The 144,179-nt window shown below is 36.0% G+C and overlaps 6 protein-coding genes, 2 non-coding genes and 3 pseudogenes across 11 annotated transcripts; 4 read left to right on the plus strand and 7 right to left on the minus strand.

The window, feature by feature from the left end:
- Positions 1-27,949: 27,949 nt before the first annotated feature.
- Positions 27,950-28,057, minus strand: LOC148568859 (small nucleolar RNA R71). Its single transcript, XR_015882437.1, has one exon. It is a non-coding gene; the product is annotated as a small nucleolar RNA R71 (small nucleolar RNA).
- Positions 28,058-41,624: 13,567 nt separating this feature from the next.
- LOC110271545 (uncharacterized) lies at positions 41,625-43,583 on the minus strand. Its single transcript, XM_021122518.1, has 2 exons — positions 42,976-43,583; positions 41,625-41,775 (listed from the first exon to the last, which is right to left on the minus strand). The coding sequence occupies exons 1-2, from the start codon at positions 43,581-43,583 to the stop codon at positions 41,625-41,627; spliced, it is 759 nt and encodes a 252-aa protein (XP_020978177.1).
- A 2,038-nt stretch (positions 43,584-45,621) lies between these two features.
- Positions 45,622-47,393, minus strand: LOC148568860 (uncharacterized). Its single transcript, XM_088484801.1, has 4 exons — positions 47,214-47,393; positions 46,506-47,132; positions 46,052-46,170; positions 45,622-45,928 (listed from the first exon to the last, which is right to left on the minus strand). Exons 1-4 carry the CDS (start codon positions 47,391-47,393, stop codon positions 45,622-45,624), a joined length of 1,233 nt encoding a protein of 410 aa, XP_088340927.1.
- A 5,319-nt stretch (positions 47,394-52,712) lies between these two features.
- On the plus strand, positions 52,713-56,900 carry LOC107637932 (polyadenylation and cleavage factor homolog 4-like; annotated as a pseudogene).
- Positions 56,901-64,208: 7,308 nt separating this feature from the next.
- On the minus strand, positions 64,209-66,472 carry LOC107637934 (tryptophan synthase beta chain 1-like; annotated as a pseudogene). The gene is made up of 4 exons (XR_015881054.1): positions 66,046-66,472; positions 65,127-65,924; positions 64,921-65,019; positions 64,209-64,821 (listed from the first exon to the last, which is right to left on the minus strand). The product of XR_015881054.1 is annotated as a tryptophan synthase beta chain 1-like (transcript).
- A 14,376-nt stretch (positions 66,473-80,848) lies between these two features.
- LOC148568861 (uncharacterized) lies at positions 80,849-81,250 on the minus strand. Its single transcript, XM_088484802.1, has one exon. It carries the CDS (start codon positions 81,248-81,250, stop codon positions 80,849-80,851), a length of 402 nt encoding a protein of 133 aa, XP_088340928.1.
- Positions 81,251-82,327: 1,077 nt separating this feature from the next.
- LOC107636786 (uncharacterized) lies at positions 82,328-83,703 on the minus strand. Its single transcript, XM_016340274.1, has 4 exons — positions 83,651-83,703; positions 83,187-83,300; positions 82,658-82,740; positions 82,328-82,578 (listed from the first exon to the last, which is right to left on the minus strand). Exons 1-4 carry the CDS (start codon positions 83,701-83,703, stop codon positions 82,328-82,330), a joined length of 501 nt encoding a protein of 166 aa, XP_016195760.1.
- Positions 83,704-90,857: 7,154 nt separating this feature from the next.
- LOC148568862 (uncharacterized) lies at positions 90,858-96,737 on the minus strand (annotated as a pseudogene).
- LOC148568863 (small nucleolar RNA R71) lies at positions 92,512-92,619 on the plus strand. The gene has a single exon (XR_015882044.1). It is a non-coding gene; the product is annotated as a small nucleolar RNA R71 (small nucleolar RNA).
- Positions 96,738-118,243: 21,506 nt separating the features above from the next.
- On the plus strand, positions 118,244-125,085 carry LOC107639575 (chlorophyll synthase, chloroplastic). 3 transcript variants are annotated; one of them, XM_088483030.1, is made up of 15 exons: positions 118,244-118,522; positions 118,719-118,754; positions 118,875-118,954; positions 119,274-119,361; positions 120,009-120,094; positions 120,203-120,289; positions 120,741-120,806; positions 120,918-121,001; positions 121,987-122,048; positions 122,662-122,737; positions 123,029-123,091; positions 123,209-123,290; positions 123,872-123,948; positions 124,273-124,320; positions 124,648-125,085. In XM_088483030.1, the coding sequence occupies exons 1-15, from the start codon at positions 118,402-118,404 to the stop codon at positions 124,708-124,710; spliced, it is 1,119 nt and encodes a 372-aa protein (XP_088339156.1). In that variant the 5' UTR covers positions 118,244-118,401; the 3' UTR covers positions 124,711-125,085. The 3 variants fall into 3 exon arrangements, 1 of the variants encoding a protein (XP_088339156.1); XR_015880548.1 differs by having other exon boundaries at positions 118,256-118,522; positions 123,209-123,286; positions 124,648-124,733; XR_015880549.1 differs by lacking the exon at positions 123,209-123,290 and having other exon boundaries at positions 118,256-118,522; positions 124,648-124,733.
- Positions 125,086-134,350: 9,265 nt separating this feature from the next.
- Positions 134,351-136,356, plus strand: LOC107636787 (uncharacterized). The gene is made up of 2 exons (XM_016340275.1): positions 134,351-134,589; positions 134,682-136,356. The coding sequence occupies exons 1-2, from the start codon at positions 134,351-134,353 to the stop codon at positions 136,354-136,356; spliced, it is 1,914 nt and encodes a 637-aa protein (XP_016195761.1).
- Positions 136,357-144,179: the final 7,823 nt, after the last annotated feature.

The raw sequence follows: 144,179 nt of genomic DNA on the forward strand, positions 1-144,179 counted from the left end.
ATTAGTAGTAAACCCGTGCACTTGCACGGTTTAAAACAGATCCCTTTTTTCAATTTAAAGAATAACTATAGTAGTATTGTAATTAAGGCTTTGTTTTTGGTGAGAAAAGTATTTTCCGAACCTTGGTGGACTAGGTAGAAAGATGCCATTTTAATGGTGAGGATGGCGTCCTGATAGAAGAGAATTTATGCCAATTCGGAAGACTAGATAAAGTAATTCCGTTGTGAGTATAGTCCAAATCAGCAATGGATCCTCTCAATCAAAATTTAATCCAAGATAATGTCACAATTCAAACCAATTTAACCGAGAGTATTTAAACTCCCGGGTCATTCTCCCTAGGAACTAATGCCAACAAGTGCACAATTTTGGTTATGAAGAGCCAAAGGGGTTTTCAATGTTTAAAACAAACAAATAAAGAAATAAAAGAACAAGGCGAAATTGCAATTAATAAAGTAATAAAGGAATAAAAGAACTATGTCTGTAATATAAACAAGTAATGCTATAAAGTAAGTGAAAAGTGGTTTAAACATAAATGAAACCTTGACTTGGGATGAGTTATGGAATCCCTTCCTTACCATAACCACAACTATGATAATTATCATGAGTTAATCTCGCCTAGTTAACCCCAAACATCGAGGAGTAAGTCAAGCAAGCATAATTGACCTTAATCCATAAGTTCTAACCAACTTACCTCAAACTAGTTGATAAAAGGCTAGCTTTAATGGAAACAAGAATCAACTAACTTCCCAAGAATTATCATTAAATGTTGGACATTATAACTCTAGTAATTCGTAAACTCATTTTCCCCAAGCCAAGGGGTGGAAATTACCCCATAATCAAAATTGGCATTTTATCGAACACCTAATATGCATAATGATAAAATATGGCAAAATTGGTAAATTAAGGAAAGCTATGAACCATAAATGATAAAAATCAATAAAGGCAACTCAAACAAACATATAAAAGCCATCAAACATCAAATTAAACAACTAGAATTCCAAAATTGTAAAGCTATATAAATTGACAAGAGAAATGAAAATATGAGAAAGTGTAGAACAAGTAATGTCATAAAAGAGAGAATTAAAGAAATACTTACAATAAATTTGCTATAATCCAAATCCAAACTTGAAGTATAAAATGCTACAAACCCTAATTAAAACCTTAAGAGAGAATTTCCTAATCTACACTACTCCTACTCCTACTATGTGTTTTTCCTATTCTAAGATGGCTCTCCTTGCTATGTGTTGCTCCCTAATATAGCCTCTTGAACCAGCCTCAAGCCTTCATAAATGGGCCAAAAGGAGCCCCAAATCGCGAGTACACGTGCATTTTTAATGAAGGCATGCACTGGAACCTGTGCGGACGCACAGACGTGTGCGTCCGCACACTCTGCGGAAAATCTCGACCTGTGCATACGCACAGGAAGTTGTGCGTGCGCACACCAGGCGATGATTGATTGGACGCGCGACACAGCCCACACGCACGCGTGACTCTAATTCGATGGCGGTGTGTACGCACGCATGTCTGTGTGCACGCACACTAGGCTGAGCTCTTCTCCTTTGTTTTCTTCATGTTTTCTCCCTTTTGTTGCATGCTTTCTTCCACTTCTACCAAACCATTCTTGCCTTTAGGACATGAAATCACTCAACAAACATATCACGGCATCGATTGGAGTAAAAGTGGGATTAAATTGCTCAACTTAAGCACAAAAATACATATTTTCACATTTAGGTTCAATTTAGGGATCAAACACAAAAGTATGCTATTTTAGTGAATAAGTGTGAGTTTATGTGATGAAATCCATCCAATTCAAGCTAAAATATATCATCAAATATGGACTCATCACGTCTGTACAGAAATTCTTGGAAATTATGTATTTGACCCAAAGCTTGAACAAATTGCAAACCGATTCAGCTTGGTCTGTTTCGATTTGAATGATAAGACCCGGTTTGTTAGTTTTTTTTGGACGAAATGGGTTACCTTTTCTCTTGTAATATAAATAAACGGCAAATAAAATTAATAATTAAGCTCGAACACAGAGTTTGAAGCTTGAAGCTTGAAGTTAGAGAGAAGCGAAGAAGATAATCGCATTGGATCTGATCAAATTGAATAAAAATGAGTTTGTTGAGTCCAAAAATGGAGAAGCTAGTGAAAAGGGTAACTATTGCTGCAACCGTCACCGCTTCCTATTTCCTCTTGATCACTGATTATGGCCTTCAGCCCAACGCTCTCGACCCTGTCTATAATCTTTCCTTTTTTTGTCATTCAAAAGCTTTAATCTTTACCCTTTTCTTCATCTTGTTCCTTTTCTATTTTATTGTTATTATTATTGGATAGATGTTCTAGTTTTTCCCAAACTTCTTAGTTGATTTTCTGGTTTATGGGCTATTACTTATTAGTTGCAAGTTTCATGGCTGCAATTTGGAATTTTTTGTCTCAAACAAATCTTCATACTATGATCATAAACATTTGATTCATCTTGTTGAGTGAAGTTTTTCTTTTTAGCCATTTGCATCTGTGAATTAATGTTGTCTAATAGAATGGTTTAATGACAAGAAATGTTCATTATACTCATTTTACATGAGAAAGTGTGCCGACTCAAGTTCAGTACCAATGGCATAAATGGCATAAATATTTCGTTTATCATTTGTTAACTTTCCTTCCCTTTTATTTGGATCCTATGGCCTATCATATAAAATGATGCATTCACAAGTGTATATTTTCGTTATGAACCAACCTTCATATTGTGTAAAGTGAGCAAATAGCTCTCATCATTATTGAATGAGCAGCATATCCAACATTATGACACCTTAAGTATGATGAAGAAAGGAAAAACAAAAACACTGCAAAAAAAATATTAGATATCTACTCTTCACCTATAATAATCGTTAAAATATCATTTAATATGTTTTATGCTCTTTACTCTTACTTTTTCTCTACAACCAACATATTATTATTTTCTCTCCAATTTCCTTTTATCAAGTAAAAGATAAGAAGAAAAAATATTTTTACTTTCTTCATCCAAGTCACAAGATCATAGGTATTTTTCTTCCCATTTTTTACTTCTCATCCAACCTTTTTTTTTTTCATTCAATCAAAAGCGTTGATGTCACAAGATTCAAGGCACCAACAAATGAACACAATATCTTGGCATTCCAACAAAAAATAGTGAAAATACAAGGCCATGATCAACAAAGTTATTCACTTTTCACACTTTCAACCTTTTATAAAATGAAAAAAAAATGAAAAATTTTGCCAGAAGTAAGGAGCCATGCTTCGATGAATCAAATCATAAACTAAATTAAACATCCTAACCAACCCAACAAAAAAGGGGGAAGGGGTGTGTCATAACCAACACTCATCCAATCCAATCACCATTTCTTGAAGTAGTAGTCTTAAAAAAACACATTCAACTTTGTTGTTGTGGATCTATGGTGTAATTCAAAGATGAAATCTTTGTAATAATTAATCTTGTGGGGGTGGTGGTTGTCATCATCATCATGCAGAACATAAATCAGCAAGAAAGGTTTGTATCTGTACAAAGCCTTATTCACTTTTGTTTAGCATTTGAACTCCTCTTAGCTTCAAGTGTTGTAGCTTCTTTAATTGCTACTTGTGCTTCATTCTCCATTCCAAGTCCTTCAAGTGCAACAAATTCAAGATAAAATGCAATGTGCCGGGGAAATCACTCTTGTCTGTGTAACACCTTAACTTTCATCACGTCATGATCGTACCAAAAGCAAGGCGTTACTGACTTGTTTTCCTTATTTACTATTTAATATTGAGCCTTTAGTTCGATACCGCGTTTCAATTTTCAGGAAAAAGCCGAAATCTTTTGTTTCTCATCAATAAAAATCATTTATCAACGAACAGAAGCAATACTAATCACATAACTATTAATAATGATAAATATTATACAAAAAATTTCAAAAGAAACCCAGATACAATTCCTATCCTTCTGTATCAAATAAAATCTTAAATAACAAAGGCGAGGGAATTCTATAAAAACAACTCAACACATAAACTTAACTTAAATAAAACTCATAATCACCTGCAGCTTCAAACTGAGTCTCTGAACCTGTGTCACTGAAAGGGTGGAAGATTTTGGGGTGAGAACAAACCACTAGTTCTCAGTAGGGAATAGGAATGCCGCACTAAACAGAGTAAATACAAATAGCTAATTCATATCATAAAAATAATTTCACTTAAAATAGTTTAAGTTCCTTCCTTTAATTCACGTTAATTAAACAAAATTCCAATCACATTAACAATTCCTTATCCATAAACATCATTCCTAAATACATTATTAAAACCACAACACAACATAAGTAAAATATCCATAAAGCACGTAAGCACATCACCAAAACAACAGCACAAACACAAATAAATAAAATAAAGCAAACACAATCAAATGTAAATGCGCAAACAAGATGATGCATGCCTGTTCCTAGCGCAGGCCATGAGCTCATGCGTCGGCTGTCTACCCGCAACCCGACGTTACTCGGAATGAACCCCGAATATGGTCCCTTTACTGTGTCAATTAGACACCTTGGCATCAGGTTACCCGTATCAATTAGGCCTCATTATAATAACAGTTCAATGTGTATCACAGTAAGGAACAGTGCTATCAATTAGGCGAACATTCCCGCATTAGCAATCTCAGGCTATCCGTTAGGCGGGCAATTTTGCATTAGCAGTTTGGCACAGGGCCCGTTTAACATACAATTCTCATTTATTTATTTCATTCATGACTTTTCATTTTCTTTCATTTCATTATACCTCCACATCACCATTTACATACTCATACCTCCGCATCACCATAATATTAAACGTACCTCCGCATCACCGCTTAACTATACATACCTCCGCATCACCCAATTAACTTTAAACCTTTCCTAGTTGTTATAGTACTACTGGTTTAAAAGAAAAACTTGGTGTTGAGGTAATTTTGATAAAATGCAGAAAAACAGCAGGAAGTAGTAAGTTTGATAAATTCCTTAAAAATCCAATTTTCACCCATTGCCTTTCAAAATTCACTACCTCAAACAAGACTCTTTTAGCTTTTCATTGAATCAAATTCCAGATTAATACCACATCATATGAAAAAGTTATGAAGTCAGAAACACAGCCATGCCTTTTAGAATTCGGTTTCCAAAATCCAGTGAGCTATCCATACTCTTTTCAACATATCTACTTGGTTAAATAAGATATTGACATGAAATTTAAAATGAAGATTGTGGACACAGGAAGCTTGAAAATACCGTTAGTTTCAGCTCAAATACTTACCAGAATTGAAAATTAAGTGAGTTGGAAGTTGGTGCTTCTGCAGTAAGGAAACAGAATTTTCTGCAGAAACCATCAATCTTCAAAAATTCGTTTCTCCCAAAATACTCATCAATAAATTCTGAATTTTTTATGAGATGCTCAAAACACATTAAAGTTTCATGAAAAAATAGTTTCATTCAAGTATATGACCTGGGATGCTCCCAGAAATTGATTCTTTCTACTGTCATGTATGCAGAAATTCTGCCTTAAGCATTTTCAACAACCTTACTTATCAAAAACCACATTTGAACTTATAACCCTTCCAAAATCACACGTTTAACCTCTTTCCAGTTATTCAAAATTGTCTTCATTGCCAACACAGTCCAAGAACCCAGAATCAATAATTCACACGATGTCAAGTACTTAAGCATCATCAAACCTTTTCTTTTCTACACTATGCCAAGCATAATTTTCCATATACACTCATCATCATTCAAACACATAATAACTCATCAATTCACACCAGCAAGCTCAGCAACAAAAGTAACACCATTTATTCTATCCCTTACAACATTCAGTACGCACAATCATCAAATCAATCACCAACTACAGTTATAATCCAACTCAATTCCGTCAATTATTCACACAAAGCAATCATAAACCATTTACAGTTACTCATTTGATTTTAGTAGCATTCATAAGTTAAAACCTTTACTTTTAAAACAAATCCCCTAACTCAGTTAGTCGAAACCCACAAGGTTATGCGTGACTCCAACAACGACAGGGGTGACGGATCTGCAGCGAGGCAACGGCAGCAACGAGTTGAACGATCGGAACCTTCAGCGGCGGCAATGGGATCCACGAGCGGTGCAGCGGTAGCGCTGATTCTTCTCGGCTAGTTGGGGTTTTAGTCCCGCATCTCCCCTCTCTCGTCTGGACTTGACGGCCACGACAACCCAACCATGGAGTTGACGGGTCGGCGGCGCTCGTTGGACGGCGATGCATGCGATGGCTGCAGTAGAGCGTGATGATCGGCGGTGGAGCAGGCTCGGCGGCAACAGGCAGTGACGCCTCCTTCCTCTCTTCTCTCTTCTTCCTCGTTCTCTCTTTCCCCTTTCTTTCTTCCCTCTTATTTCTCTGATTCACAGTGTGTGTGTGTATGTTTTTGTTGTTTGTGAGCTGTGTCTGTGCGTGTATATCTGGGAAAGGGAGTAGCGGTGGTGAGTGAGCGTGGCACTCAGAGGGATGAACAAGTGTGGAGAGGGGTTACGTGGGTGATTTGGGTGAGAGGGGTTAGGATTAGTGAAATTAGGGTTTAAAATTGGGAATTTAGGAATTTGAGTAGAGTTTTGATTTACAACCCAATTTAATAAATATAATTAATTTTAAGAATACTATTTTATTTCTCAAATTACAGATTATTTGTAATTAAATACTTTAATTTAAAATTATAGATAAATAAATAAATTTTCTTTTAATTCATAATATTAATCAAAATTTTAAATTATTTCAATTTAAATTATATACAAAATTCTCTTTCATCTTCAATCATTAAAACTCTTAATTTTAATTAAGCACAAACTATTAATTTTAGTAAAAAAAAATATCTAATTATAATTGAAAGTTATATAAAACCAAATTAATTTAAAACATGAAGTCTCATAACCTTTCTAAAAAGAAAATCATATATATAATTATAAATAATTCATTATTTATTTTCTAAAAATCCCGGGGTTTACAGTCTGCACTGCATTGTTCAGCGCTTCCTGATACATATCGCTAATAAGATAACACAGACTGCGTCGTGCATAGACGGTAGGAGAAACCATTGTTCCAGCATCAATGAACTGTGTATAATACAATTAAATCACATTTAGATAAATATTGTAGTCCGATTAAACAACTAAAAAGAATGGATTCAGAAATTCTACCAAAACTATTCTTTTATCAACAAAATATTGATGTGAAACTCTAGTTACCAGAAAGCGGGATATAGGATCAGTAGCACTGGTCCCATTAGTGTTAACACTCTTCGGTGCATGAGCAGGATCATCCTGAATCAATTCTCCCTCCTCCTCTACCATTATCAATTAATAAGCCATAATCAACTTAAACTATATCTTATGCTTCCTCCTATGATGTATTCTAATCCTTTAATGTGCAAACAGAACCAAATTACATGAAAATGAGAAGATTATAATGTTATTACCCTGACAACAATATAAGAAAGTCGACATTTAACAGGAGGTTGACCTTCTGCTTCATTCTTGTCTCCCTGTATGTCAAATTACACTATTTAACCGAATCCCTAAACTCAAATTACAAGAAAGATAATATTTTCTGCTCTAGAAAAGAAGGGGGAGGGGGAGTGAGACTGACATGGGGAGGAAAGGGTTGTCGGCAAGGAGCTGAGAAGGGACTCTTTCGAAGGCCTCGAGGATCACAAAGCCGCTTCGTAATATGAGAAAATTGAACAAAAAAGAAGCAGAATTGATGAATGGATTGGAGATAGTGGAAGTAGAGTAGTGTGGTAATTGGCGAGAGAGTAATGAGTGACCTCGCGCTGTTGGCGGAGAAGCTCATCGATCTCATTGCAGAGCTGCTCTTCCGACGTCTCCACCGCAGTGCCTGCATCGACGGTTTTCCCATGTCGTCCATTGCCTTCTGTCTGGTGTACCTGAACTCGGCCAGGGTCCGATCTACGCGTCTACTTTGGCGGTGCTCTACCACTCCCTCTGCTCCGTCGTGCAGTGCCGTCTGCCACTTAGATGTCCAACCCAGGCTTCGCCGTGACCCCAACTCAATTTAACCCTACATTTAAATTTGCCCCATATGTTAAATGGAAGTTTATTTGTGAACTTTTTATTATTGTGAACGAACCCCTAGATTTTTCATTAATTTCATTTATTTCTTGGTCCATCAAGGACCAAAAGATACTTTCCCCACTGAAGAAAGCTCCTGTAATCAATTTATACTTTGTATATAACAAACCTAATTAACGTGCAAATAGCATTATTCCAATTCACTTTTTTTTTTTTGTAAAAATTAGTTAAACTAAATTGGAGATATTTAACCTTTGCAATTCAATGGGAGGGGGAATCCATCTTTTGCATATGTACTATTATATCTGAGTAAAATATTTCTCACATAAAAGAAACAACAATATAATTAAACTTACTTAAACTATTGTACTTTTTCAAGATAATTTTAATCCTTTTTACTATTTCAAAGTATTTAAAGCCATTGAAAAAAAAGCATCGAAGTTTTGAAACGGGCAGAATAAATTTCTTAATATCTTTACACAATAATTTGATTGTTTCTAGAAACACACATAATTGTTCACATATTATCTTTAATTATTACACATTGTAAATTGTTTTTTACTAAATTAAATTATAATTATGTCTTTCATATACTTTAAACTTTTTTAAACATGATACGATCAATAAAAATTAGATATTAAGCACTACATTTATCCATATGCTCATCCGAATTACTATTCAAATATTTCCTAAAAGCAAGTTCTAGCTCCCATCTAATTGTCAAAGGGCTACTATGTTGTGCAGCAGGTCTAAGCTATGTGAACACTTGATATTCTTATGAATAACATCCTGCATAACATGAAAAAAAATTTTATGTATTCAATACAATGAAACTAACATCCAAAAAAAGGACCTAAGCAAGATTCTAAATATAAATTAATATAATATATTTTATTGATTACACAATTTTACATGGATCACGTTGAACTCTGAATCTTTTATACATGTAGTATTAATTCTTGAACTACTAATAGAATCCTATATTTCTTCAAAAAAAGAAATAATAAATAACATTAATATAGTTACACAACATAAACAATACACATTAAAAGAATTCAAAATCTCAAACTATACAAACAAAAAATATAGTAAAAATTTTATATAAAAAAGTAAAATATGAAAGCTTTGTTTTAATTACTATACCCAATGATTTGATCTAAAAACAGACTGGGAAAACATCCGACACATGAACTTGAAACAACACTACCAACAAAATGAGAATGTTGATGGAGATCATATTTTTCTCTAAAGGAATATGAAGACCATCAGCATGTAGATTGAACAACTGCAATAAATATAAAAGACAACTTAGTAAACAAAATGTCTTTTAAACAGAAACACACACAAAGATCAAAAAAGATAATTAACATTTAACAACATGCAGGGATGTATTTAATTCATATCTAACAACACTTAGATTTGCCACAAATAGTAGCTTCCTATTGATCAAATCAGAGATTATTCTAACAGAAACAATGTAGTTATAATAAGACTATCAAAGAAAAAAAAAAGTAAAAAAAAAATCAATAAAGGACACAATTCTTTAAAACAAAGAAATAAAACAATTCAACCACACTATAATAATCAACATTTTCTTACAAAACAAATCATTAATCAGGTAGAATTGCAAGTAATAATTGTTCTCTAAAAGTTATTAATTTATTAAAAATATTATTTGCACACCAAAATCAGTGACTAAAACTAGTCATCATGTATTTGTATATAAATATATTTGTAATTTAATTTATTTTTAATGTGTATTTTATATTTCAATGTATATTCTACCTTGGTGGCTAATTTTGGTGGTTGATTATGATGTACATCTAGCTGGTTGTTAATTTATACCTATGCAGAAGGACATTTTTTAACACTGACAATGATCATAATTAACTATTTTCTTGTCAATTTTTTGTATAGAAAATACAAATCTCTTGAGAGACACCAATTTTTAATAAAAGTCTTTTTCTCTTATACAAAGGTCAACTTGTTAAAATTCACATAAAATAATTAGAAGTAAAACAAACTCACTTGCATTAATGAAACTCTTTCAAATAACAGCAGTTTCACTAATAATCACGCCAGTCCCACGATCTAACAAAATTTCCTCTCCAATTTTTGTAGCAAAGAAATGTGTAAATGTAAGTTCAAGAACCAAAGAGCTTACACTATCCTAAATGGAAGGCAAACATCCTTCAAGATAAAAACTCAAGAATTTTCTTGCTAAAAACAAAAAGTGAGGATATCAATTATTCATATACTCCCAAGAATTAAAGAATAATACTCATTTGCCTAAAAGCCTCTCCACTTATGGCCCAAGATCTCTTCACTTTAAAAAATTCAAGATAAAGTTAACCCCATTTTTCAATATTCTTGTTCAACATACTCATTTTTCTAGTAAGATGATAACTTGGAAATAAAACAACAAAATTGATAGAATATAAAATTATAAGAATATAATTACACACACAAATAAAACACAGAAACATCCTGATATCATATCTCACAAATTATGTCTCTTTTTTCGTTGCACCAATACTGGATGCACTTTTTGTGTGTACACTGCACAAAATCAAATAACAACAGATTAATTTTTTTTTTTTACAGGATGAGCTACAATTTTCTTTTGCACTATGATAGTTATGTTTCAATTCAAAATAGCTTGTAAGTAAAATTGAGTATTAAAAGGAATGAAAAATGTATCATACATATGGTTTTTTTTTTCATTTTATTTTTCATCTATTTTTCTTATGTGAAGCACTCAACATTTGGACAAACTAACTTGATACTGTCATGGGATTTGAACGAATGTTTAATTGTTTACAATGAAATTATTGGGAATTTCTCATTGCAATTTGCATAGGGAAATTAAAATAAGACGTGAAGCATTGGCCAAACTCATAAGAATGATACTTTTTTTTCATTTTACAACATAATGACGATATGATTATAGTGTACTACTCTATAGCAATCTAATATGTTCCTGTCTAGTAATCTGAGCCGAGGTATAACTTCTTCTTCTCTGTGTATGGAGTTTTCTGTCCTAAGAATACAAACGCCGAGCTATACTTCAGCCGTTAAGGAACACCGGAGGAGGTTGGGACCTGCAAAGAGACTCCAACGCTCAAGTTAGTAAGAGTAGAAAATGAATATCAAATGACTCAGAATGAATAGTGTACCTCTTTTATGTCAGGAGTGGAAATATTTATAGAATTGTTGTGGTATGGTTACTCTGATCTTAGTGGGTCTAATTATGTGATAACTGCTCTTTAGTGAGCTTGTTTAGAGAGATTTGCGGAGAGATTCCTGTTCCATCTGGGTTGACACGTAGTTATTTGATTGTATAGGATAGGTTCGTTAGGAGAGCAAAACACGTACTCTCTACGTACTCCTGCACGTGTGTATTTAGTTTTAACCAGATTGATTCTGATTTATAGTTTTAGTTTTACCTGAGCCGAATTATAGCCAACGGACGGATCATAGCCCCAAGCTTGACCTGTGAAAATTTTCAATTAAACAAGTTGAGCTTCCGACCTATAAATCAGAATTGTGATTATGGCAGCCCCCAAGCTCAACTTGTTAGATTGAAAAGAGAGAAAAATGAAAAAAATTGGTAGTAACAGATGAAATAGATAAACAAATAAAAAAAATATGAATAAAAAAGATTAGAAAGTGAGATAGTTATGGCTATTCAATGAGTGGTAGCTCCCAAACTTAGCCAGTTAGTCGATATTTATTCAAAAACAATTAAATGGTAAGAGTTGTTTGATCAATATAATTATGTGGGGATACTTTTCTGCTTGAGAACAATTTTTCATGGATGGCATATAGTATTTGATTGACGCAAACTGAAAAGTTCGTTCGTATTCATTGATCGAATCGATTTTATGATCCGAGAATGTAATGATCAATTGTCTTTGAGAATTTTTCCGACCCACAATAATTTATTGATGAATTTCTTGCCTAAAATAATTAATTATTGAATATTGATTAAATAATAAAGATTATAGTTGTCAGAACCGAACCGGTAATCGAACCGGTCAAGTCACTGGGTCACTGGGTTACTGGTTCAACCGGTGGGTCACTGGTTGAACCGGTTGACTCGGTACTATGCAAATAAAAAATAAAAATAGTCAAAAACCTAAAATTAAATTTTTAAAAATAATATTTTTACTAACATTTTAAGAACAATTAAGTCGAATTCTATAAATAACTAATACAAAAATAGACATATAATTAGTTCATACTACTGTATAGTATCTTAATTAAACACAATAAGAATAACAATCTATGAATTATATCTAAAGAATAATTTCAAGGTCTAAATATTTTTATATAATTAAATAATTATATAAATTAATTTTTTTCTCAAAATAAATAATTTTTATTTTATTTTTATATTCATTATTATTTTTTATTTTAAAATTAATTAATTTGTATTTCAATTAAAAAATAATTAATTTAAAAAATATTGAGTTAAGTATTTCCATGTATAAATATATATATGTATTAGTTATAAAAAATTGAAATATATATTATAAAAAGCACTAGCAATACTAAAGTAACGGGTTAGTGTGGTGGTTGTCCACTTGGTCTTTAATCCAGAAGACCCAAGTTCGACTCTTACTACCTGTATTGCATCAAAGTATCACTTGTGTGAGTTGTACTTGAGCTTGAGTGTCCGATCTTTATGGTCGGTTGTTAGGGATAATTGAACATAATAGATAGGTTGGTATCTTGTGCGTTGGGAAATTGGAGTATAGTTCAGTTTTGATTTGATTGTGTACTGAATGACTTATAGATCAAGGAAGATTAATAGAAAAAAAAATTGAAAGTAAAAAAGTAAAGATATTTTATTTAATAAAAGAGAGCACATAGCTGTGTTTCGACATATAAACTTAGCTGAAATACACCTTTGAGAAAAAGATATTCACTGTACTTGTTAGAGTATTGCCACAAATTGGAGTATAGTTCAGTTTTGATTTGATTGTGTACTGAATGACTTATAGATCAAGGAAGATTAATAGAAAAAAAAATTGAAAGTAAAAAAGTAAAGATATTTTATTTAATAAAAGAGAGCACATAGCTGTGTTTCGACATATAAACTTAGCTGAAATACACCTTTGAGAAAAAGATATTCACTGTACTTGTTAGAGTATTGCCACAAAATGTATGATGAGCTTTGGGTGTCTATCAAAAGCAGCTTTAGCTTCCGAGGTATAGTGTTATCATTACTAGAAATTTTTTTGTTCCTCCTCATTGCCTCGTTACCTCATTACTAAACTTTTGTTCACAGCGCTCGGCCTCGGTGGGAGGAGGAGGATAATTATTTTACTCGTCCGCTATTAATTATAACCTGCAAAATAGGATAAATATTTCGGTAGAAAAAATGATAGTGGGGTTAAGTAAACTTGGCCCCACGGTGGGCGCCATATGTTCCTGTCTAGTAATCTGAGCTGAGGTATAACTCCTTCTTCTCTGTGTATGGAGTTTTCTGTCCTAAGAGTACAGACACCGGAGGAGGAGGTTGGGACCTGCAAAGATACTCCAAGGCTCAAGTTAGTAAGAGTAGAAGATGAATATCAAATGACTCAGAATGAATAGCGTACCTCTTTTATGTCAGGAGTGGAAATATTTATAGAATTGTTGTGGTATGGTTACTCTGATCTTAGTGGGTCTAACTATGTGATAACTGCTCTTTAGTGAGCTTGTTTAGAGAGATTTGCGGAGAGATTCCTGTGCCATTTGGGTTGGCACGTAGTTATTTGATTGTATAGGATAAGTTCGTTAGGAGAGCAAAATACGTACTCTCCACGTACTCCTGCACGTGTGTATTTAGTTTTAACCAGATTGATTCCGATTTATAGTTTTAGTTTTACCTGAGCCGAATTATAGCCAACGGACGGATCATAGCCCCTAAGCTTGACCTGTGAAAATTTTCAATTAAACGGGTTGAGCTTCCGACCTATAAATCGGAATTGTGATTATGGCAGACCCCAAGCTCAACCTGTTAGATTGAAAAGAGAGAAAAATGAAAAAAATTCGTAGTAACAGATGAAATAGATAAACAAATAAAAAAAAAAGATGAATAAAAAAGATTAGAAAGTGAGATAGTTATGGCTATTCAATGAGTGGTAGCTCCCAAACTTAGCCAGTTAGTCGATATTTATTCAAAAACAATTGAATGGTAAGAGTTGTTCGATCAATATAATTATGTTGGGGATACTTTTTTGCTTGAGAACAATTTTTTATGGATGGCATATAGTATTTGATTGACGCGAACTGAAAAGTTCGTTCGTATTCATTGATCGAATCGATTGTATGATACGAGAATTTAATGATCAATTGTCTTTGAGAATTTTTCCGACCCACAATAATTTATTGACGAATTTCTTGCCCAAAATAATTAATTATTGAATATTGATTAAATAATAAAGATTGTAACATAAATAAAATGAGTTGAAAGTAAACATGCATAAATTATTGTAAAATAGAAAAATAAAAGGGATGAGTCCATCACCTATGTATCAAAGTAACTATCATGTAAAAAGTTATTTTTTTCGGATTGATTAATTGATTTTGAAGTTGAATGATTGCATCAAAGTATCAGTTGTGTGAGTTGTACTTGAGCTTGAGTGTCTGATCTTTATGGTCGGTTGTTAGGGATAATTGAACATAATAGATAGGTTGGTATCTTGTGCGTTGGGAAATTGGAGTTGATCCGTCCGTTGGCTATAATTCGGCTCAGGACTATAAATCGGAATCAATCTGGTTAAAACTAAATACACACGTGCAGGAGTACGTGGAGAGTACGTGTTTTGCTCTCCTAACGAACTTATCATATACAATCAAATAACTACGTGCCAACCCAGATGGCACAGGAATCTCTCCGCAAATCTCTCTAAACAAGCTCATTAAAGAGCAGTTATTAGACCCACATCGTATCACAATAATTCTATAAATACGTCCACCTCCAATCTTAGGTACACAACACTATTCATTCTGAGTCATTTGATATTCATCTTATACTCTTACTAACTTGAGCGTTGGAGTCTCTTTGCAGGTCCCAACCTCCTCCGGTGTTCCTTGACGGCTGAAGTATAGCTCGGTATCTGTGCTCTTAGAACAGAAAACTCCATACACACGGAAGGAGTTATATCTCGGCACTAGAAGGAGTTATACCTCGGCTCAGACTACTGGAAAGGAACAGGAGTATAGTTCAGTTTTGATTTAATCGTGTACTAAATGACTTATAGATCAAGGAAGATTAATAGAAAAAAAAATTGAAAGTAAAAAAGTAAAGATATATTATTTAATAAAAGAGAGCACATAGTTGTGTTTCGACATATAAACTTAGCTGAAATACACCTTTGAGAAAAAGATATTCACTGTACTTGTTAGAGTATTGCCACAAAATGTATGTATCTCGTCTGACGAGCTTTGGGTGTCTATCAAAAGCGGCTTTAGCCTCCGAGGTATAGTGTTATCATTACTAGAATTTTTTTTCCTCCTCATTGCCTCATTACCTCATTATTAAACGTTTGTTCACAGCGCTCGGCCTCGGTGAGAGGAGGAGGAGAATTATTTTACTCGTCCGTTATTAATTATAACCTGCAAAATAGGATAAATATTTGGGTAGAAAAAATGATAGTGGGGTTAAGTAAACTTGGCCCACGGTGGGCGCCATATGTTCCTGTCTAGTAATCTGAGCCGAGGTATAACTCCTTCTTCTCTGTGTATAGAGTTTTCTGTTCTAAGAGTAAAGACTTCAAGCTATACTTCAGCCCGTTAAGGAACACCGGAGGAGGTTGGGACCTGCAAAGAGACTCCAACGCTCAAGTTAGTAAGAGTAGAAGATGAATATCAAATGACTCAGAATGAATAGTGTACCTCTTTTATGTCAGGACTGAAAATATTTATAGAATTGTTGTGGTATGGTTACTCTGATCTTAATGAGTCTAATTATGTGATAATTGCTCTTTAGTGAGCTTGTTTAGAGAGATTTGCGAAGAGATTTCTGTGTCATCTGGGTTGGCACGTAGTTATTTGATTGTATAGGATAAGTTCGTTAGGAGAGCAAAACACGTGCTCTCCACGTATTCCTGCACGTGTGTATTTAGTTTTAACCAGATTGATTCCGATTTATAGTTTTAGTTTTACTTGAGCTGAATTATAGCCAACGGACGGATCATAATATATGAAGCAATGAATACAGAATTTAGAACTTCATCTGTTACAACATCAAGGCTTTAAAGTTAGAGACTTAATCTTTCAAGAATCATCTTCTCTCATGGGATCTCCCAGCTTCCGAGGCAAATTTAGTGGATTCTAATGTATTTTTACCCTTAGTATCGGTGTGTTTTTATTTTTGGGATGACTTTTTTTATATAATTAAAATCATCAAGTTCTCAAACAGCATACGAATCCCATGTTCTACATCACAGTATAATCTCTAACCACTTTTTAAAACAAAACTATCCAAATCAAAACAAACAAAAACAACAACATAAGTAACACTAAAATCTATAACAAATCAGCTATATTATAGGATTCCACCTATCTCTTCTACCCCATCTGCTCGGATTTCTCTTTCTTTTTCCCATGTATCACGCCAATATAAAACCTCATTCTTCATCTCATCAAAGTTTAAAATCTTATTTTGAAAAATAATGCTATTTCTTGTTCTTGATATGGTCCATATTGTTACAAAAATAGAGACTCTCATACATTTTTCTCTCTTTGCTATACCCGCCACTGGCCAAGCTTCAAAGCATTGTTTAGTTGTTCCAGACCATATCCAAATTTGTCTCTAAGCTCTAATAATGTAGTCCATAAATTCCACGCTAACCTGCAAGAAAAGAAAAAGTGGTGCATGTTCTCCATTTCTCCCTTGGATCATTCGAATCCTTCTCTACTCTCTTTTTCACTAAGTATCCATCCACTAAACACCTATAATAATTCCTCAAGCCACTGCATCCTTATTTCGTGTCTACCTCTCCTTTCCCCATATTTGGCTCCACTATTTTATTTCGCATATCAGCTCCTCAAGTTTTATATTTTTATCCTATCATGTTATTGTTGTTGTTAGAAGACAACCTCCTATGAAATAATATAAATTACTCGCAAGTAATAAAAATATAGAACCTTTCAAATTTCAACCATCAAGTGTTAGAGAAGAGTCCGTACATCCTCTAGGGGTGAGCTATGTATGGATTCAAGATTTTTGTGCATATAGATCTAAATAATTTTCTCTCCATTTTAACCACATACCAAACTCATCCTAAAGATAGCAATAAGATTAATGGTACCACATATAGAATGAAAGTTATACCAAAAAGTCTTTGATTGTCTCCACAAGTAAAGTTTGAAAAGAAGTGATTGCCTCCTTTCTTCAAATTTTCACCTGCACCCTTTCCATTTCCAGCTCCTCTCTTTCCTTCCTTTTCCAAAGCTCCCGTTCTCTCTCCCTCAATGTATCCTGTAAATATTTTGAATATAATTAACATGTCAAAAAAAAGCTATTCAAAATAAATTGCTGAGTGAACGCTAGAATATGACTAACACAATAAATCAACACAAATAATAGATGAAGAGAATTAGCTACATTATTAAAAAAAAGTCATCTCTAAGATGTATCACAAAAGTTATAGAGAAAGACATTTATACCGGCTGCTCTTCTCTTTTGGCTTTGTTCTCTCATTTTGCAGCATGTTCAGCAGCTTTTAATTCAGATATATACTTATTAAACAAAATCTCCTTATCCTTGTATCTCACATATTTATATCTTAGGTCATCTCTTAAACAACAAATTTTTTTTCTCACTAAAAATGTTGTAATCATCGCTGCACTGCAACAAAACCTAGGGTTCCTATTTCCTAATCCTTAAAACGGGTTAGGATTTCATTTTCAGTTAGGTTCTAGCTTAAACTGCTTCCTTGGAGTTGAACTTGCGATTCCAGTGATTTTGCATCTTTAATAAGCAATTTTACACAAATGAACAACACTCCTCAAAAGGAAGGCCAAAGTGGATGAACATAATGTGCGCATTCAATAGTTCAAAAAGTTTACACTTAATTCATTAAGACCCAATATTCTTATTCTTCAGCTTGATATATTGATTAAAAAGATCAAAAGTAGAAGAAAATTTTTCTAATTTAATAGGAACATATAACCTATCATAGCTTCATCACTATCAATATCCCCATGGTTCTTCTACCATTGCTATCATCACCCTTCATCAATTTCACTATAATGTCTTTTACTGCCACCTTTTCTTAATCATGTAATCTCAATGTTAAAATTTAAAACTATATTATAAGAGCAATGATATTTATCATTATTAAATTAGCAAAGGTAAATTTCAATTATATTAAGGACATAAGGCTCTATATTCTAAATCAATTATGAAAATAAGCATGTACAATATAAGATAAGCCATATGAACAACTAATCTGAATCACCATAATCATTAATTTGAGTATAGAACCATGCAAATAAGAGTAGATTTATTACTGTTATCATGCAAATTTAAATATTCATCAAACAGGGTAGAAATACCAAAGTGTGTAAAAGTGAAAAAGTTTAGAAACAAACATGAGCATATTATCATAATAGGAAGGTATAAGTGAAAAATGTAGAGTGTATATTCTTTTGCTATATAAAATGATTCTCACACTAAATTAAATGAAGCAAGAGATGACGACATCAACAACAACATAAGCATAAAAGAACAAAACTTGCATTACACGTTTTACATAAAGTGTAGTCTTTTTTCTTTTTATCTTTTTAGTTCATGTCATAGTTGTAGATTTGGTCACTATTTAAAACATGGTATTTTGAACTTTGACCTGAATCTATGGTTTTGAATGTATAGAAGAAAGAAATTACTGATTTGACATCTATCTATTGACAGTTGATCTTTATGTATCTTATCTAAATCTAACTTCATTTTCTTAGACTTGTTTATTAAGGTTGCCTATAACTTAGTAACTATTGATAACTATTTTTGGTATAGAGAAGAGTGAAAAAGAAAGTGAAAGAGAAAGTGGAGTAAGCCACAAGTAAAATAAGTGCATCACCTACTTCTCTTGACTCATATGCACTCATCTAACTTACTCTCCTTGACTAAAACTTCTTGATATTTTCTCACACCAATGACGTAAACAGCAATAAAATTCAGTAAACAATGTACCTAACCAATGACATCAAGTTAACGATTTCCAAGTTTAACTTCTATTAGAATCAATGTCGCATCTATAAGAAATAACTAACTATGCCAGCTTTAGGCAGAGTAACAATGATGCACAATATCCAACACATGTTAAGCATAAGATGGTGATGGAAAGCTTACAAAATTAAAGCAACATTAATAATTGGGTGAGGCAGAAAAGATTGACCCATTAGAAGATGACATTAATTCCCACTAATCTACAAATATACTCAGCTGCTAACCTGTCAAAGTCATCTTCTAAAGCCATATTGCATAAAAAAATGACATTGATTAGAAATGGAATATATCAGCAATACATAAATAGATATCTGACTAAAATATATTTACACTCACCTACTTTAGAATAGTCCCACCAAACGGGGATGGTTTTGTAAATCAAACAACATAGGATTTTTTAAATCATACTGATACATATATATCTTTTTTTTTCCTTTTTTCTTGTAATATTTTAAGTTCTTGATAAAGTATATTAATTATATTAATTTCAATAACAAACAATGCCCAAATATATAAACTTCTTCAGCTATAAAAATTCAAAGGTAAACTTCTTCTACTTACAATGGTTTAATAAAAACTCTCAGTAGCTAGAAACTTTGCCATGACTTCCATTTTTCCTATCCAAAAGGAATGAAAAAACACATAAACATGCCACAAATCTGAACTAACTCGAAGAAAAAATAACATAAAAGAGACTGTTGCAATAAATAAATTTCTATTTTACAACCCTCTAAAACTACAAAGATATTTTATACTATTTTCATGGGCTAGCATCAATGTCCACACTCCAACTTTAATAAAATTTACCACTACTTTCTTAAAATTCACCTGCAATAAATTTTATTGATTTAGGACATACAACTAATCTAGTTAAGTGAACCTAAGAGCACAAAAGTCCCTTGGAAGTGCACATTATGAAGATTAAAAGTTTCCACCACAGAAATAATGATATAGTGAAGAAGAAACATAAAAGCATAAAAGGAAAAAGAGCACCACATATTTAATTCTTAACTCAGTATCTAACCGAAACTAACTAAAAAAAAGATCGAATTCTATCAAACTCAGGCAACCTAAAACGCTTTGCCTTGTAAATTGTAATTGTACTTTTTGTATCATATTCCCTTTTTCAGCTAGTAAAATTATGCAAGCAACATATTTTTCCGCAAAAAACACATCGAAAACGATGAATTAGCAAAAATATCATACCTTTTAACAATAAGTTGAAACTCTTAATTCTGGCCCAGTTATTGAAACCCATCACAAGTATCACCAACACTTTTAACAAATATTAATCATTGGAAAATCTAATCACTGAAGTTAACCTTTGCCATAGTTGGGTCCATCAGAGGGGCACAATGAAATAAATAAATAAAATATCATTACTCGCAGTCCACTTTTCTTTTTCCTTTTCTTTGTTTCACAAAATAGAGGGTTAAAAGCCCAAGGAAGAAATAAGGAGACAAATAGGAAAAGAAGTGAGAAAAAGAAAGAGAACTCAGGGAAGCCATGGTCACTGATTCTTCTCCCCTTCAACAATAGTATACATCCATCTTTTTTTTTTCTTGTTCTTCTTTCGATTTCATAATTTTTTTCTTAATTTCAAACTTTTATTTAAACCTTTTTGGTTTTAGGTCATTCATCCTTGATGATTCCTTTTCAAGGTGAATCGACAACACCTTATTCTCCTCCGGCGATGCTGCTCACCGCGACAGCTCTTCCACGTCGTGCGTCTTCGATCCCCACCAGTGCATCACTACCAATTTGCCGCAGTCACCGATGCCACTCTGTCTCGTTCTCGGCAGAGAGTTGATGGCTTCATCCGGGACCTCCATCGATGAAATTTAAGATGACTTCAACATGGACAATGCTAGGTTTACTTTCCTTTGGGGTACGAACTTTTATTTTCTGAAATTTTTGGTCGTTTATTTTTAATTTCTTAAAATTTTATCAAATCTTTGATTCTAAATTATTATAAGGACATGCATAATTTTCTTTAATCACTATTTTTTTCAGGTTTGTTATTCTATTTTATTCTTAATCTATTGTTCTTCTTCACTCTAATTTGCTTTTGTATAGTTGATAATAATTTGTTCTAATAAAAGTTATGTGATCATTTTTTTTGGATTATATTTATGAAAATTTGTTATCTAAAAACAAGTGATCATATTTTGATGTTAAAAGATAAAAATTTTTTTGGCTAGAAAAATTGGCATATTGTCATTCTGGATATGCATAAATGTGTATGTATAAAAAATATTGATTTTTCACCCTATTTTTTAACTATTTTTCATTTTCAGCATATGTTTCTTTCTCTAAGATGAAGATAAACTCTTTAAAATGTGTGAATTAATGTCTCTGATTTCTGCTAGTAAACATAATATTTTATGATGTTGAAGGGTCCTTTTCTTATGTTAGAAAGATTGGTTTTTAGTGGAAATGAAACAGTTCAGCATATTTTTATTTGTCTTTTCCTTTCCTTTGATCATCCGACTAAGTATCTTTATAGCAAGAATTCACCAGGTACTTACAACCTTTTTTTTTTGATTGACCAAAGGTAAGGAAGGAAACTCTTAAGTCCCAGAATCTATAGTGGTAACCGGCACATGGCTCCTCCCAAGAGAGATTTTTAAGATTGGAGCTTTTGAGATTGACTATAGTAAGATTTACTTAGAATTCAACCCAGTCCTGCTGAGCTAGCTCCTATTAGGTGGTACTTGTGATCTACAATAAACTTTAGAATTAAGATATTTAATCTTAATTTTCATTTCATTTTGTGTGAGAATAGAACGAAAATTCTTAAAGTAATTTTTGTGTGTGCCTTTGAAGCCTTGATCTAATTAACAAAAATATATTTTTTTCTATTTATTTGTTTTAGTAAATGAAATTCAAACAAACTAATTATATTTACTTTGACCTAATTGAATTGGTTGATTTAAAATAGGAAGGTTTGGTTTGTTGCTTAACTTAAGATGCATGCAGTTACACGTGTTGTGTTCGTTTAAAAAATTCACTGGTTTTATCATTTAAAATAAAGGACTAACCATTACTTGTCATGTTTAGTTGTTTACTATTGTTTTATTACAGAATAATGATGACATATTGCAGCACTTGCATTCTATCTGAATTATATGTTTTACCAACTTCATAGGTTAGCTTTATTAGGTTTCGTTAGTATAGCTTTATTAGCTTCATTATGTCATTGATATTCTCTTTTGTGTTTACAAGATTGTGAGTCATAGATCACTACATAGGTTTTGTTTCATAGGTTTGTCAACTATGCTATAGGAGGTTAGAACAAGTGAGGTAGTTAGTTTTTTTCTATAGATACATGTTAGAGTAGTTGAAGTAGTTAGGTAACCTTGAAAATTGTGCATCTAATATTATTGGTTAAGTACATTGTTTATTAAAATTTATTATTATCATATTCTTAGGTTCTATATTATAGGGTGTCATGATATCTCATAGGATTTGAGGGTAGTTGAGGTAGTTAGTACTTTTTATAGATGTGCAGTTATATTTCTCACATTAGCCTATGTTTGTTTTGGTTATAATCTTTCTCCTTTATCAGATTGAAAAAAGTTTGCATGTGAGTCACAGGGAGTAGGTGATGTACATCTTTTAACTTGTGGTTCACTCTTCTTTCTCATTCTCGTTCAAATATCTTTTTTTCTGTTTTTTTAATGATTTGCATTTTTGAATTCTAGTTTTTCTTTTATTTTTATGTTGAGCTTTTTCATAGGTGTTTAGAATTTGCGCTAGAACTTTTATCTCAATTCATGTCTTTTATTTCTTATTTTTGTGGCATTCAAAAAATTGACTATCAATGACAAAAGCTTCAAAGTTGTGTAATATTAGATACTAGATTCTTTTTTGTTTTTACTTGGTTGTGCTGAATTTGTTTAAAATTTCTTTTGATTAAATTGGTATTAGTTATTAAACCATCCTTCGAAAGCCATGGTTCAAGAATGATTGAATATAGTTTGAGGTTTTCTAAGTTATTCTTTCTTGCTCACCCTGGTGCTTGGCTACTTGAATTTTCAATGTATTAGCTGAAGAAAGGTTTTGCTAACTAATACTAACAATTAACATACAGTTGAAGAAAGAATAGCATAACTTAATTTTTTTTCTCTTTAATAAAGTCATTTAATCTTGTGTATATTTGATACTTTTAATGTAAAATCCGGTTAATTAATGAATAATTAACCCATAAATTAAAATCTATTCTAAAAAATTAGAAAATAAAATTTTATAGTTTAATTGTGATAAAAAATTAAAAGAAAAATTTTGACACTAATTTTTAAAGAATTTTGCCTAAAATTGGGCCGAACCGGACAAATCGAGTCTGTATTAGGCCCAAGGCGCAAACCAATCACCCTTTAATGAAGGCAACAGCCTTTTTTGTTCCCAAAAGAAACACAAACACGCTGAAAGGAAAAGGGAGAGCTTGAAACCCTTGCCCAAATTCAATTCAAATTTCATTTGATCGTAATTTTTGATCCGGAGCTCCGATCGCCGTACCATTTGCGGCCACGCGACCACGGCGTCGAGTTCTACAACGCCCATGACATTTTTTAAGAGGTAAGCCACGTTTTCTGACTTGTTTTCTGATGAGCGGATAATTTATATGCTTTTTGGCATTGTTTTTAGTATGTTTTTAGTAGAATCTAGTTACTTTTAGGGATGTTTTCATTAGTTTTTATGTTAAATTCATATTTCTGGACTTTACTATGAGTTTGTGTGTTTTTCTGTGATTTCAGGTATTTTCTGGCTGAAATTGAGGGACTTGAGCAAAAATCAGATTCAGAGGCTGAAGAAGGACTGCTGATGCTGTTGGATTCTGACCTCCCTGCACTCAAAGTGGATTTTCTGGAGATACAGAACTTAAAATGGTGCGCTTCCAAATGCGTTGGAAAGTAGACATCCAAGGCTTTCCAGCAATATATAAGTCCATACTTTACCTAAGTTTAGACGATGCAAACTGGCGTTCAACGCCAGCTCTCTGCCCAATTCTGGCGTCCAGCGCCAGAAACAAGTTGCAAAGTGGAGTTCAACGCCCAAAATGGCACAAAAGCTGGCGTTCAACTCCAAGAATGAACTCTCCACGTGTAGACTTCAAGCTCAGCCCAAGCACACACCAAGTGGGCCCCGGAAGTGGATTTATGCATCAATTACTTACTTCTGTAAACCCTAGTAACTAGTTTAGTATAAATAGGACTTTTTACTATTGTATTAGATATCTTTGGATTATATTTTGATCTTTTGATCATTTTTAGATCTCTAGACCTCCATGGGAGGCTGGCCACTCGGCCATGCTTACCCTATATTTATTTATGTATTTTCAACGGTAGAGTTTCTACACTCCTTAGATTAAGGTGTGGAGCTCTGCTGTTCCTCAAAGATTAATGCAAAGTACTACTGTTTTTCTATTCAATTCAACTTATTCCGCTTCTAAGATATTCATTCGCACTTCAACCTGAATGTGATGAACGTGACAATCATCATCATTCCCCATGAACGCGTGCCTGACAACCACTTCCGTTCTACCTTCGATTGAATGATTATCTCTTGGATCTCTTAATCAGAATCTTCGTGGTGTAAGCTAGATTGATGGCGGCATTCATGAGAATCTGGAAAGTCTAAACCTTGTCTGTGGTATTCTGAGTAGGATTCTGGGATTGAATGACTGTGACGAGCTTCAAACTCGCGAGTGCTGGGCGTAGTGATAGACACAAAAGGAGGGTGAATCCTATTCCAACATGATCGAGAACCTCAGATGATTAGCCGTGCTGTGACAGAGCATTTGGACCATTTTCACAAGAGGATAGGATGTAGCCATTGACAACGGTGATGCCCTTGCATATAGCCAGCCATGGAAAGGAGTAGGATTGATTGGATGAAGACAGCGGGAAAGCAGAGATTCAGAGGAACGAAAGCATCTCTACACGCTTATCTGAAATTCTCACTAATGAATTACATAAGTGTTTCTATCCTTATTTTCTGTTTAATTAGTATTATTTTCGAAAACTCCATAATCAATTATTATCCGCCTGACTGAGATTTACAAGGTGACCATAGCTTGCTTCATACCAACAATCTCCGTGGGATCGACCCTTACTCACGTAAGGTTTATTACTTGGACGACCCAGTGCACTTGCTGGTTAGTTGTATCGAAGTTGTGACAAATTATGAATTGAGATTAGAGCACCAAGTTTTTGGAGCCATTACCAGAGATCACAATTTCGTGCACCAAGTTTTTGGCACCGTTGCCGGGGATTGTTCGAGTTTGGACAACTGACGGTTCATCTTGTTGCTCAGATTAGGTAATTTTCTTTTTGTTTTGTTTTCAAAAATTTTTCAAAAATCTTTCAAAAAATTTTCTCCTTTGTTTTCGAAAAAAAAAACTTTTTAAAATAAAAATATTTTCAAAAATATATTTTTCTTCAGAATTTTTAAGAATGAATTCTAGAGTTTCATGAAGCATGTTGAAGCATGCTGGCTATAAAACCATGTCTAAATTCTTTTGGACAGAAGTTTTGGCTTAAAATTGAATGAATTACACTCATATTTTTACTAAAGCTTGGCTGGCTATTAAGCCATGCCTAACCCTTTGATTGGAGCTTTAGACTAAAGAGCATAAGATTCCTGGAATTCATATTAAAAATTTTGGAAGCCTTATTTTTTCTTTTTCAAAATGATTTTCGAAAAAAAAATTAAAAGAAAATACAAAAAAATCATAAAATCATAAAAATAAAAAATATTTCATGTTTCTTGTTTGAGTCTTGAGTCAAGTTGAAAGTTTGGTGTCAATTGCATATTCATCTTGCATTTTTTGAAAAATTCATGCATTCATGGTGTTCTTCATGATCTTCAAGTTGTTCTTGGTAAGTCTTCTTGTTTGATCTTAATGTTTTCTTGTTTTGCATCTTTTCTTGTTTTACATGTGCATTTTTGCATCCATAGAGTCTAAACATGAAAGATTTCTAAGTTTGGTGTCTTGCATGTTTTCTTTGCATATAAAAATTTTCAAAAAAATAAGTTCTTGATGTTCATCTTGACATTCAAAGTGTTCTTGGTGTTCATCTTGACATTCATAGTGTTCTTGCATTCATCACATACTTTGATCCAAAATTCTCATGCATTGCATCATTTTGCATGTTTTTCTCTTTCATCATAAAAATTCAAAAATAAAAAAAATATCTTTCCTTTTTTCTCTCTTAAAATTTCGAAAATTAGATTTGACTTTTTCAAAAATTTTTAAAATCTAGTTGTTTTTATGAGTCAAATCAAATTTTCAATTTAAAAATCTTATCTTTTTCAAAAATCAAATCTTTTCCATTTTTCTTAGTTATTTTCGAAAATTCTAAAAATATTTTTCAAAAATATTTTTCTTATTTTTATATCAAATTTTCGAAAATAACAATAACAATTAATGTTTTGATTCAAAAATTTCAAGTTTGTTACTTGCTTGTTAAGAAAGATTCAAACTTTGAGTTCTAGAATCACATCTTGTGATTTCTTGTGAATCAAGTCATTAATTGTGATTTTAAAAATAAAATCTTTTTCAAAACTAATTTCAATCATATCTTTTCAAAAATATCTTCTTATCTTATCTTTTTTTTAAAAATTTGATTTCAAAATATCTTTTCTAACTTCCTATCTTTTTATCTTTTCAAAATTGATTTTCAAATCTGTTTCAACTAACTAACTAACTTTTTGTTTGTTTCTTATCTTTTTTAAAACTACCTAACTAACTCCCTCTCTCTCTAATTTTCGAAAATATCTTCCCCCTTTTTCAAAATTTCTTTTTAATTAACTAATTATTTTAATTTTTGATTTTAATTTTTGAAAACTACTAACCTTTTTCAAAAACTATTTTCGAAAATCACTAACCCTTTTTCAAAATAATTTTCGAAAATTCTTCTCCCTTATCTCCTTCTATTTATTTATTCATCTACTAACACTTCATCTCACCCAAATTCGAACCCCCTCTTCCATCTGTGTTCGAATCTCTTCTTCTTCTTTTCTTCTATTCACACAGGGACCTCTATACTGTGGTAAAAAGGATCCCTATTATTATTATTTTTTTTCTGTCCCTCTTTTTCATATGAGCAGGAGCAAAGACAAGAATATTCTTGTTGAAGCAGATCCAGAACCTGAAAGGACTCTGAAAAAGAAACTAAGAGAAGCTAAAATACAACAATCCAGAGATAACCTTACAGAAATTTTCGAACAGGAAGAGGAGATGGCAGCCGAAAATAATAATAATGCAAGGAGAATGCTTGGTGACTTTATTGCACCTAATTCCAATTTACATGGAAGAAGCATCTCCATTCCTGCCATTGGAGCAAACAACTTTGAGCTGAAACCTCAGCTAGTTTCTCTGATGCAGCAGAACTGCAAGTTTCATGGACTTCCATCTGAAGATCCTTTTCAGTTCTTAACTGAATTCTTGCAGATCTGTGATACTGTTAAGACTAATGGAGTAGATCCTGAAGTCTACAGGCTCATGCTTTTCCCTTTTGCTGTAAGAGACAGAGCTAGAGTGTGGTTGGACTCTCAACCCAAAGACAGCCTGAACTCTTGGGATAAGCTGGTCACGACTTTCTTAGCCAAGTTCTTTCCTCCTCAAAAGCTGAGCAAGCTTAGAGTGGATGTTCAAACCTTCAGACAGAAAGAAGGTGAATCCCTCTATGAAGCTTGGGAAAGATACAAGCAGCTGACCAAAAAGTGTCCTTCTGACATGCTTTCAGAATGGACCATCCTGGATATATTCTATGATGGTTTATCTGAGCTATCAAAGATGTCATTGGATACTTCTGCAGGTGGATCCATTCACCTAAAGAAAATGCCTGCAGAAGCTCAAGAACTCATTGACATGGTTGCTAATAACCAGTTCATGTACACTTCTGAGAGGAATCCTGTGAATAATGGGACGCCTATGAAGAAGGGAGTTCTTGAAATTGATACTCTGAATGCCATATTGGCTCAGAACAAAATACTGACTCAGCAAGTCAATATGATTTCTCAGAATCTGAATGGAATGCAAGCTGCATCCAACAGTACTCAAGAGGCATCTTCTGAAGAAGAAGCTTGTGATCTTGAGAACCCTGCAATAGCAGAGGTGAATTACTTAGGTGAACCTTATGGAAACACCTATAATCCATCATGGAGAAATCATCCAAATCTCTCATGGAAGGATCAACAAAAGCCTCAACAAGGCTTTAATAATGGTGGAAGATACAGGTTTAGCAATAATAAACCTTTTCCATCATCCACTCAGCAACAGACAGAGAACTCTGGACAAAATACCTCTAATTTAGCAAACTTAGTCTCTGATCTGTCCAAGGCCACTGTAAGTTTTATGAATGAAACAAGGTCTTCCATTAGAAATTTGGAAGCACAAGTGGGCCAGCTGAGTAAAAGGATCACTGAAATCCCTCCTAGTACTCTCCCAAGCAATACAGAAGAAAATCCAAAAAGAGAGTGCAAGGCCATTGACATAACCACCATGGCCGAACCTGTAAGGGAAGGAGAGGACGTGAATCCCAAGGAGGAAGACCTCCTGGGACGTCCAGTGATCAATAAGGAGTTTCCCTCTGAGGAACCAAAGGAATCTGAGACTCATCTAGAGACCATAGAGATTCCATTGAACCTCCTTATGCCATTCATGAGCTCTGATGAGTATTCCTCTTCTGAAGAAAATGAGGATGTTACTAAAGAGCAAACTGCCAAGTTTCTTGGTGCAATCATGAAGCTGAATGCCAAATTATTTGGTATTGAGACTTGGGAAGATGAACCTCCCTTGTTCACCAATGAACTAAGTGATCTGGATCAACTGAGATTGCCTCAGAAGAAACAGGATCCTGGAAAGTTCGTAATACCTTGTACCATAGGCAACATGATCTTTAAGGCTCTGTGTGACCTTGGTTCAGGGATAAACCTCATGCCCCTCTCTGTAATAGAGAAACTGGGAATCTATGGGGTACAAGCCACTAAAATCTCATTAGAGATGGCAGACAATTCAAGAAAACAGGCTTATGGACAAGTAGAGGACGTGTTAGTAAAGGTTGAAGGCCTTTACATCCCTGCTGATTTCATAGTCCTAGATACTGGGAAGGAGGAGGATGAATCCATCATCCTAGGAAGACCTTTCCTGGCCACAGCAAGAGCTGTGATTGATGTGGACAGAGGAGAATTGATCCTTCAAATAAATGAGGACAACCTTGTGTTTACAACTCAAGGATCTCTCTCTGCATCCATGGAGAGGAAGCATAAAAAGCTTCTCTCAAAGCAGAGTCAAACAAAGCCCCCACAGTCAAACTCTAAGTTTGGTGTTGGGAGGCCACAACCAGACTCTAAGTTTGGTGTCAAACCCCCATATCCAAACTCTAAATTTGGTGTTGGGAGGTCTCAACAAAGCTCTGCACATCTGTGAGGCTCCATGAGAGCCCACTGTCAAGCTATTGACATTAAAAAAGCGCTTGTTGGGAGGCAACCCAATGTTTATTTATCTAATTTTCATTGTTTTTCATGTTTTATTAGGTTCATGATCATGTGGAGTCACAAAATAAATATAAAAATTAAAAACGGAATCAAAAACAGCAGAAGAAAAATCACACCCTGGAGAAGAGCTGACGCTGAATGCCCAGAACAAGCATGGTTCTGGCGTTCAACGCCAGAAATGGGCAACAAATGGGCGTTCAACGCCCAGAACAAGCACCAATCTGGCGCTGAACGCCCAGAGTTGTGTGCAAGAGCATTTTGCATGCCCAATTTGGTGCAAGGTTGTAAATCCTTGAACACCTCAGGATTTGTGGACCCCACAGGATCACCTCAGGATCTGTGGACCCCACAGGATCCCCACCTACCTCCACTTACTTCTTCACCAATCACCTCAATCTCTCTTCCCTATCACCACTTCACCACTCACATCCATCCACTCTTCCCCATAAACCTACCTCATAAACTCCACTTACCTTCAAAATTCAAAATCAATTTCCCACCCAAACCCACCCTATATGGCCGAAACCTAACCCCCTCCCTTCCCTATATATAACCTTCCATTCTTCCTCATTTTCACACAACACAACCCTCTTTTCTCTTCTTGGCCGAAACACACCTCCCCCCTCCTCTCCATATTTTCTTCTTCTTCTTCGTCTATTCTTTCTTCTCTTGCTCGAGGGCGAGCAAAATTCTAAGTTTGGTGTGGTAAAAGCATAAGCTTTTTGTTTTTCCATTACCATTGATGGCACCTAAGACCGGAGAATCCTCTAGAAAAGGGAAAGGGAAGACAAAAGCTTCCACCTCCGAGTCATGGGAGATGGAAAGGTTCATCTCCAAAGCTCATCAAGACCACTTCTATGATGTTGTGGCCAAGAAGAAGGTGATCCCCGATGTCCCTTTCAAAATCAAGAGAAATGAGTATCCGGAGATCCGACATGAAATCCAAAGAAGAGGTTGGGAAGTTCTAACAAACCCCATCCAACAAGTCGGCATCCTAATAGTTCAAGAGTTCTATGCCAATGCATGGATCACTAGGAACCATGATCAAAGTAAGAACCCAAATCCAAAGAATTATGTTACAATGGTTCAGGGGAATACTTAGATTTTAGCCCGGAGAATGTGAGGTTGGCGTTTAACTTGCCTATGATGCAAGGAGATGAGCGCCCCTACACTAGAAGGGTCAACTTTAATCAAAGGTTGGACCAAGTTCTCATGGACATATGTGTGGAAGGAGCTCAATGGAAGATTGACTTCAAAGGCAATCCGGTTCAACTAAGAAGACTGGACCTCAAGCCTATGGCTAGAGGATGGTTGGAGTTCATCCAACGCTCCATCATCCCCACTAGCAACCGATCTGAAGTTACTGTGGATCGGGCCATCATGATCCATAGCATCATGATTGGAGAGGAAGTAGAAGTTCATGAAGTCATCTCCCTTGAACTCTACAAAATAGCCGAAAAGCCCTCCCCTGGGGCAAGGCTAGCTTTTCCTCATCTTATTTGCCATCTATGTTACTCAGCTGGAGAATTCATAGAAGGAGACATTCACATTGAGGAAGAGAAGCCCATCGCTAAGAAAAAGATGGAGCAAGCAAGAGAGCCCATTCATGGAGCTCAAGAGGCGCAGGAAGCTCATCACCATGAGATCCCGGAGATGCCTCAAATGCATTTTCTCCCACAAAACTATTGGGAGCAAATCAACACCTCCCTAGGAGAATTAAGTTCCAACATGGGACAACTAAGGGTGGAACATCAAGAGCACTCCATCATCCTTCATGAAATAAGAGAAGATCAAAAAGCAATGAGGGAGGAGCAACAAAGACAAGGAAGAGACATAGAAGAGCTCAAGGACATCATTGGTTCCTCAAGAAGGAAACGTCACCATCACTAAGGTGGACTCATTCCTTGTTCTTACATTCTCTGTTTTTCGTTTTCTCTATGTTAAGTGCTTATCTATGTTTGTGTCTTCATTACATGATCATTAGTAGTAGTAACTTTGTCTTAAAGTTATAAATGTCCTATGAATCCATCACCTCTCTTAAATAAAAAATGTTTTAAATCAAAAGAACAAGAAGTACATGAGTTTCGAATTTATCCTTGAACTTAGTTTAATTATATTGATGTGGTGACAATGCTTCTTGTTTTCTGAATGTATGCTTGAACAGTGCATATGTCTTTTGAAGTTGTTGTTCATGAATGTTAAATATGTTGGCTCTTGAAAGAATGATGACAAGGAGACATGTTATTTGATAATCTGAAAAATCATAAAAATGATTCTTAAAGCAAGAAAAAGCAGCAAAGAACAAAGCTTGCAGAAAAAAAAAATAAATAGAAAAAGAAAAAAAAAAGAGAAAGCAGAAAAAGCCAAAAGCTCTTAAAACCAAGAGGCAAGAGCAAAAAGCCAATAACCCTTAAAACCAAAAGGCAAGGGTAAATAAAAAGAATCCCAAGGCTTTGAGCATCAGTGGATAGGAGGGCCTAAAGGAATAAAATCCTGGCCTAAGCGGCTAAACCAAGCTGTCCCTAACCATGTGCTTGTGGTGTGTAGGTGTCAAGTGAAAACTTGAGACTGAGCGGTTAAAGTCAAGGTCCAAAGCATAAAAAGAGTGTGCTTAAGAACCCTGGACACCTCTAATTGGGGACTTTAGTAAAGCTGAGTCACAATCTGAAAAGGTTCACCCAATTATGTGTCTGTGGCATTTATGTATCCGGTGGTAATACTGGAAAACAAAGTGCTTAGGGCCACGGCCAAGACTCATAAAATAGCTGTGTTCAAGAATAATCATACTGAACTAGGAGAATCAATAACACTATCTGAACTCTAAGTTCCTATAGATGCCAATCATTCTGAATCTCAATGGATAAAGTGAGATGCCAAAACTATTCAAGAGGCAAAAAGCTACAAGTCCCGCTCATCTGATTGGAGCTATGTTTCATTGATAGTTTGGAATTTATAGTATATTCTCTTCTTTTTATCCTATTTGATTTTCAGTTGCTTGGGGACAAGCAACAATTTAAGTTTGGTGTTGTGATGAGTGAATAATTTATACGCTTTTTGGCATTGTTTTTAGTATGTTTTTAGTAGAATCTAGTTACTTTTAGGGATGTTTTCATTAGTTTTTATGTTAAATTCACATTTCTGGACTTTACTATGAGTTTGTGTGTTTTTCTGTGATTTCAGGTATTTTCTGGCTGAAATTGAGGGACTTGAGCAAAAATCAGATTCAGAGGCTGAAGAAGGACTGCTGATGCTGTTGGATTCTGACCTCCTTGCACTCAAAGTGGATTTTCTGGAGCTACAGAACTCAAAATGGCGCACTTCCAATTGCGTTGGAAAGTAGACATCCAGGGCTTTCCAGAAATATATAATAGTCCATACTTTGCTCAATTTTAGATGACGCAAACTGGCGTTTAACGCCAGCTCTCTGCCCAATTCTGGCGTCCAGCGCCAGAAACAAGTTGCAAAGTGGAGTTCAACGCCCAAAATGGCACAAAAGCTGGCGTTCAACTCCAAGAATGACCTCTCCACGTGTAGACTTCAAGCTCAGCCCAAGCACACACCAAGTGGGCCCCGGAAGTGGATTTATGCATCAATTACTTACTTCTGTAAACCCTAGTAACTAGTTTAGTATAAATAGGACTTTTTACTATTGTATTAGATATCTTTGGATTATATTTTGATCTTTTGATCATTTTTAGATCTCTAGACCTCCATGGGAGGCTGGCCACTCGGCCATGCTTACCCTATATTCACTTATGTATTTTCAACGGTAGAGTTTCTACACTCCATAGATTAAGGTGTGGAGCTCTGCTGTTCCTCAAAGATTAATGCAAAGTACTACTGTTTTTCTATTCAATTCAACTTATTCCGCTTCTAAGATATTCATTCGCACTTCAACCTGAATGTGATGAACGTGACAATCATCATCATTCCCCATGAACGCGTGCCTGACAACCACTTCCGTTCTACCTTCGATTGAATGATTATCTCTTGGATCTCTTAATCAGAATCTTCGTGGTGTAAGCTAGATTGATGGCAGCATTCATGAGAATCCGGAAAGTCTAAACCTTGTCTGTGGTATTCTGAGTAGGATTCTGGGATTGAATGACTGTGACGAGCTTCAAACTCGCGAGTGCTGGGCGTAGTGACAGACGCAAAAGGAGGGTGAATCCTATTCCAGCATGATCGAGAACCTCAGATGATTAGCCGTGCTGTGACAGAGCATTTGGACCATTTTCACAAGAGGATGGGATGTAGCCATTGACAACGGTGATGCCCTTGCATAAAGCCAGCCATGGAAAGGAGTAGGATTGATTGGATGAAGACAGCGGGAAAGCAGAGATTCAGAGGAACGAAAGCATCTCTACACGCTTATCTGAAATTCTCACTAATGAATTACATAAGTGTTTCTATCCTTATTTTCTGTTTAATTAGTATTATTTTCGAAAACTCCATAATCAATTATTATCCGCCTGACTGATATTTACAAGGTGACCATAGCTTGCTTCATACCAACAATCTCCATGGGATCGACCCTTACTCAAGTAAGGTTTATTACTTGGACGACCCAGTGCACTTGCTGGTTAGTTGTATCAAAGTTGTGACAAATTATGAATTGAGATTAGAGCACCAAGTTTTTGGAGCCATTACCAGAGATCACAATTTCGTGCACCATTTTCCCAGCCCTTGATTTCAAAAATCTTGAGTAAAAGTGTTGAGATTTTGAACTCTTTGATGTTATAGGATCCAATTAACTTGAGAAAAACTCTTAATATTGCCTCTTTGATCCTTGGGTATGGTAAGAATTCTCAACCCTAGTGGAATTCTTGATTTGTGTTTGGGTGTTGAGTTTGTATATGTGGGTGTCTATTATGTATGTTAGGTAATATGTATGTATGTGGTTTGGAAGCTTGAAAGTAGACTTCTAGTGCTGGAAAATCTGTTTGGGAGGTGTTGAGCCTTGGAAGCTTGAGCAAAAAGTTGAATTGGAGGTGTTTTGGGTTTGCGCGGGGAATCAGCCAAGGTATGGTTTCGGTTTCTCGTATCTAAAATATAATGTATTGTGAAAATTTAGGCTAGTAACCTGAAGTTTCTGCGTACGCGAACCCCATTATACGCGGCCATTGATTTCTGTTTAGCAAGCGTGCGTACATGGGAAGGGTGTTGCGTACGCGACATGAGCCAAAGTGCGCGCTTACGCGTACGCGTGGCTCACGCGTATGCGTGACCCCTGCTTTCAGCAAAAATGAGTTTTGTGTTTTAAAACCTAATTCCAAACCTCTAAGCCTTTATTTTCATTCTTTTAGCCCCAAATCCTAATAATATGCCTAGTAATGAGAAGAAGCTAGGAAAGGTGGTAACTTGTGGATGAAGTAAGGGGAGAATTAATGATGAATCATGTTAATGATGATTGTATGAGTTGTTGAGGATGATGGTGGAAGTGTTGTGTATGCCATGAGCTGAATAGCTGTATTTGATAATGAATTTTGGCTGGTTATGGATTATGTTATGAGCCGTATGGCTGTGATAAATATTAATTTATGGCTGAGTATGTATATGTTTATGATTGTTGATTGACAATGTGATTTGATACACTTCCAACTATCTGAGATACGAGTTTCTCTGGGTGAAAGCAGTGGCTAGCCACCACGTGCTCTAGGTTGAGACTCGATACTCTGCTGACCCTATGTCGTAAGTGTGGTCGGACACTATAAAAGTTCCGGATAAGTTCGCCCTCGTGAATAAACACTAGTGTGGGTGTTACATGATTATGATTATGATTGAGAATTACTCGAGTTGGGGATGCACGACAGAGGGACAGTCCAATGGTTAGCTACCAGGACTTGTCGGGTTGGCTTTATAACTGACAGATGAGACTCATCAGCCACTAGGATAGGCATGCATCATATGCATCTATTTGTTTGTTTCATTGTTTTATTTGGAATGCGAAATGCCTAATTGACTTATAATTACTTGCTATTTGTTTATCTGCCATATATGTTTTCTACCTGTGATTTTCTTGTCTGTAATAAATGTATTTGTAACAGCTGGTTCCGGTGGCAGTTGGGAGGTTTGGAGGAGTTAGATTGGGGAGTATTAGAAATTTAGAATAGTATGAAGATCGTTAGCTAGTTGCCTATTTTATTTTATGGTTTAGTTATGTTTATAAGCTTTAATTATATGTCAGAAGTTCTAGGATTGCCTTAGGCATTCCCAGGACATTACATGTTAGATATGTGGGCATTGTTACTATGCTGAAAACCTCTGGTTCTCACCCATGCGGATTTTGTAGTTTTCAGATACAGGACGTGAAGCTCCTTGCTGAGGCATGCTGGAAGCTTCTGATTTAGCGAAGATCCCTATCTCTCGAGGTTTTATTTTGGTTGTATGTATTTATATAGATACTTATTATCTCTACTGTTTATATATATACTGTATTAACTACTCTTAGAGGTTATTTTGGAGAAACAGGTTCTGTAACTCTGTATTTTGGGTTTCTTTTGGGTTCTCATATATATATATATGCTACGGTTACCTTCGCGAACCGAGTCTTGAGCTTTTTTATCTGTATTTTTGGCACTCTTCTATATATATATATATATATATATATATATATATATATATATATATATATATCCATGTTAGCCTATCTTTTACCTTATTTCGCTTATGTTATCGCATTTGGAAGTGTTGCACTTTTCAATTTAATGATTTTGTTTTACTCTTTTCTTTAAAGGCTCCTAGTTAAAAATCTTTTTCACTATTATTATATATATAATTTTACTTTTAGAGGTCGTAATACTTTACCATTTCTGTCTTATGACTTAAGCATAAGGCTCTGTCTAGTAGAGTGTTACATTATGGTATCAGAGCAGTTCGTTCCTGTAGAGCTTGAGGACGAGCTGGCTATGCTTCTGTGCATTCTCTGTGTCTGTGTGTCTATGTGCTATTAGGATATCTAACTGATATAACTGGCATAAACGATCATGAGCATGCATTTGGGACTTTGATGCATTAGACTTCCGATATTGAGACTGATCAACTTGATATCGATTGTTTGGTGTGTATAGGAACCAGATGGTGCCTCGTGGACGCGGTCGAGGCTGTGGGAGAGGTCGTACTAGTACTCAGGAATTGAAAACTAACACGAATAACCTAGTAAACTTTATGACGACGTTGGAGAATATGGATGCTGCTATGCAGGCCACTGCTGAGGCATTTGGGAATCAGATGAATAATAATAATAATGGGGGAAATGGCGGAAACGGGCCAATGATGCTCTCAGCATTCCTGAAAGTCAACCCGCCAGGTTTTAGAGGAACCACCGATCCGACTGAAGCAGATACCTGGTTTCAGGCCATGGAAAGAGCACTGCAAGCACAATTGGTTCCTGAAGAGCAGTGTATCGAGTTTGTTACCTATCAGCTCACTGGGGAAGCATTGCATTGGTGGCAGGGTACACGACACCTCCTGCAGTAGGGTGATGACCCTATCCCCTGCGATGCTTTCCAGGTGGAATTTTACAAGAAGTACTTTACGAATTCTGTAAGGACGGCAAAGGAACTTGAGTTACTACAGCTGAAGTAGGGTGCTATGTCCGTGTCTGAATATATAAACAAGTTTGAGGAACTATGTAGAATTTCGCGCATATGTCAGGGAGCTCCGGGAGACTTCGAGGAATAGAAGTGCATTAAGTTTGAAGGAGGACTCCAGAGTGATATCTTAAGCTCAGTGGGACCAATAGAGATCAGGACTTTCTTAGAGTTGGTGAATACGAGCAAAGTTGCTGAAGACTATGTGAAAAAGGTGGCTGCAGAGAATGGGAGTCATAGGGGGCCTTTTCAGCATAACCGAGGGAGAAGTTTTGCTCCTAGGGGTCAGACTTAGGGCCAGGCTAGTTTTAGAAGGCCTAAAAATAACAGTTACCCGAGGAGAAGATTTGGTAAGCAGTCTGTGAATGAGCGAGCATGTGCTAGATGCGGAAGTCACCATCCGGGAGTCCTATGTAAAGCTAGAAGGGGCTTGTGCTACTCTTATGGTAAGGCAGGGAATAAAGCCTCAAACTGTCTGGAGAAGCAGAGGTAAGGTACTAGGAGAGCACAGCAGCTTGGTCGGGTGTTCACTACCTCAGTTGTAGGTGCCGATGGGTCTGGTACGCTTATCTGAGATAAATGTGAAATAGCCGGTAAAACTTTGAATGCTTTATTTGATTCTAGAGCTACTCATTCATTCATTGCATTTGAGAGGGCTAGTGAATTAGAGCTAAAGATAGTTGTGTTAGATTATGATCTGAATGTGTATAATGCTACTTCGAAAGCTGTTGTGACTAAGTTAGGCTGTTCACAAGTGTCATTCCGAGTTAAACAGCGATATTTCATCCATGGTCTGATTTTCTTAACAATGACTGGTCTAGATCTCATTCTAGGACTGGATTGGTTATTTAAGAATCATGTTTTGCTTGACTGTTCTGAGAAGTCGTTGTACTTTATGTCAGAAGGATCGAAAGGGCCGGTAGTAGTGAATAGCTATTATTTGAACTCCATGACAGTAAGCTATTCTGAATATGAATGTCAGGGTGTTATGCTGTTAACTACGGGTGTTTTCGGGGAGGAACAAAGTTTAGAGCAGATTCTGATTGTTTGTGAATTTTCTGAAGTGTTTCCAAACGACATTGATGAATTCCCTCCTTCCTGAGAGGTTGAGTTTGCGATTGAATTGGTGCTTGGGACAGGGCCAATCTTTATTGCCCCTTATAGGATGTCACCTTTAGAAATGGCCGAGCTCAAGGCTCAGCTGGAAGACTTAATGGGTAAACGCTTCATCTGACCTAGTGTTTCTCCGTGGGACTCACCGGTGTTACTGGCGAAGAAGAAAGACAGGAGTATGCATCTCTGTGTAGATTGCAGGAAACTAAATAAGGTCACAATAAAGAATAAGTACCCACTGCCGAGGATTGACGATCTCATGGATCAGTTATAAGGAGTCGTAGTTTTCTCTAAGATTGATCTATGATCCGGTTATCACCAGATAAGGGTAAGAGATGAAGACATCCCTAAGACCACTTTCAGGACTCGTTATGGTCATTACGAGTACACTGTAATATCTTTTGGGTTGACGAACGCTCCTGCAGTGTTTATGGACTATATGAACAGAATTTTTTGCCCATTTTTTGATAAGTTCGTTGTCGTCTTCATTGATGATATACTAATTTATTCTAAGACCAAGGAAGAGCGTGCGGAACACTTAAGAACTATGTTATAGATTCTCAAGGAAAGGAAACTCTACGCAAAACTGTCTAAATGTGAGTTCTGGAAGAACGAGGTGAAGTTTCTTGGCCATGTAGTGAGTAAACAGGGGATAGCGGTAGATCCTTCTAAGGTGGAAGCAGTGATGGAATGGGGGGGGAGGGGACCGACCTCAGTAACTGAGATAACGAGTTTTCTAGGATTATCTGGCTATTATCGGAGATTCATCAAAGGCTTTTCTCAAATAGGTTTGCCATTGACGAAGTTTACCCGCAAAGATGCACCATTTGTCTGGACTTCTAAGTGTGAGAAGAGTTTTCAGGCGTTGAAGCAAAAATTGACCACTGCACCTGTATTAGTGTTACCTGAGCCGAATGAACCATTTGAGGTGTACTGTGATGCCTCAGTAAATGGTCTAGGATGCATGCTGATGTAGCATTGGAATGTGGTGGCGTATGCCTCACGACAGTTGAGACATCATGAAGTTAATTACCCGCGCACAACCTGAAACTTGCTGCAGTTGTGTTTGTACTGAAGGTGTGGAGGCATTACCTCTATGGGGTTAAGTTCCAAGTTTTCTCTGATCACAAGAGCTTGAAATATCTCTTTGATCAGAAAGAACTGAATATGCGGCAGAGGATGTGGATGGAGTTACTGAAGGATTACGACTTTGAACTGAATTACCATCCGACAAAAGCAATTGATGTGGCGGATGCCTTAAGTAGGAAATCATTGTGTGCTGCCTGGATGATGCTTCGAGAAGAGGAATTACTTAAAGCATTTGAGAGCCTAAAGATAGGTGCTCAAGAAGTGTCTGGAACTCTGTGCTTGAGTCAATTGCAAATTTCGAGTGACTTTAAGTCCAGGATTGAAGAAGCTCAGCAGGACGAGAAGGAATTGCAGAAGGTATGGCCGGCAATTGAACAAGGGAAGCGATGGAGAGTATCATGAGCCGATGACAGGTTATGGAGGTTCAAGGGTAGAATTTGTGTACCGGATGTTAGGACCTTACGGCAAGATATTTTGAGGGAGGCGCATAAAAGCGAATTCTCTATTCATCCGGGAAGCACTAAGATGTATCAAGACCTAAAAGCAATGTTCTGGTGGCCGGGAATGAAGAACGACGTAGCATTACATGTTTCAAAGTGTTTAACTTGTCAGAAAGTGAAGATTGAACACCAGAGACCTTCTGGGACTTTGCAACCATTAGAGATTCCACAATGGAAATGGGAAAGCACTACGATGGACTTTGTATCGGGATTGCCAAGAACTAGAGCTAGTTTTGATGCTATTTGGGTAATTGTGGATCGACTGACAAAGTCGGCTGACTTTTTACCCATTCGGATGAACTATACCCTTGAGGATCTAGCAAGTTTATACATAAAGTTGTGAGACTTCACGGTGTGCCTACCACTATAATTTTTGACAGAGATTCCTGTTTCATTTCAAGGTTATGGGGTGCAATTCAGAGAGCTTTTGGAACCCGATTAAGCTTGAGTACGACTTACCATCCTCAAACAGATGCCCAATCTGAGAGGATGATCCAAACCCTAAAAGATATGTTGAGGGCTTATGTTTTGGACCAGCTGGCGAGTTGGGATCTTAACACCCTAATTAGCCTAAGCTTTATCTCGCGTCGTAAAGCCAAGGTTAATCAGAGATTACGACAGTTCTAAGCTCATACATAATATATATAGAAGGAATAATATAATCTAAAAGCCCGATTAAAGAAGTAGCTCAAATTCCGAACTCAATAGTTCCTCAATTCTCGTCTCATACATCAACCATACATCACATAACATCAAGCCACCCTCGGCATGCCAGAAACCTAGACCTCCATTTTCTAAGTTATCTAATTAATGTCATTTAACTCCCCTAAAATCTTTCCTAATGTTTTAAAAGTATAAAACTAGGCCCAAGGGTCCTAAAATGGTGTTAGAGAAGCTTACAACCTTGTTGGGAAGGTAGAATAGTTGAAAATAAAGTAAAATTTGAGAAACAAGGCGTGTGCGGCCGCACAAGGGTGTGCGCGCACACGCTCTGGTGAGTTTTAAAATGTGTGCGCACGCACATGGGTGTGCGTACGCACAGGTGTCAAATTTTCCAAGATCTGTTCACTCGCACAACCTGTGCCAGCGCCCCCAACAGACTGGCCTTCCCAACGTGTGCGTCCGCACAGACTTGTGCATCGGCACATGTTGAAATTCTTCCTTAGATATGTGAGCGCACAAGCTGTGCTAGCGCTGCAAACAGAATGCATTTTTCTGCCTGTGCATGCGCACAGATCAAAATTTTCGCAGGTTGTGCATCCGCACAAGGGTGTGCGCTCGCACATATCAGAAATCATGAAATTCTGCAACTTAGCAGAATTTCAGATTTTTAACACAAATTTTGAATGATCATAACTTCCTCTACAAAATTCCAATTTTCACAAACTTTATATCGATTTAAAGGGGTTTTCAAAGATCTTTAATTCTAAACAAATTTCAATCAATTTCGAAAACCGAGGCAAAAGTTATGATCGAACAAAGTTCACCAAAAACCTAATTTTACCAAACTTCACAATTACCACCATTTCTTACCATACACGTTCCAACCTATACCAAACCTTTCAAAACTTCTTTTCTCATCAAAATCCAACACATTAAGCAATTTCCGACCAACACATTCACAATTTCTTATTTCATCAATATCAATCTTTCTCATCAACTCATTCCTACTCCATATTAATGACTAAGATACATATTCATACAAGTTCATCATACATCATATTCCAACCCCATTATCTCAATCAATATTTACAACATCAACAACTCAAACAATTATCAACAACATATAAATTCCAAACCTATCCTATGGGTCACTAGCCTAAGTGTCCGTGCGTATTATATACTACATAGAGGAAACCGAAACCATACCTTGGCCGATTCCCTATATGCGCCAAAACTCTGATTTAGCCCAAACAAGCTCCCAACCATAATCCAAGCTCTCAATTCCACTCCAATAAGCACAAATAAGTTCCATTAGCTCCCAAAGCCACAGTAATCAAACTATATGCATATAAATCACCTCAAATCAACCTAGGGTTCCAATTAAACATAAATTTACAAGGGTTTGGTGGCTATTACCTTTTCCAATAGATTTGGATGTCAAAACCCAATGCTAAGCAAGGATTAGAGCAAACCTAAACATCCAAAATCACAAAAACTCATTTAATCTAAAACCCTAGAAACCCGAAATTTAGAGGAGAAGAAATGAAGGGATTTCGAGCTTTCCTTACCATTTTTATACATGGGTTTTATAGAGCTCTTCACAAGGAACACGTAGCCACTGACGGCACCCAAATCGGAGCACCGTAGCTCAAGATATCGCGAAGAGAAGAGAGGTGTGAATAGTGTTCTCTTCTTCCCCTCCTCCCCTTTCTATTTCTGAAGTGTGTGTGTGTGTGTTTAATGGAGATGTGGCTAGTTTGATTCACTCAATGAGCTTTTTATATGTTGGGCTTGGGCCAAACTTAGGCCCGGTCCAATCCGTTAGCGTTTTTAGCCCGTTTGGCCCAACTTCGGGTCAAACCTTTAAAATTAATGCCCGGTTTTCCGTTTCTAACATTTTCTATGGTTTTTGACGGTTTTCACTTTTTCTCATGCGGTACCAGGAAGACTTAAACCGGTTCAACCGGTTCAACTACTGGTTCGCAGTTTTTCACGGTTTTTCACAGAAAGCACATTTTCTGACCCAGAAAAACCTACTGAGTCCAAAAATCACCTTTAAATCCTCAAATTCTCACTCTAACTTTTTGGAATCTAATTTGTGCAATATTAATTACTTAATTAACCGGTTGATTAGTTGCGGTTCTTACATTCTCCCCACCAAATAAGAAATTTTGCCCTCAAAATTTGAATTTCCTGAGAAAAACTTGAGATAATCCTTTTGCATTTCAAACTCTGATTCCCACGTATGCTCTTCTACTCCTGCTCGCTCCCAAGCAACTTTAACCAATGAAACGTCCTTTCCTCGCAGCTTCTTCACACTAGTGTCATCGATCTTCATTGGCGTTACTTGGAAGGTTAAGTTTTCCCTCAACTCCACCGACTCAGGCTCCAACACATGAGCCGCATCCGACATGTACTTGCGGAGTTGTGACACGTGGAATACGTCATGCAAGTTAGACAGATGAGGTGGCAAAGCTACTTGATACGCTACCAGCCCGAATTGTCTTAGAACTTTAAACGGTCCTATGTATCTTGGCTTCAACTTCTTAGTCTTGATTGCTCTTCTAATCCCAGTTGTCGGTGTCACCCGAAGAAATACATGCTCTCCCACTTCAAACTCTAGCGGTTTCCTTCTCTGGTCCGCGTAGCTCTTCTGTCGACTCTGAGCAGTTAGAATCCTTGCACGAATCTTCTTAATGTTCTCAATAGTTTCCGGTATCAAATCTGGACCCAATACACTTACTTCACCAGATTCGTACCAACAAAGTGGAGATTGGCACTTTCGTCCATACAAGGCTTCATACGGAGCCATCCCAATGCTTGCATGAAAGCTGTTGTTGTATGCAAACTCCACCAATGGCATGTAACGATCCCAACTCCCGGGTTGATCCAACACACATGCTCTGAGCATATCTTCTAACGTCTAAATAGTCCTTTCCGACTGTCCATCTCGATTTGCAGATGATATGCGGTACTGAGACATAGCTTCGTACCGAAAGCTCTTTGGAAAGCTCCCCAAAACCTTGATGTGAATCGGGGATCACGGTCCGACACTATGCTCGACGGCACACCATGCAACCTTACTATCTCCTTGATGTACAATCTTGCTAACTCCTCCATAGAACAGTTTACTCGGATAGGCAGAAAGTGAGCAGATTTGGTTAAGCAATCCACGATCATCCAAATTATATCAAATCCCGACCTAGTCCTCGGTAAACCGGTCACAAAATCCATTGCAATTCTTTCCCACTTCCACTGAGGAATCTCAAGAGGCTGTAGCATTCCCGGCAATTTCTGATGGTCTATCTTCACCTTTTGGCACGTTAAACACTTGGATACCAATGTTGCTACATCACCCTTCATCCCAGGCCACCAGAACATCTTCTTCAAGTCATAATACATCTTCGTACTTCTGGGATGAATAGAAAATTCACTGTTATGAGCTTTTGAAAATAAGTCTTGCCTCAAACTCCTAATATCCGGTATGCAAATCCTCCCCTTATATCTCCACAATCCTTCACCATCCTTAGTGAATTCTTCACGCCTCTTATCACCAACTGGTTGAAGCAATTGCTGAAACTTTTGCTTATCTTACTGATCCCTTTGTATCTCTGATTTAAACGTGCTTGAGATTTGTAACTAGTTCAAACAAGCTCTTCCGGCAACTTCACCGATATCCAGCTTAAGATTCACAAACTTATCCACTAACTCCTCCTCCTTGATTCTCATCCAAGCAATTGTTAAAGATTTCCGACCCAAAGCGTCTGCTACCACATTCGCCTTTCCAGGATGATAACTTAGCTCAAAATCATAATCCTTTAGCAACTCCATCCATCTCCTCTGACGCATATTAAGCTCTTTCTGATCGAAGATGTACTTGAGACTCTTATGATCAGAAAAGACACTAAACCTTACTCCGTACAAGTGGTGTCACCAAATCTTCAATGCAAACACAATCAACTCTAATTCCAAGTCATGAGTGGGGTAATTCACCTCATGCGGTCTCAGTTAACGCGATGCGTAAGCCACCACATTCCGATGTTGTATCAACACGCAACCCAAACCCTTTAGCGACGCATCACAATATACTTCAAACGGTTCGTGCGGTTCCAGTAGGATTAAAACAGGTGCTAAAGTTAACTTCTGCTTCAAAGTCTGAAAACTCTCTTCACACTCCGACGTCCACACAAATGGCACTTCTTTCCTTGTTAATTTCATCATCGGTAGCGCAATCCAGGAGAATCCTTCGATAAATCTCCGGTAATATCCAACTAAACCTAAGAAGCTTATCACTTCCGTCACGGTTGTCGGTCTTTCCCATTCCATCACCGCTTCTACCTTCGAAGGGTCTACGGCTAGTCCTCCTTTACTCACCACATGATCTAAGAACTTCACTTCCTCCTTCCAAAACTCACACTTCGACAACTTAGCGTACAACTTTTGCTCCTTTAGGATTTGTAGCACAACCCTCAAGTGTTCCTCATGCTCCTTTACCGTCTTAGAGTAAACCAAGATGTCATCTATGAAAACCACCACGAATTTGTCCAAAAAGGGACGAAACACCTTGTTCATGAAATCCATGAAAACAGCAGGTGCATTCGTTAACCCAAAGGACATTACCGCAAACTCGTAGTGTCCATAGCGTGTTCTAAACGCAGTCTTAGGGATATCATCCTCTTTCACGCTTATTTGATGGTTACCGGATCTCAAATCGATCTTGGAAAACACTCCATCTCCTTGCAATTGATCCATCAAGTCATCTATCTTGGGCAGCGGGTACTTGTTCTTCAATGTCACTTTGTTTAACTGTCGGTAATCTACACACAGTCGCATTCCTCCATCTTTCTTCTTCACCAATAAAACTGGCGCTCCCACGGTAATACACTCAGTCGAATGAACCTCTTGTTTAAAAGCTTTTCCAACTGAGTCTTTAACTCTGCCAGCTCTATTGGAGCCATTCTATACGGCGCAATCGATACTAGTCCGGCTCCCGGCACCAATTCAATCGCAAATTCAATTTCCCTTTGAGGTGGGAACTCAGGGATATCTTCTGGGAATACTTTCGGAAATTCTCTAACCACCGGTATCTGATCCAAGTTCTGGGCATCACCCAACGCAATAGCAGCCAATAGAATATAACCCTGACACTCCTTCCCGCTACAATGCACCATTACAAAGTTTAGATAATACCCCGTACCTACCACTGCTCAATTCTCTCCTTCCAGCATAAACCGAATGGTTCGCTCAAAGCAGTCCAACAAAACCCAATTCTTCAACAACCAATCAAACTCTAAAATCATTTCTAGCCCTACCATTGATAAACAGATCAAATCATGCACAAAACTTCTACCCTCAAGCTTGAAACCTACTTGTCTACAACCTGACCTAGTCATAACTATCTGATGCAGAGTATGTACATGCAGATCAAAAGGTAACTCTGACATTTTCAAACCTAATTCCTCAACTTTAGCAAACGAAATAAACAAATTTGAAGCTCCAGTATCATATAATGCAACTAAGGACTTATCACCAATTAGACATATACCTCTCATCAATGGATCCGCCTTAGAAGCATCCTTGGCATTCACAGTAAAGACTCGACCTTGATGCTGACTCTAGCTCGCATTCTGGTTCCTCCCACGAGTGCAATCCCTCGCAATGTGGCCAGGCAACCCACAATTGAAACAACCACCTAAACTAATTTTGCATAAGGATGGAAATGCCCACAATGTACACAAGTCAAATTCGGAGAATTCTTACTCTGATTTCCTCTCCCCTTAGCATACTGAAACTGAGTCTGAGTGTTCTTCCTGAAACCTCCTTGACATTGAGGCGCATATCCTTCTCTTTTGAAGCTTTGCCCTCTCGGATGAAAATACTTGCCACGCCCCCGACTAGAGCTCCCTCCATGAGTGTCCTTGGCTGCCGCAACAGTCTTGGCATACTCTTCCACTACTCTAGCCTTGTTCACTAAGTCAGAGAAGACACGAATTTTCATAGGAGCCACAGCAGTCATAATGCTATCCTTTAAACTCCTCTGGTACTTAATGCACTTCCAGCTCTCGTAAGTCTCCGGGGCACCTTGACATACCCTAGAAAACCTACAGAGCTCCTCAAACTTGTTGGTGTATTCCGCCACAGATAGGGAACCTTGCTTCAGCTGCATTAGTTCCATCTCCTCTGCTTCCCTTGCAGACTCAGGGAAGTACTTCTTGTAGAAGGCCGTTTGGAACACCTCCCATGGAATGTCGGCGTTCTGAAGTTGTATCAAGTGACACTCTGCTTGCCACCAGGGCTGGGCCTCTCCCGCTAGCTGATAAGCGGCAAACTCGACATATTGATTGAGGGAAACATGTTGCGCCTGTAAAGCACGCTCCATAGCTTGAAACCAGTGATATGCTTCAGTAGGATTAGTGGATCCTCAGAAAGTTGACGGATGAACCTTGAGGAACGTCGCCAAAGTCATCAGAATTCCTCCCGTGTCATCGTCATTTTCCTCAGCATTATCATTGGCATTTCCTTCTCCGTTTCCATTGCCATTCCCCGCCGGTTGGCCTAACCTCTGCACAGCTTGCAGAGTCGGAGCAGCATTAGCTTCCATGGTATTAGCGAGATTCGCCATTGTCGCCATGAATTTGGCATGATTGTCAGCTGGTTGCTCATTCCTACTTTCTCGGATACGTGTTTGACCTCGCCCACGAGTGGCCATGTAGGGTTCCTGTCTACGCTAAATAATCGATATCAAGGTGATCAGTCTCAATATCAAAAGACTAGTGCTTCAATTATCCCAAACAGGCACTCACAAACAAGCATGCTATGCAATACCAAACAGATAACCTAATAGCATCAAAGAAAAAGACTCACAGAGTATGCAATGAAGCATAATCGGTCCCTCCCTCAGGCTCACGAGGACGAACCGCTCTGATACCACTAAATGTAACATCCTAATTAGCCTAAGCTTTACCTCGCGTCGTAAAGCCAAGGTTAATCAGAGATTACGACAGTTCTAAGCTCATACATATATATATATATATGTATGCGAGTGGCCATGTAGGGTTCCTGTCTACACCAAACAATCGATATCAAGGTGATCAGTCTCAATATCAAAAGCCTAGTGCTTCAATTATCCCAAACAGGCACTGACAAACAAGCATGCTATGCAATACCAAACAGATAACCTAATAGCATCAAAGAAAAAGACACACAGAGTATGCAATGAAGCATAATCGGTCCCTCCCTCAGGCTCACGAGGACGAACCGCTCTGATACCACTAAATGTAATATCCTAATTAGCCTAAGCTTTACCTCGCGTCGTAAAGCCAAGGTTAATCAAAGATTACGACAGTTCTAAGCTCATACATAATATATATATATATATATATATATATATATATATATATATATATATATATATATATATATATATATATATATATATATATATATATATATATATATATATATATATGGTTACCTTCGCGAACCGAATCTTAAGCTTTGTTATCTGTATTTTTGGCACTCTTCTGTATATATATATCTGTGTTAGCCTATATTTTACCTTATTTCGCTTACGTTATCGCATTCGAGAGTGTTGCGCTTTTTAATTTAATGATTTTGCTTTACCCTTTTCTTCAAAGGCTCCTAGTTAAAAATATTTTTCACTATTATTATATATATAATTTTACTTTTAGAAGTTGTAATACTTCACCACCTTTGTCTTATGATTTAATCATAAGGCTCTGTGTGGTAGGGTGTTACATTAAGGTTTGCTTTAATTTATTAAATTTTAATGATCAGAAATTCAACGAAAAGAAAAAAGAAGACAAAATTTGTAAATGAAATACTTAATTTTTAATGTGTGATAATGAACGTGAATTTTCGGAAGTATGAGTTTGTTGAGTCTTTCAATAAGATTGTGCGTGAGGATAGAAATAAGCAATCAAGAAACCTTTGATCTTAATATAAGCTCATTCATCTGTGCACCACGTTTGATTCTCTGGTTGCAATCTTTATTATATTGTTATGAATTATGATGAAAAATTTTGGTATCATCTTAAGATTTATTGTTCTTCCATGTGTGAATAATGATGACAACCCCAATGTATATATCTATTTTTTTTACTTTGGTTCTATGGGGTGAGTGACGTCCTACTACAAATGGAGGAAAAGTTGATTTTCAAAGCACGTGTTTCCTATTTAAACTTGTTTGAACAGTTTATCTCCGATAACTTCCATCTCTTGAGTAATTAACAAATGTTGTTGTTTGTATACATTGAAAAGAATATTGGTGTTGCCATTTGTCAGTTATAATTTTGTGTTCTCCATTAATTGATACTTATTTTGATTCACTTAAATTTTAAAGTTAGATCCATGAACAAGATGTGTAATATAATTTTTATAGTTTTCTCTTTTGATGTCCCTAATTGTTTGCTGCTTCGTTATTATAGCTATTGATTTGGAAATAACACTTCCTTGCTTATAAAGTGGCATTAGTGGAGGAAGGTTTGCTTTACGATTAACCAATGCATCAAAATTTTCTATAAATATGTTCTTTTGTTGTTTTTTGTTCAAGTTAAAAACATGATCAATATGCAAGTAAATGAAAGAAAAAAAATGTTGGATTGTTAAATGTGTATATAAAGAAAGTGATATATACATAATTGGTTGGTTTTTCATTGTATGAAGTCATGAGTTTTGATTTTGTATTCTTTGTATATACCTTTCAGGCATATGAACGAATGAGTTTTAATTTTGTGTTCTTTACTCTACAATATGAGAGTTATCAAATTTTTCTTACATTACTAAAAAACTGAAAAACTATCTTTTGAATTGCACTGTTTTGTGAAGAGAGAGAGACTAATCTAATTAGATCATTTATTGTGATAGAGTTTTTCTACTATTCAGCTCTGCTTCAACTCTCAAAATTCTTATTTTAGAAAAATAATATGATTGAAGAAGCTATTCAACCAATATCTTTAAGAGATTATGCAAATACAATGCACTTGATGATATAAAATGGAGTGTAAATTTAGATATTACTGATTGCTTTGGTGATATAATTTATAATTTATATATTCTAAGTTCAAGAATTGAGCAGTGAGAGATAATCTAAATTTATGCCTATTACTATATTTATGTTTTTTATATTATATTTACATTTTTTTTATCTTTTTATAATTATATTCTCACGCAACACATCGTATTTCAGGTTTTATATATATTATTACTTGATATTATGTAGTATGACTAAGGTTTTTTTTAATTATTTTTATCTTTTTGAGATCTAAACAATAATTATAGAACTATTTTTTTCGCCTTTTACTCATGTTTGTTATTGTCTAAAGACATTTTGTTAATTTAGTGATGGTTCTCATATTCCTTTGGGAAAAAAATTGTTGCCTCTATCTAAATTTTTAATCTGTGGGTAATGCTGTTTCAAGCTCAAGTGATTCTGTGACTGGAAGTATCTCCAATTTTTGTTTTCAAATCAAGTCATTTGGTATACACGTAGTTTCTATAGTTTGAGAATTAGATTTTTTGAAACTATTAATGTAAGTTAATTATATATGTGTTAACTTATCTATTTCTAAAACAATACAGATTTATGTTAATAACCCAACAAGTAATATTGCATGTTTGAGGGATCCATAATACAAGGTGATCTCTATAAAATTGTATACTCAATGAAGTATATGAGTAGATATTGATACTACAGATTATTGTTTAATTTTTTTCATGTTATTTAGGATGTTATTAATCAGAGTGCCAAATGTTCACATAGTCCAAATGTTAAACATGGTAGTGGTCTGTCTACCAGAGATGAGCAATAACTTGCTAGTCTGAAAGATTCGAATTATAATCTTGATGAGTATATCGACGAGTGTGGTGCTTGATGTTTAGTTTTTAGTTTTAATAGCTAGAATATAATTTTTATTTTGTGAGCAGTGTGTGAAAAGAATTATTTAATTAATAGCTATTGAAAAAGAACCGAATGATCTATAATAGTTAATGAGAATATTTGGATAAAACTGTGTTATTGGGGATAAGTAATTTATTATGCAAGCATATTAAGAAATTTACTGACTTCATCACAAAAGTTTTTAACCAAATTATTATATGTTTTTAAATTTTAAATTATATTATTTTTTTCCCTTTTCAATCCAAATATGTTTAATCATCTTATATTTATATCGTAAATTTGTGACAATGTTCACAAGTGAATAGTCATTATTATCAATTGTAACACTAAATTGGATTTTTTGTATTTGATTAGAATCCAAGAATTAAAAGTAAAATTAACTGAAAGGAATCTATTTATTCGCACGGGTTACCTACTAATGTTCTAAAAGAGTAAAAGTGACAAAAGTAAACTAATTCTAATATGTTTTTACTACTACAAAGTTTTTTTTGTCTTTTTTTGGTGGAAACCCTCATCTTTAGGGTTTTATTTTTCCACCTAACTTTATTAACAAAGAACTCCTTCACTACAAGCCCACATGATTATGAAGATCCGAAAATATGCTGACTTGACGCGTACGGCAACAACATAGGATATTGGGTGGCTGGGACTTAGAATTAGGGGTGAAAATAGGCCAGGTTTTGCTCTTAACAGGCCTGTTCTGTCATGTAGTTAATTAGCTTGAGTTTGACCTATTATAGACTTTTTTTAAAGTACTAAATTTGGCCTATTATTCAGTCTGATCTGGTTTGAAGCCTGTTAAAAGGCTTGATAGTTTTTTTTATAAAAATAAAAATATTATTTAAAAAATATTTTTTAATAAAAATATTTATATCTAATATGTCATATTTAATATTTATAAAATTTTTTAAACTTTTAAAATATTTAAAATATACAAAAATATTTATAATAAAATATAATAAATTTAAAATATCTCATAATTTTGTTAATAAAAAAATTATTTATATATTTAATTATGTCTTAACAGATCTAGATAACAATGTTATCAAACTCAGCTTGATCTGACCAGTTCGACCGAAAATCTGATCACTTAGTCATCTAACCGGACCGAGTCACTTATCAAACCGAATAAGCATGAGATCCGGTGAAAATCGGTTCGACCCGGTCAGTTTTTTTTATTAAAACCGGTGACCCGACCGATTAATGCAACCCGGTTCGGGTTGTTTTCTTTTTTAATTTTACCTGAAAACGGCATCGTTTCAGGTGCCTTCTCCCCCCTTTTGTTAAAAAGTTAAAACCTAATCTGAATGGAGCCCCCACCCCCAGCCTCATCTCTCTTCTCTTCTCGACACTCCACGGCCTCACCTCACCGCGTCACTCTCTCATCTCTCCCCTCACCTCGTCAATTGTCACTCTCAGCCTCTCACAGCCTCACCTCATCACTCTCTCGCTCTCGGTCTCACACTCATAAGCTCGTCGTCGCAGTCTCGTACCCCTGCTTCGCTTCTTCGGCAGCAGAAGCAGACGGAACCAGTCAAGCAGCATCTACTCCATCGGGTGGTGGTGGTGGTCATCGTCTTCTTGTTTCGTCTCGTCTCGGAACCAGTCAACCAGGTGAGCTCCCTTCAAATTTTCGACCCTGTTCTTTCACTGGTTCAGTGTCAATCTTGAATAAATTAGAATTGTTGTTGAACTTGAGCAAATTTTAATTACAATTGTTGTTGAATCTGATGGTTGTTGCTGTTGTATTTGATTTTTTACAATTGTTGCTGAACCTGAGCAAATTTTTTGTTGCTGGATACATCATTGGATTAAATTTTGTTGCTGGATAACAGAGTTGAACACTTGAATAAATTAGAATTGTTGTTGAACATGAGCAAATTTTAATTAGAATTCTATAAATAGTTATTTAGAGGCCACAATCCCGTTTACATCTCATCCAATCTCATCTTCTCTCAATTGTACATAACTCAGTTCTCCGTCGTCAAGGTTAAAAATTCTCTAAAATTCTATTGCGCACAAATGACGAATGGTATTACGCACGAGCCTTCTCCTTCCATGCTCGTTGGCCGGTTTAACGCCTTACTTCCACAGCGCCAAGGCTACCTCAAGGCTTTCTCTACCAAAGAAATTATTCGGACATATGGGCTCTTGTTGTCAGAACTCACCTCCAACGTGAACCCTATCATTACGGATCTCACTATCATTGCCGGCCAGCAGAGGAAACACGCCAAGGGCATCGCCGATGCCATTTGCAACCGGATTCTTGAGGTCTGTCTCCATTGCTGCGGAAAGTTATCACCTTTTCGCACCATTTGTAACCAAAAAACCTTACTTTTATTGGGGTTGAAAGTTGTCCCTCTATGGACGTTGTTTCAATTTTGGCAGTTACCCATAAATCAGCATTTAAGTTTTATTTTTCTTTCCCAATCTTATTTCATATTTTATTTTGTATTTGCGTTATTTGATTGTGAATACAAGGAAAAATCATTACTTCCAATTCCAATGGGCTTCATCCTTCCATCTGTTCTTGCCTTTGATTTATGAGAGAGAAAGGATTCTAAATAATAATAATAATAATAATAATAATAATAATAATAATAATAATAATAATAATAATAATAATAATAAAATTATTATTATTATTATTATTATTATTATTATTATTATTATTATTATTATTATTCAACTAAGAATAGAGAATTTTAGGATAACATAACTTTCCGGATAACTAGCAATTGGCACATGAATCCCGTAGAAAGGACGAAACTGAGCTTAAGACCCAAGAATAAAACAATGCATTTCAGGTCTTGACTGAACTGGAACAAAATTCGAAGCATACAATGTAAAGTTGGGGCATGCCCTAGCTGTATCTCATATATTGGTGACCTCAGGGGCAAAGTAATTAAGAACATGTGTTAAGGTTTAAGGTTTATCTTGTCAATAAAGTCTCAACCCTTTGTTAAGATTGAGTTTCAGAAATCACTTTTCCTACCGCCACATAAAAAAAAGGCATGATGAGAATTGTCTGTAAAGAAATTGTAAAGAATGGCTTTTTAAATGTTACTTTTGCTCCTGAGTTTCAATTTAGCAAATAACGATGATATTCTGTCAAGCATTTTTGCTTATATTTGTGCAGAAGAAAATTAGTAAAGCTAAGCTATAATATTATTTAAATCTCGGTTTATATGGTTCCTCAATTGTTTAAATCTATCCTCTGCCAGGTGCCTGCTGATAAAAAACTTCCTTCTCTCTATCTTCTAGACAGTATTGTGAAGAATTTTGGCCAGGAATATGTTAAACACTTCTCTTTACGTCTACCTCAAGTAGGTCAATTAAAGCATGGTTATTTCTATTTATATTTCATTTTTATTTTATTCTGTTATTGAAAGATTGAAACAATTCTATTGTGTGCCAAGGTTTACTGTGTGGCATACAGGCAGGTCCAGCCCAATCTGCATTCTGTTCTGCAACGTCTCTTTGGTACCTGGTCAAAGATCTTCCCTCCCGCTATCCTAAGCAATATTGAAGCTCAATTGTAATCTTCACCAGCAGTTAATAATCAACAATCCTTTGCTAATCACCTTGGGGCATATGATTTTCGTGGACCGATTCTTGGGGAACATGTTATTAAACCACAATCCTTGCAACAGATGGAACACTCTAGTTCAATTATGGATAATGTAAGCTTTTGTGTGAAATATGTGTTGAATGCACAAATATCAGTGATTTTGTTGATACGTTAAGGCTGTTTGTCATGATTGATGAAAATAATATATATCAGTAATGTAAGCTTTTGTGTATCTCAACCTGAATGATGTGGCCGCCAAATTTTTGTTTTAATAGAAATGTGTCTGTTTATACCTCTTAATAGAAAGAGAGATCCTGCAGACAGATAAGCTGCATTCTGACAGTGTGTTGGTTTTCATCCTCACAGGTTGGTGGTGATAGGTTGGACTCAATGGAAACTGTAGGTAATACAAGAGAAAGAGGGTTGAATGAATGGCAGCAAAAGAGATTTTCTAGTGATGGTTGGAACATATTTCAAACTTCCAAGACTTATAATCTCAATGATGAACAACAAGGTCAAAGTCCAAGAGCTCTTATTGAGGCATATGGTTGTAACAAAGGCTCTGAAATTCCTAGTACTAAGCTTTTGTTGGTGGAGCAGCCTGGCAGAAATGGTTTAAGGAGCAAGTTTTTATTGGCATCATGGCAGGACACTGAAGAAGAGGAGTATGATTGGAAAGATAATTCTATGATGCACGGACACTGACACGGACACGGGACACGCCGACACGTGAATTTTAAAATCTTATAAGACATAGGGACACACATATGTATAAAATATAAAGTATTTTTTAGATAAAGCGTAATGATATTTTGATATTTTATTGATATTAAAATATAAACTAATTTTTTAATTATTTTTAATATCTTATTTTAATTATATCAAGTATTTAAAATATTTTTTGCTTTAATAAATAATAATATATACTATATCTAAATTTATTTCAAGAATATATGTTAAGAATAAGACTGAACACGCTGACATGTGATGGTATTTAGGTGTGTCCAAGCGTGTCCGGTGAAGAATTTTTTATTTTATATTAAGACACGTTTTGGACACAGCAGACACGCGTGTCGGACGCGTGTTGGACGAGTGTTGGTGAGTGTCGTGTCCGAAATGTGTCCGACACGCAGACACGACAATTTAGCGAAGTGTTCGTGTTTCGTAGAAAAATATAAATCTAGGATTAGTAGACTGTAGTAGAAACAGCAGTTCTATGCAATTAAGTGTTAGATTCTCCAGGAAAAGGAAGTTATCTAATGATCTATCTAATTCTTCACAGTACCCCTTTAATATGGGGGCTTCTCTCCCTGCTGTCAATGCTCATGCTACTTGTCCTTCTGGCTTGAATCCAGCATTTCCATTGCAAAAACGTCCTAGGAGTTTGTTTGAACCAATAAACGTTAATAATAACACCAATGTGGGTCATGGTCCAAATAGAACTTTGTTTCTACATGACTAGTTGCCTAATCAACCTGGACCAATTTCCTCTAACGTGCAAAATCATGGACAAACACCTCAACTACAGTTTCTTCCACCTCAAGTTCCATCTTCAACACAAATTAGTCATGGAGCTCTTTGCAAGCACATGGTGCCTCAATAAGTACGCCCATCTCAAATCCATTACCTGATATGCAGGGCCAAAGTTTACATTCACATGGGGGAACCTTGCCACCTTTACATCCAAGCCTCCCACATGCTCCATCACAAATGATGTCTCATCCCTATACCGATGCTTCGGTGACAAGTCAACCACCACCTGCATATCTTAATTTGATTAGTTCACTAGTGAACCACGGTGTGATCTCGGTAACTAATCCACCCACCAATCCACCCACCGGACTGGTAACTATACTTTCATTAGTTTCCCTCCCTTTCTAGTTTGTTGATTTGAGATAGTTATTTAAATGAACTCATGTTTTAGGATTCCATTGGGACAGAGTTCGATCCAGATATCTTGAAGGTTCGTCATGAAGGTGTAATCAGTGCCTTATACGGTGATCTTTCTAGACAATGCACGAGCTGCGGTCTCCGATTCAAAAAGCAAGATGAGCACAGTAGACATATGGATTGGCACGTGACTAGGAACCGAATGTCGAAAAGCCGGAGCAGAAGGGGTCTCAAAAGTGGTTTGCAAGTGAGAGCATGTGGCTAAGTGGTGCAGAGGCTTCGGGAAAGGAATCGATTCCAGGGTCGTTGGCTCCCAAGGATACAGAGGAAATGAAAGATGAGGAAGAGTTAGGTGTTCCTGCTGAAGAGGATCAGAGTCGATGTGCACTGTGTGGAGAGGGCTTCGATGAGTTTTACAGCGACGAAATGGATGAGTGGATGTATAGAGGAGCCACATACCTTAAGGCACCCATGGGAACAACATTGGCCACCATGGACAGACATCAACTAGGACCCATTGTTCATTCCAAATGCAGATCTGACTCTGACTCTACTATGCCCTCAACCAATAGGTATTTGCCTTTTATATACGATCCTAGTTACAATATATTAGCTTACTGCTACTATTATTTACTCTTCTTCTTTATTTTGTTTGTGTATGCAGGGAACCTACCAAGGGAGTAGTAAGAGAAAAAGATTGCGGGTCGACCAAACATCAGTTTTGTGCACCCTTAATTAGGACTTACTAATACTTTTTAGGGTAGAGTTGAATCATGTATAGCTATAGTTACGCTAATAGTGTTCCCAATTTCTTGCCGTCAAATACTATTAGTTGCTGTTGCTAGTGCTCTATTGTTGTTCGGGTGGGAGCCCCGGCAGTAGATTTCATTCATCAGCAAAATCACATTATATTACTGTAGCAGTAAGCATGTTTAATTCATTGAATTTAATAAAACTTTGTGTTCCGAATTATGATTTAGTTTAATAGGTATATATAAAAAATAAAAAATATAAAAAAACATAAGACATGTAAAATAAATAAGGAAGATGTATTTAAATATAAAATAAAGATGTGTAAATAGAAGACTCTAATATTATAACTAACTCAATAAGAATGATTATTATTGTGCGGCAGTATAAAGAGAGGAAGAATTATTATTGATTTTGTGTGTACGTATTATACTATCACAAATCCATGCCCTATTTATACTTGTCCAAGATTCCCCTTTTCAAACTTCATTAATATAAAGTCTATCATGGGGAAACAAAGCACCACAAATCCATGCCCTATTTATACTTGTCCAAGATTTCCCTTTTCAAACTTCATTAATATAAAGTCTATCATGGGGAAACAAAGCACCGCTCATAGTTAATATTGCATAGCCCAAAGTTAACTTGACTGGAGAGATGGACATTAATACTTATCATAACACTCCCCCTTGAATGTCCATTTAGGATTATTGTCTCATTAAAACCTTACTAAAGAAAAACTCAATGGAAAAATACTTTAGTGAAAGAAAAAGAGTACAATATTCTGTGATGGGGACTGCCTCATTAAAAACCTTGTTAAGAAAAACCCAATGGGAAAAAAATTTGACCAAGGAAAAAAGAGTACAGTCTCCCCCTCTTGTCGACATTATTTAATGTCTCGAAATCGGTGCATCCCAATCTCATGTACCAATTTTTCAAAGGAGAATTTTGGGAGTGACTTTGTGAATAAATCTGCTAGCTTGTCACTTGAGTGGATCTGTTGGACATCAATTGTCCCTTGATTTTGAAGATCATGAGTGAAGAAGAATTTGGGAGAAATATGCTTTGTTCTATCACCTTTGATGTATCCGCCTTTAAGTTGAGCAATGCATGATGTATTATCTTCAAACAGGACAGTTGGAGCTATCTTATGATCAATTAGTCCACATGATGACAGAATATATTGGATCAAACTCCTGAGCCAAAAATACTCGCGACTAGCTTCATGTATTGCTAGTATTTCAGCATGATTAGAGGAGGTTGCTGCTATCGTTTGTTTTGTGGACATCCATGATATAGCTGTACCACCATATGTGAACAGGTATCCCGTTTGAGATCTTCCTTTGTGTGGATCAGACAAGTATCCAGCATCTGCATAAGCAAGGGTGGCAAGCGGAGAAGCCCACCCCGCCCCACCTAGTGCAGCGGTCCTAGAATCCCACCTCGTCTCGCCTAACTGCGGGCTGGCGGGCTAAGCCCGCCAGAGCTCCTCTTTTTTTTTTTACCATTAACTACTAAATAATATATATAATTTCACAATCATATTAATAAATTTATAATTTCTAAAGGCATAAAAAATTATATTTTTTATATTCATAAACTTTAAAATCTTTATAATTATAAATATCTAATAAACATAATTATGAACCAAGTTTTCATCCAAAACATAAGTATAAATATTCTCTCCAAAGCAAAATAAACATAATTTAAAACATAATTATAAATATTGTCTCTAAAGTAACATAAACATAATCCAAACTACTCAATTTTTATCTTCAAACTCTTATAAGTTAGGTTGGGGGAAGTTAGATTTTGGCCAGAAAATTGTAAAAATATCCCCTCACTAAAAAAATACTAAGTCCGGTGGGAAGTCCGCCCCACCCCGCCAAAGCCCGCGGTTTAAGCGGTGTGGGTTAGGCGGGCTTTTGCTATTTGGCGGTCCTAATTTTTCAGCCCGCCCCTCCTTTTTTGACAGGTTACGCGAGCCGGCCCGACGGGTTTAGGCCTGTTTGTCACCCCTATGCATAGCCAACTAGTTGTGACTTGGATCTATAGAGATAAAGCAATCCCATATCAACCGTTCCATGAAGATATCGAAAGATTTGTTTGATTCCATTCCAATGTCTTTTGGTTGGAGAGTAACTATATCTTGCTAGTAAATTCACAGCAAATGATATATCGGGTCTTGTATTATTTGCAAGATACATTAGCGCTCCAATGACACTAAGATATGGTACCTCAGGACCAAGGATATCTTCATTTTCTTCTTTGGGACAGAATTGATCCTTTTCCACATCCAAAGATCTTACGATCATTGGGGTACTCAAGGGATGTGATTTATCCATATAAAATCTTTTCAAGATTTTTTTTGTGTATGTTGTTTGATGCATAAAGATCCCATTTTTTGTATGCTCGATCTGCAAGCCGAGAAAAAATTTAGTCTTTCCAAGATCTTTCATCTCAAACTCTTCTTTTAGAGTTTTTATAATTGTTGGAATCTCTTCAGGAGTTTTAATGATATTTAAATCATCTACGTACATAGCAATTATAATGAATCCAGATGCAGTTTTCTTTATGAAATCACATGGACAGATATCATCATTCTTATATCCGTTTTTGGTCAGATACTCAGTAAGACGATTATACTACATTATTCCAGATTGTTTTAGACCATATAAAGATCTTTGCAATTTAATTGAGTATAATCCCTGTGAATATTTATTGGATGGTTTAGATATCTTTAGTCCTTCAGGGACTTTCATATAGATATCCCGATATAATGAGCCATATAAGTAGGCTGTTACCACATCCATTAAATGCATATGCAGTTTATGATATGCAGATAAACTGACCAAATAATGCAATGTTATCGCATCCACTACAAGGGAATACGTTTCTTCATAATCTATACCAGGCCTTTGTGAAAAATCTTGTGCCACAAGTCGGGCTTTGTAGCACACAACTTCATTTTTCTCATTTCACTTTCTCACAAATACCCACCTGTATCCAACAGGTTTTACATCTTCTGGTGTACGGACTACAGGTCTAAAGACTTCACATTTTGCAAGTGAGTCTAATTTAGCCTTCATGGCTTCTTCCCATTTTGGCCAATCATTTCTTTGTCGACATTCTTCGACTAATCTTGGCTCAAGATCCTTACTTTCATGCATGATATTTAATGCCACATTATATGCAAATTTTTCATTGACAATTGTCTTATTTCGGTCCCATTTCTCTCCTGTAAAGACATAATTTATTGAGATCTCGTCATTTTCACAATTTTCAGGTACCTGAACGTCTTCTGGCGTTAAAACTATATCAAAATTTTGGACAAATGCAGGTGTCTTTACTATGTCTTTTTCAACAGGAATAGTATTTACCTCTTTTCTTTTTCAAGGATTTTTGTCTTTGGAACCGACAGGCCTACCACGCTTCTGGCGTGTATTTGCTTCGGTGGTAATTTGTCCAACTGGGACATCAATTCGAATTAGGGCATTTTCTACTGGTATATAAGATTTGGTTATCCTCTTTATATCGGGAAATACATCAGGCAATTCATTTGCTATTCTTTGCAAATGTATAATCTTTTGAACTTCTAGTTCACATTGTCCTGATCGAGGATCTAAATACATCAAGGATGATGCATTCCAATTAAGTTCCTTTTCAAAAAGCTTATTCTCTCCCCCTAATGTTGGAAATTTTGATTCATCAAAATGACAATCCGCAAATCGGGCTTTAAATACATCTCCAGTTTGTATCTCAAGATACCTCATTATAGAGGGAGAATCATATCCAACACATATCCCCAATTTTCTTTGGGGTCCCATTTTGGTGTGATTAAGTGGTACAATGGAAACATATATCGCACACCCAAATATTTTTAAATGGGAAATATTTGGCTGCTTGCCAAAGGCTAATTGCATAGGAGAGAACTGATGGTAACTCGTTGGCTTCAAACGAATAAGTGTTGCGGCTTGTAAAATAGCATGCTCCAAACCGAAGTTGGTAGATTTGTTCTCATAAGTAAGGGTCTAGCAATTAATTGGAGGCGTTTAATAAGTGATTCTGCTAACCCATTTTGTGTGTGAACATGAGTTACTGGATGTTCAACACTTATTCCATTAGCCATACAATAAGCATCAAAGGCTTGGGAAGTAAATTCACCAGCATTATCAAGACGAATTGCTTTGATTGGATTTTCTGAAAATTGTGCTTTTAATAGAATAATTTGAGCCAGTAATCTCGCAAACGCCAGGTTGCGAGAAGACAATAAGCACACATGTGACCATCTCGAAGATGCGTCTATTAGGACCATAAAATATCTAAAAGATCCACATGGTGGATGAATAGATCCACATATATCGCCTTGAATCCTTTCTAGGAATTCAGGGGACTCAAATCCAATCTTTACTGGTGATGGCCTTAAAATTAACTTCCCTTGAGAACATGCAGCACAACAAAATTCACTAGATTTAAGAATCTTCTGGTTCTTTAGTAAATGTCCATGGGAGTTTTCAATAATTATTCGCATCATGGTTGTTCCCGGATGACCCAATCAGTCGTGCCAAGTTATGAATTCATTTGGGTTAGTAAACTTCTTGTTTACAATGGCATGTGATTCAATTGCACTAATCTTGGTATAATATAACCCAAATGAAAGTGAGGATAATTTTTCTAATATAACCTTTTTATTTGAATCATGAGTTGTGATACATAAGTACTCATGACCTCCCTCATTCATAGTCTCAATATGATATCCATTTCGGCAAATATCTTTGAAACTCAATAAGTTCCTTAGAGACTTGGTAGACAATAGTGCATTATTTATTATGAATTTTGTTCTTCTAGGAAACAAAATTATAGCTCTTCCGGAGCTTTCAATCACATTGTCTGAGTCAATAATAGTATTAACATATTCTTTTTTTGGCACAAGATGGGTAAAATATATATCACTTTTGAGAATGGTGTGCGAACTTGCACTATCCGCAAGGCATACATCTTCATTATATATTCTTGCCATTTTCTTCAAAGATAAATAATAATAAAATGAGTAGCATGCACAGTCAAATTGAATTCTTGATTGGAATTATTTTTCTAAGAAACACTGCACATAATGTCATATACTAAAATTTTATTTTAAAATTTGACACATTCATTAATTTTGAAATTCATAAATATTTTATTAAACATTATTTATATACATTATTCATATGCATAGAAAATAAAACTTAACAAGAAGTTATTTATATTATTTATTTACATGAATACTTAACAATCTCATATATCAAACTATTCCATCATTGATCAAATGACCAATATTTCCTTCAGGATCCTCAAAGAAGTCAAATACATCATAATGAGTGGTGGAATTTTCAACATCATTTGAAACAAAATTCGACTCTTTTCCTTTGTCGTCTTTTTTCAAAGATGCTTGATAAAGATCGACTAGGTGCCTTGGGGTATGACAGGTACGTGACCAATGACCCTTTCCATCACAACGGAAACACTTATCCTCTGTTGATTTATTTTGCCCAATATTTCTTTCTTTATCCCACTTCTGGTGAGATCTTCTCTTTTGAACATAATTCCTTTTCCTTCCATAGTTTTTCTTGTTACTAAAGCTTTGCCATTTACCTCTTCTGGGGTAATGATTTGCCGCATTTACTTCAGAAAATGGGGCAGCGCCAGCTGGGCGCGCTTCGTAATTTTTTAAAAGCAACTCATTATTGCGTTCAGCAACAAGAAGGCAAGAAATTAACTCATAATATTTTTTAAATCCTTTTTCTCGATACTGCTGCTGTAGGAGCACATTCGAGGCATGGAAGGTTGAGAAAGTTTTCTCCAACATATCATTATCAGTTATCTTTTTCTCACATAATTTCATTCGTGAGGTGATTCGAAACATTGCAGAATTATATTCATTTATGGATTTAAAATCATGTAGACGCAAGTGCGTCCATTCATATCGGGCTTGAGGAAGTATCACCGTCTTTTGATGATTATACCTTTCTTCAAGGTCTTTCCAAAGATCTGCAGGAACTTTTAATGTAAGATATTCATTTTTCAATCCTTCGTCAAGATGACGACGAAGAAAAATCATGGCTTTGGCTTTATCCTTCTGGGATGCATTATTTTTAGCCTTAATAGTATCTCTAAGATCCATTAAATCAAGATGGATTTCAGCATCTAATATCTATGATAAATAATTGTTTACAGATATATCAAGAGCATTGAATTCAAGATGAGAGAGATTCGACATAATGAAAATTTGTTACCTGAGTCTTCCTAAATTTTGGTCAGAGTCTCGTGCTAATAACGTGTTGTAAAATAAATAAGAAAGATGTACTAAATATAAAATAAAAATGTGTAAATAGAAGACTCTAATATTATAACTAACTCAATAAGAATTATTCATATATATTTATTAATATATGTAGTAACGTAAATAGAAAGAGAGATATTAATAGTGTAAAAAGAAAGAAGAGAATGTTTATTATTGTATGGCAGTATAAAGAGAGGAAGAATTGTTATTGATTTTGTGTATACGTATGATCACAAATCTATGCTCTATTTATATTTGTCCAAAATTTTCCTTTTTAAACTTCATTAATATAAAATCTATCATAAAAAAAAACAAAGCACCACTCATAATTAATATTACACGGTTCAAAGTTAACTTGATTGAAGAGATGGACATTCGTACTTATTCTAACAAGACATTCAATAAAGTAAAAGCATATGTATTGCTATATAAGAAAATGTTTTGATTTAGTTGCTTACCCATTCAAAAGTCTTGTTCCTTCTTATTAAGGAAAGCATTTGATTGGATAAGTATAAAGGTTAGTGTATATCAATTAAATTCTACTTAGATATTAAAAATTTAAATAAATTTTAGGGCTTGTGAATTGACCAGATTTAATTTACCACCATTTGATTTTTTTTAAATTAACATAATTATTTAATTACTTGGCTAATAGGAAAAAGTTTTCTATATCCTCCTTTTATACGCTTTTTTTTTTTTTTTACTATTTTGTAGTTTAACTTTCTTGGTTAATAGGAACATCCATATTATTATTCTCCTATTATATATGTGATACCTAGAAAGAGTTACGTGAATAATGTGGATGTGAGGTGCGGATAATTTAAGTACTTTTTTGTGTTTGAATAAATCTGTGGAACATAAAAATGAAGTTATGGAATTACTACATTATAAGTAGCTCGTTTATTGCTCATATATCATATTTTTCAAAGACTTAATGTTTATCAAAGATGTTTTTGCATTGTATGAGGCTGTTGAAAAGTTGTGCTTAGGGAGACAACATATATACGATTTCAATTCATATGGGGGGAAGAAATTATTAAAGCAACTGTGCTTATACTATACAACTTGGCCAAAATGGCAAAGTGATTGACTATACACGGATTGGTACAAACAAAATAATAATGAATTAATTATTCCTATTTATCTAATCCTCCATTCTATCAATTCCTTTCTTAAAATTTTTGCCATGAGGTATCATGGATATTTATTTTAAGTCTAGAGCCAACAACTTTTTTAAATTCTGGTCAATATATAAAAAAAAGTGAGTCATTGAATGAAATCTCACACCATTAAAATTATCATTGATGGCTATAAATACCAAAAGTTGCTGGCATTCTTCTTTATTTTATTTTTCCTTTACCCCCCCCCCCCCCTTTTCTCTTTCGCTCTTCTTTACCCTTTGTGTGCTTAAAATTTTCCATGAAATAATTTGCGATCAAAGACTATAGCTGCATCCTTATTATCTCCACAACCACTGCAGTTTACAACGACCTTGCTGCCGTCACATAAAGTAGGGACCAGATTATCTAAGATAGCCAATGCATGAGCAGCCTCCAATGATGGAAATATGCCTTCCAATTTGCATAATCTTTCATAAGCTGCCAAACATCATCAATTAATTAGTAAAAAGTAAGAGTTTAAGCATTAATTAATTTCTGTGTGTTGTATAAGCATAATAAAGGTGAAATTTGCCTTACCAGCCATCAAGAGCTTCTTGATCAGTTGCAACGCAGAATTCGGGGCGTCCGGTTTCTTTTAGGTAACTCAACTCAGGACTAACTCCTGGATACTCCATCCTGCAAATTGAAGCAACGAACCAATTACTTTGAGGTTAAACATAAAGAGCATGCAGTAACTAAGTAATTAGGAGTTAATAATAAGAATAAGATCGATAAATACGGACCCAGGAGAAATGGAGTGTGGTCCAATAATTTGTCCATCCTGATCCTGCAAGAGGTAGCTTAGAACTCCATGGTAGACACCCACTTCACCAGTGACGAGTGTGGAAGAGTGTCTTCCACTCTCCAAGCCGCACCCACCGGCCTCAACACCAATGAGCCTCACATCCTTGTCTTCTAAGAACTCATGGAACAAACCAAGAGCGTTAGATCCAGTCCCCACGCACGCTACCAGCACGTCTGGCTTCCCTCCCCATTTCTCCAACGCTTGCTTCCTCGTTTCTCTCCCTATCACTGACTGAAACTCACGCACCATCGTCGGGCATGGGTGCGGCCCAACTGCCGAACCCGTCAAGTGGTAACTGTTTTCCATTTCTCCCACCCAACACCGAAATGCCTCCGATGCTAGCTGCGTCCTTGAAGCTTCCATTAACTCTTTCTACCTTAGCACCTAACAGTTTCATCAACTGCACGTTAGAACTTTCCTTCTCCATTTCTTTGGCGGCCATGAACACTGTGCATTCCAAACCAAGCTTAGCGCAGGCTGCGGCGGTTGCGATGCCGTGCTGTCCAGCTGCGGTGGCCGTCACGACGCTCTTTCTGCCCATGCGTTTGGCAATCATGGCTTGTGCAAGAGCGTTGTTCATCTTGTGGGAGCCACCGTGGTTGAGATCTTCTCTCTTGAGGTATATGCCAGGGCCTTTTCCATTGTTGTTCATCTCGTAGTACTCCGATAACCGCCGCGCGTAATACAGTGGCGTCTCTCTCCCTGCAAAGTCTTTTAATGACTCTGCTATCTCTGCCTGCATTCCACAATAACAACGAAACGAAACGTAACTTATTAATTGCCGGATTTGATTATATTTTATTGTTGTTCATGCATAATGCATGTGAAACTTATTAGCTTGACGTGAATTTTCTAACCTTAAAAGCTTCATCATGTAGGGCCTTGTTGAACTCAGCTTCAAGCTGGCTCAAACAAACTACAAGTGTCTCAGGTACAAACTTGCCTCCAAACCTACCAAATTTACCAGAATTAATGATGGGGGCATCAGTATTATTATTCCTCTCTTTCAGCTCCTTCTCTGATAAGGGTTTTATAGTAGGCACATAAGTTTTGGCCAATTTGGTAGGGAGGTTAGTCTTATAAAAGGTGTCTTGATGATCATCAGTGGCAACCATCAAACAGGAGCGCACTTTATTGGGTGCTCCTTGCTGCCTGTAATGGTTGCTGCTGCTAGCAAATGCCCCTAACTGCAATTTGCATGTCATCAATTTTAGTTTGAGTGAGAATGAAATTGATGGCTTAGAGAGTATAGATGAGAGTGCTTGGTTGACTGGTTGCTTATATTAGTTTGTGAAAAGTGATAAACTCCTGCTTTCCCTATGCCCGCTTTTATAGCTACAATTTGCACGCACTTGACTTTTCAACCGAGTAGAAGCCTATAGCTACAGTTTGCCGCGCACTTGACCTTACTACCGAGTAAAAGCCAAGTTTAGGAATGGTACGCTATTGGCTAACTGAATATGAGTTGGAAGTGTTACTAGTTACTACACATAAAGAAGCCCTATAACTAATTCTCAGTCAAAAACTTTTTTTTTTCCCGATCAATATAACTAAAAAAAAGTATGAGAAGTCAATATATGTTTTATACCATGTGTATAATAGGGTTAAATTAAAATTAGAATTAAATTAGAGGTAATTAATTAATTTTGTGTAATTTTTAATTTAAAATTTAAATTAAATCATGATTCCGGTCAATTATGACAATTAATTAATTTTGAGTAGTTTTCAATTTAAAATTTGAATCAAATCATGAATTCCGTTATTTATGGAATTAAATTAGGATTACTTCCTTCTTTCAATACGGTGTGAACTTTTTCTCTCACTCTCTCCTCGAAGCAAAAGCCGGTAAAGTGCCGCCAAGGTTACCAGCTGTCGTCGGACATCGCGCCGACACTCTTCCGACTAGCGTCGTTGTCCGCACAGGCCACCGTACATAGGGAGGACGCACATATTGTGTGAGTCAAGCTCGCGGCACCGCAGCAATCTGGATGTCCAGCGCCTCCGTCGCAGTCGGTTTGTGCCTTTTTCCCATCGCCGGATGTTCCCTTTCTCTATGAACGTGGATGGTTATTCCTGCTTGTTCATATTGTGTGAGTCATTTTATAAAGTAATTACGTTGTTATTTATACACGTTCACATTGGATGTTCGTTTTTGTATAATTTTGGATGTTCACTTTCTCAGTTTTCGTGGTTGTTTATTCTTCGAGTAATTTAACAAACAATGGAGTTTTTTGGGGTTAGGGTAACGGTGGGTGATGAAGGATTAATGTGAAAGAATTTATGATAAATTGGGGGTAGATATTACAAAACAGAATAGGCAACTAGAAATTAGGATTAATGATGTTTAATTTACATTATTAATACATATTGGGTCAAATAAACAGCTCATTATATAGATATCTCATTGTCTCCCTAGCGAGAATCTATAACTAATCATCTATCAGATTAGATTTAAAGAACACAAAGTATTTAGAAATCAATAAAAAATTAATTTAAAATAATCTAAAATTATTCTATTTTACATTATTTAGTTTTTGTTTATTTATTTTATATTTGTTAATTATTGTTAAATAATAAAATAAAATTAATATAACAAATGTATAAATACATTTAAGAAAAATATTAAACAACTAATATTTTTCATTAATACTGTTCTTGTCGGAATTGGACCCGAGGTATGGGTCGTCTGCAACTGGAAGAGCACTAGTGATGTCCTCCTCCTATGTGCTGCACCACAAATTCTTTCTTCGTCCGAACAATGTGGAGAACCTGCAAAAGAACTCCAACGGCTAAGTCAGTTTGTGATCTCAACAATATAATAATAGTATTCGGAGAGCTCTGTTTTGTGATTTGTCTCATGTGTGTGCTAGGTCGTTTGTGTTTTGCTATTTATCTTTGAAAAGTGCATCTGTTGTAATTCGGAGATTCCTGGGACCTCAACTGAGGTGTATCGCGGATCCCTCTCTTTTATTTTGGCTCAACCGACTTTGACCTAGCAGTTCTGAGGTGTAACGTCGGCCCCGAATCGTTTGGGTATGGATCACAGCCCCCAAACTTGACTTGCTGGTGCCGGTAGCAAGTTGAGAGCTTATGTCCGAATTTCCGACGTTATACCTTTTTTTTGTAGCACCTGAGTCCCCAAGCTCAACGTGATGCCGATTTTAGCATTCGTCAACCCTTTGTGACAGCCTTATTTAATGCGTGTCTTTATTGCTGACTTTGGGAGACAAAATGACACGTTCATTTTTCTCAGTAATAAATGTTAATGGGGTATTGGTTTGAGGTGATCATGACCGTGAATGTCTCATTGGGTAAGTGAATAGTTACGATATCCAACGGTCAGGATTAATTTCCTAATGTGAATCGTGTGATAGTGCGTTATGTACTTGGGGCCTCTTTAGTTTGCTCATGTGCTCATGAATGTTTTTTGTAGCCTCAAGTCAAAGAAGATGACAATGAAAGGTTAGTATTTTGTTTCTTCCATCATTTGTTCCCTGTTGTCTGTTCTAATATGTTTTAGAAATGAAAAAACCAAAAGATAAAGTAGTGGAGGTTAAGGATGATTTATGTGAATGGGTACATGCGGACGTGAAGTGTCGCGCTTCCCTTTTCCAAAACTCTAAGAGTTTAGCTGAGCTTAACGCCGTGAGTTGGGTCTTCGCGGCTCTGGTGTTGGTATCGAACTACTTTCCTGTAACGGGGAGGAGAGGGTTTGTGAAAAATGGGTGATTGGGCTTATTTCTATGTGTATACTTGTTTAGTGACGGAACTAAATGTAAAGTTCCCTTTTTCAGAATTTGAGTGTATGATTTTGACACAGTTGAACTGTGCTTCCTCCAAACTCCACCCCAACTCTTAGGCTTTTCTTCGTGCCTTTGAGTGTTTAATGGGGTTTCTGGAGTATGAGCCTTCTTTGAACATCTTCTTTTCGCTATTCCAAACGAAGGGGGTTCAAAAAGGTCTCTGGATAAACTTGAGCAGTTATCCATGGCGCTCTTTGTTTGTCTTGTACAAATATTCTTTAAAAAACTTTAAGGAAATGTTTGTGAAAGTTCGCTCCTGTGAAATAGAGTATCCTTTCTTCTTAGATAGTGAATTAGGAGAAAAGTTTCCTCTCTATTGGTGCCCCGAATCCATGCAGGTTCTGGATGCTGTTAAGAGGTCTGAGGAAGAAGACTTGCTATTAGAGTATCTTATTGACTATTTTTCTGCCGGGAAATTGTTATCTATTGCGAAGATTTTGAAGTTTAAAAATGATGTTGATGGGTTAAATAGCTACATTGTTGAGGGTCATGCTAATGTTGCTTTGTTGTTTAGACTGTTTTATATGGTGATAATTTGTTGTACTTTGTTTGTACAGGTGGAAGGGTTCTGAGCTTGTCCTCGGCAAGGATGAGATCTTTCTTTGATCAAAAGAAAAAGGAGGGTATGGAGGTCTCAGGGAGTAAGGTGATAAACGACAAGGAGGGTAGGGAGGTCTCGGGGAGTTAGGTGATGAAGAACAATGTTGCTGATACTGCACAGTCTAGTGCGCACCCTCGGGGTGAGAAACGGAAGAGTCTTGAGCCTGAACGCTCGCTTGAGATCCTTTCTGGTGTAGACTTGGTTTTTGGTTCTGGGGTTAGACATGAGGTAAAGAAGCAAATGCGGTTACATGGCTTTGTGAATGGTGATAGTGTAGAATCCACTTGGAGTGATCAATTTCCTTTTGCTGCCCTGGCAGATAGGGTCGCTCAAAATCCAATTGATGTTTAAGTGCTAAAGGATGCTGGGAGGGAGGTAATGGGTAGTATCTTCAGGTGAATTTGATTTGTGATATAGACTTTTTCCTAGTTCGTTATTTGTGGCTTTTAATTGTATGAAAATTTGGTTTGTTGAAGGTTATTGGTACAATGTTGCCTTGTGTTGGTCGGAGTACAGAGTTACTGGGGGTTGAAGAAAGGAATGATGCTAAGAATTTTATGAAGCTTGAGAGGTCTGTTGCTGAGAGGAAAGGGGTAGTTATCGATCTTACCAAGAAGATGAAAGATCTGGCGGTGGAGGTAGAAAACTTGCAAGATTAGATTCGAACACTTCAGAGCCAGTTGCAGAAATCTAATGTGGAGAAGGGTAAAACGACATCTCGAATTAGAGAGCTTGAGGATGAAGGGCTAGAGTTATTTGCGGCGGGATTTGATCGCGCTATAAATCAAGTTGCTGTTTTTTCTCCTGACTTTGATGTTAGTCGTTTTAATGTTACAAAAATTGTTTTGGATGGACATCTGGTGGATGACGAACTTGGAGGGAAGGTCCAGGATGAGACTGCAGGTGCAGTTGGAAAAGATAATTGATGTTTAGAACTTTTATTTTGTACTAGTTTGTTTGGATGGACTTTAGTCTTTTGATAGTTTCATTTGAACCTTCTCGGATTGTAAAGCTATAATGCTTTTTAAATGACCGTGCAACATCTTTTGTTGCTTTTTGTATGTTTGAAATGGTGCTTTGATTTTCATCGCATGTTTGTTTTGACAGATCGTTTAGAAAAGATGCATGAATTATTATTTTAAGATAATGTTGAGATGCTTTGAAGTGGTCGGCCTCGTTAAAACCTCCCCGAGTAAAACTCTTTTTGGGAAAAACCTCAGTGGTAGGAAAAAGAGTACCTTCCGGATCTTCGAATTGTTTACAAATGGTCAAATGTAGTATAACCGTAATGACAAAATATTCCATGTATTTGGTAAATCGACCCCTTCCAAAGTTTGTAGGGAGTATGCTCCTCCGCCATGAACTTGCGAAACTCGGAAGGGACCTTCTCAATTTGCGGCGAGCTTGCTTTGCCCTAGGGTTTTGCTGACATCTTCAAGGCATTTGAGGACGAGGGGTCCTTGTTGTAATGGCTGAGGTCTGACCTTCTTATTGTACTTGTGTTGTATTATGAGCTGCATTACTTCTTGTCGTATTCTTGCGGCTTGTCGTTCCTCTTCTATGGTATCCAACTCAGCGTTCCTCATTTGGTCATCTGCCTCTTCATTAAAATAGTCGGTTCTGATTGACCCTTGGGATATTTCTACTGGGATCATGGCATCGGTTCTGAAAACTAGCTTGAAAGGTGTTTCTTTGGTCGAACTTTGTGGGGTGGCAGGGACGGACCCAGGTAGGGTAATAAGGGGGCATTTGCCCCCACTCTTATTTTTTAAAAAAAAAATATATACATATATAATATGCCCCCATTTTAAATTTTAAATAACCCTATTGCAAATAAATTTAGCCTATTATTTAAAGTCTCAAATCTACTTTATCTTTATATCATTTTGACTATTAGTTAACCAAATCAAATTTAGTCTTCTCTCATTCTCAAATCCCAATCGTCATCACTCCTTTATTCTCTTAAATCCTCTTCTTAGTTTCAACCTTCTTTTTCTATTCATTTTCTAGTGGTCATCTTTTCTTCATCAAAAGTTAAATTTTAAATTCTCTATTTTTTAAATATAACTCTTCATGACTCTATGTATCTTTCAATTTCATTGTTTCTCTTTTTGATATTTTCAATTACAAATTATAATTCAAGCAATTATAGTTTAGGTATTAATCTAATTTTTTATTCTCTTTATAAATTTATATATTTTATTTTATTCTCAATTTAGTGATCTTTATTATTTATTTGTTTATCTTTCGCTCTATTTTATTATATGTAATTATGTTGCATATACATTTCTAAAGTCAATTGATCAATTTACTAATTTAGAATATATATTTTTTATTTATAGAAATAATAATAGAAGATTATTTTAAAAAAATATCTTTCATTTTATTTTATTATATGTAATTTTTAGTTTTTTTATTCGAATAATTAATGTGCACTTTTATTTTTTTTTTAATTTAGATTAATATATCTTTGGATAGTAATGTATATTATTGTTGCCCTCCAACATAAATTTTCTGGGTCCGTCACTGTGGGGTGGTGTTGTATCCCTAAAGTATTTCTGGTATTAACTTGGCCCACTGACTTTTGGCCAAGGTTAGCTTTTTTCTTAATACCTACAAAATGATCTTGTTAGCTGCTTCGACGAGCCCGTTAGTTTGTGGGTGTTCGACCAATGAAAAATGATGGTTTATGTTCAATTTTTGTAAAACATATGCTATTTTCTTATTAGTAAACTGTCTACCATTATCAGTGACGATGTCCATAGGTAACCTATATCGACATATAATAAATTTTCAAATGAAACTTTGTACCTTGTCTGCTGTTATTTTGGCGAGTGGTTGAGCTTCTATCCACTTCGTAAAGTAGTCAATTGCTACAAGTAGGAATTTTACCTGGCCTTGTGATACTGGAAAAGGACCAAAAATGTCAAGCCCCCATCTGTGGAATGGCCATCCGATCTCTGACGTGTGTAGCATCTCGGCTGGGTTGTGTATTACGAATGCGCACTTTTGACAGTTGTCACACCGTTGGACCTTGTTCATGCAATCTCTCTTGAGGAAGGGCCAATAATACCCTGCTCTTAGTAACTTTGCTGCTAAACTTTGACCTCTTATGTGTGTGCCACAAATGCCTTCATGTACTTTTGACATTGCTAGGGCGGCGTCTTCGTCTCCCAGGCACTTTAGCAGAGGCCGGGAGAATCCTCTTCTATATAGATCATTTCCAATAAGAGTGAAAAAATTGGCTTTTTTCCTGAAGATCTTTGAGTTTTCCACTGTTGTTGGTATGGTTCTATTTTTTAAATAGTTGACATATGGAGTTCTCCAGTCTTTGTCCTGTGACAAACTTAGAATAAGGTCGTTGCATATACTAGGTTGTTCCAGGGTTATCTGTGATAATTTTGGTGGTGTATCTGTTTTTCTTGATGTAGCCAGTTTAGATAAGATGTCGGCCCTATTGTTTTCATGCCTATGAGCATGTGTAATTTAAAAATTTTGAAATTGCTGAATTAAATGTTTTACCTATGTTAGATATTGTTCTAACAAAGGCTCATGTACCTGGAAGATGCCATTTACCTGCTGAACCACCAGTAAGGAGTCACAATAGACCTTGATGTGTTGAATTCTACTTTCTTTGGCTAGGCATAGGCCGACCAGCAGTTCTTCATACTTGGATTGGTTATTGCTTACTGGAAATATGTACTTTACTGATTGCTCGGTAGAAACCCCTGCTTTGTCTTTGAGCACAATTCCAGCACCCCCGCCATCCTTATTGGAAGCACCGTCCACATATAATTCCCACTCCGAATAGAGCTTGTCTGTTGGGGTGAATTTTGCAATGAAGTCAGCAAGCCTCAAGCTTGATAGTTGATGGCGTATTCAGATAACTCAACCGACCACTATGTTACCGTTCCTGCAAGATCGGGTCTTGTGAGTACTTGCCACCATGGTTGATTAGTTCGTATCACGATCTCGTAGCCCTGAAAATAATTTCATAGACACCGTGCTGTAATTAGCAAAGCATAGGCTAGTTTTTCAATAGTTGGGTATCGTGTTTCTACATTCTGTAGCATTTTACTGATAAAGTAGACTGGGTGATGCTCCCGATCTATTTCTATTACAAGCATAGATAAAATTGAATTAGCAGAAACTGAGAGGTATAAATACAGTGGTTTACCATGTATTAGTTTTTTCAATATCAAAAGTGATGCCAGGATTGTCTTGAACTCAGTGAAGGCTGTTTCGCACTTGTCAGACCATGCAAAATTTCTAGACTTTCGCAGTGTGTTAAAGAAATGGCATGATCTTGTTGCTAGCGTTGGTAGGAATCTTGATAAGGCCGCCAACCTTCCTGTTAACTATTGTACTTCTTTGATCGTTGTTGGCGACTTCATCTGTATGACCGCGTTGTATTTGTCGGGATTTGCTTCAATTCCTCTGTGGGTTAACATGAACCCTAGGAACTTTCCTCCTTGTACCCCGAATGCACACTTTTCAGGGTTAAGGCGCATGTTGTACTTCCTCAATTGCTTAAATACTTCCTTGAGATCGGACAAATGAGCCTTTTCATTTCCCAACTTGACGACCATATCGTCTACGTACACTTCCACATTTCTTTCGATCTAGCTCTAAAAAACTTTGTTCATCAAGCGTTGTAGGTGGCACCTACATTTTTAAAGCTAAAAGCCATTACTTTATAGCAAAAATTCCTGTGTTCAGTTATAAAGGTTGTTTTGTCCTCATCTAAAGGGTGTATGAGTATCTGGTTATAGCTTAAATAGGCGTCAATGAAGTTTAAAACTTTGTACCCAGAGTGTTGTCTACAAGCTTGTCAATGCACGGCAATGAGTATGAGTCTTTTGGACAGGTTTTGTTTAGATCGGTGAAGTCAACGCACATTTGCCATTTTCTGGAATTCTTTTTTACCATGACAACATTTGCTAACCAAGATGTAAAGCAGATTTCTTGAATGAACCCTGAACTTAGTAATTTTTGTGTTTCCTTGATAGCAGCTTTTATCTTCTCTTGTCCTAGGAGTCGCTTCTTTTGTTTTATTGGACGAGCTTTTGGATCCAGAGCGAGTTTATGGCATATAACTTCTAGGTCTATCCTTGGCATGTCGGTTGAGGTCCAAGTGAACAGGTTGGCGTTTGCTTGGAGTAGATCGATAATTTGTTGCATATATCCTACAGACAATGCGAAGCTGATGTTAGTGCCTTGGATGTCATTGCCAATAATGCTTACCTTATGGAGGTCATCGATCGGCACAAGTCGTTCCTTTATATTTGTCTGAGGATCTAGCTCGGCTAATCTTGGTATATCATCGGTATTGTAGACCGAATTGATTCTCGGCATTAGTGGTTGTTTCATTTTGAGTCCAACATTGTAACATTGCCTCGCTTCCTTTCTGTCAGAGTGTACTGTCGCTATGGTTCCATCCTGTAAGAAAAACTTAACACAGAGGTGAACTGCGGAGACTATAGCTTCGAAAGCATTTAAAGATGGTCTCCCGAGTACGATATTATAAGGACTAAAGCAATCGGCAACTAAATATTGAATATCTAAAGTTTTGGAATAAGGATACTCCCCTAGGGTAGTCCTCACCCAAACATAACCTGTTACCGGGACTCTTTCTCCGGAGAATCCGACCAATTCGCAAGAGGATGGTTGTAACACCTTTTCACTTAACTGCATCTTTTTAAAAGTAGATAGGAATAGGACATCGGCACTACTTCCGGGATCCATGAGGGCCTTTTGGATCGTTAAGTCTCCTGTTGTTACCGAGATTACAACTAGGTCATCAAGATTATGAGTTTTGGATTGAAAATCTTTGTTTGCAAACGTGATTTCCGGGATGTGGAAAGCATTTGTTTGTGATGTTGGGTCATCTTGTAGTATTAGCATGATCTGATAGCTTCTTTTCCTGGCCGAGCTTGTGTCGCCGCCGCATGCGAATCCTTCCAATATGTAATTGATGACTTTCCTTGGTGGGTGACCCTAAACCCTAAATTGAAAAGTGGACCTTAAACCCTAATTTAATAAAACATAGAACAATGTTATCTATAATTAATTTTTATTAATGTTAAATTAACTTGATTGAACTTGATTAATAAAAATACTTAGATGTATATATAACATTATTCCTTTCAAAAACATACATCAGGGATAACTATAAGGCAAACTCAACGGTACCAGTCATTTTAAATTATTCTTGGTGACACAATGTTCCAGAAATATTATGAATAAAACAAAAGTAAAATAAATTTAGATACATTTTATATTATATATGCATCTTCATAATAGTAAGTATTAAGATAATATTTAAAATTATTTTATAATATGAATTTATCCATAAAATTTTCTCAACCGCAATTGTTACACACTCAAAAGCACAACATCTAGTATGCCTGAAATAAAATTTCGGGACACGACTATTATGAAAATATATCATAATAGTAGTAACTGATTTGTGACTGAAAATTATTTGACATCATATTTGTCGTAAAAAGAAGATTGTGACGGATTTAGCTACTAATTTAAGCAACTACCCAAAAATATTTGGGTTAAAAAAATTGGTCGCAAATTAAGATTGTGTGACTAAGTAACCAATTAAAGCATGCACTTTAAATATATAAAACGTTTCGATCACTTTTCATTTAATAATGATTTTTAGAAATAAAAAATAAAAAAAAGTGGAAGCCAGAGCAATAGTGCAATTTAATAATTAATATATATAAAAAGTGTCATATATAATTATTCCGAAGGTTACCTGAAATGTTAATTTGGGTCTGAATGTGAGGTCTAGATCCCTTTAGATGGCAGCGTCTGACTTGTTTGGTGTCGAGTTGTCCCCTATCCAAGTTTCTCGTGAGGAGATGGGGATGGTACCTGCACGAGACTCTGATGCTTAAGTTAGCAAGGGCTTTAGGTAGATTTTTAATAGATTAGAACGTAAATATACCTGAGGGGTGTCAGTGTAATTATAGTAGAGTAGATAACCACCTTTGTTGGAGTAGTTCCATCTTTATTGATGGATAACCGTTCTCTTTATCTTGGAAGTTTGTTAGGATCTATCTTTCAGAGAAGATAGAGATATTTGGAGAGATTTGGGGAGACAGTTAGTTACTTAAATAAGCATAAGCTGCCCCTTTTCATTGTGTCCGACCTCTTAGGTGGGTCTTTCATCCTTATTGGGCCTGGTTTTTGTGTTTTGGGCCAGGATATGAACAGTGCCCCTGCTTGAGGTTGAGCTTTACAAAGTCGGACTCGAGCAATTGGATTACCAACTCGAAATGTTGAGTTGTGGAGAAGCTGCCTAGTAGTTTTGAGATCTGAAGCCAAGGAAGTCGGTCAACTCAACATGCTTTGAATGATGTAACATTTTCGTAATCGTTACTCCATAACTATTTGTGCGCTTTTCCCGTGCGCTATCATTTTGTTGTAGGGTAATTGTTACTTTATCGTATTGCAATCTGATATTACAAGTCATTTTTATGTTCTGTGTGACTTGCTCTCTTTACACGACTTGTTTTTGGCCAAGTATTTTCTTAGAACTGATTTGTACAAGTCGTTCTTTCTGAGTTATTTAAGGCTTGTAGGCTTTGTATGATTGGTTTTAGCACATCTTTCTTAACCAGAGAATATTTCTTGTCATAATTTCGTACAACTCGCTCAGATCGAGTTGTTTTGAGGATGCATGACTTGTTTTAATACAAATCACCTTTCTGAAACTTATTTTGATTTTGTACAACTCATTTTATACCGAGTTATTTTGAAGATTGTAGATGATTATTTCTTGATCGAATTTTATGCAACTTGCTTAGTTCGAGTTGTTTTGTAGCATAATGACTTGTTTTAATACAAATCATTTTTGAAACTAATAGTACAAATTTTGTACAACTTGTTTTGATGCAAATCGTTTATTTCAAAACTCGTAATTATTTCTGGGTACTCGTCTAGCTCGTTCGATACGAGTAGTTTTAAGGTTTTACGATTTGTTTCATTTCAAATCATTTAATTAAAATGTGGCTATTTCTTGATCTGATTTCATGCAACTCGTTTAGTTCGAGTTGTTTTTAATACTCCACAACTTGTTTTACAACTTGTTTACTTTGAGTCCTTTTAAAGTATCAGATCATCTTTATAGCCATCGGACTTCATTGCTTTATCCATTATGTCCCTGCTCGAGATCGAGCTTTATAAAGTCGAACTCGAGCAATTAAGTGGATAGGATTATCGAATGAATTTCAATAATTTATTCAACTTGTTTGATTCAAGTTGTTTCTAGAGTGATAGAATTTTATACAACTTGTTTTTAATACAAATCGCTTAGAACATATGGTCATTTTTTACTTGATTTTGTTTAACTCATGAGCTTCAGTTGTTTTAAATCATCAATCCTTATTATAACCATTCGACACCAATTTGAACCTCGTCGCTTTATCCGAGCGACCATTTAAAAAGGTCGGCTCATGAATTTTGTGCTTTGTCGAGCATAAATTGGCGCCTTAGGTGAATGGATTATATTCTTTTATTCCCTCCCTTTTCTAGTTTTAATCATCAATCCTTATTATAACCATTCGACACCAATTTGAACCTCGTCGCTTTATCCGAGCGACCATTTAAAAAGGTCGGCTCATGAATTTTGTGCTTTGTCGAGCATAAATTGGCGCCTTAGGTGAATGGATTATATTCTTATTCCCTCCCTTTTCTAGTTTTTACAAGGTTGTCATCCTTGTGTATGATATAACTCATTTTTACCCGACCTGTTTTAATTAGAGAATTGTTTTTACGTTTTGATTTTGTTCAAAATATTTACAATCCTTTCTTTCCTTTCCAAATCGTTTCTGTATGAGTCGTTTGGTTGAAGGATTCTTTTTCTTGTCTCGAGGGTAATAGGGCAGGTTTGTCCGTGGAAAGGGTTCCCTGAGTCGAGAATTTTCTTCTATTTTGATGTATTTCTCTACCCTTTCTTGAACTTCATTCAAAGAAGTCGTGTATCATTTGGATATTGACTGGGAGAATGGTCCCTCTTTGAGACCATTGACTAGGCCCATAATCACGGCTTCAGTGGACAGATTTTGAATCTCTAGGCAGGCATTGTTAAACCTTTCCATATAGTCACGAAAAGTCTCGCCGACTTCTTGCTTAACTCCTAGTAGGCTCGGGGCGTACTTTGTTTTATCCTTCTGGATGGAGAATCTGGTTAGAAACTTCCTTGCTAGGTCATCGAAACTAGTTATCAACATGGGAGCAAGTTGTCAAACCAATTCATTGCCGCTTTGGTCAACATTGTTGGGAAGGTTTTGCAACGGGTAGTGTCAGAGGCGTCAGCCAGGTACATCCTGCTTTTGAAGTTACTGAGATGGTGCCTTGGATCGGTCGTCCCATCATAGAGATTCATGTCAAGTGTTTTGAAATTGCTGGAAACTTTAGCCCGCATGATCTCTTCTATGAACAGGTTTTCCCCACCTAGGGAGCTGTCTTCTCGATCTATTCAATTACTTTGATTGCGAAGGTCGGCTTCTAACTTCTGGAGCTTTTCTTCTAGCTCCTTTTGTCGTCTTACCTCTCTCCGCAACTCTCGTTCTGCTTCTCGCTGTCGCTCAGCCTCATACTCCAGCTGTTCCAGCCATTCTCGCTAGCCACAAAATAGGCCCAGTATCTCAGCCGTTTGTGGGGGTTCTTCCTCTTCAAGGTGACAGATTTCCGAATGAATCCACCTTGGCTGGCATTTTTCTGATGGCCTTTCCCCATGAGGACCATGCGTCTGGTGTGGTGAAGGTAGTATAATGGCGTTGCCTTTTGGTTAGGGCTCAACTTTAGATTTAGACGTTGTGTAGCCATCTTCATACTGGTGGTCTGTCATTACCAGAAGGTGAATTCCAGGTCTCCAGCAATGGCGTCAATGTTTCGAGGGTTACTTGAAATGTTAATTTGGGCTTGAACGTGAGGTCCAAATCCCTTTTGATGGCAGCATCCGACTTGTTTGGTGCCGACTTGCCGCATGTCCGAGTTCCTCATGAGGAGATGGGAGGTGGTACCTACAAGAGATTTCGATGCTTAAGTTAGTAAGGGCTTTAGGCAGATTTTTAATAGATTATAACGTGAATATACCTGAGAAGTGTCAGTGTATTTATATTAGAGTAGATAACCACCTTTGTTGGAGTAGTTCCATCTTTATTGATGGATAACCATTCCCTTTATCTAGAGAGTTTGTTAGGATCTATCGTTTAGAGAAGATAGAGATAGTTGGAGAAATTTGAGGAGACAGTTACTTACTTAGATAAATATAAGCTGCCTCTTTTCATCGTGCTCGACCTTGTTAAAGAGGTGGGGCCACCCTCTTAGGTGGGTCTTTCATATTTATTGGGCCTGATTTTTGTGCTTTAAGATAGGGTATAAACAATAATCATGTCTCTTTCTAGCTTGAATAGACTATAAATTAATAAAAATCTATTTATAATAAAAATAATTATTAATATATTTATATATAAATATATTATTTAATTTATTTTTAATATATATTTATATTTTAATATATATTTTATATTAATATCTAATTTTGATATATATCTGATATGATTAACAAAATTAGTTATATTATTGCTCCTATAAATTTTTCATTACCGCAAAAAAAGCAAAGGATAAGGTGCAAAACATACATTATTATAGGATAGGAGGGTATCTGATTTATTTTTTTATTTATTAAATATAAGAGAGTATATAAATAAAACTAATAATTGAGATGCTAAATTATTTATAATGGTTCAAGTCAAAGCTAATTAAAAAATATTTTTTATAAATTATATAATAAATAATATTTTAAGAAAAAAATGTAAACCAATTCTTCTCATATTCTTATTATATATATATAATATGGATATAGTTATTATATATCATATATCATATATTTAATTTGTTCCATAATATATATAATATAATTTATTTTGATATAGTAATAGTATAAATAAATTATATCATCATCTAACCAAATTTATATATTTAAAAAAAATTAAATAATAAATATAAAAATTAATTACTTGTGATAATAATATGATAATATATAATTAGATGTCTATATACATTTTTTTATATTGTCAATACGCATTTGGATAAAAAATAAAATATTTATATAAAATTAAAAGTCACTTTTATATATATATATATATATATATATATATATATATATATATATATATATATATATATATTATGAGTAACAATGATACGGGGTTTAAAGAAAGAAGAAAAAAACTAGATTATTACTAATTTTTTAAACTTAACACCACTTGCATCAGCAAGAAGGTGATGAAACAAGCATAGAAGAGGCTGCTCGAAGAACTTAATTTCAGGAACTTCTCCTTGACCCAGTTTAGCGAGAGCATCCATGCAGAAATTAGCCTCCTTGTAGATATATCTTACTTCTACATTATTCATCTTTGCCAAAAGCTCTTTGATTGAGCAAACGAGAGAAGAACTACCAAGGCTCTTAGGAGACACCTTCTGAACCAATGTTACGGCACATCTAGAGTATGATATTACCACTAATTTTGCGATCATTAGCTCAAAAGCTAGTTTAATCCCAATATACAAGCCCCATAATTCAACCATGGTTATGGTATAGGCTCCGATGTTCATAGTGAAACCAGCAATCATGCAGCTAGCCTAATCCCTAATAATACCCCCGCAGGCACCTCTGCTACCAGGATGAATGACTGATTCATCTAAATTCAATTTAGTCCATCCCCAATTTGGCACCTTCTATCCGACAAGCTCCTCTCTGGTAAGATTTAGTAAGCTACTACTATGCTCAGTTATGCTCAAAATAATGCTATAATTTTCTATAATTTTTTTTATTATTTGGTAAAGTTGATTGTTCGCCAGAATCTCGACCCTGAAAAAGAGATCATTTCTACACTTTCAGACTATATTACATGTTGTGACGAAGATGATGGGCCACAGAGTCTCATACTACTTTTGAGAGACCAATGAAAGGTTAGTACTAAGCCATCCCTGAAAGGATTGGTAGAAAAAAATTTTCTGTGCGTCTCTATTTACTATGATAATCCATGTCTAAGGCGTGGAGCACAGTCTCTTTCTCTCCACAGCATCTTGGACAGTCTATATTATCTATGAGGTTTTTGCTCTTCTTCCTGCTGTTGGTAAGCAAAGTTTCATGGGTAAGGAGCCAACAGAAGGTTTTCAAACGCTGAGATAAGTTATTTTTCCAAAGCAATATGTGTAACCTATTATTATTTTTCTTGTTATTGAAAAAAGTCTCATAGGCTGATTTAATTGTAAACTTGCCATCTGCTGCTGGAAGCCACCCCATAGTATCTGCTCCAATGTGAGAATTGGGAGATTTTAAAATTCTAATGTGCTCTAGAACATCCTCAGGCAAAACCTGACTAATTTTTGTCCAATTCCAAGTATTCTGAGAACTAATATAATCACACAACCTTTCTCCAAGCGTTTCTTCATCGAGGTTAATGGTAGCTAAGTCTCTTAATTTATGAATTCCTGGGATCCAATAGTCATCCCAAAAAGAAATACTTTTTCTGTCACCTATTCTCCAAATTAGGTTCCCTTGAAATTTTTTCCATACTTTGTTATTCCAATCCAATCGTTTGAGCTGCTGGTCTTCTTATGGACTTTGGGTATGATGTTGTCTCTTCCCGCATACTTTGCTCTCATGACTTGAACCTATAGGGAATTCCTTTTGTAGATTAATCCCTAAGCAAGTTTCATAAGAAACAGTTGATTGGTCTCCTGTGCCTTTTGAATCCACAATCCACCCTCCTCCTTTGGTTTACAGATTTTCTCCCAACTTAAGAAATGGACCTTTTCATCATCTTCGCTATTGCCCCATAGGAAGTCCCTACAAAGTTTATCTATTTTAACATAAACCGCAATAGGAATCTTCATAGTCTGCATGTAGTAACTAGGAATGGTTGATAACACCGATTGGATAAGAGTGCATCTCCCTGCAAAAGATAGAGATTTCTTGTTCCAGCTAGATAACTTGGTTTGCATGCGGTCAAGGATGAACTAAAAATGACTTACACTTCTGCGTGATCAAGGATACTCCTAAGTATTTTTCCAGATTAGTCTTCAGGGTCATTCCAAGCTCCTGGCTTAGTAGCTGCCTAATATTATGATTAACATTTTTAGAGAAGTAGACACAAGACTTGTGGAAGTTGATTCGTTGTCCTGAGCTCTCACAAAAAGTTTGTAAGGTCTCCTTAATCGTTCGCACTTGTTCACTAGAAGCTTTAGCAAAGAGAACCAAATCGTCTGTAAAACAAAGATGAGATATTTTAGGTCTATTTCTAGAAATAGTTATTGGCTCCCATTTTTTATCAGCAACTAGTTTGTTAATAAGGTAGGATAAACGCTCAATACAAAGAACAAAAAGATAAGGTGAGAGAGGGTCTCCCTGTCTAATCCCTCTTGTTGGGGAGAACATCTCAGAGAGTGACCATTCCAAAAGAGATTTATGGTAGGGGTAGAAATGCAGTGGGCAATGACGTTAATGATTTCTTTTGGGATACCAACATCTTTCAAAGTATCCACCACAAAATTCTAGTTTAACCTGTTATAGGCCTTCTCCAGGTCGATCTTTATAGCCATGATTCCTTTTCCTTGATTCTTATTACGCACGGTGTGAACCACCTCCTGTACCACTAGAATATTGTGTGCACTTATCCTGCTAAGAATAAAACTAGATTGAGTGTTAGAAATAAGTACAAGCATATAATTTTTAAGTCTAGAGGCAATAATCTTAGTAACCACTTTGTAGCAAACATTATATAGACTAATAGATCTAAAATGACTACAATTTTTAGGTACAGAAATTTTAGAAATGATTGTAATAAGAGTCCTGTTAACTTCATTAATATTTGTGGGTTGCTGAAAAATAGATTTCACCCAATTTGTGAAGGATTCAGCAATAATATTCCAAGACTGCTGGAAAAATTTTGCTAGAATATCATCACTTCCCGAGACCTTTCAACTTTCCATATCAAAAATGGTAGCTTTAACTTCCTCTTGAGATACCTCTTCCCAAATATCAGTATAATCCCTTCTAACAAGCTTTGAGAAACAGCCATATAGGGAAAAAAGATTGTAGTTTGAATCTATTTGAATCCATAGAGTATAAGGTCTTGAAAGAATCAACCCCCTCTTAACTACTCAACATCGTCAATCCATTCTCCTGAATCACTCTTAAGGGCTGTTATCCTATTCCTTTTCCTTCTATCATTTGACTCTAAGTCAGTCATTATAAAATAAAGCATTTATATTTATTTTTTTTACTATTTTCATATTTATTATTATCATTATTATTAAATTATGACGATGCTGGTATTTATTACAATTATAAACTATGACCATATATAACTCAAAAACACGGACCATAATTCAAAAATTACAATTTTTAATACCAATATAAGTTACCTTCAAACATGGCAACATATTAAAAATGTTATGTTACAGTGGTATATAGTTGGATTCATTAAAAAAAATTACACAAAATTAATATTTAGTTAATTATATTAATTAATTTTAATATTTATAATTTAAAATATAAAATTTAAATAAATAAAATAATTTTAAAAAATTAATTACCTAACATTATTCACTAATTTGTTATTAGATATATAAAGGTAACTTATATGAGATTCAACAATTCTAGTATATCGCAACCGTTCTTGTTTGAAACTTAGGATAGAAAATTGTATTTCTCAAAGCGGGATAATAACCTAATTAAACTAATGACATGTGAAGGCTCTTTTTTAAATAAGTTAAAAAAATTATACTTACTCTTTTAAACATTTTAAAATTTTGTCGTCCTTTTAAACATTCAGTAACTATTTCACAAGCAGACTATAGTTCAGACATAAACTGCAAAATAGCCTACAAAGACTATAATACAGATGCTGCAGCGTAATAGTGGTGGGCATTGCTACAGCGCAGCTATTGGCATTGTAATAGTATGAGAACGCCATAGCACATGTGTTACTTGCGAAATTATATGCAAATTTGTCGCGAAAGATTGCTATATATATCACATCCACCGAATTACTTTCACCTTTCATCTTTTCTTTTTTCTTTCTCACAAACATAAATTCTCTAAAATGGCTAATAGACGTGTAGTTGTTGTTGTTTTTCCAAATATAACAATATTATGCAAAGATGATGGTGCATATTTTGAATGTAGTGACTCTGTTGTTATGCATACTTTGTAGTTGCATTCGTTGACCAAGTTTAAAAGATTGATTCTAGTCAACATGAGAATATACTTGGAATTAAGCATGTTTGAAAAATTGTTATTGGTGCATTTCATTGGACGCCATAAGGAATATTCAATATAAGGCATCGTTGCTAAAGGATGATGATCATGTGCGAGCTATGTTTGATTGCCATAGAAAGATTGTGACTGAACAAGTAGACGTTGGCGGTAATTCTTCTTCCTCACGTGTATCCCCAACCGGTTGTGCAGTAGGAAGAACCAAATTCCCCACAAGAAATCGGTTTTCTCTCCCAATGGCTGAATCCAGTGCTGATTTGGCTTTCGAAGAGTCTGAGTCAGATGAGAAGTGGATCCAAATTGATTCTAATAGTGATAACAATGACGATACAAAAGTTTGTTCTAGAGACTTTATCATCTTTTACTTCCTCACGGCATGTATTGCCATCACTTTTGTCACTTCCTAGCCGAGCCCAAGTTCCAAGCCATTATTCGACATTAGATTTAGATACTATGTAAGTGGAGCCAATGCCTTTTGGTCTAATGGTGCTAATGACTATAATATAGATGGGCGCATAGATCTAAGAATTGGTCATGGATTTTACGGTAGAGAGTCTGTTTCTTGCCATCAAGAACTACAACATTTGTCGAAGTGTAGAGTATTAAGTGGTTGAATCTGATTATCTGAAGTATCATTGTCAGTGAAGCATTCGGGTTGTATATTGACAGAATCTTGGTTATTGGGGGGGTTTTTTAAATATGAGTTTATGCACACGTGCTTGGCGCCAACAACATCCCAAGATCATTCAAATCTCAACAGCAACCTGATCTACAAAGTTATCTTTCCCATGATAGAAGGTAAATTTTTGAAATTTTTACATTTGTGTTTGGGAAAATAGTTACATATTTATCATGTTATTGTTGTAAGATTTCTAAAAATAGTTGACATATTAATCAATTTAGATAATCCTTCCGTTCCGATAAGAGTACTACAAGGGGCAGTAAAGTAGAGTTACATATTTAAGCTATCGTAAAAGAAATTTTAGATGGTGAAACAAAAAATAATTGCTTAGTTCTATGGGGATTGAAAAGAGTCGTACAATCAGCTTCTGAGGTTGCCAAATGCGATTGACCAATATTTGCGTAGTATAGTTCATGATATCAAGCTCGTGCCACATTATGAAGGCATACTTCGAGACTTTTGTTCTATGCAATTTGATAAGGGGATATTTCCTCCCTGCATTAAAGTCTTCAAGTATTGCAAATCTCTGGTATCTATTGATGTCATACATTTGTATGGGTGATAGAGATGGATTTTGTTGATGGCCTTTGCACAAGACGACAACTCAAACATTCTTTCCATTACTTTTGAATTGGTTGAGTCGGAGTCAATAGAGTCTTGGTTGTTCTTTATAAGGAATTCACAGCAGCATGTGACTCCTCAGCAAGATATTCTTGCCATATATGATAGAGCTGGAGCTATATATGCCACAAAGAAAGAGGAGGGTAGTGGATGGCATCCTCTAGGGGCATACCATGCTTATTATTGTATCCGTCATATGGTTGCTGATTTCATGAGTCGGTTCCAGTGTAAAAAAAGAAAAATGAGCCTGATCAATGCAGTATATTCTCCAAATCAGGAGAAACATTTGGCGTATATGAGAGCATTAAGAGATCTCAAATCAAAATTTTCTACGTGGGCAAATATGTTTCGCAAAGAAGTCTGGCTACGACACTATAATTCTGGGCCAAAGGTTTGGCCACATGATTACCAACCTATCTGAATGCACCAATGCTATGCTAAGTGAGATGTGTAACCTTCCCATCACAGCCATTATTTAGTCCACATATATGCGACAGCAGAACTTGTTTGTTAGGAAAGGCCAAGAAGCATTTGCTTGACTTAATCGGGGAAACATGTTTTCATAGTACCTGAGAAAAATGTTCAGAAAAACATGGATGCTATCCCCAAGATGGGTGTGCATGAATCCAATCGTTTTGCTTCAATTTTACATCATCAGGCATCTGTCTCAGGCGAGCCTTCAACTATATCATCTTAATGGTGAAAGACTCGGATTGCTGCCCTTTGGTGGCTCCCAGTGCAATGGCAACACTCTAACTGCCTCCTCAACCTTCTCTTATGTGTCACAATCATAATAAGTCTGAAAATTACAGCTGCAACCTCCTACCGACTACCTATACGTCTGCAAGCCATGGTGATATGCAACATCCTAAAGAGTAATGGTACCTGGTGTGCGAAATCGTGATCATTCCATTCCTTGGTAACGGCGCTAAAAACTCGATACGCACGTTCATGATCTTATATCTGTTTCACAATTTCGTACAACTAACCAGCAAGTGCACTGGGTCGTCCAAGTAATAAACCTTACGTGAGTAAGGGTCGATCCCACGGAGATTGTCGGCTTGAAGTAAGCTATGGTCACCTTGTAAATCTCAGTCAGGCAGATTCAAATGTATTAAGAGATTATAGTGAACGAAAATTAAAATAGGATAGGGATACTTATGTAATTTATTGGTGAGAATTTCAGATAAGCGTATGGAGGTGCTTTCGTTCCTCTGATCTCTGCTTTCCTGCTGTCTTCATCCAATCAATCCTACTCCTTTCCATGGCAAGCTTTATGTAGGGCATCACCGTTGTCAATGGCTACATCTCATCCTCTCTGTGAAAAAGGTCCAAATGCTCTGTCACAGCACGGCTAATCATCTGTCGGTTCTCGATCATACTGAAATAGGATCCATTGATCCTTTTGCGTCTGTCACTACGCCCAGCACTCGCGAGTTTGAAGCTCGTCACAGCCATCCCTTCCCAGATCCTACTCGAAATACCACAGACAAGGTTTAGACTTTCTGGATCTCAGGAATGGCCATTCATGGGTTCTAACTTATACCACGAAGACGCTAATAACTCGGACTCGGTCCCCTGTATTAGATATCCAAGAGATATCCATTCAATCTAAGGTAGAACGAAAGTGGTTGTCAGGCACGCGTTCATAAGTTGAGAATGATGATGACTGTCACGATCATCCCATCCATCATATTGAAGTGCGAATGAATATCTTAGAAGCAGAATAAGTTGAATTGAATAGAAAAACAGTAGTACTTTGTATTAAACTTTGAGGAACAGCAGAGCTCCACACCTTAATCTATGGTGTGTAGAAACTCTACCGTTGAAAAATACATAAGTGAAAGGTTCAGGCATGGCCGAATGGCCAGCCCCCATGATCTAAGAACTAAACATCCCAAGATGTCTAATACAATAGTAAAAGGTCCTATTTATACTAAACTAGTTACTAGGGTTTACAGAATTGAGTAAATGATGTAGAAATCCACTTCCGAGGCCCACTTGGTGTGTGCTTGGGCTTAGCTTGAAGTTTACACGTGGAGAGGTCATTCTTGGAGTTGAACGCCAGTTTGTAACGTGTTTTTGGCGTTGAACTCCACTTTGCAACCTGTTTCTGGCGTTTGACTCCAGAATGCAGCATGAAACTGGCGTTGAACGCCAGTTTACGTCATATAAACTCGGGCAAAGTATGAACTATTATATATTGCTGAAAAGCCCTGGATGTCTACTTTCCAACGCAATTGAAAGCATGCCATTTGGAGTTCTGTAGCTTCAGAAAATCCACTTTGAGTGCAGAGAGGTCAGAATTCAACAGCATCTGCAGTCCTTCTTCAACCTCTGAATCTGATTTTTGCTCAGGTCCCTCAATTTCAGCCAGAAAATACCTGAAATCACAGAAAAATACACAAACTCATAGTAAAGTCCAGAAATGTGATTTTTAATTAAAAACTAATAAAAATATACTAAAAACTAACTAAATCATACTGAAAACTATGTAAAAACAATGCCAAAAAGCGTATAAATTATCCGCTCATCACAACACCAAATTTAAATTGTTGCTTGTCCCCAAGAAACTAAAAATCAAATAGAATAAAAAGAAGAGAATATACTATAAATTCCAAACTATCAATGAAACATAGCTCTAATCAGATGAGCGGGACTTGTAGCTTTTTGCCTCTTGAATTGTTTTGGCATCTCACTTTATCCATTGAAGTTCAGAATGATTGGCATCTATAGGAACTCAGAGTTCAGATAGTGTTATTGATTCTCCTAGTTCAGTATGTTGATTCTTGAACACAGCTACTTTATGATTCTTGGTCGTGGCCCTAAGCACTTTGTTTTCCAGTATTACCACCGGATACATAAATGCCACAGACACATAACTGGGTGAACCTTTTCAGATTGTGACTCAGCTTTGCTAAAGTCCCCAATTAGAGGTGTCCGGGGTTCTTAAGCACACTCTTCTTTTGCTTTGGACCTTGACTTTAACCGCTCAGTCTCAAGTTTTCACTTGACACCTTCACGCCACAAGCACATGGTTAGGGACAGCTTGGTTTAGCCACTTAGGCCAGGATTTTATTCCTTTAGGCCCTCCTATCCACTGATGCTCAAAGCCTTGGATCCTATTTATTACCCATGCCTTTTGGTTTTAAGGGTTACTGGCTTTTTGCTCTTTTTTTTCCGCTATTTTTTATTTTTTTTTGCAAGCTTTTGTATATTCACTGCTTTTTCTTGCTTCAAGAATCATTTTTATGATTTTTCAGAATATCTAATAACATGTCTCCTTGTCATCATTCTTTCAAGAGCCAACATATTTAACATTCTTAAACAACAACTTCAAAAGACATATGCACTGTTCAAGCATTCATTCAGAAAACAAAAAGTATTGTCACCACATCAAGATAATTAAACTAGTTTCAAGGATGAATTCGAAACCATGTACTTCTTGTTCTTTTGTTTTTAAAATAGTTTTCATTTAAGAGAGGTGATGGATTCATATTCATGACTTTAAGGCATAGACACTTAACTACTAATGATCATGTAATAAGACACAAACCTAGATAAACATTTAACATAAAAAAAATGAAAAACAGAAAATTTTAAGAACAAGGAATGAGTCCACCTTAGTGATGGTGGAATTTTCTTGAAGAACCAATGATGTCCTTGAGCTCTTCTATGTCTCTTCCTTGTCTTTGTTGCTCCTCCCTCATTGCTCTTTGATCTTCTCTAATTTCATGAAGGATGATGGAGTGCTCTTGATGTTCCACCCTTAGTTGTCCCATTAATTGTGTGGAAGAAAATGTATCCCCTGAGGTATCTCAGGGATCTCTTAATTTGCAGTCAAATGTTCTACCACTGAGCTATAGACCCTTGAGATGAATCTCTCCATCTCCCATGACTCGGAGGTGGAAGCTTTTGTCTTCCCTTTCTCTTTTCTAGAGGTTTCGCCGGTCTTAGGTGCCATCAATGGTAATGGAAAAACAAAAAGCTTATGCTTTTACCACACCAAACTTAGAATATTGCTCGCCCTCGAGCAAAAGAAAAAAGAATAGAAGAAGAAGAAATGGATGTGAGTGGTGAAGAGGTGAAGGGGAAGAGAGATTGAGGTGATTGGTGAAGGGTTCTTGGGAAAGGGTGATATAGGATTATGAGGAGGGAAGGTAAGTGGAGGTATGTGGGGATCTTGTGGGGTCCACAGATCCCGAGGTGTCAAGGATTTACATCCCTGCACCAATTAGGCATGTAAAATGCCTTTGCATGCATTTCTAGCGTTTAAACGCCGAAGTGATGCTTGTTCTGGGCGTTCAACGCCAATATGCAGCATATTTCTGGCGTTGAACGCCAGCTCCATGCTTGTTTCTGGCGTTCAGCGCCAGCTCCATGCTCTGTTCTGGCGTTGAACGCCAGCCAGATGCTCCTTACTGGCGTTTGAACGCCAGTGAGTCCTTCCTCCAGGGTGTTCTGTTTTCAATGCTGTTTTTCATTCTGCTTTCAATTTTTCAGTAGTTTTTGTGACTCCACATGATCATCAACCTAATAAAACATGAAATAACAAAGAGAAAATAAAATAGATATGATTAAATAACATTGGGTTGCCTCCCAACAAGCGCTTCTTTAATGTCAATAACTTGACAGTGGGCTCTCATGGAGCGTCACAGATAATCAGAGCAAGGTTGGGACCTCCCAACACCAAACTTAGAGTTTGGTTGTCCCAACACCAAACTCTAAGTTTGACTGTGGGGGCTTTGGTTGACTCTGTAGTGAGAGAAGCTTTTCATGCTTCCTCTCCATGGTTACAGAAGGAGATCCTTGAGCTTTGAACACAAGGCAGTCCTCATTCAGTTGAAGGACCAACTCTCCTCTGTCCACATCAATCACAGCTCTTGCTGTGGCTAGGAAGGGTCTTCCAAGGATGATGGATTCATCCTCTTCCTTCCCAGTGTCTAGGATTATGAAATCAGCAGGGATGTAAAGGCCTTCAACCTTTATTAGTACGTCCTCTACTTGTCCATAAGCCTATTTTCTTGAGTTGTCTGCCATCTCTAATGAGATTCTAGCAGCTTGCACCTCAGAGATTCCCAGTTTCTCCATTACAGAGAGTGTCATGAGGTTTATCCCTGACCCAAGGTCACATAGAGCTTTCTCAAAGGTCATGATACCTATGGTACAAGGTATCAAGAACTTTCCAGGATCCTATTTCTTCTGAGGCAATGTCAGTTGATCCAGATCACTTAGTTCATTGGTGAGCAAGGGAGGTTCTTCTTCCCAAGTCTCATTACCAAATAATTTGGCATTCAGCTTCATGATTGCACCAAGGTACTTGGCAACTTGCTCTTCAGTAATATCCTCATTCTCTTCAGAAGAAGAATACTCATCAGAGCTCATGAAGGGCATAAGGAGGTTCAATGGAATTTCTATGGTCTCTAGATGAGCCTCAGATTCCTTTGGTTCCTCAAAGGGAAACTCCTTCTTGCTTGAGTGACGTCCCATGAGGTTATCCTCAGTGGGGTTTACGTCCTCTCTGTCCTCCATGCATTCGGCCATATTGATTATATCAATGGCCTTGCACTCTCTCTTTGGATTCTCTTCTGTATTGCTTGGGAGAGTACTAGGAGGTGTTTCAGTAATTTTCTTACTCAGTTGGCCCACTTGTGCCTCCAAATTTATTATGGAGGACCTTGTTTCACTCATGAAACTTAGAGTGGCCTTGGACAGATTAGAGACTAAGTTTGCTAAATTAGAGGTATTTTGTTCAGAGTTCTCTATCTGTTGCTGAGAAGATGATGGAAAAGGTTTACTATTGTTAAACCTGTTTCTTCCACCATTATTAAAGCCTTGTTGAGGCTTTTGTTGATCTTTCCATGAGAGATTTGGGTGATTTCTCCATGAGGGATTATAGGTGTTTCCATAGGGTTCACCCATGTAATTCACCTCTGCTATTGTAGGGTTCTCAGGATCATAAGCTTCTTCCTAAGAAGATGCATCTTGAGTACTGTTGGATGCAGCTTGCATTCCATTCAGACTCTGAGAAATCATATTGACTTGCTTAGTCAATATTTTATTCTGAGCCAATATGGCATTCAGAGTATCAATTTCAAGAACTCCCTTCTTCTGAGGCATCCCATTACCTACAGGATTCCTCTCAGAGGTGTACATGAACTGGTTATTAGCAACCATGTCAATGAGTTCTTGAGCTTCTGCAGGCGTTTTCTTTAGGTGAATAGATCCACCTGCAGAAGTATCCAATGACATCTTAGCTAATTCAGACAGACCATCATAGAATATATCCAGGATGGTCCATTCTGAAAGCATGTCAGAAGGACACTTTTTGGTCAGTTGCTTATATCTCTCCCAAGCTTCATAGAGGGATTCACCTTCTTTCTGTCTGAAGGTTTGAACATCCACTCTAAGCTTACTAAGCTTTTGAGGAGGAAAGAACTTGGCTAAGAAAGCCTTGACCAGCTTATCCCAAGAGTTCAGGCTATCCTTAGGTTGAGAGTCCAACCATATTCTAGCTATGTCTCTTACAGCAAAAGGGAAAAGTATGAGCCTGTAGACTTCAAGATCTACTCCATTGGTCTTAACAGTATCACAGATCTGCAAGAATTCAGTTAAGAACTGAAAAGGATCTTCAGATGGAAGTCCATAAAATTTGCAGTTCTGCTGCATCAGAGAAACTAATTGAGGTTTCAACTCAAAGTTGTTTGCTCCAATGGCAGGAATTGAGATGCTTCTTCCATGTAAATTGGAATTAGGTGCAGTGAAGTCACCAAGCATCCTCCTTGCATTATTATTATTTTCGGCTGCCATCTCCTCTTCCTGTTCGAAAATTCCTGTAAGGTTGTCTCTGGATTGTTGTATTTTAGCTTCTCTTAGTTTCCTTTTTAGAGTCCTTTCAGGTTCAGGATCTGCTTCAACAAGAATGTTCTTGTCCTTCTCCTGCTCATATGACAAAGAAGGAAATAACAAATAAAATATGGAATCCTCTATGTCATAGTATAGAGATTCCTTTGTGTGAGTAGAAGAAGAAAAGAATGTAATGTAAAGAAGAGAAGAGGAAAAATTCGAACACTGAGAGGGAGGTGGTGTTCGAATTTTTGGATGGGAGAGAAGTGTTAGTAGATGAATAAATAAATAGAAGGAGATGAGAGAGAGAATTTCGAAATTTAATTAAAATAAAAATTAAAATTGAAAGTTAGATTTCGAAAATTAAAGTTGAAATTAAATTAAAATTAAAACAATTAGTTAATTAAAAAGGAATTTTGAAAAAGGGGGAGGTATTTTCGAAAATAAGAGAGAGAGGATTAGTTAGGTAGTTTTGAAAAAGATATGATTGAAACAAAAAGATAAGATTGATTGAAAAAGTTTTGAAATTTGTTTTTGAAAAAGATATGATTGAAATTTAAAAAGATATGATTGAAACAAAAAGATAAGATTTGAAAATCAATTTTAAAAAGATAAGAAGTTAGAAAAGATTTTGAAATTGAATTTGAAAAAGATTTGAAAAGAAAATTAAAAAGATTTGATTTTGAAAACTAAAATTGATTACTTGACTAACAAGAAACTAAAAAGATATGATTCTAAAGTTTAAAGATTGAATCTTTTTTAATAAGCAAGTAACAACTTGAAATTTTTCAATCAATCACATTAAATGTTAGTAAAGATTTTGAAAATTAAGAAATAAAATAAGAAAAAGATTTTGAAAATTAAATTTAAAAAAGTTTTCAAAAATATGAAGTTAAAATGAAAAAGATTTGATTTTTGAAAAAGATTTTGAAAAGATAAGATTTTTAAATTGAAAATTTGATTTGATTCATAAGAAATAATTAACTTTAAAAACTTTTTGACTAAATCAAATCATATTTTCGAAAATTTTGAGTAAAATAAGGAAAAGATATTTTTTTATTTTTGAATTTTTAATGAAGAAAGAAAAAAACATGAAAAAGACTCATAACATAAAAATTATGAATCAAAACACTCAATGCATGCAAGAACACTATGAATGTCAAGATGAACACCAATAACACTTTGAAGATCAAGATGAACATCAAGACTTATTTTTGAAAAATTTTCAAGAAAAGAAAACATGCAAGACACCAAACTTAAAGATTTTTCATGTATAGACACTAACAAATTGAAAATGCATATGAAAAACAAGAAAAGACACAAAACAAGAAAATATGAAGATCAAACAAGGAGACTTACCAAGAACAACTTGAAGATCATGAAGAACACTATGAATGCATGAATTTTCGAAAAATGCATAAATTTTTAGAAAAAATCCAATTGACACCAAACTTAAAAATTGACTCAAGACTCAAACAAGAAACACAAAATATATATTTTTTATGTTTTTTTATTTTATTAATTTTTTTTAGATTTTTGTATATTTTTATTTTTTTTTGAAAACATATAGGGAAAAGGAAGCAATGAATTCAAAGTTCTCAATCAAGATTCCAGGAATCATACCAGGTTAGTCTAAAGCTTGATGGCCAACCAAACTTCAGCATACCATTTTGAAACTTTAGAATTCATTCTTAAAAATTTTAAAATAATTTTCGAAAACAAAGGGAAAAAATTTTTTTGAAAGATTTTTGAAGAAATTTTTTTTTTGAAAAGAAAACGAAAAGAAAGTTACCTAATCTGAGCAACAAGATGAACCGTCAGTTGTCCAAACTCGAACAATCCCCGGCAACGGTGCCAAAAACTTGGTGTGCGAAATCGTGATCATTCCATTCCTTGGTAACGGGGCTAAAAACTCGATACGCACGTTCATGATCTTATATCTATTTCACAACTTCGTACAACTAACCAGCAAGTGCACTGGGTCGTCCAAGTAATAAACCTTACGTGAGTAAGGGTCGATCCCACGGAGATTGTCGGCTTGAAGCAAGCTATGGTCACCTTGTAAATCTCAGTCAGGCAGATTCAAATGTATTAAGAGATTATAGTGGATGAAAATTAAAATAGGATAGGGATACTTATGTAATTCATTGGTGAGAATTTCAGATAAGCGTATGGATGTGCTTTCGTTCCTCTGATCTCTGCTTTCCTGCTGTCTTCATCCAATTAATCCTACTCCTTTCCATGGCAAGCTTTATGTAGGGCATCATCGTTGTCAATGGCTACATCCCATCCTCTCTGTGAAAAAAGTCCAAATGCTCTGTCACGGCACGGCTAATCATCTGTCGGTTCTCGATCATACTGGAATAGGATCCATTGATCCTTTTGCGTCTGTCACTACGCCCAGCACTCGCAGTTTGAAGCTCGTCACAGCCATCCCTTCCCAGATCCTACTCGGAATACCACAGACAAGGTTTAGACTTTCCGGATCTCAGGAATGGCCATTCATGGGTTCTAACTTATACCACGAAGACGCTAATAACTCGGACTCGGTCCCCTGTATTAGATATCCAAGAGATATCCATTCAATCTAAGGTAGAACGGAAGTGGTTGTCAGGCACGCGTTCATAAGTTGAGAATGATGATGACTGTCACGATCATCCCATCCATCATATTGAAGTGCAAATGAATATCTTAGAAGCGGAATAAGTTGAATTGAATAGAAAAACAGTAGTACTTTGCATTAATCTTTGAGGAATAGCAGAGCTCCACACCTTAATCTATGGTGTGTAGAAACTCTACCGTTGAAAAATACATAAGTGAAAGGTTCAGGCATGGCCGAATGGCCAGCCCCCATGATCCAAGAACTAAACGTCCCAAGATGTCTAATACAATAGTAAAATGTCCTATTTATACTAAACTAGTTACTAGGGTTTACAGAATTGAGTAAATGATGTAGAAATCCACTTCCGGGGCCCACTTGGTGTGTGCTTGGGCTGAGCTTGAATTTTACACGTGAAGAGGTCATTCTTGGAGTTGAACGCCAGTTTGTAACGTGTTTTTGGCGTTGAACTCCACTTTACAACCTGTTTCTGGCGTTTGACTCCAGAATGCAGCATGGAACTGGCGTTTAATGCCAGTTTACGTCATATAAACTCGGGCAAAGTATAAACTATTATATATTACTGAAAAGCCCTGGATGTCTACTTTCCAACGCAATTAGAAGCGTGCCATTTGGAGTTCTGTAGCTCCAGAAAATCCACTTTGAGTGCAGGGAGGTCAGAATTCAACAGCATCTGCAGTCCTTCTTCAACCTCTGAATCTGATTTTTGCTCAGGTCCCTCAATTTCAGCCAGAAAATACCTGAAATCACAGAAAAACACACAAACTCATAGTAAAGTCCAGAAATGTGATTTTTAATTAAAAACTAATAAAAATATACTAAAAACTAACTAAATCATACTGAAAACTATGTAAAAACAATGCCAAAAAGCGTATAAATTATCCGCTCATCAGTACCCTCATCCTACGGTACATGAAACAATGGGTCTCTGGATGCTATCTCTCGACGAAGGCTGACAAGGCAAGTTGTTGATGTGAAAATATTTAACTCGAGCTGCGTGGGCGAAATCAACCTTCTCCAAATAAGGCAGCAATGCATCAGGAAGACCCTCTACTGTTGAGTCCATATTCCTCTTTGGAAATAGGACTTGCCGACTCTATGTAATTTTGATATTAAGCTCAATTTAAACCACAACTAAAAATAATACCTATTATGTAAAGAATCCCTAAAAAACTCTATCAACTATAGATCCCAATTCATCTCAATCAAAATAAACTACAGCAATTAGCCTAAATACAAAAATTTTTGCATTAAATTTAACCAATAATACCTACTATGTAAAACATCTCTAAAAATCTACTAAATCAACATTTATTTCGTTTCATACTAATCTACAATATATAGCCTAAACCAAAAGATTTCTACATTAAATTTAAAAATCTTCCTAATCTATAAATTTATAAATATCTATACCCTAATATATTAAAATTATCCTAAACTTATAACTATTATCAAACTAACTAACAATTATAATATAATAAATAAAAAATTTATTTTAAATTATAATCTAGTTATCAATGTGGCCCTCAATATGTCTGCTTGATTCAAACGGTTGATATTGTTACTTCGAGTCATCACGCTAACAATTTTTTTTCTCTTTTCTTTCTTTTTCTCTATTCTCTCTCAATTTACCTTGCAAAAACACTTTGCAAATGATTTCAGTGCAATGCGTAAGGGCTTCATGCATTGTTATATAGTGGTGTCAGCGATTTCGCAAGCAGCACTTGTGTTATTGTAGAAGATCTGTTTCGCTGCTATTGCGATGACAACAAATGCGCTATTAGCGGTGGCAAAATGGGTCTAACATGCCAGGTTAAACCGCCAAAATCGCAAAAAAAAAAGAGAGTAGAGAGTTGTCATATTTTTTAAGGTTATTTTAATAATTTAACAAAACTCTGCCTCTCGATGGCGGCAAGTCTTCCTGACATTCGTCGTGGAACTCGCCTCTCCTCTCTCACAGATATGCCTCTCGTCGTCTCTGGCTCCCTCACATTCGCGACGATGCACTCGTCTCTCCTCTCTCATAACTCTTCCTCTCAGCGGTGGCAAGTCTCTCTCACGTGCGGCGGCGTGCTCATTTCTTCTCTCTCACAGCTCGTCTCTGGCTCTCTCGACGGCGGCAAGCTCCTCCTCTGATAACTGGTAAGATATTTGTTAATTTTTCTTTTATTTTTCTATTTTGGGAGGTATGTTTGATGCGTTGATGATTCTATTTGATTATTGATTATGTTTATTATTGATTACTGATTCTGTTTGATTACTGTTATTGATTTCGTTTGAAGATTCTCTTACTGTTATTTTGTAATTAATTTAGTTTTTGATGATGTAGTTAGTAGTTACTATCTTACTGATTTAGATATCGTTGTGTTATTTAGGTTGAGTTATGGATTCTGTCATGGATAACTCTATGGAAGTTGATGGTGAAAATCTGACACAATCCTGAAAACAAAGATAGATATAAACCTGCAGAAAACATTAGAAAGAAAAAGACGGAGGCAACAACATCTGATATGTGGAGATATTTCACAAAAATTGTGTGTTGATTTATGAATTACGTTGTGTGTTTTGTTTTAAGTGTAGTTTGATTATCTGATATGAGTTATGTGATTATGTTTTATTACTGTTGTGTTTGAGACTTATTAAGTTATTATGGTTAATATTGTGATTTAAATGTGTTTGAAATTGAGAATCATATTATTTTAAAATCTTTCAAAAAAAAAAAAAAAAAAAAGAGGCGAGCCTACCCACCAACCCGCCAATTCGCCCTTTGGCGGGACGAGGTAGCAAGTTGAGTCCATATCAATTTGACGGGTGTAGACCGGCCCATACTGTATTTGGGTAGACTTTGGCAGAGTGGGTTGGTCCGCTATGCCACCTGTATGCACTATAGCATTATTCCTCTATTTTGCATTCCTTAACTGTAAAATAGTTTCTACCTGCATAATAAAAAAATATTACTTAAAATGATAAAAAAAAATTATATTTTAAATATACCGATAAATATGATTCTTTTCATATATTAAAAAAAGGATAAAGTATATTTTTTATTTTTAAATTTTGCTAAAAATTTTTAAAATATTTCTAAGTTTTATTTTGTTTTAATTTTTTTTTAAAAGTTTTCGATTTGCATCAAATATACCCCTGACGCCTAATTTTTCAAAAAACTTAGGATGAATTCAACAACAATTTTACCAGAACAATCATCAACACAAGCAAATTAGAGATAGTTGTTATACATTATTATTATATTAGTCCTAAATTTTTTGAAAATTTAAGTGTTAGAGATATATTTAATACAAATAAAATTTTTTTTGAAAAAAATTAAAATAAAATAAAATTTAAAAATATCTTTAAAATTTTTGACAAATTTCAAAAATAAAAAATATATTTTATCCTTAAAAAAAAGCTAATGACAGAGACATGAAGAAAGTCTAAAATTATATAAAGTATTTTTTTATTTTTACTTATTTTTAGGTTATTTATACTTTAAATTTTTTTAAATATTCATAAAATACGAATATCTTAATAATTTTAATCATTAATTTTAATAAATATATATTATATATTTTTATAATTAAAATTAATGACTAAAATTATCGAAACACTTATATTCTAAAAACATTTGTTATTCTTCTATACTTTACGATTTCCTTTAAAACGAGGGATGTATTATATTGCCATATTCGAGGAGTATTGTCCCAAATCTGCTTAGTACATCATTTTGCAGTAGCTTTAGAAAGAAAGATCTCCAATATATGAATTCTTAAAAGATACCGTGTATATTATTCTAAAATCAAAGTGCCTTTAAGTACATTTGAGTTTTATTATAGCAACACTTACAAAATATCTGTTAGAAATTTAAAATAATCTTCATATTTCAACATCAGTAAAAAATAAACTCATATTGTTATAAATAAAATATACAAGTTAATGCTTTATCAACAGGGGCATTTATCTTCGACAAATTTCCAATATGTAACTAGTAGAAGAATCTAGAATGATGAAAATATTTTCTAGTTCTTTACGTAGCATTTAGAAGAAAAACAGAGATTGAAAGACTGAGACTGAGAGACAAAAATTAAAAGTTAGAGATGGAAATAAGTCTCAGTATTGTGTTTGATGTAAAATGAGAGACAAAGACTAAGATAAAGATAAAACTCTAATTTAATTTGCACAAAAAATAAAATTAGAATTAATTAATTGAAATGAGAGTATTTTAAGTATAAAATGTTATTAAAGTTTCAGTCTCTGTCTCCAATATTAGAAACAAGAGACTGAGAGAGTAATCTGAAAAGTGTATTATTGAGTGTGATCAAAGGTACAATATACAAGGGGTATTTATAGGTGCTAAATGAATCAAAATAATAAAAGCATAGAATCCTATAATTAATATACAGATATACTATATAAATATAGACGATACTAATTGGTCTAAATTGATGCTAATGATTCTCTAACATCCTCCCTCAAACTCAAGTGGGAGCTAAGGATACCAACTTGAGTTTGGATAACAAAGTCCAGAAACGAGTCGGGTGATGAGCTTTCGTGAAGATATCAACAGTCTGATCTAGTATACCAGCAGCAATGAGACGAACAGCATCAATAAGGATACGTTGCCAAACAAAGTGACAATCAATCTCAATGTGTGTTGGTGCGTTCATGAAACATATCATTATGGGCGATCTGAATAGCACTGCGGTTATCACAAAAAATATCAGTAGGGGACGACTGAGGAGCACCCAGATCTTCGAGAAGCCAACGAACCGAGATAACTTCAGCAGTGGTGTCGGCGAGGGCACGGTACTCAGCTTTTGTGCTTGAGCGAGCAGTGAACGTTCGCTTCTTAGCACGCCTAGAAATGAGAGCGTCGCCAAGAAACAAACAGTAACCAGTAGTAGAACGACGATCAGTGAGATCACCAGCCCAATCAGTATCGGAGTAAGCCTGAAGAGACAAAGAGGAATGGGCAGAAAAATAAAGGCCATGTAATAGAGTGCCTTTGATGTAGCGAAGAATGCGAAGAACTGCCGCATAGTAAGTAGTACGAGGAGCTGACAAGAACTGGCTAAGTACATGAACCGGATAGGCGATGTCTGGTCAGGTGACAGTTAAGTAGACGAGACCGCCAACTAACTGTCGATAGAGAGTTGGATTATCCAAAACAGTGCCATCCATAGGGGTAAATCGAACATTAGGCTCAAGAGGAGTAGACTCAGTACGATTATCTGTAATCCCAGTGCGAGCAAGAAGATCTGAAGCATAATTAACCTGAGAGAGATAAATGCCATCATCGGTGGAGATGACCTCGAGACCAAGAAAATAGCTGAGAGAACCAAGATCTTTCATCTCAAAGGTACGGTGAAGTGAGGCCTTGAGATCAGAGATACTATCAACATCATCCCCAGTAATGATCATGTCATCAACATACAAAAGTAGAAGAACAACTCCACGTTCGCTTTTACGAATGAAGAGGGCATTCTCATGAGGGCTAGAAGTAAAACCAAGACTGCATATGGTAGTGCTGAACTTGTCAAACCATTCACGAGGAGCTTGCTTAAGTCCATAAAGTGCCTTACGAAGGAGACAAACCCTATTAGAAGGACAAGGATATCCCGGAGGTGGTTTCATATAGACTTTCTTTTTTAAATCCCCATTAAGAAATGCATTCTTCACATCCATCTGACTGAGAGACCATTTTTTAACCGCGGCAATGGCAAGAAGAGCTCTAACAGACGTAAGACGAGCGACATGAGCAAAAGTCTCTTCATAATCAATACCATACTCTTGCTTACAACCTTGAGCAACCAAGCGGGCCTTATAACGGTCAATAAAGCCATCAGAGCGAGTCTTGATCTTGTATACCCATCTACTGCCCACAACTTCCTGATCAGAAGGAGGATCAACCAAATTCCAAGTGTGTGCTTTTTCAAGTGCCTATATTTCTTCCTGCATTGCTTGTTGCCAATTTGGGTTTGAGGAGGCTTCTCTGAATGACTTAGGTTCATGTTGATGAAGGATAGTAGAAAAGTAATGATAATCAAGAAGATGAGGAGGTGGATTCCTTACCCTAGAAGAACGAGCGGGAGGAGGAGGCATGACGGTAGGAGCAGGATCATCGTCCGGTCTGGAATCATCGGGAGATGGAGAAGGCGAAAGAACAGGAGGCTGTGGAGGGTCACTCGAGAGAGAATCTGGAGAATCATCACTAGGAAAAAGATCAACATCGGGGTTAGTAAACAAAGGTGACTGAGTAGTAGGAATGGACTCAAAGAATGAGAACCGAGAAAACATGTGGTGCTCCCAGAAGACAACATGACGAGATATACGAATACGTTTAGAGAGAGGATCCCAACAATGATAACCCTTGTGTTCAGTGCCATAACCAAGAAAACAACACATACGAGCCCGAGGTTCAAGTTTACTATGTTCATGAGGCTGAAGAAGAACAAAACATACATAACTGAAAACTCGAATAGAACTATAATCTGGGGGGTATGATAAAGACGCTCAAAGAGAGTAACATTACCAAGAACAGAAGAAGGGAGTCTATTGATAACATGAACAGCAGTAAGAACAGCTTCACCCCAAGTACGCCCGGGACATGAAGAAGAAAGGAGCATTGCACGGACGGAGTCAAGAATGTGACGGTGTTTGCATTCAGCTCTACCATTTTGTTGAGACGTACCAGGACAAGAAAACTCTGACAAAGTACCCTGTTCTGCAAGAAAGGCTAAGAGTTTGAAATCACGGTATTCCATAGCATTATCACGTCGGAAAACCTTAATGACCTTGGAAAACTGAGTTTTAATAATAGTAGCAAAGTTGATATAGATATGAGGTAACTCATGGCGATTAGTCATCAAATAAACCCAAGTAAAACGGGAATAATCATCAATGAAAATGACAAAGTATCGAGCTCCGCCCATAGAAGCAGTGGGAGTGGGCCCCAAACATCAGAGTGAATGAGATCAAAAGGAGGGCAAGCAAGAGATGAATTATTGTGAAAATATAAAGCAGGTTGTTTGGCAGTTTGGCAAGAAATTCAATCAAAAGATTCATTTGGAACCTAACCTAAAACACCCTGAGACACAAGAGGACGCAGTTTTCCTAAGGAGGTGTGGGCAAGACGTTGATGCCATAAGTGAAGGGTAGAGGGAGAAGAAGCAGCACAGAGATTTGGTACAGGAGGAATATGAAGATTCTCGAGTTCAAACAACCTTCCGACCTTACGTCCAATCCCGATGATTTGTCCCGTCCGAGGATCCTATACACGACAGTCAGAAACGGAAAAAGTGACTTCAAAACCCGGATCAACAAGTTGACCAACAGAAATAAGATTGAAGTTTAATTTGGGAATATAATAAGTATCAGGAAGATTAAGAGTTGACTGGGATATAGAACCCTTGTGTGTTGCGTGCAAGAGGGAGCCATTTGCAGTATTGACAGAAGGTCCATTTGTAGTGGTAGAGATGGACAAGAAAATATTATGTAACGGAGACATGTGATTAAAACAACCCGAGTCAAAATACCATTTAGAATTACCTGGAGGGGTCGATAAAGCAGCAGGGGTATTACCAGAAACAGAGAAAAGACGCTGAAGAAGAGATGCAATATCAGATAGAGAGACAGGAGTTGAGTGGAGTGGATCAGGACGTGGTAGGTGAGTAGGACAGGCAGTAATTAAATGTCCCGAGAACTTGTAGTAACTGCAAAACAGCTGTGAACAATGGTAGCTAATATGACCTGTCTTGTGGCATGTGCGACATTCAACAGAAGGACAGTCGGGGAAGAGGTGCCCAGAACGGTTACAATTTCGACAGAATTTACCCTTTCTGTCGGTGGCAGCAAAAATATCTGGCTTTTCCATGATAGTGGTCACAAAGATCAAAGAGAGGAGAGAAAACGACAATTTCGGAGCAAAAAATGAAAAATCGGAGTGCAGAATCGGAAAGAGCTCACCAAAAAAACCTTAGGGAGGGTCCCGCTTATCTGCCACGTCAGCAGTGACGTCAGCGCCACGTCAGCGAGACAATGACACGTGGCAGCACCTGAGTGGACGAGAGAGACACGCTGGCAGTGAGGTGGAGGCGCGGGTCAGGTGCGGATCGGGTCGTGTCGTCCGCGGGTCGTGGATACCAGGGATGGCTTCGTTGCGACACGTAGCAGCACCAGGAGTGTGCGATCAGCACCAAGATCAACGGCTGCTGAAGCTTCTGGAATGAAACAATGGAGGTGGACAGCGAACTTCCGGCGGCGCGTGACGGCGCATCCGGAGGCTGCTGGCGGCGTTGGAAAGATGACGAAACGAAGAACACGATGATACCAGAGGTGACGAACCAAAGCATCGAAAACAGATCGAAAAACGAGAGCGAAGAGGCACTGTCGGAAGAGAAAAACAAGGAGGCTAGGAACATAATTTCATGGAAAAAAAAACTTTAGGCTCTTGATACCATATTAGAAACAAGAGACTGAGAGAGTAATCTGAAAAGTGTATTATTGAGTGTGATCAAAGGTACAATATACAAGTGGTATTTATAGGTGCTAAATGAATCAGAATAATAAAGGCATAGAATCCTATAATTAATATACAGATATACTATATAAATATAGGCGATACTAATTGGTCTAAATTGATGCTAATGATTCTCTAACATCCAAAAATTTCATTCCCCTATGTTCCCACTTTTTGGAGATACTGAAATACTGAAATTTTAGATACAGAAACTAAAATTTTAGTACCAATCTCTGAACCAACAAACATGATACTGAGTTTCAATCTCTCAGTCTCCGTCCCAATAACTCAAAACAAACGCTACGACTAGAATAGTTTTTGAATTTTTCACCAATTGTAAAATTATTTTGTAATTATGTTTTTTACAAAAAGCCTCCATTTAACCCTATATTTTTATTTTATTTTATTTATTTCTTCTGTTAATTGTAGAAAGAAGAAAGAGTGGTATAAGCGAAAGGGAGTAACAACTATGGAGGCCATCAAAGTAGCACAATCATCAGCAACATTATCAGTTAGTCTTACATCACTAAAATCTCTGCCATTTTTTTCCCAATTTTTCAACTTTTACCATTTTACTAATCCAATAACCTTAATTCAGTCATATTCATAAGACCTTCATTATCTCTTTGTTGTCAAGTTCTTCTTCTCTTCCCAAAAAGTTCTAAACTTTCTCACTTTCTTACGACACAAAACTGAATACAAGTGCTAACAATGACACACATATTCAATTCAAACGAGGAATCTGTTTCAATTTCAAAACATGGTTTAATGACTATTGAAGTTTGTCTTGTGCTGCTTTTTTCTTATTGGCATGGAAATTTTCTGCGTACCAGCGATGCATGCTAATAACTATTTCAATTTCTTCAAGAGAAGAAAGAAGAGACAACTTATAAATAATGTCATCTTATTGTGAATTTGTGATATAAGTTACTAATGCAAATTACAACAAAATAAATAAATAGTTCAGTTATGAAAACGCAACCCCATCAACCTTGCCCCAAATACATCAACCCCTATCGACCTCAATTAGGATGGGATACTTACATTTAAATACAACTAACATCACTACTTCACCTAACAACAAGTGAGCATTCATTCCCGCATCTTCCAAATGCTTGGCTTCAAGCGTTCAAACTCGCATAGGCTTCTTCAGTTTTTACGAAGGGTATCTCTGACTACCAGATCAGATTGAGGAGGTAGCTGTGATACCCGCCGGTTGTGCCTGAGTTGAAGACTGTCTTGCGCTTTTTGTAGAGATGGGAGGAGCTCCTTATTTTTCAGCAGACCAAATTCTTTCAAACTGGGGGAGGAAGATTTGTGCACCTGGACGATGGAACTAGTACAAACACCCAATACTTTAATTAATCAAACCAATGTCTTTTGTAAATAGTATAAATTCAGGAACAAATTTTGTAAATTTTTACCTACTTGTACGATACCAATGAGGGCTAACAAATTGGAATATACTCACCTAGTTCTTTAAAAACTAAGTTCAACTTTTTCCACAATAGACAATTCCCTAATTTTAATATCAAAGTCCATCCAATGTAGTAGGCTAGATTCTGAATTTGACACTCACCTGAACAGCAAAGAAAGAAACTTAAGAATCACATCCTGAAATAACTTATAGCTTAAAGTATACAAAAGAGCAAGATCGCGGAATTAAGCTGAAATTTTAGAAAATTATTCTTCTGAGCCGATTTGATAAAATTTTTATTTTTTAAATTTTTTTTTATAAAAATTAACTTTTAAAAAATATTTTTTAAAATTATAATATTTATATTTGATAAATTAAATTAAAAATAATTTTTAATAAACACAAACAACAATAACTGTATTAGTAAAATAGTTTTTAAAATTTAAAAATATATTAATAAACATTAATATAAAAATTAAATTTGGATATTAGTTAATGTATGAGATTATATTAGACTTTTTAATTTTGATAAACACAAATCACCTTTAAAAAGCTTCACTTTAGGTGCTTTCAAAACACTCCTATCTTTTAGAAGCTGCGAACAAGACTATTCATATGCTGGACCGAGTTTAATTAAACCCGGACTTGGTCCTAAAAGGACATCATCAGATCTATTTTGTCCGATTCAAAAGTGATCCAAAAGAAACCGAGTTAAACCAGATCAATCTGACATAAAATTTTAGTATATATAAATTTGTAAATTTTATATACTAAAGCGATAAAATTTTACCTTTAAAGATTAAATTTAACAAATATTATATTATATTTATACTAAAATAAATTATTCTAAAATAAAAATAATACCGTAAAATATAAAAAATATTAGTTAAAATATAAAAATATAATATAATATTATTAAATTTATTCTGAAATATATATTTTTATTATAAAAAAATAATTTTAGATTAGACCGGATGACCCCATGTACAATTTAAACCCAGCTCAAAAATAATACCAAATAAAAATAATAAATTCGAACTCCAATCAAAATATGTCTTAAATTTTGGGTTAGATTTTAAATCAAATTGAATCTTAAACACTCCTAACTACAAATATAAATACATGATTTTTTTTTCCAAACATAAAATAAAGAGATCGTACTTTTAAAGAGAAGTTAAAATTAATTTATGCATATACGTGGAGATCGCATTATATATTAGAGGAATTAGTAATTAGTTTTACACACAAAAAGAGAAAATATTTGAAAGAACTTTAGAATTTGACGAGATCTGACCAAAATCCATCACATCATACTGGTAATATTATATGGTTAGTGGCCAAAATAAAGGTGCTATTGTTAGGACTTAGGACCAAACTCTCCTTCAAAATGATTCCCTAAACTCAAACAAGGAGGTAATGGAGTGTAAGTAATTAACTTTGTGAGTTGAAAGAAATGAATTGTTATAGTTTGTGTAATACATAAAGTGTAGCAGGTTAGTAATTAATTGCCGGGTTAACAATCAATTCGGTCTTTGAAAGATTCAATTGCTAACAAAAATTTTTTAAAAAATATTATCGATAAATAATTCTTGAATAATTTAAAAAAAACAATAAAAAAATTAATAAATATTATATTTTTATAAATAATAAAAGAACTTTTATATTTAACAAATATTTTATTTATTATATCTAAATTTTTATAACAATATTTGATTAAATATTTAAAAGATACGAAAAATTTAAAGTAAACTTTGACTTCTAAATTTTTTTTATTTTCCAAAATATATAGTTATTCACAATAATTTTTTTTAAAATATTTACTTAACAAAAAATTATCAAATTTTAAGAATGAAAAAATTTTATTTTCTAATAATAATTGTAAAAATTTGCATCAAAAATTGATCTTTAAAATTGTTTTTAAAATATATATTTAATATATAATTTTTTGTCATGTTTTTTAAATTTTTTAAAAATTTATTTGTCGTTAGCATTTTTGAGATTTATTTTATTAGCAATGCAACTTTTTCGAATACTATTTTAGTAGTTTGCTATTAATTATACGATAGTACATTGTTATGCCTATTAGTTTTAATTGTTTGGATAATGTTTTGAGTAAATGATCAAATTCATCTCCCAAATATCACTCGTTTTTAAATTGGTCTCGAAAACTTTTTTTAATCAAATTCGTCCTCCAAATATTTTAAGTTGGTTATATTAGTCCTTCCATTACTTATGTGGTTGATGGCGTTAGAATTCGCTGATATGGCACGTTAAGTGATATTACTGCGCACACATGATAGTCGTAATTCGCTGCAAACATGATAAGTTCATAAAATTATATCAAATCAATTCTAAATTAAGAAATTTCAATGCCACAAGGTTCTAATCAATTTAGCATTGATTTGATCTAATTTCATAAAGTTATAATTTTAACAGTTAATTAAGACTATCATGTGTGTACTGTAGTCAGTGTGACCTCACTTAATATATCGTATTGGTAAATTTTATCGCAATTCAGTAACAGAAATGATGGAAGGAGTAACGTGACTAACTTTATCATCTTTAAAAGATAAATTTGATTAAATTTTTTTTAATTAATTTAAAAATAAATAATATTTCAAAGACAAATTTAACCATTTATTTGTAATATTTTTGTAATTAATCTCATTAATACAATTTATAATATTTTTATTACATACATATTATGCGATCTTGAATTCTATAATAACTTTGTACACTTATTTTTCGAAGGAAAAAACACATGTCTCGTATTGTTATTGATAAAATATAAAATGGAACTTCTATATAATAATGTAACCATATTTAAACATTGGAATAACATCACAAATAGAAATAAGACTTTTAAAACAATAAATAGAGATATTTGGTTAGTCTTTATTTTCTTTTTTAGATGAATTATTAGCTGGTCAATTGTGTATATACTAAAAATTCATCACTTTAGCAAATTTAATGTTCCTTTTATTTACATTCAGCGTATGAATAATGAAAGAAGGTGGAACAATAAATTGATGAAGATCTATTAGTAGGCTATGGCCGTGTTAGGAAAGCTCATTTGCACTAAAATTGGCGTCTCTTAAAATATGATCAATTTTAATTTTCTTGGCTTGGCTTAAAGCTCTTTGATGGCACGGATGAGGGTCGTGCTTCTATCGAGGGAGGTTGAGCTACTCTGAATCAACCTAACCGCGCAGGTAGAGTCAGATTCTATCTTAATATTGTTAAATCTCATATCAATTACAATCTTAAGGCCCAAATAAATTGTCCACAATTTTGCTTCTGTAATAATAATCTTGCCGATGTTCATCATGAAACCAGTTAGCACTAGATCATTAGAATCCCTGATAATTCCACCGCAAACCCCTGAACCAGAAGCTTAGAGGACTGATACATCAACATTAATTTTACTCCAACCATTTTCCGGAGGTTTTCACCCAACCAAAACTGACTCCGTTGTTCTCAGAGTCATTCTACTTATCTCAGTAAGTTCTAGAACTTCATCATAATTCCTAGCTACTCCTTTGATTTCAGGAATGACTTACTGGAATGGGTTGTTTTCCTGTTGAAAAATTAAATCGTTTCTCTTTCTCCAGATTACATTACATGCGGTGAGAAAGAAGGTGGGCCATGAAGTCCCACTGTCAGTGCGAGGGACCTTATTCAGATTGTCCGTAATCCATTCATGAAGAGACTGGCTAAAAAATGGGTCACGTGAATCTCTATTTGAGCTGCTAAACCAAATACTTCGGGCAAAAAGACAGTCCCTCAGAACATGGAGCAGACTCTCATCTTGATCTGGGCATTTGGGACAACACCCATTATCAGTAAGTCCTCGGTTCCTTCTCTTGGCATTAGTTAATAGAGCATTGTGACTTAATAACCAAGAAAAAGTCTTTAGTCTCTGAGACACTCTGACTTTCTAATATAATCTGTAAATCTGATCAGGATTTATGTCTTCCACATAATAAGTCTTATAAGCTGAATTAATAAAAAAACTTTCATGTGGTTCCGGTAGCCAACTGATAGAGTCTCGACCTAGGGAGTGGTTTGGAGTTTTCAATGTACGTATCATGTCAACAACATCATTTGGGAGGGCTTGAGATAATTTTTCCAAATCCCATCATCCATCATCCGTAGCATAGGCCTCCAGGGTTTCGTTATCCCTATCATCGCTAAATTGACTGAGTAATAACTCACTAAAATTTTTAATACCAGGGATCCAGTGACTTTTCCAGATCTTGATGCTCTTACCGCCGCCAATTCGCCAAACAAGATTGTGTTGAAAGTCGTCCCAAACTTTAACAATCCCTCCCCACGCGTTCGAGCAGTTTAATCTCTTAGCCACCTTGGGGATAGGGCTATCACCACAACCATACTTAGCCTTCATAACCTTTACCCAAAGTGCTTGTTCATTATGGACTAAACCCCATACCAATTTCATGAGATAAAGGTTGTTTGTTTCCTGAGCCTTACGCAAACCTAGGCCTCCCAACTCTTTAGGCTTGCAAATAGAATCCCAATTGATGAGATGGATCTTTTTATCTCCTGCGTTTGACCCCCCAAAGAAAATCTCTGCAAATCTTGTCAATTTGATTACAAACTTCCTTAGGCATCTTCATAGTCTGCATAGTATAACTTCGTATCATTGAGAGGACGGATTGAGCAAGAGTGCTCTTTCCTGCTAATGAGAGAGACTTCATATTCCAACTGGACAGCTTGGCATGCATCTTGTCAATGATCGGCTGAAAGTGTTGCTTCTCGCACTTTTCATGAATAAGGGGTACTCCGAGATACTTTCCTAGGTTGTTGGTTAGGGGAATGCCAAGGTCTCTGCTGAGCTCTGCTCTAATATTGTGGTTGACATTCTTAGAGAAGAACACGCAAGACTTGCTGAGACTGACTTTTTGATCGGAAGCTTCACAAAATATACTCAAAGCCACCTTGATGATTTGGACTTGAGCTTTATTTGCTTGAGAAAAGAGAATGAGATCATCTACAAAACAAAGATGAGATAATTGAGGCCCATTTCTAGATAAAGTAATAGGTTTTCAACTTTTCTTTTCAACCAAGCAGTCAACTAAATGGGAAAGCCTTTCAATACACAAGACAAAAAGATAAGGGGATAAGGGATCTCCCTGTCTTATGCCTCTAGTCGGGATGAAAGTTTCTGAATGAGACCTATTCCAAAGCAAATTCATAGTTGGAGAGGAGATGCAATGATAAATAACATTTAGAATATTATCGGGGATGCCAATGTCTTTAAGAGTGTCAACGATGAATCTCCAGTTGAGTCAGTCATGCACCTTCTCCAGGTCTATCTTAATCTCTATAAGACCTTTTCCTCCATTTCTGGTCCTCATCGTATGTATTACCTCTTGTGCGACTAAGATATTGTCTGCACTGACCCTTCCTGGGATGAAGCTTGCTTGAGTATTAGACACGATAGCCCCTAGGGTCGGCTTAATCCTTTCAGTTATCACCTTGGTAACGATCTTATAGCAAACATTACATAGGTTGATCGGTTTGAACTGGGCAATGTTCTCTGGGGAAGGGACTTTAGGAATGATAGAGATAAGATTCTGGTTTACTCTAGCAATGTTTTCTGGGTTCCTCAAAATTATTTGAACCCAACTTACTAGGGAATCTGCCACAGTATCTCAGGAATGTTGAAAGAACTTTGCTGGGAGTCCATCACTTCCGAGAGCCTTCCAACTACCCATATTGAAAACTGCGTGCTTGACTTTCTCGAAAGTGGTGTTCTTGTTTAGGTGGACAAGGTTATCTTCTGCCACTCTGGAAAATTTACCTGCAATAGGAAAGTTAGAAAATACCAAAGAGTAATTATCAGGGGCATATAAAGATTTAAAAAAGGATACACCCAGGTGTCTGAGTTCTTCCACATCATCAATCCATTCTCCTTCATTGTTCTTGAGCGAAGTGACATAGTTCCTTCTTTTTCTCCTATTTGCTTGTTGATAAAAGTATTTAGAGTTCTTGTCCCCAAAATTGATGATATTACACCTAGACATATGCATCTAATAACTTTCTTATTGAACAACAATCCTTTCATATTCTCTCCAAAGGTCGTTATAGAGTTTCTCTAGAAATGGGTTATTGTTAAAAGAGAGACTTTGATTAATTCCTTCAAGTCTGAGGAGGATTCTTTTCTTCTTTCTAAAGATGTGACCGAAAACCTCTTTATTCCAAATCTTAGCTTTATTCGTAAAATTATTAATATTAGAGACAAGATCTCCCTGCTTGATCCAACTGTTTTTGACTAATCTTTGGTAGCCTTCATGAAGGAGCCAAGGCACATGAAGCCTGAAAGGTTTATCTCTTCTTCTCGTCTCTAAGTTATTGAAGTCTAAAAGGATGGGGATATGGTCAGACTTCAACTTAGGGAGATGTTTAACGCCGGCTGATAGGAAGAGATCATTGAAACCCAAATTACAAAAAAACCGGTCCAATCTTCGTTTGACTCTATTCATTTACCAGGTGAAGGGGGCCCTGAAAAACCTAGGTCCTTTTGGCCACGCTTCTGAATACACTCTTGAAATCTTCTTGAGTGTTGAGAAAGATTGAAACTGCCCCCTGTTTCTTCAAGGAAAATGATAGAATTAAAATCCTCGCCAACGCACCAAGGTCCTTGGATAATCACTGCAAAATTTTCTAACTCCTCCCAGAGGCTACTCCGGGTCCCAGGTTGTGGGCTGCCGTAGACACAAGTGCAGTACCAATTTTGATTTTCGTTGTCTTTGATATTCAGATGGGTAAATTGTTTATGGACTTCTAGAGGTTTGATATTCCACTCTTTCTTGTTCCAAAGGCACCAAATGCCTCCCGCAAAACCTTCAGCTTCACTTCTACACCAAGATTTAAAACCTAGCTTGCGGATAATCACCTCAGCTTTAGATCCTGAAACATGAGTTTCAAGGAGGACACACAAATTCATATTATACTGATAGATTAAATCTTTAATAATAATGGGAAATCCTTTAGCAGACACCCCTCTACAATTTTAAATTAAAATATTCATGAGAAAAATTATGATGAAAATAATTTCGAAAAAACTCCCTTAAAGAAAAGAATTCACTGAGCCTCATTTGGCTTGCTGTTGATGGCTTGAACGTCCATCTCTACATTCTGGTAAGCGACTTCTCCCTTTTGGATATCAAGTTTTTTCATGTTTTTTTTCCTTCTTTGGTTTGGAGCTGGATTCGCTTGGGTCTAGAAGTTTGTTCCCTTCTTCCTTACTGATCTCATTATTGTACCCACCTCCTATGATACTAGTGATGAGCGCATTAGTTGTATGATCTAAAGAGCCCCCTAGGAGAGTTGGTTGCACATACTCAGCTTTTTCATCATGAATTTTTTTCCTTGCCTTTCTGATTCTTTTGGGAAGTTTCATTGCTACTTTGGTGTGCTTGTATAATTTTATTTTTCTCCTGATTTATGGGGATGCTTTGGATGATCTTGGTCTTTTGACTGAACTGCTTGATTTGCTTAGCGGCAGGTGTTATTTTTTTACTTATTGCTGTATACTTTTCTTTAGTGATAGGAATGGAACTTTTTTGTCTCTGTTGATTTTTTTGTACATGGTGAGTATTTCCGCTTCTGAGATTCTGATTTGTTGCTTTTTTTTGCTAGGTTCTGCTGGACATGCATCTTTGTCATCTCCTGAATTAATAGCTTGGGTCTCATTTGAGGGTAGCTCTTCATTGGAATGATTATCTTCTTGATTTGCCTATGCAAAAATGTGGAACCTTGAATTTTGGAAACTTTCCTTTCTTTCCTTCTCCGAAGAATCAGCTTTGGTTTTATTCTTTCTTTGATATCTCTTCACAATCATCCATGGCCCAAAGAGGTTACCATTTTGCTCCTCATTAATGCTTTCCTGATTGATGTCCATATTTTGGGAAACTTGCTTGTTTTGGTGCCTAGCCTCAGGGTGTTATTGGTGGGTCATTCATAATAATTGCTGCGAGATTTTCTTTCCTTTCTAGATTCGATTGTTGATTTTGCGTGTCCTGATTTGTCTCTTGACCGTTAGGGGATTTCCGATGGCCAGACCGGGTGCCCTCCGTCATCACGGCGGCAACTTCAGTGGCTGTCCCAATCGTCCTCTCGTTATAATACTCCATTTTGTGCCCATATTTACCACAGTTGAAACAGATTTGGTGTAATCCTTCGTAGACAATGTTGAACTCTTTGCCAAGGACTGTGATAGTCGGAACCATCTTCTTTTGCAGATCAATTTTCATACATATCCTTGCGAATTTTCCTCGAGAGTGTATGGAGGTGAGCTTATCCACTTTGAGCATTATTCCGAGAGCTTTCCCATCTAGAGAAAGAATTTATTGTATAATTTCTCAGGTAGGTTGGGGATCCTAATCCATACTGCTACTTTTTGAATATCTGTCCCCTGTGGCAAGAAGAGTAGTCTCCACCTTTGCACCAAGAGATAATGATCAGCTATCATCCAATGACCTTCAAAGAGTGCATATTCATAGTCATCTTGATCCGTGAACTTGACCCAAAAAAAGTTACCAGCTAGATCCATGACTCGTATCGCTCCTTTTTTCATCCATCTCCTCTGTACCCATCTATCAAGAGCTTGAAGGTTAAAGGTTTTTCCAAGCGGCTTAACAATCAGCGATAGTTTTCAAGGTCTACACCACTACTCGTCATACTCTTCCAGAGAGACATCAATGTTGGGCTTAGGATCGAAGGGAGCTTCATCGTCTATAGAAGAGTCCATGACTAAGTCTTCTGAGTTATAGTCTTCTGAAATGATTTCTATAATCTCTTGTGGATTCAGTTTTTTGAAATCATTCTCTACTACCATGTCACGGTAGGATATCTTAGGCTTCATGAGTCTCTCTGAATCACCTTTGTTGTCGGTTTGATTTTTACCTTCAGTTTCCTTTTTCTGTTCTGGGGAGTCTCCTTATTTTTCCATGTCATCCATTACCTGTTCTTCTATGTTACTTTTATTCATCTTTACTTTTTTTGTACTCCTTGAGACCAATTCTTCCTCTTCCGGCGAACGTTTATCGAGGTCCGAGAGGAGAGAGTCAAAGCTCATTGAGAGAGAATATTTATTGAGTCACTCTAAATCAAGCAAAATTTTACTACTTTTTCCAAAATAAAAAATTAGAATTTAAAAACTCAATTGAAGAGGGTAAAATCAAGGTTTTGAAAAATAGAATCAGATTGGCTAATTCGATCAGATTAATTAAAAATTGGTCTTCTAATCAGTTTGATTGATATATAAAATTAATCTTCAAAAATTAGTTAAAAAATAAGTCGAATCGACAATTAATCAGAACGTGACTTTTTTTTAAACAAAAAATAGGCAACAGAACATGACTCATTGTCTCCTCTTTTTTCTCTCACAAATAGACCAAATTCCTAAACCCAACCCTAAAACACATTTTATCACTACCGCCCTGAACTCTTCTCCTCGATCCTCTTCTCCTCTACGTCACACGAAGGTCTCGGAGCTCTTGCCGTCATTATCGCATATGGTTGCTCGTCGGCCCTGTTTTCATCGGTCGCGAATGATTGCTTGATACTCTTCAAGTACGTCTTCTTCTCTTGCGTGAATCGCTATCCGAAGCCTCGCTGTGTAATCTCTGTTCAGGGCCTCGCCATCACAAACTGATCATCTTCCAAGCTCACTCTGTCACTGCCGTTCTTGCCTCGCCGTGTCTCCGGTAACCCTCTTCAGTTTCAATTCCTAAGATTTTGATTTCTGAGTTGAGTTTGTGTACTAGATTTTGAGTTTATTGTGTTCTCAGTCGAGTTGTTGCTTATGTGATTCTGAATTTAGTTTAGATGTTGAGTTTAGATTTTTTTTTTTTTTTTGCTTAGTTTTTCTATTTGGATTTTCTGATTTTGGACGCTGAGTTTTCTATTTTTAGATTCTGAGTTTTGTTGTTGAATACTTAATTAAAAGGTTTTTGTTAAAATTTTTTGTGATTCTAAATATTTTATTGCTGATGGTTTGAGTTTTTGTGTAAGTTTATAATTTTAAATTTTTGTTGTCATATTCTTGCTAATTAATTGATTATAGAACTTAGAAGTTAATTATAAATTTTTTATTTTGTAAATTTTTAATGATAAAATATAAACAAGTTATTATATCATATTATAAATTTTTAAATTTTATTAGTTTAAAAATTATTAAATTTGTATATTTAAAATTATAAATTAAATTTTTAATAATTTTATTATATATTTAGTTAAATTAGTTTAATTACGGTTCGGTTAAATCAATAAATTATTGAATTATATGCAATCGATTTAATGACTGATTTGGATCTCATAATCTTGAGTAAAATTAAAAGAATAGGTTCCATCTCTGATTACGTGACAAAATTAAGTTCCAGCGATGTTGATTTATTACATATTATTGATTATCTTCTCATAGAAAATGATCATAATCGAACAATTCTTGAAGATCTTGTTGAAGAATTTCGTATGTACATCTCTAAACTAGAAACAATAACTGTTTGTTGAAGTTGAATCCCTCTCCTTGCTCATGAAGCCATGCTGAATAACTTTAGGAAGCCTGATTCTTTGCTTGCTTAACAACATTATGTTCAAACTCCATTTTCTTTTTTGAGATTATTCTTTTGCAGAGGAGGATGTGGTGGTCACTTTTGTAACATTCACACTCACCGTTTGTAAATATTGCCCGCTTTAAAGGATACTAATGTTGATTTATGGATTTTCCATACTGATCGATTTTGTTAGTGAGGGAGTTTAGTTTTGAAAATGAATTATGACCCCAAAACTTTTTTAAAAACGAATTAGTACTACCTTATTCAAAAAATAAAGTTAGTTCAATTAACTGTATTGGATTCAACTCTCACTTTGTTCATAATTTTCTTCTTTTAATTCCAAACATAACATCTCGAACTGATTTAACCAAGAATCGATGTCTAATCCGATTCAATTCATAAGCAAAACCGTCCAACTTTCGAACTGGCGATAAACCACAAACTGTCTGGAAACCGGTGAACTGGACCGAACTGGAATACGGACAATTCTGACCAAAGGACACCCAAGAGTCGTTTATGGCTAAAAAGAAAAGAGACACCAAGATGAATGGAATATCGTCAAATGCAAGAGGAAGAGTCAGAACAGTCACGACGGTGATGAATGGAAGAGGCAGAGCAAGCAGAAACAGAGGCGAGGACACAGGTGAAGATCAGTGAAGGAGAAAATTATTACAAGGCGCAAGAGGAAGCAGCATAGTTGCAGACGACGGCGACGGTGATGGCAAGTCACATATTTTTTTTTCATGGGCTAAGCCCAAAACCCAAACTGAAAAGGGGGGAACTAGAGTAATTATATTAATATCATATAATGTATTTGGGCCAAAACCTTTTTAAGTCCAATGAAAAGCTTGTTTCTTTTTTATTTTTTCCCCCTTTATTCATGAGCAAGATTTGTGTTTTTCGTATACCAAAAACAAAATTGTGTTTTTCTTTTGTTAATATTTATTTATTTTTTTGTTTTTATTATAAATTATATTTATCTTTAAAATATTAATATAGTACATCTAATTTAAACTATATATTAAAAATTAAAAGATATAGACTACATTTTTTCAATTAAAAAATTAGGGATTAAGATAGATTATATTGACAAATATTTTTGTGTGTGTTTATTCTTAATATTTTATAACATGTAATATATAAAATTTATGCATATATAAATCTTGAAGTTAATTTTTAATATTGACTATTTTTTATATTTAACTCTTGTGTTGTACTTATATAAAATTATGAGATTTTAGTTAGTATCTTACTTTTAATTTGTGTATTTTTAATTTTTATTAGAATATATTCATATTTAATTTATTCATTTTTTTTATATTATACTATTAGTTTATAAACTTAAATAAGATTATAAAATTTTAATCCATGTTATAATTTTATTATTAATGTAATTTTTAAATTTATATTAGAATATATTTATCTTTTTGTGTTTATTTATTATTTTATAAATATTAGATTATTTTTATTGAACCACGATTAAGTCTCTAAAACAATAAACCAAAAATTAAAGTAGTTTGATGACCAATTTAATTTTCAGAGCCATTGCTTAAATATAAAGAATATTTTAATTAATACTTGAAATTAGTTTCTATATCTATTTGGTATCTCATCTATGTTTTAGTCTTTTCACTTTAAGAAAAGGAAAAAAAATTATTCTTAGAATTTGAACTTAAAACAATCAATCATAAGACTAAAATTTTATCATCTTAATTAATCTCACATTAAATATTATCAAAACACTAATTATTTTTAAACTATAACATAAGTGATATTAGAAAATATTATTTATTTATTATAGTCACGCTAGTTAAAAAAAATAATATTAAAAATTAATTTTTATTAAAATTTAAATTTTAAATTCTAAATTATAAACACTAAATCCTAAATTTAAAAAAAAATTAGACTTAAACATAATGACGAATAATCGAATATCAACTAACTAAAATTGGATTACCTAAAATTTCTATTACAACAATTAATTCAACTAAAATATTTATTTCAGATGTACCTACCTACCCCCCCCCCCCCTTTTCTTCTCTCTCTGTAAAAAAAAAAAAGAAAAAAAAAAAACTTCGATTCAGGTCAACCTCAAAGACGTCCTTTCTATGAGAACATACATTGCCATCAAAAAGCCAAGTCCTTTCTCATTTGCTCTGTCTTTGTCTCTGATTCAAAAGTCCAAACAGAAAAAAAAAACCTCGTACATAAATCTTCAATGGCGTCCCTACTCAAAATAGTTTCGGTTTCACCAAGAACATCATTATCATCGTCATCATCTACCACAAGTGTTCATTCTCGACCTCCTCTTGCACCATTTTTCCCTCTCCCATTCACTAGTAAGTTGACTTAATTGAGTATTGAGGTTCTCAAATTAAATACCCTTTTGGATTTTCTTTTATATTTCCTACACCCAAGTTGCCAAATGATCCTGCATGCATCCGATGCATTGTTTATTTGTTTCTAAGAAGCCAAACATTGTTTAAAGGTTGCTCCTTTTTATGCTTTTGGTTGTTTGTATTAACATTATTGCAGGGAGTAGAATAGCCATTAGAGCAGCTGGAAATCAAGGTCATTTATAATTTTCTTAATTTATTTTTTAAAAAATGGTTTCTTCTTGTTGTTCATTTCCCATTGCTTAGTACTATTTCTCACACATTTTATTTATTTTATATTTGGGGGTTTGAGCAGTTGATGAACCTAACCAACAAACTAAAACCGGTTCAAGCTTCAATCAACTTCTTGGTATTAAAGGAGCAGCCCAAGAAACTGTGAGTCAACCACATTGCAAATAATTTTCCTCATTCTCTTATTTAGATTTGTGATTTTTTTTTATATTTAAATTACGCTGCCATACTTCGCATATAAATCTGAATATGTATCTTTTACAATCTGTCAGTGCCTGTTAATCTGCATTAAGTTAGTATCAATTATTGGCATATCTATGAGTTCATTGCATTGTCAATGCAACAAGCTAAGTAATTCAATGGTGTAGATTTTATTAAAAAAAAAAAAATAAATAAATTGATGTAGAAAAAATACTTCATAAATCTACCCATTAGATCATTTAATGCAGTCCATGTTGTGCAGAACAAATGTAAGCTTCGTCTTCAACTCACAAAACCTGTGACTTGGCCTCCATTAATTTGGGGGGTAGCTTGTGGTGCTGCTGCCTCTGGTAACTTCATCAATTTTACCATTACATTAATTAATTAAATGTTGCATGCGTGGTCATAACTAGGGATGACAATAGATATCATGTCCCCTGCCCCCGTTCCCTTTTAATTCTCTCCACGCAGGAGAGGCGGATACCTGCGGGTTTCCATGAATATTAATCCTTAAAACTAAAAAAAATTAATACAACCATAGTATAATCCAATACAATTCAACCAAATTTATCATCTTACAACACAATCCAAAGACAAATTTTATATAATCCACAAACACATAAAATCTCCAACCTACACAAAAAAGAAAATGAAATAGAAATAGCCAACAAAATAATGTAACATTATAACCTTTATATATAAGTGAGGGTATTTTAATAAGTTCACCCTTTGCGGGGATTTGGCGGGTCTCCATGGGGCTGGGTACCTCTACCTCGTCCTCATTTATTCGCGGGTCCCCGTTAAACTCTCCATTGCGGGTACTACCCACGGGTACCCGCTTTCGCGTGTATTTTTGTCATCCCTAGTCATAATAAAGATTGGTCATACATATTTTATCCTAGGATCAAAGTTAGTGCTTCAGATTTTAATGCATTGAGACATTGACTATAAATTTAGCTATGTGATTTGAATCATTCAAATTTCTGATAATGTTAAGGAAATTTCCACTGGGATTTTGAGGATGTTGCTAAATCAATTGTGTGCATGATGATGTCTGGTCCATTTCTCATGGGATATACACAGGTACTGATAGATTTGATTGTTGTTCAATGTTTCCCTAGCTGCTATTATTGAATGTAACAAATAAATTGACTTGATGATGCTAAATTGTTGGGGTGTTCAATCTTTCAGACTATGAATGATTGGTATGACAGAGAAATTGATGCAATAAATGAACCTTACAGACCAATTCCTTCCGGAGCAATATCTGAGAATGAGGTCTGTTGTAAATTTCAGATTTTTATGTCTTCTCTTAAGATTTGTTTTCAAGTTTTTAAAATTTTTAAAGTTATTAATTTTAGTAATGAGACACAGCAATTTCTAACTACACACAACATGAGAATACTTATGGTACCTTATAATTTTATAGAGTACAACAACGATCTCTATTTTTTAAAAGGTAAATCTTCAACCTAAGCCTTAACAAAAAAAATAAAGAAAACATAGGGGGATAATGTTTCTTCACCGTTTGGAAAAAGTTGAGAAATTAGTCCCTTTTTGTATATGAAATTAAGTTTTTAATTTTTTTAATTTTGAGAGATTAACTTGTCCGGTAGGTTAATTAAATGTTTTGTTACATAACTAAAAGGCATTATTATTTTGTGAGTGACGACACAAAAGATTTACTGTACTCTTATTGTGAGCATATATTCTGCTAAAAACTGTGCAGGTAATAGCTCAAATATGGTTTCTGCTACTAGGAGGCCTAACCTTGGCTGGTATATTGGACATATGGGTGGGTGCAGTAGTACGCATACAATATTAATAGTTCAATGATCCATCTCTTTTAAGTTGGTGTGAATTTATCTATGACAAGTTTAGGTTGCTAAAATGTTATATTTTGCAGGCAGGGCATACTTTTCCAACAATATTTGATCTTGCACTAGGTGGATCCCTGGTCTCTTATATATATTCTGCACCTCCTTTTAAGGTATTTAAGTTTTATAGTAAATTTCTAAACTTTTAATATCGTAAAATATACTTTTTATTCATAATATTTTCAAACAATTTAAAAATATTTATTATTAATTTTTAAATGTCAAGAATTAAATCACTTTTTTTTCTACAAATTTTATCTTTTATTATTCAAAATTTCAAAACTTTAACCCCGGCCCGAATTCTAATCCGTTGACTCCAAAATCCACCCCCCCCCCCCCCGGCCTAGTCCTCCCCCTACATTTGCCTTTGCCTCGCCCTCCTTTCCCAGCCATGACCCTCGCCTTTGGACAATGTTTTTTTCCATTGTCCAAATGGAAGTCAGCTATTTGGACAATTGTTAGAATGTTGTATATGACTCTGTTTATATTTGTGAAGTGTGGAAAAAACTGCAAGAAAATAAGTCATTTACAAATATAAATTCTACAGGATTGTTTTGAAAATACATTAAAGTTACAATTTAATAACTTTTAATTGGTACAACTTAAAAGTTTTAAACATAGTGAGACCATCAAATTCCATGCTGACTTAGTGTTTTAGAATACAGGATGATTAAAGGGTAAAATTTGAAAAAAAAGGTTGACTAATTGTTATTTATAAAAAATTAACAAAAGATTATTTTTGAAACTTATCAAAGACATTAGGGACAAAATTAAAACAAATTAAATACTAAATATTTTTGAAACTCATTGTAGGGCCCCAAAAAAAAACATTACGCTTTCTAGTAATATCTTCTGTTGACCAAAGAAAACATGGAAGACAAAAACGAGTTTTTCATCTATCTCAGGCATATTAATCCTTCTGTATATGTGCTGATTTTAAATAAAACATGTAATTTGGTACCCGATTTAGAAAGGTGAGTTTACAACTATATTGTCTTCCATGTCTTTTGTTTAAAGAGATGTATTATTTCATCACTTGTTTCGTTTATCTTGTATTGTCATTTGTCTAAGCTTCACAAGTGTTCTAATTTTTTCTAGTTAAAACGAAATGGATGGATAGGAAACCTGGCCCTTGGAGCAAGTTACATCAGTTTGCCATGGTGTGGTACATTTTTACTGTGCTAAGAGATCTAGTAGCCAGTTGCTATTGATTTAATTTATTTGATTCTTTTTTTTTTTCAAGTTACTAAAATTCAGTGTTTTGGTATTTATGCATTGCATGCTGAAGTAGAGTTAGTTAGTTCTAAAGATGAATGCTGCTTAGCTTATTTATTTTCAAGAAGAAGAGGCCAGGAGGTCATTATTTTTCGAAACAAAAATGCTATGTACACACCAAAAATCAATCACAAAATTCGCTACTATGTGTATTTATATATAAATACATATGTAATTTAACTTATTTTCAAAGTGTATTTTGTATTCCAACATAATTTGGTGGCTAATTTTTTATGTACACCTAATATGGTTGTTTTCAAAATTAAGAAATATAAAGGCCTGTTTAGTTTGAAAAACATTTTGTACTTTCGTTTTTTAAATTTTATGAAGAAAAAAAAGTGAAAATTATAATAAAAATAATACATACAATTCTATTTTTTGTTTACTGTTCTTTACTCTATTTTGTTTTTGATAAAATCTTGAAAAAAAAAATGATCAATATCACAAAAGTTATTACTACTAGTATGTGATTATTTCATCAATTTCTCTTACTAACAGGTTGGCTGGTCAGGCTTTGTTTGGGACTCTATCAGCAGATATAATTTTTCTCACACTATTATACAGCATAGCTGGAGTATGTACTACCATATATATATATATATATATATATATATATATATAGGGTTAATAAGTTTTTGATCATGATAAAATTAGTGATCTATAGTTTTTTAATTTCATTTATTTTACGAAATATTTTTACCAATCACACTAAAACTTTGCAAAACCAAAATTATAAATTGCTAATTTTAAATGACCAAGAATTTATTTGATCCTATATGAATTATGAAAATAAATATGTCAAATATATAGTATTGGTGATCCTTATAATATTATTGCTTAATTTCTGCATGACATATAATTGTAGTTTGGGGTTGGTATTGTCAATGACTTCAAAAGTGTTGAAGGGGACAGAGCTCATGGTCTTCAGGTATATACTTATGCTCTGATTTTTATTCTGATCTCTTGACTTGACTTTATTAATTAGTTAGAATATGAACTTTTCTGATCTGTCTCAGAAATTTTATGATATACCTTTATGAAACAGTCTATTCCAGTTGCTTTTGGTGCTGAAACAGCAAAGTGGATATCTGTTGGGGCTATTGACATTACACAATTACTTATTGTTGGTACATTTTGATTCCTCTGTAGCTAAATTATGGATACTTGTTTTCATAATTATAGTCGTTATCGTATTTTATATGATATGTTAATAATTTATTATTTGATGTGATGTGCGTCTTAGAAAACAAGTCGCCCCAATATTTGATTTAGTGGCGGTTGTATCAACAGTTGTTGAAAACTACCACAAAAACCGTTTTCGACATTAAGGACAACACTCCACCAAGCGTCAACGAACCGGTTGGCTACGGTTTTAAACCGCCACAAAAAAAATTTCAACCGTTGCAATATGTCAACTATGGTGTACTAAGTCTTAATATCGAATAGGTTTAAATGAAGTAAAAATGTATGTATTTAGAATGGCATAATAACTTGATATCTTGAAAATTTAGGTCAAAATGTAAAATCTAACCTGAAAAATTTTCAAGTAGAATTGTGCTCGTTTCAGTTGCACATGCTGTAGCATCCCTAGCAGCAACAAATTTTAGTGTGGAATGCGCATAATAATCTTAGACTACAATTGAATTATTGAATTAGATTACATTAGTATATATTATTAACGACATTATTATATTATTCATGGTTGCAGGATATCTACTTGGGGCTGGTAAACCATATCACGCTTTGGCTTTACTCGTCTTGACAGTTCCACAAGTCATTTTTCAGGTAAAGTAATGACACATCACATGCATTTTTATAAAGGGTTTCAAAATTATTCTTCTATTTTCTGGTCTTGATTCTATATTTTAATAATTGCACATTTAAGATGTAATCGTTAATCATCATTGTTTCCTAGATATACCTCGAATGTGTGTGTTGACTTAGCTAGTAGCTAGCAATCGTCATGCTATAGTATAAACCTTTCAATAGAGTACATATTGTCCTTTAATTTGAAAAAATAAAAAATAAAAACAGAATACTTCACTCTTAAAAATATGAAAATTCCCTTCTAAGTACTAAATGATTAGCTTATTGCCTTTTGCCTCTCAGTTCCAGTACTTCCTCAAGGACCCTGAGAAATACGATGTTAAATATCAGGTACATGTTCACCACGTAAAACTTTGGTTGATACTATCTCTCTGTTTCTTAAATAAAATAGTTTAGACACATTTTCTTTATGTATGTCCTTATAAATTAGTTTTCTCTTTTTCAATTATCTATTATTGATCATTGAAAAAAAAAATAATTGTTTGCATTTATCAAATGGAAAATTACTATTATGAAAATCTGAAGAGGGGAGTTACATTTATATCAAATGAAATATATGTCTTATGGCTTTATATTGTTAAATAATTTTTTATATATGTATTATAAATTTCAATCATTTAACCGTTCAATCACATTATCTTATTTTAATGTTTGCAGGCTAGTGCACAGCCATTTCTGGTACTTGGCATGTTGGTGACTGCTCTTGCAAGTTGCCACTGATGATTAGTTAATGTACAAAAGTTACATAGGAAGCCAAGGAATTCATATAGATCGAATTAATAACTAGATGAAGAAGTGATATTATTAAGATAGGTGCATTCTAGTATATTTCATTTTTTCTTTTTGGTGCCGTTTAATTATTCCGTGAGGTTTAATTGAGAAGAAATGTCTTTCTAGGAAGCCTAATAAATTAAACACAATGTACTATTTTGACACAACGATTTCCTTTCATGTTTTTTAGAACTTACTGTCAGGAGGAAAGGAATATTAGTTGTAAGGAATATTAGTTGTGTTAATTCTGGTGTAACTGTGTAATTAACTACTTTATAACTACTTTCTTCACTTGGATATATAAATCATATTTGTCCCTAACTATATATAAATCATGTTGCTCTTGGCTGCTTCTTCATTCAAATAGGCTGCTTTTTATAGAATCAGTGAGGAGATTTTCAACTAACATGGGAGTTTGGATGGTTGTTGACTTGTTTTTTAAGTTAAGAGTGGAAGTTTATATAGAGGGCATCCGTGTTTAGCAAGTATTAACTTGACTCAAGTTAATACAAAGTTCCATAGAGAAAGAATAATAGTTAAAATATGCACACTTAAATAACAATTAATGAGACATATTCGATACCATTTTAATATTAATATTAAATATTAGAGCAATTTTAATAGAATTAATTTTGGGTATTATTTTTTATTTTTAACCATAATTGAAATAATTTAAAATTAAAATTTGTATTGAATATCATCTTTAAAATGATATTTAGATCAATAAGGAAATATTATATCATTTTAAAGAAAGATAAGTGATATTCTACGAAGTATAATTTATTAAACTTTTTGAATGAACATTGTAATATTAAACTTTTTGAATGAACATTGTAATATTATTATTGTAATATTGTTATGGTAACATTGCAATAAATACTCAATCAAAATATACTCAAATCAATTAGATCTACTCGATTATACTTTGTATTTTATTACTCTATTTTTTTATTATTTTTTATCAATTTAATAAAAAAATAGATCAAAATCAATTTAAGATAATTTTTTTTTCAATTATTGATACAATTTTTTTTTTCAATTTAAATCTTCACATCTTCAGAATTCTAATTTTTTATTTTTAAAATAATTAATAAATATTTAAATTTAAATTAAAATAAAACTAAACATTAGAGTAACAAATCTAACATTAAATTTGATGATCCTGGGAGTGTTCAAGACCCGCCCCGCCCGTCGGCTTCGGGTTTCTATTTTTATCCGGTGTTATTTTTGGGTCGGGTTCAGATTTTGCTTCGAATCACTCGCCCTGGTCCGAAGTTGCTTTTAAAAATAAAAAATATATATTTGAATTAATTAATAATGTTATATTATACTTTTATAATTCAATTAATATTTTTTATATTATACGGTATTATTTTTGTTTTAAAATAATTTATTTTGATATAAATATCATATAACATTTGTTAAATTTATTTTTTAAAAATAAAATTTTATTATTTTAATATATAAAATTTACAAATTTGCATATACTAATATTCCATTGGATCGACCTTTTTATGTCACTTCAGGTCGGGTCAAAGTAGACCTGTTGCCTCTTTAGGGTTGAGTCTGGGTCATGTTGTAGAATCCAAAATAAAATAAAGCTGTTTTTAATATTAAATAGTCTTAATTAATTAATGATAATAAAAATAACAATAATAATAATAATATTACAAAAATTTTATACACAAAAATATATGATTTATATTTATCAGAATTCACACATAAAATAATCTAATTTATATTTATATTTTTTAAAATATATATATATATATAAATTAATAAAATTTATTTATTAAAAATAATTTAATATTTATATTAATCAAATAATAATAAAAATTACTAAATATTGCTAACTCAAAAAGTTTCTCATTACATATTTGACAGGTCCACTATCGAAGCCAGACCGTTTTATAAACAAAATTTAGAGTAAAAATATCATTTACATCTCCTATCTTTCATTTCTAATTATTTGCTAGTTAGTGTATATAAAAATTAATTATTTAAATAAAATTATTTTTAGTGTTGATCAAATTGAAAGATATATTACTGCAACTGGTATAATTAGCGCACTCGCACTGAAAACAATAATGCACGTGTCACGATATTTTTAACTTTACAATATTATCATCGTGCGTGTCTTAATTCACCTTTAATCAGATTTTTGTTTTTACACGTCAATGCATGTAATGAGTCATGATTTTACTATTTCACATGCAATACAACCATATTTGTCCTTAATTATATATAAATCATGTTGCTCTTGGTTGCTTCTTGATTTAAATTGGTCAATATGATTCTTCTTCTTATGGAGTCAGTGAGAAAGTTTTCAGCTACCATAGAAGTTTGGATGGTTGTTGACTTGTTCTTTTAGCTTATGTAAAGTAGAAGTTTATATAAAGGGCGTCCATGTTTAGCAAGTACTAACTTAAGTTAATATAAAGTCTATAAAGAAAGAACAATAGAGTTAGAATATGCACACTTAAATAACAATTAATTAGGCATATTAGATACCATTTTAATATTAATATTAAATATTAGAAAAATTTTAATAGAATTAATTTTGGATATTATTTTTTATTTTTAACCAAAATTTAAATAATTTAAAAGTAAAATTTGTATTGAATATTATTTTTAAAATAATATTGAGATCAATAAGGAGATATCGTATCATTTTAAAGAAAGATAAGTGATATGCTGATAATTGTATAATCCATTAAACTCGCTGAATGAACATTATAATATTATTATTATAACCTTTACAAGAAATATTCAATCAAAATATACTCAAATCAATTAGATGTACTCGATTATACTCTTATATTTTATTACTCTATTTTTTTATTATTTTTTATCAATTTAATAAAAAAAGATCAAAATTAATTTAATGTAGTTTTTTTCAATTTAAATCTTCACATCTCGAGACTTTTAATTTTTTTAATTTTTAAAGTAATTAAAAAAATATTTAAATTTAAATTAAAATAAAACTAAGCATTAGAATAACAAATCTCACGTTAAATTTTAAATCAAATTTTATGATATATTATTCTAGGAGTGTTCAAGATTCGCTCCGACTCAAAACCTGTGGCCTAAACTCGAGAGATATTTTGTCGAGTTCGAGTTTTCATGTTTTGTCCAGTGTTGCTTTTTGGTTGGGTTCGGATTTTGCTTCGGGTCACCTGACTCGGCCCAAAATTACTTTTTACAATAAAAAAATATTTCAGTTAATTAATAAAGTTATATTATACTTTTGTAATTCAATTAATATTTTTATATTATACGATATTATTTTTATTTTAACATTTTTTTCAATATAAATATCATATAATATTTGTTAAATTTATTTTTAAAAAAAATTATTATTTTAATATATAAAATTTATAAAGAGAAATTCTTCACATACAAGCATTTTTTTTATACAAATCTTTACAAATCATTTATATTAATGCGCTTCAAACCGTTTTCACTGCACCTCCTTCTTCTTCTTGCTGCACATTCTTCTTCCTCTTCCTCTTCTTCTTCTTTTCTTTCGTTTCTTGCCTTTTCTTTCTCCTTCTTCAACCGTTACTGCAAGTTTTCACTGCACCTTCTTCTTCTTCTTGCTGCACGTTCTTCTTCCTCTTCTTCTTCTTCTTTTCTTTCATTGCTTGCCTTCTCTTTCTCCTTCTTCATTTACGTGCTTTTCTCTCTGTTTTCTTTCTTCATTATTCTCGATTTCTATTGTTTTTTGACATCAAGCTCTGAAATCATTTTTGAAGAAGAAGAAACAGCAGAAGATGAGGAGGAGAAAGAGAAAGAGTTCTTAATTATGCATAAGGTGTACTTCAACGAATTTTGAGTATATTTCTTAAATCATTTGGGTGTAGTTTTGTAATCCTTTGGGTGTATTTCTGTAATTCTTTAGGTGTATTTCTATAATCGTTTGGGTTAATTCTTGTAATCGTTTGTGTGTATTTCTGAAGTTCCATTATCTTCAAATTTGGCAAGAAACTCGTTTTCATGGAGGAAGAAGAAGAAGAGTCGTTCATAATGCATGGTGAGTAGCGCGCTTTGGAAACAGGAAGTGGTTGAATAACGTGCATTTATTTACTCTTGAATGTGGGAGTGTAATGCGTGTGCTTTGTTGGGCTTGTGCCAACTTGTAAGACTTGTAAGCCAAAAAGACTTGTATGTGTAGCAGGCCTCATTTATAAACTTGTATATACTAATGTTCTATCGAATCGATCCGGTTTAATCTGATTTCTTTTCGGATTACTTTGGCTTTGGGTCAGGTTAAAGTAAACCCGTTGTCCTTGTAAGGACGGGTTTGGATCTACTTAAACCCGATCCATAAACACCTTTATATGATTCACACATATTTATGAAACATTTTGTAGAATCCAAACTAAATTAAAGAAGATGTTTTTAGTATTAAATAGTTTTAATTATTATTATTATTATTATTATTATTATTATTATATTACAGAAATTTTATACGCAAAAATATATAATTTATATTTATCAGTATATATAAATTAATAATATTTATTTATTAAAAATAATTTAATATTTATATTAATCCAATAATAATAAAAACTACTAAATATTACTAACTCAAAAGTTTCTCATTACATATTTGACAGATACACTATCAAAACCAGGCTATAATACAAATTTATAAACAAAATTCAGATTAAAAATATCATTTACATCTCTTATTTTTTATTTCTAATTATTTTTTAAGTTAGTATATATAAAAATTAATTATTTAAATAAAATTATTTTTAGTGTTTATTAAACCGAAAAATATATCACCACAACTGGTATAATTCAGCGCACTAATACTAAAAGTAATAATGCATGTGTCACCATGTTTCAACTTTATAGTATCATTATTGTGCGTGTTTTAATTCACCTTTAATCACGTCTGTTTCTACATATCAATGTGTAACACCCTACCACACTAAACTTTACGCTTGAGCCATAAAACAAAGGTGATGTGATATTACGACTTCTAAAATAAAATGAGTAATACATATATTAGCAGAAAAATTATAATATGCTAAGAGCCTTGAAGAAAAGAAAAAACAAAAATCGCAAAATAAAAGCGCAACGCTCAAGGTACGAGTTAACTTACGTGTTAAGAAAATCATAATTATTAAACATAAGATAACAGAAGTAGGAATAGAGTGCCAAAAAAATGAAATAATAAGCTCCTAACTCAGCCTGCGAAGTCAAGACTGGCTAGAGAATATTTACACATATATACATACATATCACAAAACCCAAAAGTACATATACACAATCCTGCCTCTCCATAAACCTCTAGGATGATCAAAAGAACAGGTTATGCGGAGAGAAAACCAAGTACATAAATACACATCATAGCATAACAAAATAACACTGTAACCACTCCGCTTCAAGGGTCCAGACGCCTAACGAGATGCCTCTCGACCTGCATCTGAAAAACAATAACATAGTATGGAATGAGAACCGGAGGTTCTCAGTATGGTAAAGGTGCCACACACATAATATATAAGGTCCTGAAAATGCCAGAGGCAATCCTAGAACGCCAACACTCAGATTATAGAGCTTAAAGTATTAAACAGAAGCCATAAAAGGTGGTTTTCTAAAAATATTTAATCCTAACTTAACTTAACCTTAAATCTAAGTCCCATACTGCCATTCCTCCATACCTCCAACTCCTTCATGCATTTTCACAGACAAATAGACAGATAAGGAAAACACAAGAAGGTTACAGTTATTACAGGTAACAAATACACATTTAGCATAGCAAGTACATATAGGCACACCCAATTAAAGTACAAGCAAGTAATTCAAGTAATATGCATATGATGCATGCTTATCCTATGGCTGATGAGGCTCATCTGTCGGTTATCCAGCCAACCTGACAAGTCTGAGTGTCCTTAGACTGTCCCCCGACGTGCATCCCCAAGAGTCTATGCATAACTTTTTCTCAAATAATCAATATTGCTCAATGGGGTAACATTCCCGGAATTTATATAGTGTCCAGTCACACTTACGTCGTAGGGTCAACAGAGTATCGAGTTTTCAACCTGGTACACGTGGTGTAAGCCACGACACTTGATCCAGGGAATCTCGTATCTCAGATTATTCAAATTCATAAGCTATATAAATAATTCAATTATAATTTATCAACATCCACATCATTCTTAATCGCATCTCATTCATTATTATACGTCAATCATATTCAATCCTTATCCTTCATTATCACACCTCCCATTCCGTCCATCAATAGTTCTAATTCAAAACATAATTCATTCTTTTCTAAATGAATCAAACTTAAAACATGCTCATTTTCTTAATAACTCTAAATCAAACCATATAATCTTTGAATCTAAATCTTTTTAAATAATCATATAAACAAAATCTTTAATTTTTATAAAATTTCGGCAGCATCTCCTCTAAAACTCGGACTTTACTATCCTTTTTGGGTCCAAACTTGCTTTTTTTTTTTTAATTCAACATACCCTTCCTCATCATCATAACAGTCACCACAATAAATCTACCTTAGATTAATAATTATACTCATACAATATTCAAATCCAACAACCAAAATTCAACTAAGGATCATAGTTCACTAATCCTAGGCTTCTAACACAAAATACCTCATCATCACAACAACCTCCACAATAGTTATACCTCAAATCAATAATTCACCAAATCATTAGTTAATCAACAAGCACCAAACCAACCATGTTCATCAACAATAACATTCAACCATAATTCTCTCCAAATTAACATAACAACATTCACCATCCAAAATTAATAACTAATTATCCAATAAACTTCAACCAAATATATTCATCAACAAATTACTAAACATTAAACATACACCTGCATTCCAACTTATCCTATGGTCATCTAGCCTAAGTTTTCACAGAACATTATATATTAAATGCAAGAAACCTAAACCATACCTTGCCCAATTTCCACGTAACAACCAAAGCTATTTATTCAAAACCAAGGCAGCCCTTCAAAACTCAACTAATACGCTTCCTCCAAGTTCCAGTATTCACAATTTCAAGCTCCAATTATTTATTCACAACCTAATACACATTCATAACACATATATATCCAATTTAATACTCAAAGCTCAAATTCAATAAAAATAAAATAGAATTATCGTATCCTCACCTTACCCAAACTTCACATAAGTAAGAGTGAACATTTTCCTCAAGCTAATTGGATCCTAAAACATCAGAAATCAAAGAAATTCAACATTCCCATTAAAAATTCAAAAATTGGGGGAAAAGAGGGCTGAGGGTGATTAAAAAGTTACCAGTAAAATTGTTCAGGTAGAAATGTAGAGCTCGACGCGGTGGACGCGTGGCCGCAAACGGTGCGGTAATCGGAGTTCGGACGGAGAAGTTATGGGATTTGGAAAGTAACGTAAGGGTTTCGGTGAAGTTTTCGTTCTTCCCTCCCCTGGAAGCTGAAAGCTTCGTTTCTGTTGGAATGAAGGGGACGAAGGGCTTGGGTTCACTTAAAAGGATTGGTCCGGTTGGACCGACAGCTCGGTTTGGGTTCGGTTCAACCACTTCGGTCTTTTCGGTCTAATTTTGGACTGTTTTCTTCGAAGTTAGTGTCAAAATTCTCATTTCGATGAGCTCTACCCTAATTTAATATAATATTCACATTTCTAATCCTTTTTATTAAAAACTAATTTATTGACTAATTATCTACTAATTTAACCGGAGTTTACATAATGCATAAAACAAGTCCTCTATTATTTATTATTTTTTATTTTACTATTTCACATGCAATGCAACCATATTTGCTCTTAACTATATATAAATCATATTGCTCTTGGCTGCTGCTTCACTCAAATCGGTCGATATGATGCTTCTCCTTATAGATGGTTGTTGATTTGTTCTTTTAAGTTATGTAGAGTGAAAGTTTATATAGAGGGCATCCATATTTAACAAGTGCTAACTTAAGTCAAGTTAACACATAGTTCCATAAAAAAAGAATAATAGAGTTAGAATATGCATACTTAAATAACAATTAATTAGACATACTATATGCCATTTTAATATTAATATTAAATATTAAAGTAATTTTAATAGTATTAATTTTGGGTATTATTTTTTATTTTAACCGTAATTGAAATAATTTAAAATTAAAATTTGTATTAAATATTATTTTTAAAATGATATTAAAACGTATAAAAAAATACCGTATCATTTTAAAGAAAGATAAGTTATATATATGCTACTAATTGTATAATTCATTAAACTCACTAATGAACGTTATAATATTATTATTATTGTAATATTATTATTGTAACATTACAATAAATATTCAATCAAAATATACTCAAATCAATTAGATGTACTTAATTGTACTCTTTGTAAGACCTAAAATTTTTGAAAATTAAATAATTATTTACGTGTCATTATATTTATTGAGATTTTGTTTTTAAAAAAATTATTTTACTAAAAAATATTAAATTAAATTTTATAATTATTGAGGTTTAATTTAATTATAACTTATTCTATAAGTTTGAATTATTTATTAAAAAACTATTTTGATGGATAAAAATTTAAATTAATTATTATTATTATTATTATTATTATTATTATTTTCTTAGTTTAAAATATATTTGGCAAAGGCCATTAAGCAAAATCAAAGAAAATTAAAGGAAGTAACGTGGATATATATATATATATATATATATATATATATATATATATATATATATATATAAGGCCCAAACGTCATGCGGGTCGATCCGAACGGTCGGGTGCGAGACGCTCAACCACCGACCCGGACACGCGTTCTTGACAGTTCTCTGTTACAGCTGTATTGGGAAGCTTCGAGGAAGGTGGGTCTGCCCTTGCGGGACCCACTCCTGACCCCCAAGGTACGTCACATACATCACTTTACCCACTTTTCGCCTGCACACTTGATTGACTAGAGCGTCGGAGTGTCTTTGTAGGTGGCACCCCCTCTTCACTCAAAGAGCCTGGGACGTCGGCTGCTCCAGCTTCACCCCCGCAACCCAGAACCAGGCGATACCCCACCTTATCAACCCAAGGACCTCTCCAAACCGTCCGGTATCCGAGCAACCCAACATTGGCGTCGTCTGTGGAAAAGCCTAAATGGACATCGTACAGGGTCCAGGAGACCATGGCCGCGGGACAAATCCCGGGGGGGCAGCCTCCGTAGCTTCTTCCCGGGAGCGCACGAGGTCCCCTCCATGACGACCCGAGCCGTCTTCACGATCCCAAGAGAGACGCCCCTTCGGGGGAACAGGCAGCAACAGCGCCAAAATAATGCAGGAATTGCGTCATAGGATACAGAACCTGGAGCGCTAGCTGGCAGATCAAGAACGTCGTCAACGAACCCCCGAGCCAAACTATTCCCGATCTCCCGAGACACGTGAGAGAAGTCGCTCCCAGCGCACGCCCAGCCCACGATATGAGTCTGAAAGCGTCGGGAGGAGCGGGGACGGCCCCGAAGACGGCGCGACCCCGTGATATACACTCGGCTTGAGGGGAGACGCGCCACAGAGAGAGATCGGGAAGACGGCGGAGAAAGGCCGAAGAGAACGCGACGACCCATGATAATGGGTGCAACCCCGTTTCATCATTCCATCCTCGAGGTCTGGCTACCAAAGCACTTTGATAAGCCGACAGACATGAGGTACGACGGAACCCAAGACCCACAGAAGCACCTTACGGCCTTCGAGGCCAGAATGAACCTGGAGGGAGTAGGCGATGAAGTGAGGTGTCGCGCTTTCTCGGTCACTCTGGCGGGACCTGCAATACGGTGGTTTAACAGCCTCCCGCAGGGATCTGTTGCCAGGTTCTCGGATATAGCCGCGCTTTCTTGGCCCATTTCACTAACAAAATTACAAAGACGAAGCACCCGATCAACTTGCTCGGGGTGGCACAAAGGCCCGGCGAGCCGACCAGAAAATATCTGGACCGGTTCAACGACGAGTGTTTGGAGATTGACGGGCTAACTAATTCGGTGGCCAGTCTGTGTTTGACGAACGGACTTCTGAATGAGGATTTCAGGAAGCATATCACTATGAAGCCGGTATGCATGATGCAAGAGATCCAAAGCGTGGCTAGGGAACATATCAACGATGAAGAAGTCAGCCAAGTCGTGGCAGCCAACAAGCGGCAGCCCGCCTACAATCAACCTCGGCAGCACGGTGGAGGGGAAAGGCTGAAGGAGCACGCCAGAGACGGCGGGCCAGGCAAGACATCCAGGCCGTTTCCCCGAGTCAGGAAATTCACCAACTACACCCCTCTCACCGTCGCCATCGTAGAAGTTTATCAGCAGATAGCTGAGAAAGGAATTCTGTCAAAGCTCCGACCTCTAAAGGACAGAACCGGGGGGAACAAAAGCCTCTATTGTGATTATCATAAGGGCTATGGGCACAAAACACATGATTGCTTCGACCTCAAGGACGCACTAGAACAAGCGATCCGGGACGGAAAGCTGGCCGAATTCTCCCGCTTTATCAGGGAGCAGAGAAGACGAGATCGCGGTCGCGAGGGAGAGGACAAGACCCGCACGGTGAAGCGGCGTCAAGAGCCAGAGGACAACGAACACGGCCTTACCATAGTAAACGTGGTAACAGCAAGAGACGCGGCTCCAAGGTCGAGATCGGCACATAAGAAGGACGCCAAAGTCCTGGCAGTCTCCTCGTCTCCAGCGCGAAGCTCCAAGAGGGTCCCGCCTATCTCGTTCGGTCCGGAGGACCAATGGTTCGAAGAGGTCGCGGAAAATCCTCCTATGGTCATCATGGCCAGAGTGGGAACCGGCCTCATCAAGTGGATCCTCGTAGACACCGGGGCTGACTCGAATATCATGTTCCGCAACGTGTTTGATGCCTTGGGTCTCTGGGATGCCGACTTAAGGACTCACCAACACAGTGTAGTGGGCTTGGGCGACCACTTTATCAAGCGAGACAGGATAATATCCCTACCGGTATCCGTAGGACTAGGACGGGGAAGAAGGTCGGTAATGGCTGAGTTCGTGGTCCTACGAGACTCCACGGCCTACAACGTCATCCTAGGAAGAAAGACTATCAACGACCTTGGGGCAGTGATCAGTACAAAGATGTTGGTAATGAAGTTCATCGCTGATGACGGATCCGTGGGATCCATAAAAGGAGACTTGGAAACGACAGTTGCTTGCGACAATGCCAGTCTCTCCTTAAGAAAGAAATCTAAAGAAGCATCGGGAGTGTTCCTCGCCGACCTGGACGCTAGAGTCAACGACAAGCCCAGACTCGAACCGGAGGGAAACTTAGAAAGGTTCAGGGTTGGTGACACAGAGGAGAAGTTCACCTTCGTGAACAGAAACCTCCCGCACAAATTGAAGGAACCTCTAATGGAAATGATCAGGGCTAACGGCGACCTTTTTGCTTGGACGCCAGCTGACATGCCGGGGATAGACCCCCAGCTCATGTCACATCACTTGGACGTCAAGGCGGAGGCCAAACCGGTGGCCCAAAGGAGAAGAAAAATGTCACAAGAAAGAGCAGAGGAGGTGGCCAGGCAGACGGCCAGCCTCCTCGAAGCGGGATTTATCCGGGAACTCGACTACTCGACCTAGCTGTCGAACGTAGTTCTAGTAAGAAAACACGATGGAAAATGGAGGATGTGTGTAGATTACTCCGATCTTAACAAAGCATGTCCCAAGGACTGCTACCCCCTACCCAACATTGATGCGCTCGTCGACGCGGCGGCAGGGTATCGATATCTGAGCTTTATGGATGCTTATTCTGGCTACAATCAGATACCGATGCACCAGCCAGACGAAGAGAAAACAGCGTTCATAACGGCGGGGGGAATATACTACTACAAGGTAATGCCATTCGGCCTGAAGAACGCTGGGGCCACATACCAAAGGTTAATGAACAAGATATTCAGCGACCTCATAGGCAAAACGGTGGAAGTATACGTGGATGATATCCTTGCAAAGACCACCCGACCTGAAGACCTCTTAAGCGACCTAAGAAATGTGTTCGCTTCCCTCCGGCAATACGGCATGAGGCTTAACCCGCTTAAGTGTGCCTTTGCCATGGAAGCAGGAAAGTTCTTGGGGTTTATGATAACCCAGAGAGGGGTGGAGGCCAACCCAGAAAAGTGTCAAGCAATACTCCAAATGAAGAGCCCAGGCTGCGTCAAGGACGTTCAGAGGTTGTCAGGAAGGCTCACCGCACTGTCCCGCTTCCTCGGTGCGTTGGCTGTGAAAGCCCTGCCGTTTTTCAACTTGATGAGGAAGGGGATAGCGTTTGAGTGGACCCCGGCGTGTGAAGAAGTGTGCAAGCATTTCAAAGAGATTCTTGCAACACCACCTGTTCTCGGGAAGTCCAAGGTCGGAGAACCACTATACTTGTACTTGGCCATAACGGACGAAGCAATGGATGCAGTTTTGGTGCAAAAAGAAGGGAAGATCCAACAACCAATTTACTTTGTGAGCAAAGTACTGCAAGGAGCAAAGTTGAGATACAGCAAATAGAGAAGTTGGCACTTGCACTCCTGACCTCTTCCCATAGATTGCGACAGTACTTTCAAGGTCATCAAGTGGTCGTGAGGACAGACCAGGAAATCCGCCAGGTACTCCAGAAACCCGACTTAGTGGGAAGGATGATGAATTGGGCTATCGAGTTATCCCAGTACGACTTGCAGTATGAACCCAGGCATGCGATTAAGGCGCAGGCCATGGCCGACTTCTTGGTAGAAGTAACGGGGGATCCAACCGAGGCAACAAACATACGGTGGAAGCTCCACGTAGACGGGGCCTCCAACCAAACGTTCGGAGGTGCTGGGATCATCCTGGAAAGCCCCGCCGGAGTCATATATGAACAATCAATCAAGTTTGAGTTCCCGGTGTCGAACAACCAAGCAGAGTACGAGGCCCTTCTGGGCGGCTTAATCCTAGCTAGGGAAGTCGGAGCCACAAGGCTAGAAGTGTACAGTGACTCGTAGGTCGTTACTTCTCAGGTCAATGAGACCTACCAAGCCAGAGATTCACTGTTACAGAAGTACCTAGAAAAGGTCAAAGAGTTGAGCAAACAATTCAAGGAGGTCACGATCTAACACGTTCTGAGAGAAAGGAACACACGAGCAGACCTCCTATCCAAGCTAGCAAGCACAAAACCAGGGGCCGGCAACCGGTCTCTCATTCAGGGCTTGATAAAAGAACCAGCAGTCACCCTCCACTTGACAAAGATAGATCCCTCCTGGATGGACCCGACCACTGACTTCTTGGAAAGAGGCAAGCTCCCTGACGACGAGAAGGCGGCCAAAGCATTGAGAAGGGAGGCGGCCAAATATGCGATCATACAAGGTTAGTTGTTTAAAAAGGGACTCAGCCAACCCTTGTTGAAATGCCTACACCCCGACCAAACGGACTATGTGCTCAGAGAGGTCCATGAGGGGTGCTGCGGTCACCACATCGGGGGCAAAGCCCTAGCAAGAAAGCTTATCAGAGCTGGTTATTACTGGCCATCCATGATGATGGACTCCAAAGAATTCGTAAGGAAATGCGTCAAGTGCCAGCAGAACGCCAGTTTCCACAAGGCGCCGGCAATCGAGCTAAGTCTATTGACGTCTTCCCGACCTTTCTCACATTGGGGAGTCGACCTCTTGGGACCCTTCCCGGTCGGTCCGGGGCAAGTCAAGTACCTCATAGTTGCTATCGACTACTACACCAAGTGGATAGAGGCTGAGCCACTGGCCATTATATCCTCATCCAATTGTCGAAAGTTTATGTGGAGACAAGTGGTAACTCGATTCGGCATCCCGGAGGTTGTTATCTCTGATAACGGGACGCAGTTCACTGATAAGAAGTTTGTGGAGTTCCTCGCCAGTTCAGGCATAAAGCAAAAGTTCTCATCCGTAGAACACCCCCAGACGAACGGCCAAGTTGAGGCCGCAAATAAGGTCATCTTGCTAGGCCTCAAGAAGTGGCTTGATAAGAAAAAGGGAGCATGGGCTGACGAACTCGCCTCAATCCTCTGGTCCTACCGCACGACCCAGAAATCGTCCACGGGAGAAACCCCATTCCGTCTGACATACGGGGTGGATGCTATGATACCTGTAGAGGTCGGCGAGCCGAGCCCATGGTTACTTCTGGGAGGAATAGAGGAAGCTGTAGAAAAGGACCTAGTAGATGAGGTTAGAGAAATGGCCCATTTGTCAGAGGCAGCACTAAAGCAAAGAATGGCCCTGCGCTACAATGCCAAAGTACTCAGGAGAGAATTCGAACAAAATGACCTAGTCCTGCAGCGCAACGACATCGGGCTGCTGACTCAGGGGGAAGGTAAGCTGGCGGCTAACTGGAAAGGCCCTTACAGGGTCAAAGAGGTGATTGGCAAGGGCGCCTACAAGTTGGAAAGACTCGATGGCAAGGAAATCCCGAGAACGTGGAATGCGGTAACTTAAGAAGATTTTATTCCTAGTCCAAACACGCCGAGTAGGCGACCTAACAAGCTTAGTAAGACCCGGGTTTTGCTTTATCATTAAATAATTTACTTCTGTTAAATACTTATCATTGTCATAGATTTGTTCAACAGCCGATTAATATTCACTTGTTCAAATTTACTTTTACCCTTTTATCCATCCCATGACAACGAATTTCTTATGGTATGTGTTAAATGAGGCGACGATATGGTATCCCGGGACTGATCACCCCGAAAACCAACCAAATTAACACCATAACAAACGGCTATAGCAATAATAAAGCCACGACTTGGCTTCGTCAAACTACCAACGCAACGGTAAACAAACGCAAGCGACAAGCCAATACCAGCAAAACGGTAATAAAATAGAACGAAAATGCACTACCGAGTAAGCCAGAAAAGACAGTAATCATAAGCCGACCAAGCAACTACTAAAGTAGTTTAAAGATTACAAGTTCTACAAAGTTCATCAAACTATGCGACAAGTTCTACAAAAAAAATTACAAGATTCATACAAGAGTACAAAGATCACTTCTTCAGCATATCGACAATCTTGCCATCTTTGATTGTTTTGAAAACCCCGATTGCCGACGTGTCGAAGTCAGGAGCCACGAGCTTCACTTGGGCTTTAAGGGCCTCTTCAGTCATCAGGATGGCGCTCTTCCCCTATTTCACAGTCTCTTTGTACTTCTTTTTAAATTCTTCAGCTTCGGATTGAGCAGCCTTAGCCGACGAAGTGGCCTCGTCGTGTTCCTTCTCCAAAGCAGCCACCCGACCCTGAGCAACATTGAGCTGGCTCTCCAAAGTCAGCTCCCGCTCGGTTAGCCGGGAGACGGCTGCATCAGAGGTCTTCAATTTTTCCTCAGCGGCTGTGGCTTTCTGCTCGGCATCTTTGAGCTTCTCCTCTGCTTTGGACAGCTGCTACCGAAGTGTTTCAACTTGCACTTTAAATTGATTGTTGGCCTTAACAGAGGATTCAAGTTTCCTCTGCACCAACTGCATTCCCGACAGCTCAAATTTGGCCTTCCTGGATATTGCGGCACCGCGAAGGAGAGAACGGTACATCCACCTTGCTTGCCCAGGGAGGTCAGAGCCATGGAAATATTCCTCCGTGCCGAGAAACAACTGGGAGTCTATAAAGTTCTCAGCATCGAAATTCATCTCCATCATAGTAAGGGCCCCTTTAGGACTGGAGTACGACTTCTTCCTTTTTGGGTTGTTGATAACCTTCACATCATCCTTCTTGAATTGTGGGTTGGAAATCGAGCCCTCGCCAGTACCAACGGCCTCGTCTAGGATGGGAGAAACATGCACCCCATCAGCACTTTGGGCCGACATCTCGACATCATGGGGCGGAGGCACCGCCTGATTCTCGTTATTTTTGGGTTGGGCCTCCTGATTCCCGTCATTCGTCTCCTCATCGTTGTCGCCAGCCAGAAAGGTGTTATATAAAGTTTTGAGACCGGTCACTTCGGCATACATTCCCACTGCAGCAAAATAGAAAAACCCGTTAGTCGTGAAATCGGCATAGCAAGTCAAAGCAACAATAGCAGGAAATGCAAGTTAAAGCTACTCACAAATGTAATTTCTAGCGACCTCCCGGTCACCCATAAGGAGATGGGGGTTCACATGGTTTTTGCCAAAAACAGCCAACAACACGTCGACAATCTTTTTGTCCACAGAGGACATTCCTTTGTATGTTACCTTAATAAAGGTATTGGACCCCGTCCCGAAACTCCAATATGTCGGGATGAGGCGCTGCCCCTCCAACGACAGCCAGAAGGGATGGCGACATTTGACTGGGCGCACCTTGAAGTACTTGTCCTTGAACCCATGGTAAGAGTCCTCGAACAAGCCAAAAATCCTCCGAACCTGGGCAGATCGGAAGGACATAAACCCTTTTCTTGCTTTCCCTTTTTTGGAAGGATTCGTAAGGGTAAAGAGGTAAAGAAACACGTCAACGGACACCGGCAGCTCTAAATATTCACACACCATCTCGAAACAGCGGATGGAAGCCCAACTGTTCAGATACAACTGCGACGGCGCCATGGAGCATCGGTTAAGGAGCGCCATTTGGAAAGAAGAGAAAGGAATGCGAACTCCCAATTGGGTAAACATTACCTTGTAGAACCAGATCCAGTCGGCAATTTGGGGGGAGTGGAGGTTGAGTTCATATAACCGTTCGTTAGGGGCGGGGACAAAAACATCGTAGTTAAACTCCTCGTCAGTCTCACCGCATAAGTACTCGGCTTGACGGAACTCAGTAAGCTCCTCCTCACCCATTTGGTTTAGGGAATCCTTTATGTCGGAGGTCACCCAAGCATACCGGTCGTAAGCCGCGCTTGAGGTGGAAGCTCGTGAAACGTGACGTGGGGCCATACTTACAGTGGGGGCACCACTCAATTAGTCTACGAGGTCGGGAGTTCGAAAAAGGTCCAGAAACTACGTTTTACCTATTCAACAACTGCAACCAAGCATGGTCGAAGCAAATCCTAAGTAAAAGCCTAAAAACTAATGCCTTGGAATGGTAACCCCCCTAATACACCTACCTAACACTAATGTCATCCAACATACAAGTCAAATCAGAAGAGTAGCATGCATACAGGAGCACAAACAGTGAAGATAAAATAAACATGGAACAAAGAGTGAAGGATGAGTGCTTACCAGGACAGTTGCTGGGATTCGAAGGGAAGCAAGAAGGAGCGAATGCACAAGGATACAGAAATAGCAGTAGGAAATTCGAGAGGGAAGAAGATGGAAGTAGAAAGAACAAGGAAGTGAGGTGGAAACGAAATACAAAACTGACTGGGGGATTAGGAAACTGACTCAAGAAGCGCGAAAGGCAAAGGGCAAAACAGTCTTTGCGCGCAGGGTTTTGAAATAACTCATTATGTGCATTAAATGCCTGACACGAAGAACGAGGTGACGAAAAGTTATCCCCAGCAACAAACAGACACGCGCGCAAGAGGCACGTCCTCTCCACGAGCAGCCGACCTAGCGACAACACACAAGAGAGAACATAACACGCCACCAACGGCACTCACGATCATTGCTGGCACGTTGGGGGCACTGTTATGGCCCGAGCCAAACGTCATGCGGGACGACCTGACCCATAGGCCACCCGACCCGAACGGTCGGGCGCGAGACGCTCAACCACCGACCCGGACACGCGTCCTTGACAGTTCTCTGCTACAGCTGTATTGAGAAGCTTCGAGGAAGGTGGGTCTGCCCTTGCGGGACCCACCCTGACACGGTATATATGGGGAGAGTCCTACCCCTCCCCCAAGGTACGTCACATACATCACTTTACCCACTTTTCGCCTGCACACTTGACTGACTAGAGCGTCGGAGTGTCTTTGCAGGTGGCACCCCCCTCTTCACTCAAAGAGCCCGGGACGTCGGCTGCTCCAGCTTCACCTCTGCAACCCAGAACCAGGCAATACCCCACCTTATCAACCCAAGAACCTTTCCGAACCGTCCGGTACCCGAGCAACCGAACATATATATATATATATATACACACACACATAAACCTCATTCGTTTAATAACTAATAACACTTGGAGGAAACATCATCAATCACCTTTGTTCTTTTCATTTTACCACCGAACCAAGCTTAAGGAAGATAAGAAAAAGAGAGATCGTGGGTGAGGGAGGGAAACCATGACTTCTTTGGCTTTTTACCTTGGATTTCTTGCGATCTGTACCTCCAATAAAAAATCGAATCCGGTAAAAGTGTTCGTATCCTCCTCCTCTACACGTTCGTGTTACTTTTGTCTGGTAGAAGTTGACGGTGACGTAGCTTCTCTTATCTTTGAGTTCGGCCAATTGGAGTTCTAGAAGGCACAAACGACTTCTGACGTTTTCTTCTTCAGCAGCTCGGTCAGAAAGCTTCTCCAAAATTTTCGTTGATTCTGATTTCGTACAAAGGTAGGGGGTTTGTTTTTAAAGTTAAATGTTTTAATTTAAGAATGCCTAAAAAGGTTATTGAATAATTGCAAATAATTTATGAGAGTCTAGTATTACTAATTGATGTGAATTTGTCGAATTGTGGTTGTGAATGGTGTTTAATTGGCGTTGTTTGTTAAGCTGAGATATGAATTGAGTTTGGATTGAGGCTGTGAATGTTGCTGGAATTTCTAGTCATGTTAATTTCTTAGTTTGATTGATGATTTGGGAATTGTTTGATAATAGTAAGTACTGTTGCAATGATTTGAGAATTGAAAATGATTTGGTAGGGACCTGAAAGGGTGGCATAGTCCGAATTTTAGAGGAAATGCTGTCAAATTTTTATAAAACTAAGAATTTATTTAAAGTGTTATTTAAAAGCAAATCTGATTTAAGAATATCGTTTGATTTTGATTTATTACGAAAAGAGTTTTGTTTTCAAATCGATTTATTAAGAAAAGTATAATGTTTTAAACTCAATCTTTTGAAAAGGAATTTTACTTTAAGTTATGTTTCGAGTTCGGTTGATAAGAAAGAAAACAAGAAGAACGAAGAGTAAAGGAAAGAGAGATAATTAAAGGGATCTCTACCACAGTAGAATAGAGAGCAAAGATTGAAAAGAAATTGAATGCTATTTGGGCCTTAGTGCCAAGTGTCTAGTGGGGACGGCGATACGTAACGCTCACTTGACACTATAAGGACGGCTCAGTGAGGACGGCGATGCATAACGCTCACTGGGGACCGAAAGGAAGTTCCCCCCCTGAGGACGGCGATACGTAACGCTCATGGAGGGGATGTTGGCTGAGATAAGGACGGCAGTATGAGACGCTTATCTCAGGACCAGTGTCGGGAATCGGGCAACAAACCGACACATGAGCTCATGGCCTGTATAGGACTAGACATGCATCATCCTTGTTTGCATATTTGTATTTGGCTGTGTTTGCTTGTATTACTTCTCTGTGATTGTGCTGTTTGACTTGTTTGTGTGTTGGTTTGGATCTCTTACTTGTGCTGTTGGTTCA

Source organism: Arachis ipaensis, chromosome B4 (assembly GCF_059453495.1).
Source record: "Arachis ipaensis isolate K30076 ecotype BB chromosome B4, ASM5945349v1, whole genome shotgun sequence".
In the NCBI taxonomy this organism is placed as follows: Eukaryota; Viridiplantae; Streptophyta; class Magnoliopsida; order Fabales; family Fabaceae; genus Arachis; species Arachis ipaensis.

Coding starts and splice junctions, on each gene's coding strand:
- LOC107639575 (XM_088483030.1), top strand. CDS start 118,402: ATGGCGTCCCTACTCAAAATAGTTTCGGTTTCACCAAGAACATCATTA. Junction 119,362..120,008: donor TTGTGGTGCTGCTGCCTCTG/GTAACTTCATCA, acceptor GATAATGTTAAG/GAAATTTCCACTGGGATTTT. Junction 122,049..122,661: donor AGTTACATCAGTTTGCCATG/GTGTGGTACATT, acceptor TCTTACTAACAG/GTTGGCTGGTCAGGCTTTGT.
- LOC107636786 (XM_016340274.1), bottom strand. CDS start 83,703: ATGGCTGTTTCTCAAAGCTTGTTAGAAGGGATTATACTGATATTTGGG. Junction 83,301..83,650: donor ATACTGATATTTGGGAAGAG/GTATCTCAAGAG, acceptor TATTCTTAGCAG/GATAAGTGCACACAATATTC. Junction 82,741..83,186: donor CTGGAGAAGGCCTATAACAG/GTTAAACTAGAA, acceptor TCATAATATTAG/GCAGCTACTAAGCCAGGAGC.
- LOC110271545 (XM_021122518.1), bottom strand. CDS start 43,583: ATGGCTCCGTATGAAGCCTTGTATGGACGAAAGTGCCAATCTCCACTT. Junction 41,776..42,975: donor ATGCAAAAGGATTATCTCAA/GTTTTTCTCAGG, acceptor AATATGGAGTAG/GAATGAGTTGATGAGAAAGA.
- LOC148568861 (XM_088484802.1), bottom strand. CDS start 81,250: ATGATTGCTGGTTTCACTATGAACATCGGAGCCTATACCATAACCATG.
- LOC148568860 (XM_088484801.1), bottom strand. CDS start 47,393: ATGGCGAATCTCGCTAATACCATGGAAGCTAATGCTGCTCCGACTCTG. Junction 47,133..47,213: donor CTTTGGCGACGTTCCTCAAG/GTTCATCCGTCA, acceptor CGTGCTTTACAG/GCGCAACATGTTTCCCTCAA. Junction 45,929..46,051: donor ATGATTTTAGAGTTTGATTG/GTTGTTGAAGAA, acceptor GGTGCATTGTAG/CGGGAAGGAGTGTCAGGGTT.
- LOC107636787 (XM_016340275.1), top strand. CDS start 134,351: ATGGGTGCAACCCCGTTTCATCATTCCATCCTCGAGGTCTGGCTACCA. Junction 134,590..134,681: donor CCGCAGGGATCTGTTGCCAG/GTTCTCGGATAT, acceptor GGTGGCACAAAG/GCCCGGCGAGCCGACCAGAA.